Here is a 144,179-nt window from a genome sequence, read left to right as displayed (position 1 = left end):
ATCTAAGTTTGTGTTCCACGTCTTGATTTCCACAGCAGTGTGGCTTTCTCGCAACGCTCAGGGAGGATTTAGGTTACTGATTAATTTGCTCATTTTCAAATTATGGTGTAATATATGCGGCTTGGAAATATCGCCCCGCTGCAGCTCGGTCAGGAACGAGAAAATTCTTCAACTTTCCCTCTGTTCTCCTACTGGCATTAAAAAAGTAAAAGCACACAGACCTCACAGGTAATGAGATGCTAATCACCCTCTGTCCCTGTTTAATTTCTCACAGTTAAGTAAAATCCCCCAAGGCTCTCAAGAAAATATGCCCAGAGAACCAGCGAACACTTGCAGGTCTCAGCAGTGGCTGACCTGAACACACACTGAAATATAGACTTGTACTCAGGTGTCATCCTTTGACATCCTGTCTTCCTGTCCACCAGTGCCTCACTCTTCTCACATATGCGCATTTGCATGTGTTTTTCTGCCTTTTGTGTGTGTCTTTCTCCAAGTGAGTGACAGCCGCTGTTTGAGGGAGGAAACAGGCATATTTGATTGCCTGTTCCCTTCATAACCGTTGTCCAATTTCATGGCTATTAGGCTTGTTAATAGGAGCGGGGAGAAGAGAGAGCAGAGGGCCTATCAGTGTACTTGGTTGGACCCTTTGATTAGAGGGCATGGTTTGTGATGCTAAGAGACAGTGTCACATGTCACATAAATAGAGCGGCTGACAGGGACATGGCTGGTATTGATGTTACCCGTCAGGCCTTGTTTATGGTCCCTTTGGCACGACCCACTGGGTGTAAAAACACATATGAATAAAGGAAGAACCACACGTCCTCGGGAAATCTGTGAAACCTTTGTTTGATTTATTCATCAGATTAATGCTTCAGTAATACAGCCAAAAGTAATGTCATTACAGGCCAAGCGGCAACAAGAATATGATCCTATTGATTAAATCTTGCAATTTAGATCAAACTCAATTAGAGCCATTTATTTCAACTGAATTATATGCATTAGCTGCACTCATTATGGACACTGCCACTGCACCCAAGTCATCCAGATCCCCTCATTACAATGCCACAAGAGGAAAGATGCAGAGTGAGTGATCATGTTTAATATTCAAGATTACGGGTGAAGCTCCACTTTAAAGACAGTGGCGCAGTGCTGGGTCATGGGAAAAAAACAGAGATCTGGATTTTTTTTTTAGACGCCTGGGAGGATTGTTAGAGGCGGGTGTGGGCCGTAAGAATAGGTTAAAGGAGGAGGAGTAGTTTAACCTGAGCGTCTCTAAATAAGAAATTATGATTAATGATTAAAATTAACATCTTATGAGATTGTTTAATCAGGCGCATCTGAATATGTTTTCCAAAACATGGTGCATGAAATCATTGTTGCCCCCAGTGATGCTGCTGAAACTGTGAGTCAGATGCGTGATCATAACAATGAATTTTGAACAAAAATAATGGATTTCTAATGGTGGATATTCTTCTGTGTATTTCTGAAGTTAAAAAACTGAAATCATATGGTTAATTTACTCATTCACTTGTAAATAAGTTTGTCTGTTCATTCGAAGTGCACATAGAAGTTGTAAGGAGCAGACTTCACAACATCCTGACAGCAGAAGAGGTTGGTGATTTGTGATTCATTGTTTCTGCACTGTTGAACATCGTACGGTGTAGACTTTCCAACTTGCTGAGCCTCTCCTGTGAGTGTATTGATAGAGCTGGCATGTCAAATCTTTTCTTTTCTGAATCTGATACGGAGACGATCCAGTGTTAAAACAAAGCGCCTCTCCAGCAGGCTCTCTTACTGCGAGGGAAACAGACACCCCTCTCTGCAACCACTTAAAATATATAACGCCACAATGTTTGACGGAGGGATCTCTCTATTGGATACCAAATTCCTGAATGACTTTACAACAAAGACTCCACTTAAAACTGTTCATTTCGCAACAGAGGCCTGACTTTGATGCAAATCAAAGGACGGCAGTGGGATGATGAAACTGAATATTTATGGTCTTTTCAGACTCAGAGATGTCCCAGAGTACTTTTGAGCCTTTTTAACAGCAGATGAAATTGCACTTGAAAGTTGTGGGCAGGTTGCTTGACAGCTGTGAGAAACTCAAGTGCTTTTTACTATTGTGAGCAAATCACTAAAGTGCCTCTCTTGTGAATGAGACAGTGATGTACGCTAGCGCATTTACGCAACAGTGCAAAGCCTGCAGTAGAAGCGGATATTTTTTGTGAGTATTGCGTCTCTTTAAAGTAATTTGTTCCTCTTCTCTCCCCCCCTGCTGCAGAATGCATCATCTGTCTGCAGAAACTGTCTCTGAGTTGTCTTGGCCCTCAGCTGCGGGGCCGTGAGCAGCTACCATGACGTATCCCAACACCAGCATACTGACGGCCAACTTCAGCGGAGCTCTGGACGGCCATGACTCTGGGGGAAACATCTACCGACCCTTTTCCGTTTTTAGCGTGCTCACCCTTACGTTACTGGCAATGCTGGTGGTGGCCACCTTCGTGTGGAACTTGCTGGTGCTCGTGACCATCCTGAGGGTGAGGACATTCCACCGGGTGCCCCACAACCTTGTGGCTTCCATGGCCATCTCCGACGTGATGGTGGCCGCCCTGGTCATGCCGCTCAGCCTCGTCCACGAGCTGAACGGCAGGCTGTGGAAACTGGGCCGCGTGCTGTGCCAGGTGTGGATCTCCTTCGACGTGCTCTGCTGCACGGCCAGCATCTGGAACGTGACGGCCATCGCGCTGGACCGCTACTGGTCCATCACCAGGCACCTGCAGTACACACTCAAGACACGTAAAAAGATCTCCAATGTGATGATCGCCCTCACGTGGCTGCTGTCCTCCATCATTTCCCTGTCGCCTCTCTTCGGCTGGGGGGAGACTTACTCAGAGGGGATGAAGTGTCAGGTGAGCCAGGAGCCGTCCTACACGATCTTCTCGACCTTCGGAGCATTTTACCTGCCGCTTTGCGTGGTGCTGTTCGTTTACTGGAAGATCTACAAGGCTGCCAAGTTCCGGATTGGATCCCGCAAGACCAACACAATCACACCCATGGCTGAGGTGATTACTCATTTTCCTTTTTTAAATCCATTTTCTTAAAATAACCCCTTCTCCTTGTAGGTTGCAACATCATTGTCCTCCCCTTACTCAAGCTGTAGATGGAATAGCCAGAAGAAGCAACTACACTAACCCTGTGCAAGAGCTTGATGCTGATGTTTAGATGTTTTGTGGCGTTAATAAACCACATGTTCTAAGTAGAAGTAAGCTGTGTCGGCCAGCAGTTTACTTGACATGGTGTCAGAAGTGTTCTGAGAGAGACACCTGAAGCTATGGTGAGGTACAGCCTGCTGGAAAACAACTTTGAACGGCCTGAAGACAGAGATTCACCCAGCAGCAAAGTTGGGAAACAAGGGCAGCAAGGTTGAGGTTAGCACTCACTTATCAATTTAATAGGCTACGAAGCCGAAAACATTTTCTAGTAATTTACCTTTGGGAGAGGGGAGAAAGAGGACGACTGCGACACAGCGCTTGCTAAATTCGACGAATGCTTCACACCAAAGAAAAACAGACAGCCACCAGCAAATGCAGAAGCCAGAGGAAAAGTCCTTCATCAGAGTACTCTGCCTGTGACTCAACATATCAGAGACAGAGCGGTTGTCATCCACGACAAAGAGCTCTCCAGGCGACTCCAGGTCAGGTCCGACCTTACATTTGAAACTGCAGTGCAGATGGTAGAGCCAGCAGAGGATGTAGCACAGCAGATAAGCCAGCAGGAACAACAGGCAGCATTCAGCGTGCAGGTGGTGATGCACCGGCAGCCGTCGGAGAGAGGTGGGAGACAGCCAGCTAAGGAGAGAATTGATGGACGGGAGAGAGCCCACTCAGGGGACTATAGGTGCTGGCGACGCAGGAGGGAGAAGCATAATACCCCAGGCAAACGTCCAGCATTAGAATCGGAGTGTAGCTAAATGTGGGAAAAGGGCCGTAAGGAGGAAATATGCTTCTCCAAGTCAGCATGGGGAGTCTGGTATTAAAATGTAATCTATTTTTGGGCATGTTATCCAAATAAGGAAGAATGCATTTTCATGCTAGGTGTAAATACGTCGTGCCAGACCACATCTGGAGGTAGTCTGGCTCTCAGGTGTAAACTCAATGTGTACAACCTGCTGGCATCCATACACAACATAAGGTTGACACAAATGTTTGTTTTCTTCTAACATAAAAGAGACACACCTCTAGTTACTGATTATTAGTTCATTCTGTGCCACAAAAGCACCAAAAGGTGTGTTATCACACAGCACTGATTTGCTGCCGCCTCACACTACTCACGTGCAGGATTTGCTCTGCAGGACGGAGATCTGATCTCAATGAGGATAACAAGAAGGCATTAATAATACAACGTGTAAACACAGAGGCAAGATCGGATCGTTTATTCTGGATCTGGACAACTTATCTGGATACACATCCCATTTGGACCCCAGGTGTAAATGAGAGGTACTAGCAAGGAGACTTACCGAGAAGCAGTAAGAAGGGAAAGCCACAGCAGTGCAGAGCAATGCACAGACCAAATAAATACAGGATACGCTGCAGGTTCAGAATTGATGATTGAGCTGATGTTAATGTAATTAACTTGAAAACATTCAGAGAACTTAGGCCACAGAGAAAGCTGATATAAACAGAGGACGCACGTCTTTAACATACACATAGAAGTAGGGTCTCCTGTCATCAGCCTGTTAGGTAGGGAGGCAGCAGTAAAGGGGGCTAGTAAAAAGAGTAGAGCAGGTTAGTGCAGCTAGTAGCCAGCAGGGGACACTTAAAACAGACTCAGTCAAGATCCTCTGTTCAAGCTCTCAGGTCTTCACAACTCTGGACGCAGCCTCAGGTTTCTGACAGATATCTCTGTATGAAGTGAGTAGCATCCTCCCAACATGTATCACACCTTTTGAGGTGTTGTTTCAAGCATTTGTAGATGCCATGATGAGCAAATACGTACCGACTTGTCGACTGCAGCAGATCCCATGTATGACCTCCTTAAAGGAGAAACTTGGACATGGGATTTGCCACAACAGCAAGTGTTCCAGCGACTCAAAGAAGACCTGCTCACTTCACCCGTCTTGGCTCACTATGTTGCACAGAGGCAGCAGGCGAGCAGTTATGTGATGGGGGTGTTACAGATGCACATAGAGCTGGAAGCCAGTTGCATATTGTTGCAGGAGACTGACAGGTGCAGAAAAAACATGTGCTAGAAAATAAAGAATGTATAGCAGGAGTACTGAAAAACACTGGTTATTGCTGATGCATTGCCACACAGGTCATTAAAGGACAGACAACACCACAGTTAGCCAATACCACAGCACAACCTGGACATGATAAAGTCTACTATGCAGAGGGATGAGCAACTGCCGAGGGTACTGAAGCGGATCAAAGATGGATGAACAACTGAGTAGCATCACACACAGTGCAATAGAGTCACTCTAGGCTGTTGCATTGCAATTCCACAGTCAATGAGACAGAAAATATCAGAGCACATGCATGACGGCCATCAAGAGAATGAGCAAAGGAAACTGTCTGGTGGCCTAAAATACCTGCTGCTTTGAAATGCACAGTGAAAACCTGCCACTTCTGCCAGGAAAACAAGCGTGCGCAGCACAAAGAGCCACTACATCCTCCACCTCTGCCTGAACCGCCCTGGCAACAGATACCGCAGACATATGGAAGAACAGAGGCAAGCTCCACGTTGTGACATCAGAGCGTTTACTCACGTTACTTGTTACTCGTTAATTTTGCACCTGCCTACACCGCTGGGTCGTTAAATCGCTGAAATAAACACTTGCAAGATTTGCCATTCCCGACCAGATAATTAGGGATAACGATCCACGGTACACAAATGAGACCTGGAAAGACCTTTGCAGACTGTATGACTCGGTGCATGTTGCATCCAGTCCTCCCAGCCCCTCAGCGCTGGAAGAGGGCATGTAACATGCAAACATGGTGTCAACAAGATGACCCGCTGTTAGCATCAATGGGCCCAGCAGAACCACTCATGGCATGAAAGTGTGTAAGTAGGATAAGGACAAGGCTTGGAAAGGACCAGCATCCATCACCTGGAGCTGCAGATGGGAACGCAGAGAGTATGAAACCAAGCTCAGAGTCAGTAGGACCTGAAACACAATATGGACCGACAGCAACAAGGTCTGGTACAGTCTGTAAGTGTGAAACCAGACTTTAGCATTAAAGACAATGTGATATCCAGCAAAGGAGGCAAATTCTAATATACTTTGTCTGGAACAGAAAGAAGAGATAAGAAAAATCAGAAGTGTTGCTGTTTATCTCGACAGAAGTGAGTTCAGCTGTTCCCCCTATAATATGAAATATGATGACAGGATGTATCGTCTTACCAGGGAGTTTATATGTCAGAGCGTTTCGCTTGTTTCAAGTTTTTTTTTCTGTAGTTATCTTAATAAGATATTAGATCTTGTTACTGAGGTTTTATTTATTCGAGTAACTTAATGCTTGAAACTTGAATTTCCAGAATTATAACTACAAAAATGCTTTGAATCCAGACAAATGTGCTTGCTTGCCGTGTGGCAACGCTACTTTAGAGTTAACTGTGGGTTCCTGTTTTAAAAATCTTCATATAAAAATAATATTTCTTGCTGTTTCTGTTTCTTTAGAGCTTTTTTTTTGTTGCACTGTTGATGGCTCCACTGTCAGTTTAAGATATGTTTGTGACACATTCATTGCTAAGATAATGCAGTAATAGCGAATCATTATTCTGAAGTAAAATAAGTATTATTAACCATGTGACCTCAATGGGAGATTATTATAGGGGGAGATGTCAAGGTATTGCATCGTGCATGTAGTGTCCTTGAAATCAGTCAGAGAGTTAGCATACGCGGCGATGCTATGACGAGCTGCATGTGAGTCAGGAAGGTTGTGGAGTTAATAAAGCACATGTTCTAGGGACAGATAACCTCTGCCAGCCAGCCGTTTGTTTGACACCCCTCCTGCATCAAATGATGAATATCGTCACAAATATGGGTTGCTGTGCAATTATTTATTATTTTGCCTGACGAGCTATTCAGCAGTAATCAGGGAAACACAAGTATCCAATGTATGAGCATAGGGAGAAATAATTGAAGCAATCCTGCTCATCACTGCCAGCTTGTTAATGTGTGTCGGCAGAAGGTAGAAGGCTATAAATACCACCTCCAGCATCTTTAATGGGCCGCTGCACCTTCCTGACTGTGACGTTTCTCTAATCAGCAGACACAAAGGTCTACATCTATTCCGCAAGCATTAGCAAACATTTAATCAGGCAAATTTTCCCTGTGAAAATTGAGCTGGCACCCACTTTTCACCTGCCCTTATGGTGGGAAATGCAATTTTAACCTCCCCCACCTCAAAACACCTCAGCGATACAGATTATGCACTTTTAGACGTCTTCAGGCAGACGCCTTTTTCTTTCACCTACGGAGCTACTTCCGAAAGTCATTCAGCAGCTGAACATTCTGAGAAATTGTCCACAGAAAGGAGAAATGTTTTTACAGAAAATACACAGTGAAGGCTTTTTTTCTTTTCAGTTATGTAATGCATTTTGCAGTTTACCCCCAAATCCTTAAGATACCCCTACGTCAGTTGGCCCAAAATGAGAGCCTCATGGTCAAAAGGGCCAATCGTTGAAATAATTAGCTTCATCTTTTCTTGCTTTGATAGACTGACTTTTATGTTGCGGCTATTGAAATTAAACAGAATATATTTTATTAGAAATTCTGCCTTCCACAGACATACTCACAGCTCATGGTTTTATCTATACTATCTGTTTGTATTTATTGTCTGTATTCAAGACAAAAAACGCCCACTCAAAGACATTAAGACGTACATGCATTGATATGCCACCAGAAATAGAGTGTCTTGGACTACATGCAAAAATAGCTCAACACTGCAGTGCCAAAAGCCATAAAATGTACAGTTTGAGGAAACGCTTAACATCACTGCAAATGTGAAAAATGACTGATGCCGAAACGCTGATAAATTAACTTCTATCTCCACATTTTAGATTCCATGAATCCTCAGAACACTCTGTCTTCCTGACTGAATTACCTGACCTTCAGCACATGAGTACACTTGTCTTTCTTTCAGGAACACTTATTCTCTTTTAACATATCAAAGCACGTGAAAAATTCTTAACAGGACAAGAAAAAACGTCCACATCTGCAGGTGGGAGACTGTCCTCATCAGAGAAAAGACAGCATCAGTCACAAAGTGTGTGACATTATACACTCAATCTCACTGGAGAATGCAGTTCACGCGGCCTCTGCTAACTGTCAGTGTTAAATTTGAGCCTTGAGATGATTAGCTTAGCATAAAGAGTGGAAGCAAAGGGGAACCAGCTAGTCTGTCTCTATCCAGAGTCAAAGAAATCACACCTTGTGGTTTTTACACTTCAGCTTGCTTGCCGATTAAACAGATTTAACATAACCTGCTAATAAGTGAGGTTTAGAGGGACAGAGCCAGACTAACTGTTTCATGCTAAGCTAAGCTAACCACCTCCTTGCTTTGGTTTCATGTGCAGGCATGTGCCTCTCATCTAACTCTCTGCAAACCTGAAAAGATATTCCTTCTGTGTTTACAGGTTTGGGTTTGTTCACATTTGGCACTCGGGTTGCTGGGAGGGATTAGATCTCCATATGTTTAATAAGGGGAAAGTAGATTTTGTTTTTGAAGTGAGCCATTTAAGGTGAGTCCAACCTTCTTGGTTTAAAAGTACATCATCGCCTCATCACTATATAAAGGAGGATCTGCAGTTAAGTGCACAATTTAGCTAGTGCACCAGCTAGAATATAATGTAGAAGCATCTAAAACCATCCACGGAATATGCAGGCTCCTTCCCAACAGCCCTATGCTTTTAACCTCTGGCCTCTGCAGCAAATGGATTTGCTTCATCCATCTTATCAGTTATAGGTCCCGCTGACCCATATTGATTCAACTAAATTTACCTCAGAGGGACCAAGTTTCTCCGTCTGTGTGCAGTCTCTGGTTTAAACCGAACACAACAGTTTAGAGTGTTACTTCGGGCACTTTTAGAGGAATGGCTGGTCTCTGTAAAAGCTGCTAGGCTGCCGAGTGACCTGGGCGACCTCACCGGATAAACAAAAAATGAAGTCAGCCTTGAGCTGTGCCAGGCAACAAAGTAAGAGAGGAGAAAGTCAGCAGATTAATGCTGACATTTTCTTTTTCCTTTACCCAGCTCTGCAGCGTGTTGGTTAAATGGCACAATATGGGCTGCAGGAAAATGCAGATTAAGACACAGCTCTGGCTTCATGCTCCATGTCGTGTGTGTGTGTGTGTGTGTGTGTGTGAATAAACTTCGGCTTGTTGATCCACCTGTTGATTCCCACAGTTGCTCAGCAGCCTGTAATCCCTCTTTTGTTGAGCAGCCGCAAAATCTTCACTTCAGCAATAGCTTTTTTTTTGGCCTATATTCTTAGGTACTTCCCTTTTCTTAGTCTAATGCTAACCAGGTGTGTCTGTTTGTTCAATGAGTCAACGGAATAACTGAATTATTGTCTGATCGGCCGCCTCGCAGGTAAAGGAGGAAACACAGCAGCCCCAGATGGTGTTTACCGTGCGCCACGCCACCGTGACCTTCCAGACAGATGGGGACACATGGCGCGAGCAGAAGGAGAAAAAGGCAGCGCTGATGGTAGGCATTTTGATTGGCGTGTTTGTACTTTGCTGGATTCCCTTCTTCATCACCGAGCTCATTGTCCCGCTGTGCTCCTGCGACATCCCGCCCATCTGGAAGAGCATCTTCCTGTGGCTGGGGTACTCCAACTCCTTCTTTAATCCGCTCATATACACCGCCTTTAATAAGAACTACAACAATGCCCTGAGGAACCTCTTCTCCCGGCAGCGCTGAGCCACTCTGCACGCTCAGCAGACACACTACACCAGCATGCACTCCACAGCGCTACTCCTCCAGACAGAAAGGGACTAACCTGTCTGTATCCGTCACTCCTTCATCCTTCAGCTGGATGATAACCAGAAACGATGTCTGGAAAACTGTCTTTAAAAATGTGTCATTTTTATTTATGTTTTGTTTCGTTTAATGCCGTGCTGAGGTAACCTCGCAGCTTGACTGAGGCGGGTGTCTGCGCTACTGAATCTACAAAGAGAGGAATAAATTGGTTGTGTTGTGGCAGCATCAGATACAGAGTACATGTTGGTTTCTTTCTGCCATTTCAGGCTTATTAGGGAGAAAGGCATGTTAACTCCCTCATAAACAGTTTCATCATCATGTGTGAGGCTGCTGGGAATCATTTCAAAGTAGAGCTGGAAGAAAAGTCTTTCAGAACTGAACAAAAAGAACCACATAAATAATAAAGCAAGAACAAACTGTGCATTCGTTATTAAGCTAGACAACAAAATGCTCATCGTTGTAGATGTCAAGCTAAAAAAATTGATTTGACTATAGAAAAGAAGGATTGCCGAAGAAGAAGTGTGCAGCCTCCACCTTATAGACAGGTACACATGAGCCCCCTGGCTTCGTATGGAATTTATTGATACATAAATCCTCTAATGCTGGTCAGCTATACACCAGCCATCCATGCACAAACACCTGCACACTCCCACAACTCTTTTTGAGAGCAGGAGAATAGCAGAACATGTTACCATTCAAAAGATAAGTTGTTTTTACTGCTAAACTGCCGCCACGAATGATCACATTTCACACCAAATACATGAAGTAACTATCAGACAGAGAAGAAGTGTGGACTGGTGTATTCAAAGCATTATCCCGAGACAAGTATGACATATGGCCATAAACTTTGGGGTTTATGGAAGTGAGAGAAGCTAATGTTAACCGATATAAATGTCACTAATGAGCGCAGCACACAAAACTTCTGCATCATTCAGTCTAATGTTTTTCAGTTGTGGGTCTTTGTCCATTTTTTGTATGGCTGCCCTGTTCCCTGCACAAATTGCCACTCTCTGCTGAAAGTGTTCAACACTGCAGACTCAGTAAGTGAACTTTCACAGAGTCTTGTAATCTGCTGTAATGTGAGGAATCGAGCATGAGAAAGTGATCCTCAGCAAACACTTGTGCGACATGTGAGCTCCTGTCGGAGAGCACCATCCAAGTTTTCTTGCACAAAATCTCAGTTAATATTATGTTATTTTAGAGGGAAGAAGTTAAATGCATTGTTCAAAATAGCTAACATCCAGTGAAAACCGTGTACCTCTAGATGTGGTGATATTGAGGTCTTTAGGCAATCTGAAGGATTACGTGCTGACTTTAGCATGCTAATAGTGCTAACATGCTGATGTTTTTGCAGGTTTAATGTCTACCATGTTCACCGTCTCAGTTAAGTGTGTTAGCATGCTAACATTTGCTAATCAGTACAGCTGCAGCTGTCATGACTGTCATCAGATTTGGTCATAAATGTCAAACAAACATTTGACTCCATGATGGCGCTACATGAAAAGTCAGGGGATCACCGAAAATATCACACATCATCCTGAGGGAAATGTCAGCAGGTCATTGTCATTGTTTGGCCTCATGGGTATCTGTTTCAAATGTTATGGCACGTCATCCAATAGTTTTTAAGACATTTCACCAAAAAACAAAAATGTCCACCTACTAGTGGCATCTGGAATGAAGCTGACCGATCAGCTGACATTGCCATGGAGCCTTGATGTCAGCATGGTTGAGAAAAACGCACTGGGTTATATGAAAATAATGCTGAAAATGTGTATCTTAGCTCATGAAAAGTTGACATTTTAGAGATGACTAGTTTTCAGCGGACAGCAGGGCTATGTGGCTTAAATACTGTAAAGAATACTGTAAAAATACAGTTAAAAAAATTGTGATTTTTCTACACAACTTTTTGTACACAGAGTTAGACAGCGATCTGTTAGACTATAGTAATGTTAAGTGTGGATTTGTCAATTCAGGCTTAATGAATAAGTCTGTTTGTCTCTACCTGACCTCAGTCTTTTACCTTAATTTGTATTTTCACGTTATATTTTGCAGTATGTTTTAATGTATGTTTGTTTATGAGTAAGAATATAATTAAAAATCTGCAATATATATGAGAAATTGTGTCAACAGTAAAAAAAAAAGAATAAAACATGTAGGTATGACACATTATGGAGTTAAACAGAGTAATGATAAAGAATCTTAAATACATGTGAAAAGACAATTATTCCACTAATCGTAGTGGTGGTTCCAGTGCTAACAATATTCTGTGGTAAAAAATTAAATGCATGGAATATCGACAGCAACAGATGGGGTAAAATAAACAACAGTACTGGTGAAACTGGTCTGTTTTTTCTCAGCACGTCCTTCATGTATCAATTGCATGACTCGCTGGTCGACTTGAGCCAATGGTACTGCAGGACTCAGTTAATGAAATGACTTCTCACTGCTCTCCAAATTGCACGATGACGGTTGATTATTCACCCTTTGCAGCTCTTAGCTCTCGTTCTGTGTGATGACCCTGCTCAGGAAATGCAAAGTGCTGCAGATACGTGTCGCCTACCATCCGTCCCTGTTGCCATTTTTGACGTTTTTGATGTTCAGAAGCTCATGCTGGAAATCCATACTTGTATTCATACCTAGAAAACAAACTAAAATAGTGGAATTACAAATGGTGTATCATGTGTAACTGTGTCAGTGTTTTTTCAATGTGTGCATGTTTTCTTCCACAGAAGCCTTGGATGATAAAAATGACAATAAACGAGCAGTTCATTTGTGATACACAGCGTGTTTGGCACTTTGACAAAAAGCTTATGAAAGTAATATCTGCTCAGGTTGAGCCACGAGGCATACTGCAAGCTATTTGCTAACAGTTGGCTGCACACACACATGCCTTCATAGCCTAACACATACAGACAGGGGAAAAGCAAGCATGACGGGGTGTAAGAATTCAGCGTTTTAGTTTTGATGATAATTCATTTTTATGAGGATCATTAACCAACTACTGGAGGTCAGTTTCTAAACAAGGATTGGCGTGTTCTCTCTCTCTCTGCCAGCATGCACATTTCAGAGCCAGGAGTGAGCCCGCTGCTGTTCAAAGGAGCACGTCCATCCATGTTTCCAGGGAAGACAGCACGCATGAAAATGTGGCTTAGCTAAACTGACTTAGGATTAGAACCAAATGCCCCTGGCAAGGCAGACCTGTGCTTTAGCTCCAGAGTTTTATAGAAATAGATGCTACAAACAGCCTCACACATGTGCTGTACATTGATAGGATGTACTCTGTCACCACATGAGCAATGGGAAAAAAACAAAGGGCATATGTGGCCAAATGCAGTGAGGAAAAATATTTTTTAATACTGTAAACAGCACATATTGTATGCATAGGTGCTAGTTTTCTATAATATCCCAGCCAGTCTACATGCAAGCAAAGATAAAACAGGTTTTATGCAACGGATGGAGTTCATGTGGTGGAGACTTGTCGTGTAGAATGACCAGACAGGCCCTCCACTGCCTCGTCTCTCTTATCTCCACAACAAAGTGGGCTCAGTCTCTTACTGTCTGAGGCCACGTCGACTGTGTGACTCTGTTGTTGTTCCACTTGTTATTCTGCGACAGCTCAGTTTTTATCCAAATAGAAGCTGCACAGCAGGACTGTGTGAGAAGAGGATCCTGGCGAGTATGTATATGTGATCTGAATGAGCGCAGGACTCTCACTTTCTCGCCCTCTGCCCGGCTCCTTGCTTGCTTTTAATTCAGGTTCTGGGGGCAAAACAGAGGTGATTGTGGGAGAATAGAAAATTGGAAATTCTAAAATACTCCAGAGGAGATACAAGCTGATAAACCTTTCTTTGCCTCGGGACAGAGCTGGGATGGACAGTACTTACTGGATTTTTAATGTTTCTTCTTTCATATTTTAATACATGAAGTCTGCTGATGTGCTGGGTTGAAGTTGTAGGTTAACACAGAAAAGGTGAAATGTACTGGGGAATGTTTTCTGCAACCAGTTTTGCTTTTCTCTGAATCCTGCTGTATAAGATATCCAAAATCATGCTCAAAACATTGCATCGATGGACATGATTGATTGTGAATTTGCAGATTTTGTGTGCAGTTTTAGAAGATTGAAAAAAAATCAACAGCAGGAAAAAAAATACAAAACATGACAATGTACAAAAGCAAAGGCAAGACAGAAGTTATACTGATGCACAGCAGCACTTTGAGCTAAATGCTAACATCAACATGCTAACATGCTCAAAATGGCAATGCTAACATATGGATGTTTGGCAGTTATAATGTTTTCCGTGTTTACCATCTTAGTTTAGCATGCTAGCTTGCTAACATTTGCCAATTAGCACTAAACACAAAGCACAGCTGAGGCAGATAGAAATATAATTAGTTTTGTATGTATTTAGTTGTTATAAGTCATCCTGAGACATGAACATCTGCACCGAACTTCAAAGTAATCCACCCAATAGCTGTCAAGACATTTTTGCGGTGCCACAAGAGGGAAAGTCAAAGGATCACCAAAGACATTACAATAATTCATCTGGGAACCATGAATTTCCGCAGAAAATTTCAAGGCAATCCATCCCAATAGTTGTTGAAATATTTTGAAAAAGCTTTAAATCTCTCTCAATGCGCCTGTGAAGAGGGATTATATTCATGAAAGCACAAATAACAAGAAGAGTTCAACTCTCATAAAGAAACCATGTCTTCCAGAGGTATAAAAGAAAGCATAACAAGAATAAAAAGTGCCTATAATTTAAACAGCTGTTCAGTCCATAATAAAACTCTTCATGACTCCAGGTCTCAAGCATGTCACACGTGAGTGTAAAATACTACTTTAATAAACTTTCTTTTTAGCCTCAATAGGAAAAACGAGACAGAGTTTTAAACCTGAGGCTCCCATCCAAGTTCTTAAGCACTGCTGACACTCATCAGCCTTTCATGGAGTTTAACATCATCTGCTTACTCCGAACATTGATCCATGTTCTGCCGTTTTTTTTTTTTTTTTTTTGCTTCCTATGTCTTCTGACCCCTGCGCCATCATTCGTTATAATAACTCACTCTGCTAGGCCATGAATAGTTAATACAATGTATGTGGCAAGCATCTCAAACAGATTCAGCAGGCGCCGCTGCGCTACAGTCCCACTGATGAATTAGGATAAGCCTATGACATTTTAAATGGAAGCGCTCCGGTATAGCTCTATCAGCTTCCAAAGCTTTTTCTAAACAGTAATGCATCCTCTTATGATAACAGCAGCATGTGTCTGCACAGTATCTTTTAAAATATGGCGGCGTGTGGCGTTGCAATTTCCAGATATCAGGAAATTACAAGCAAACTCACTCAGGAGGTGATTGCTCAGAGTGGGTAAATCGTGGGAAGTCTCATAATGTGCGCAGACACACATGCACACAAACACAGATAAGACACACAGTTGTTCAGAAACACAAAGACAAAGAGGTTACAGTATTGATGTTCAGTCATTCCAGTGCAGGGGAGTCCAAGCAGAAACAGGTGATTCCCCTGCTCCTCAACGTTTCCTTCACGACTGTAAAGATAAACCAGCGCAGCCTCATGCTCTGTTGCTATGGCACCAACACAGTGAAGGAAAGCTCTGCACATGTCTGTGAAGATTCTCAGACGCCCAGGTTGTATAGGATGCCTACAAGTGCAACGTTTAAGAAACCAAGTGGAGATGTTATTTGCTCTATCTCCAACAGTCTTGAAACAAATTGAACAAGCCTGCTCACCTTTAACTCAACAATCACAAGATCGTTCTTAGGAATCAGAAAAAAACGTGACGTTCAAAATGTCCCTGTTCAAAACCGGTTGCATGACCAGCCTCACGCACACCTCGAACCTCACAAACAGTCGCCTCGTGCTGTCTGCTCAGGTTTGTATCAGGTTTGAAATGCTTGTCGTGGTTTGCATACGAGACTTCAAGCGAAGTTCACACAAACCGCAACGTTGCGCCTGAGTGACGGGACAACTCTTGGCAGGTGAGCCGGCCTGAGGGGAGGATTGAGAAGGGCTTGATGCCATTTTTGGCAGGGCTGCGTGGTGCTTTGGTAAGGAACGGATTGTATGCATTGTCATTCTCTCTGTTCATTCTTTCGACTGATTTAGCCCCCGCTAACGCCCTCCACCTTGATCAGGCCGGAAGATGCACCACTTTGATGTCTGAGGATGTGCACGCTGCCGCTGTTTTATCACTGCTCACATTATGCAACTCCAGTGCGAGAGCTTCTGGTTTGAATTCCCTTGAAGACACATTACAATATGAATGAGATCTATCGCACGAGAACAAAATGTGTTTGATTACCCTGCCTGATGATCGGAGAGACAATGAAAACAGCGAGACCATGTGGCTCTCTTGTGCCTGCAGGATTTTATAGTAAACCCCCCCACACACACACACCCCCGAGGTTGTGTTCCCTAGTAAAGATTTAGAGCTGCCTCAGAACCCATGTTGACCCAACCTCTGCAGCTGGAACAAGAGCCAGCATTACAGCTCGTGTTAGCACCACAACAAATCTCAGGGGGAAAACAGCCTTTGTTTTGCATTCCATTGTTGCAGTGCATTCATATTCAGGAGATGCTTGTGGTACACTGGCAGACACTAAACCAACTACATGGCCCCAAACACCCCATTACTTCATTTTCAGACAGTGAAAACACGACTGTTTTGGTGTTTTCCCAAGATGAGCGTTGTTGGGAAAATGCAACACTTTGTCTAGCCTGTTGCCATGGTGTTTTGTTGAATCTGTACAAGCTTAACTCGTTTCTTTTCTATTATGCAAGCTGCATTAACATCAGCAAATCCTCGTATTAGATCAAATCTAAATATGATGCTGTGCTCATCGAACTTCTAGCTTTGGTGTGCTTCTCTCAATTGGATAAAAGACAGTTTTATTTCCATTTGATCCATCCGATGCATCGGTATCTGCGCCGGAGCTGAAAGTATCCACGAGATGCAAAAACATCTCTATGCGTCACTGTAGAAATTTCATTAGGGTCTTTGACAAATTGTGCGTTGCTGAAATGCCTGCAGTGGCAACCTTTATTGGCCAGCTGATTGCCTGTTAGTTTCCACTTCTGCTGTGGCTGTTTTTGAGAGATTCAAACTGCAGGAGGAAATGTTGAATTAGCATATAAGTGCCGTGTGGTAAGAGGCACACAACAAATAACAACTGTTAAATCTCAGTTGCTGCAGATAAGTGACAGATCAGTAAATACTCAAAAACAATCTTCATAAACCAAACCCAAAAATGTCATTACAGTGCGTGTGCATCATATTCATTGATCATTTAATCACCAACAAACATGACTGAGATACATAAACAACATCTTTTGATAATGGAAAAGTGCACAACAATTGCTTGGAAATATTTAACTGCTGGCAAACGACAAGGCACTTTGTATTTATTGCTAAATTGTCTACCCCTACCATGGCTTTTTATAGACACAGTTGGTCCACGCCAACTCCACTCCACACAGCCCACTTCTCACTTAAAATGTCCTCTTGGGCTGCAGCACTTAGCAACATGTTCTCTCTGCCAGCCCGGGAAGACTTGATACCACCTAAATCACAGACGAGATCCGCCGAACTCAAAATCAATTGCAAATTCTCCTCAGGAGACATTAAGTCAACGTACAGTTCAGTAACAGTGTGTATTATAAACGGAGAACATTACCCCTTAAAAGGTTTGATCATTTTTACACCCAGAGGGCCTCAAATAAGAATAATTTGCTTGAAAAAGTGGAAATAAAAGTGAGATAACATAAGAGGAAATGAATGGGACCAAATGGCTCCCTAATGAACTATAATCAAGAAAAGAGTATTATCATATTATGATTATATGTTAGGACATTAACTCTGGTTGGGCAATCCCCATCCACAGAGCTTTCTGTATCCACTAACACATGAGTATATTGTTTTAGCAGCTTCCGCAGTGTTCATTCAATTATTGATTAATCAATTAGGCAGATCGTAGTGTGCTGAGTGGGCAGATTCAAGACGAGCGAGCTGTCCCATTAGCTAAAGCATATTGACTATGATCATGAAAAGAAGTGTTAGTGTGGGAGAGTATAGCTATGATCAGTGTGAATAGTATCAAAATAAGCAGAGAGGAAAATGTACAGTGGAGCATCTAATTAATGTGCTGGAAAATTAACATATATGATAGAAAATGTCACGAACATTAACATATTCATGGACTGAATTGTTTTAGCAGATTACTTACAGCTGCACAGTAATGCATCTTTTGCTGCAGTGACTCTTAATTAGGGCATTAGGGATACCAGCAAGTGAATTAGCAAACCCTCATCTATCTTACTGTTGCCATGCCTGTCAAGCTTTGCATTTTTGTCTAACAAATATACACAAACCAATTTACCAATAAAAATCGACTCCTCAGTGTCACAAAAAAGAATTCTTCCCATTTCAAGTCGGTTTTACCAGATGAAACTGATTTTTAGCAGCTACAGCTAGCTAGCTATTTAAGCTAGTTTCTTTTTAATGTTTCCAGATGACTCATTTTAAATCAGGAATCTTGAAAAAGTCTCTTAAATATCTGTGACAGCAACATAGATAATATATTAAAAGGCTGATGTTTCTTAGTTATAGTAATGTAAGTATAATATCAGCTGCACCTAGCTAGCTACTTAAGCTAACGTTTCTTTTTAATGTTTCCAGATGACTCATTTTAAATCAGGAATCTTGAAAAAGTCTCTTAAATATGCATGACAGCAACATAGATGATATATTAAAAGGCTGATGTTTCTTCTAAGGAAAACTGTAACATCAGACTGTTTAGCTACTTAGCTTAAGCTACATATGTGAAAGTATTTTTTAAACCATGTGTTTTCACTTTTAACGTTACAAGAGAAGAGGCTTTGCCAGATCAGAACTTAGCGATGTGTTTGGCAAACGTAGCAATCGCAGGTAACGTTAGTTGGTCTGCTGGCATAAGCTTCCCCAAATCTGATAAAGAGCAGGACAGAGTGGCTAATGTTAGCCTAAACCTCGATAGCATTCAGGACAGCCTTCAACACAATGCTGGTCGTGAACGTGGCTTTATTTAACTTACTTAACCCCACAAGCTAATGTAAGCTAACAATGTGCACCTTGGCCTTGGCATGGTCACAGCTATAGGAAGTAAGCTAGTAAGCTCATTAGCACAGACATGCTAACGATTGCAGTTTAACTGTTCAATTCATCCTTTACAGGCATGTTGTGCCTAGTTACGGTTGCTAAGCTATGATTGGACAATATCAGGGGAGGCATTTAGCAAACGGCTAATGACAAAACATACAATGGAAAAATAATTACTAGTGTAAGCGACGTGGGTGTGTGAGGGAATAAATCAGTCCAAACACGTTCTGGGTCTTTCTCAGAACTTTTAGTGAGCTCAATACGCACAGTACAATCCACTCCTCCACCCGACTCTCTTGTCTTTTTTCTCCTTCTGCTCCTCTGCCCTGCTCACCTGCCTCCTCCATGAACAGCGCCCACTAGGCGGTATACCTCATAACAGAATATAAACTTGACATTACTGTCACTTACTGTACTTATATGTGTAACCAATAATGCAGCGGTTATTTAAGAACATACTAAAATTATGTCTGCATTACAACGTGATAAACACGTCCTTACTATTATTGTGCTTATGTTTACCCCAGAATATTTGCTTATTATTAGCATATCCCATTTTCACTCTTACACTAATACTAACAAAAAAGCTTGATCTCAACCAATGCAAACATTAAAGAAGCCAACATTTAATTGATGAACTAAAACTGAATAATTACAAGTAACAGATGTATTGTGCTGACTTTGTTGGTCATTTTTCTGTGTGTGTGTGTTTGTGTCAGTGTCCAGATGCGTGTACATGCATGTGAGTCGTTTGTCATCATCAAGGCAGGAAGTAGCTGCCAGACAGAGGCCAATCAAACGTTCATCACAGCCCTCTGATTCACAGGAAATGTATGCACGAGGCGCCAAAGCAAAGACGAGCACATGATAATCTTCAGGTCAGCGTGATCAGCGTCGCTCTATGCTCGCTTTGTGTGCATTGACAACAGTATGTGCCGTTGCAATGACTCCAGACAGATACATGCTAAACCTCCTGGCATGCATTATTGCTTTAGCACAGCAGTACCTCTGAATAAAAGATAAACCTCACTGATGAACAGGACACTCTCACAAATGTATTACCATGACTTCCTTCAAATATTCACCTAATGCTAAATGGATATAAATAATTAGACGCTGTCTATCCATTACAGGCCTAATTACCAATCATGCTCGCACAGATCCTGTTTTCCTGCTATGCATTTTTGTTTCTGAGCCCAATTTGATGGCATTGTTCATTGACAGTCTCCACAGTGGTAAAACTAATCAGAGGAGCCACATCCAACTCTTTCTTTCCCCATTAACAAGCTTGTCAGGGTGTTGAACATTTGAGAGGAATTCACCGAGATGGCCACGCTTCATGTGTGTTGGTGACAATGCCGCTATCCTCACGAGAGCATCAACATAAAGGCAAGAATCTTCAAACGCTCCTTCCCCCAGCATGCAATCGCCTCGCTGACCGGTCGCTGTCGATGTGTCACCGCAAAAGTGTAGCTTTCTCAGGCGTCGTGGGTCTGCCAATTCCTCTGCTACTCCCTGAAAAGTTCAAAAAAGTGCAACATGATGTGCTGCATGACTAAAAAACCCCAGCTGCGTAGCTTAATTGAGATTCACGATGTAATTTAGAGCGCCATATGTGAATTCATGTGTGTGTCTCCAGAGTCTGCGGCATTATCAGACACGGTCATCTGCGTGTATCTGTGTCTGTGTAATTGTAAGACTCATCATTATGTATCAGTATTGATTTAGAGCTTTAAACAGATCCATATTTCTTTAATGTGCCAGGACGAATTTGATTCCCCGCTGGGCGCTGTGGGATGTTAAAAACGAGGAGAGCAGGTGATATTAGGTCATAAAAAGCAGCGTCTATTTGATGAATTGATGCAGTTTCTGATGAGATAGATAGATAGATAGATAGATAGATAGATAGATAGATAGATAGATAGATAGATAGATAGATAGATAGATAGATAGATAATGTGCGTGTCCACAGACATCATTCACAAGGTGAAACAAGGTGAACTACCATGTCACTGACACCATTTGCTGAATGGTTGCTCCACCTCACTTCCCTTACAGATAATGGTTCCCACGTCGCCGCCCTCTCTGTAGCCAGCAATCTTAATTAGCATACTAGCGCTAAGGCCATTAAATTCCACTTAAGTCTGGCGCTGCATCTCATCTGTTACAATTTCTTTACACCTCACGATGGGGTCTGTATCATGTGAAAATATTTTAGTGTGAGATATGCAAAATGAGTGTTTTATTGCCTATGCCTAGTTTTGATTCAGAGGCTCAGTACATGACTGTAATGAAATGCTTTCAGTTGAAATATTGGCTTTGTTGCAGCAACGGTGATTTATTGGATTTAAACTGAATCTGCAACAGGGCAATTTATCGCGTGAGCTATGAGCTCGTGCATACAAAAATTTAAGCAGTCAAATCATTTTAATATTACTTAAAGCTGCACTATCAGTACAATTATGTGAACAATGGGTCAGATCATGGGTGAGGTGTCACGAGAAGTGTCGAACCCATGGAGAACTACCACCTGACTCTGCAGCGCAGTGTTTTAGCATCTGTATTACACTGTTTCAGTCTGAAAAACCCACCTGCCCAGCATTAAACGAGATAAGAAATTCAAAATAGGAATTGAAAGGAGAGGGAGTATCGGACTGATATGTCTTTTGTGGACACAAGCACAGCTCTAAAATTAAGGCTAATATTATTCTGTATGTGGCGGATGTGTAAATAGGCAACTGCCTAGGTTACAGGCTACAATGTGTTGTGTTTAAAGCTGGTTGCGCTGCCCCGAAGTGGCCAAAAGCTCAATTAATGCTGCTTTAAAAATAACATAATATGCTGAAATTTACATTTCCCTCGCAATTCAATTCTAGATATTTAGACACAAAAATGAAATAGTTTTGTATCCATGAATTACAAACCAAAAAACAGAGAGAGAAGAGCGTTTTTAGCTAGTTTCTCACCATGTTGGCGGTCCAGACTGAAATTTCTCAACATTTACTCAGTAGATTGGTGTAAAATTTTGCACATGCATGCTGACACGCTTAACTAAGATGGAGAACATGGTAAACATCATAGTGCAGCCTCACAGAGCTGCTAGGGTGGCTCTGACAACAAATGCACGGAATGTTTCCTTTAAATGGCCGTGCATAATGGTGAAGTGAATTAAGGAAAAATGTTCTTGAACATCTAATTCACAATCACAGCTGATGCAGGATGGGATTCAGAGAACAGAAGGAGACATGGAGTCATTTCTAAATGATGGGAGTGAATGATGTTTTAAAAAAATGCATCGTTTTGGGCAGGGCCAAACAAACAAACTGAGTGAAGAAATTGAATTCTCCTCATTCATTTTATATATGTGTAAAGAAATAAAGGGATAAATGTTTAATTACACAATCTGAAGAGCTATCACTGTGCTCTGGTTTACAGCTGGCACTGTCCGCTCATTTCACATCGGAATTGGTGGAAAAATATAGAAATCACAGACCCTGAACGTAGCAGAACTTCTTCCTTCTGCATTCACAGGAACAAAGATAAAAGGATTCATAGTGAGTGTTTTCTGCCTTTTCATTTGGCCTGTCGGAGAAGCTTTTCGCCTCAGTGCAAATGGCCTGAGCACAGTGAGCACAGCAACATGAGAACAGATAAAATATTTGAAGATGGAAAGACAGGATACTTCTGACAGCTCTGCTATTGGATGCCGCTTCTGTCAATTGCTGCGGAATTTATACAAATATTTGTCAGAGATATTTCCTTGGCGCTTAAAAAAAATCAGGATGCAGAGAAAGACTGGAGACGCAAAAAGATTCACTCCGAAGCAAAGCAAATATCTGTGTCAGCTCTAATGAGGCCGTTTGATGTGATTAACTGCAGGGCAATTATTGATCTTCACCAGAAGCTGGAAATAATAATGATGTGGCGGACTCACATCTATGATGAAGGGTTGGTTATATTTTGGGTTTTATTCCTGTTTATTTTCTCAAAAGCCTTTTTAGGTCTTGACTCTGCAAGTAAAACAAAGGTTTTGTGCAGTCAGGTTGGAGTGTTGCTACAGAATACGTCCCTACACATGAGACTGTTCCAGTAAAGCTTTACATTTGCTGACAAAGTAACTTGACGGGATGTGTTTTAAATTGTTATTCAGTGTTAAGTGGTGTTCTGTAGATTCTGGAGGCACTGAGGATAGAAATCCCATCTGTATGGCAGTTCTGTGCTTTCTGACTCAGGGGCACAAACACAAACATCACACACACACACAAATACACACACTTCACCACTGCCACCAGCACAAATACAAAATCCACAAAAAGCCTGAGACCAGCTCAGCGCCTCCTCTCGCCGGTCTGGCTCTGTTTGGTCCTGGCTGCCTCTTCGCGTCTTCGAAAATCGAAGTCGTAATCCGACTGTTTATTTGCTTCACACTAGATTCAGGTGCCAAAAAGGACACAATCTGCTCTTTTGATGTGAGCAAATTCAAGACAGCTGGGAGACATTTTCACCTCCGTTTGTGCCCCTCGGTCACCGCGGTCAATACAAACATATTGATTGCTATATATTTGCAGGCTTCATTGACTCACAAATTCTGTGATTCAGGAAAATCAGTAAATTATTCATGACGTTTTGCAAACAAGTATCATTTGAGCACAACTGTTGAGTGAAGTCCACATATGCAGAGCGGTGACAATACCAGATGCCGATTGGCTCACAACGCCACCTCATCTAATGTTGTGAATGGAGCCAAGCATGTTCAGTCATGAAGAGGGGGTTGCCAACACCTTTACATTTACCCACTTGCACAGTCACCACTGTGCACATGAATGCCTATTTTCCCTTCCCACAATATATTTCTTTGCATGAAAGAGTGTAGGTGTACTCCTCTTTAATGCTGGCATGCTGTGCCTGTCTGCTCTCCGCCACAATCATCCGAAAACACAAGAAGAACCACGCAGTAGATGGACTGAAATAGATGGATTCCACAGTGTAGCAGCAAATGAATCAAAGGCAGTGAGCTTGAGATAATCATAGCAGGGCACTCTGTGGAGAGATCAAAAGTAGAACGTTTCTGCACCTGCCAGTGTCCGTGTGGTGTGCGTCAGGGTTGGCTGGCTCGCCATGGGAAACTACACCTCCTATCCTGAGGGGACCCTGACACGAAACACCAGATGACTGACGCCTCCGTGCATGCGACAAGACCGATTTCTCAGGTCTGACTTGGAAGCGTCTTGTTTTGCGATGTTTAGGGCCGCGTGGGACGCAGAGGGCAACATAAGGGAATGAAGACTCGTATTATTAGCTGAGGTGATGCGTTGAAGTGTTTCATCTAAGCAGTGCGGCGTCTCACATCCCAAGCACGCAATCATGCCAGCGCCCTCTCGCGTGAACTCTGACATCTGACCCGGCTTTGCCGTTTGGGAGTTGCTTGTGTATGAGGAAATATAGAGTTCTCCTCTTTTTCTAAACACCTTTTTTTCCCATTAGAGTTACTGCTCCTGCTCTTCTACTCTGCTCTGTTCCTCTTCTTGTCTTATACACTCAAGGAAAACCAATATTTATTTGTCAAAGAACATATCAAATTAAACGATCTGGTCATTCGATATGTGCACAAACCAAATAAGCTTTTTAATTCAAAGGCCCTGCACACCTTTGTCCCCCTCTACACACACAGGAGTTTGGGAGTGTCAGTGATGGCCGCATACCCCTTAGTGTAGTGTGCGCCGTCACGCCGGAATAGAGAATGGGAAGTGCAGAGCATTCTGGGTTGCCGCCGCTATTTTTGGAGGATAACGTGTTGTTAACTGTCACTGTCAGCAGTCAGTTGTCATCTGTCGCCTGTCAATCCTTCATCACCAGACATGTACTCAAGAAAGACAAATGCCCACCGACGGAGAAGCTCTCCTCTGAGCCAAATATATCACACAACTGAAGTTAGTTAATGATAGGGTTAGCTGATGTTATGCTAATTGAGTGATAACAAAATGTTGGCTAATCATGCATAATTAATCTTCCAGTATCTAGCAAATCAGCCCACCTTTCTTCCTGACTGTATGCCGCGACATTTTGTGTTTTGAAATGTACTGCAAGTCTGGTTTTGTGTTTGTTCAGCAGTTCTGACACCTACAGTCAACAGGCAGCGGGTGATAATAATAATCATAATAATAGTAAAGCTCATTTGTATAGCACCTTTTATACAAGCGAAGAAATCACATGCACCAAGTGCTTAACATAAAAGAGACAGACTGAACATAAAAGCAGGGATATAAAAGTAATGTGAAATAAAATAAGGTTAAAAATAGAGTACATATATACACTATATATTGTGCATAGTGTATAGAGGCATCAGTATTAACCTTGTAGTATGTTTAATGGAACCAATCCATCATGAATACACATGCTTTTCCTGCAATGTCAAGAATCTGTCTGCTGAAAAAAAAGAATAAATACAAAGACTTGTGCTGTGTCCAAAATCATTCCCCTGTTCAACAGATTTCTCCACGATGAACAGCTAACGAAGATTTCAGACACTTATGAATCATCATCATTTTGTGTTATTACTGACAGGTGGGTGCAGTGTCTTGTGACTCCCATTTCCCCCATTCATAAAATGCAACAGATTATATTGGAACTAGGACGCCCCTTATTTTCTTGGATTTTTTTCAGGACACTCAAACAAAATGGTTTAATGATTGCAAATTGTCAGAACGCAAAAAAAAAAAGGAGAAAAAAATGCAGGAGGTAGCTAATTGTGACTATTTAAATCATGTGACGAGGCTAGCAGTGGGTTGGTACATGTGTGAACTCTCCCAGGTCAGAATAGCAGGGAGGTTTTCCTGTTCCTCCCACTCTGTCGCCACTGAACGCAGCATCACTCCTGCTCATTACACCTCCGCCATGCTGGGAATTACCAAACTCTACGAACTAACACTGATAACAACGCAGCTCCAGTCATTGCAACAAAGCTAGAGAGCGAGGGAGCTGCACCTGTGTGCACAGCCTTGAGAAGAGGTCTAATTAGGCAGCATATGTAAAAGCCCCTGTGTGGGTGGACTGTGAGTGTGCAGGGGCTTTAGTGTAGCTCAGGACGCCCGATCATGGAGACTTGTGTATTGCCCCATTCAGGTCAGACCTTACTCATTTCACGCATGTCGTAGAAAAGCACAGGTGTGATTAATGACAGGGGCAATTACTCCATTTCATTCAGGTGTTGCAGCTTCAGGTGTTGCTCGCTGTCATGCTGAAACCCTCAGAAGGAACAGAGCCATCACTTACTGCTTTTGCAAAAGACGCTGTCGTTTCTTGTGTGTTCAGCGCACTGAGTAGCTGTCAGGTATACTGAGGAGCCTGCAAAGATTTTACGACGTGATACAGCATGAATGTATTCAGTAGTGGAAGAAGAATTCAGATCCTTCACTTAAGTTAAATGACTTCTACTGCACTGTGAAAACACTCCACTACAAGTCAAAGTCATGGATTAAAGCCTAGTAAAAGTCTCTAAGCAAATGTGAAAGTATAATGGTCCCTGCCAGTGTTTTACTATCATATATATGGATTAATATTACTGCAGCATTAATCTGTACGTTCCATACTGCCCCAGATGTCTATGGTTGAGCTTATTTTAACAACCTTATATGCTGTTTCATGGTTTAGTCTGCAGCAATGCATCATAATCTATAAAATAAACATATGTTTGCAGTGCTGCCATCCCGTGAGAACCACGTATCTCTTTGTACTCAACATTTCATGAGACCAGACAAGCAGATGATGCATTTTCCAGATAATCCAAGAGGGTTTTTAAATAGATTATTTGGATTAGGAAGGGTTAAGAATGTTCTCAGTCCCAGAAGGAACAGTTAATCCTTCTGTATATCAGAAACATTAACGCTCAAACGCGCCACACCTGGAGATACATGGTTTTCGCTGAACAGGAAGGAGATGAGAAATGTGCAAGACAATTAAAGCTAAAAAGTAATATATTTTCCTCTGAGATGTAACAGAGTTTAAAGTTGTAAGTATAAAGTTGCATAAAATGGAAATTTAAAAGTAAAGTATATGTATCATGAATTTGTAAACACAGTACTTGGTTTCCACCACTGAATGTACACATACAAAATACTTTGGGACCGAAAATACATTGCACACAAGTGTACATGCACAGGTTTGCATAAAATGTAAATAGCACCTGAACATCACATCTCTGTTGAGGATGAAACTGACTTTTCCTCATTAATCAGACACACTGTGAAAAGCATGTAACAACTCATTTCAGCCAAAACGATCATAAACCTGCAGCACAGGATGTATGTTTACATCCTGCTGGAGCTGACCTCTTTGGCACTGATGCTCATTGAACTCTCAGAGCGGCGGCGAGCTTGCTTTGATGCAACACAAGTTGAAATGTGGAAAGAAACATGCAGGCTAATTGCAAAAGCATTGTTGTCAAACCTCTGAGTGAAAGGCTCCAATTTTAATTAGCGAAGTATTCGAATCCTGCAGAACTTTATTTTCTATTTTGTTCTTTAACACGTTTAATTTCCATGATCGTTTAATAACCTCTGCGTTGATTAAAGAGCATAATCAGCTTTACTCCTTTTTAATCTATTAGAGCAGTATGATTCATTTCCTGAAGCCTTCTTCTGTGTCAAGGACTTTGATGGTATGTGCTCTCATATGTGGCACTGATGACATTTCTCAGCTAATTTTTCCTCTTGTTTGCTCAGGATCATTAATGACAGACTGCACACACACACCTAATGTAGCACCCCATGAGCCTACTCCCCTCGTGCACGTTCAGATGCCTCAACTGAGCGTCAAACGTAGCACATCTGAGTCTCTATTTGACTTGCTGGATTCAGATTCCACCTTCTGGGCCCTACGAACCAAAAGAGATTCTCCTCGGCTCGACTCACAAGCACTCAGGCGTTGATGAAAGTCGTGCCCCTTTCAGAGTCTCGCTGCAGCGTGGCACGGCGTGACTTATCAATGAAACATAAAGAAAAATGTGAAGCCCTCGGTTACGATGTGATTCGTTTCTGCCCGGCGTGAACATGTAAATGAGTTTCTATAAGTGTCGTGTGAGGATTTCGGTTCAAAATACCTTGCATATACAAGCGAGTGATATTCGCTTGATCAGTATTAGCAGCCTGGTCATGCGGAGGTGGGATGTTTTCCTGCTCAGTGGGGTGACGTCAAGCAGACCCACTTGACAGTCAAAGTAGGGTTTTTGATATGTATATTCACTGAAATTATCATCCTTGTTTCACTATCTCGTGATTTCATTATCTGCAATCAGATGAAAAGAGAACTTTGGTAATAATTGCCCGCAATTATTGGTTAGCCGGCACCCATTAGCATTTTGCTTGTTTCATGATTTAAAAGTGCCCTGCAAAGCGCCAACTGTAATAAACCTATGAGGAACAATTAGCTTTAAGGGGATGATAATGACAGACTAAGTAGAAAACAATTTACCTGCAGCAACAGACAGCAGAGGCCGCATAGCTTCAAGAGCAGAAATGGACACATCTGATTTTCCAGTGTGGCACAAGGAGTAAATTCTGCAAAACAGCTCTCATGCGACTGAAAACTCGTAGCGATTAGAGCAATATGTAAGGAGACGGTTGGACTTTAACAAGAACAGTGGACCGTATGCGTCTTTAAAACATGTCATCCCTGCCAGGTGAAATTCATTCACAGGTAATATGCACTCTGTAGGCAGCACTGGAATGGAGAGTCACTTCTGTCTGACCCCTCAGGCCACCAGACGGGCTGTTATCGACAAACACGTCTGTCGCCTCCGTGGACCCTGCTGGAATCTTTGAAATGAGCTGAGGGAGATTTCAGCTTGAAATTGAAACTGCTTCCACTTACACTGAGAAAACAACTTAAGGACAATGTCCCTAAGTGACATTCTTTGCTTCTCTAATTTCCAATTTATGGTACAGCAGCAAGCATATAAATGTTTAATTAGCTGTGTGTATTAGATGTCTGTGAGCCTCAGAAAGTTTGCAGCTTGGTGTCAAATTTAAATTAATAAGTTTCTTTCATAAACATCTTAGGGAAACTAAAGCTGAAGGACGTATGTTTTTGCACTGGTGCCATAGCAACACAGCCTTGCATTTATTGAGGAAATGATGAGAAGGACATACATCACCTGACTTAATTCTCCAGTGATACTAGCAGCTGAAATGGTGAGAAAATGATGAACCACCGCACTCTGAAACAGGTGCAAACATGTGCTCCTATAGTCTAAAAATGGATCATGCAGCTGGAAGAACACTGAAAGCATGCAAGAATGAAAAGGGAGAAAATCCAGGTTAAAATCACCTTTTTTGACTGTTATGTGGGTGCCATCTGCTGGTTACTCTTATGTAGAAACATAATTCTGTGCTATACCCAATTTGACCACTAGGAGGACTATCAAACAGCAGATTTGGGAGCTTCAAAACAATTGCACTGGCTGAAATCACCATTATTTGATTTAAAAAAAAACACACACACCTTAAAATGCCACATCCTGCAGTGTTTGCAACTATTTTCTGCAGGTAAAGTCTTTTGTGTTGCTTTTTTAAAATCTTTACAGAGAAAAGCCTCACATGCAACAACACTATCACTGTTCTAATTTATCAGAGGTAACAGATCAGCCGTACAGGCCGCCTGCCTCTGTGCAGTAATGACCCTGCAATATGTGCTGCCCTTTATCAGCAATAAAAAGTACAATAACGGCATGTATGTAACACAGTTGTAATAACAGGTTCAGCAACTTATGTAATAAAAGTTTCCTCTAAATGGATTAATTATTGATACAACCTATAAATCGTAGTACAGAGTGTTTTTTCAATGAATATGCTCTAATAAAACAGGTTAATAATGGGAAAAAACTCAGAAGAATTAGGGTTGTTGTAATATCTAATAGTACCTAGTCATCATCATAATACCATGCCATATTCTCCAGCAGCAGTCTCCAGCATAGCTTTTATTACACATAAAAAATACCATTTTATGACATTTTGACAAGCAATGAAAGTATCCATTATGCTGTGAGTTGATGTTATTCTGTGTTTATGTTTAATTATAAGCTGTCTTGAAAAACATTAAAGCAAATTCATTTTATCGCAGCGTTGTATTATTTGGAGGAGAATCACATTAAGTGCGACTCCTTTCAGCTCTGATTCTCCTCTATAAATGATGATAATATTAACTCAGTATCATACTGAGTAGTATATGTACTAGCTGATCCAACTTTTAGAGCTCCAGATATTCAGCTCTTCCTGTCCAAACTGAATGCCAATCCACAACCAGATCCCAGAACTTTTTTCAGCTTTTTTGCTCCAGATATCAACAGGACCCACAATGTCTTTTATCTTTTATGATATTCTGTGCCTTTGCCCCCCAGTGTGGACAGTCAGTGCCGTGATGCAAGGCTGAAGAAACGATTTAAAACAAAAGAAAATCACATGCTGAGAACGCATCAAGGCTTCATCTGTGACAAGCGCAGGGCAGGCCAGCAAGGACAATGGTCGGACAGTTGTGCGGGACACACTGTTCAAATCTCCAGCCAATCCTGTGACTTCCAGAATCATATGATGTCAGCAAGTCTGATGCTCAAACCACGTCCAACAGCCAATCAAGTTTAGGACTGTGAGACAATCGGCTTAAATTCATCGACTGAAATTCTCTCTGCTGACTTTTTGCCTTAAAAAAACGTTTTGAAAAAAACGTGTAAAAAAATGAAATACTTTGGATTCTTCCCCTTGAAAGGCTGTCTGCAGCTCTAAGTGGCAGTGAAAGCAAATTGAGCCAAAAATGGAAGCTCTTCTTAAATCGTGTAACACCAAAATACCAATAAATACCAAACTCAAAAACCCAAATATGCTCCTTTTTTCTGTTTTTTGGCTTTGTATTGCATTACGGAGATTTATTGTCTTGCATGGGACTTGCATTTGTTTGTCACAGAGCAATGATGGGGCATGTCAGTCATTTGTATTTATTGATTAATGGTGTTGCTGTAGATGCTGTCTGGGTTGATGAGCTGTAGCAGGAAGAGTGTTTGTCAATATATTTCTGTTTTGTCTTTTTTGTGTGGGTTCACTATCGGTAAATTATAATAAAATGTGTTATGAAAAGGGAAAAAAGATGTTTTTGTTTGTATAATTGAAAAAAATGTTGCAAAATCCTTTCTTTGTTTAACTATCTTGTATCCATTGTACACCTTCATGAGTTTCAATTTGTTACATGTTAAGTTGAAATACTAAAAACCACCCAAACAACAGCTCTCACCTTCTGAAAAGTATGTCACAGCTTATCCAAGCAGCGTAGGAGCGATGTTAGTTTTCTGTAAATAACAGGGTCAAGTGGAAATCGTCTGAGAACAGTAAACAAGGAGAGTTTACTTTTTAACTTTTGCATTTTTTTTCCACACTAATTCTCTTTGGCAATAGGGTGTTCGGCTCTGCGTCTGATATGGGGCCACTATGTTAAACATTAAGCTATAGCCAGAGAGGGGTCAGGAACAGGTTGCCTCAGATGAGGGTGGTGTGATCAAATGGTCTCTAAAAGGTGCTTGGCAAAGATGTGTAAACATGTGACGCTCATTCAGTATGACCTGTCTAACAGCTTCAGCAGCGGACCTGATCATTAGAAACTGTTAATAAAAGGAAGGCTAAGCCTTGGGATTGTGCCATCAGATTTATTTTGGAAAGTTGAAAGCAATAGTTTCACATTTTGGGAAGCAAGTTTATTTGAAATAAGATGAGATAACCTTCTACATGTGAGGCTACTGCCAGTTAGCTTAGCTTAGCTTAGCTTGAAGTCTGGATCAGTTCAAAAGCAACAAAAACCACCTGGCAGCACATTTAAAGCTCACTCACTAACAAGTTATATCTTGTTAGCTTAACTCATACACAAACTGAAGTATACAATTGGATAAATGTTTAGCCAGCAGCTGCTTATGTTTAAGTATGTTTATGCAACACGATATAGCATGATAAACAACAAGCTATAGAGGTCAGATTTTGCCAGGCTAGCTGTTTCCACCTGTTTCCAGTCTTTATGCTAAGCTAAGCTAACAGGCTGCTGGCTTAAGTTTCATGTGTATCTGTCTTCTCATCAAACTCTCTGCAAGAAAGCAGTAAAGCCAAAATGTTGAACAATCCCTTTAGATTGAATGCATTTGAATGATGCCGTTGCATTAATTACATAGGACAGAAAAGTCTCTGTCAGCAGAATTCATGTGGCTTGATTCAGTGATGATAATCAGTGACCTTTTCTGGAGTTAATGACTGACAGAGTTTTTGTTGTAGACATTTGCACCCGATTGAGTTTTATTAGCTAATAGTCATGCATCCAAATGCCAGTAAAGACACCATGGTTGGGTGCTGCCATAGTGAGCTGTCCGATTATTCACTGTCTGTGAAGCAGCTCCAGGATTTGTCTGTGGATTACATCATCAGAAACTCTGTTTCTGTGCTGCTTGCTTGGGAAGACACTCATTCAAATTCAGCAACTTAAACACCACCGTGCAAAACTGCAGACCAAAACACACAAGGTGTATTTTAAGAGTACTGTCCAGTGTTAAACAAACACCCTCCCTGCGCTCACTATCTCCCTTAGTGTCTCTCACACGAATGTGCCCATCGAGGGAGCGGCTGTGATTGGTCGAGAATGAAACCTGAGCAGACAGCCGGGGATCATTTAGAATGCTGATTGGCTCTTGGAACCTTGCTGTTCATGGGCTCGTCTAGTGTAGCCAACTTGAATAGAGCTTTTGTGTAGATATGCCACATGTACAGACTGGCAGGAACAGGATCATGAACGCGATGCTGGAATCTAAAGCGGTCCAGTACAACAGCCCTGCAACTAAATAGCACCTTTGCAGCGCTTCAGAGTTTGTGAGATTGTCAGAGAGGTGTTATTTGTGTGAAGTTTTGAGCTTGTGGTGTTGACTCAACCGTTTACCAGACAGCACATAAATCATAAAGCAATTAAAAATACAGTCCAGTACCAGACCTGCTACAGCACTTATCTCCTTGTTACAATCAAGGACAGATAACTCAAGTGTTTTCCTTTAAAGTGAATGGGTTATTAAAAGGTCAACGGCAGCAATAAGCTTAGCACTGGGAAGCTCACAGATGATAAGAGCTGCAGGCAGTTTATCGTTGTGGACACATAACTTTGAAACTTAAAGGAAAAGTTCCACATTTTGGGAAATACAGCTTTTTTTCTTGCAGAGAGTTAGAAGAGAAGATTGATATCACTCAAGTCCATTAAATGTAAGGCTACAGCCAGCAGCTGGTTATCTTATCTTAGCATAAAGACTGGAAATGGGGCAGCTTGTGTGTCTTTGTCCAAAGATAACAAAATCCACCCACTGAAATGCACGTATTTTGTTCCCTTTGGACAGAGCAAGGCCAGCTGTTTACCCCTGTTTCCAGTCTTTATGCTATCCTAAGCTAACCAGTGGCTAGCTCCAGCTACATATTTACCATACAGACACATCAATTATATTAATCTTTTCATTTAACGCCCAGCAAGAAAAGTAAATGAGCAGATTTCCAAAAGTGTTGCACTTAAACAGCCACATTGAAAGGAAGTCACTGTTTGTGAGATAAAAACATTTTTATTCACTGAATAGCAGAGTTTGTTTGGCTTGTGGCTTTGATTCAGAATATATTTATCATCCCTGAAGCCCAGCATGTTATTTCTGTTATGGTGTAATATACTCAGAAAATAAGCATGCTGTGCAGACGTGAGTGAAGGATCTGGCTATGAAACAAGGTGAGCTGCTCTGAAACGATTTTGGAGCTGAACGGTAAAGAACAAAGGGGCTGGGAGATTGCATCCTGGTGCCACGCCCTCGGGCTGTAGAGTCAGGGCCTTTATGGCACCCTTTGTTAAGCAGCTTGATACACTCTATACCCCAGAATTCCCTTTCATCTTTCATGGCACAGGGAGAGAGAGCTGCTGAAAAGGTTGTGTGTATCCTGAGTATCCAGAATGCATTGAAGCAGCAGTGTTGGAAAAAGGAAGGTGATAAGGTTGGAGAATTTTGAGCGAACTACATAATTAACCTGGTGATAAAAAGGCATGGGTGCTGCAATTACCTATAACGCATTTACATGAAAATACCATCTTTTTAAAATGCGTCCTCTAAATGGGCAGTGTCTTAGCACTCAGAGAGGAATAAGTGCAATGATTTTGACACCTGAACTAGAAGGAATAAACAGGATGAAGCTGAAACCGTTTCTGTCGTTAATCAACTATGCGAGAGGTTGGATTAGGATGTTTCCCTTCATAATTTCACACAGGACCGAGGAAAGAAATTGTCAAGCTCCAGTTTGATAGATCAATTTACCAGCTGCTCCAGCAGGCTTTTCCTTTAGCTATAATTCAATCCCTCCTAGTCTAACAGCAAAATCTATGACACGCTTGATCTGCTATTCATTTGAAGTGTCGTAGCATCCTGCTTTATCTCCTGATGTGGCTGAGACCTCCTCGACGCCAGCGCCAGCTCTGCCGTTTGCTAGGAGCTATTTGCTATATGTAATTGTCATGGTTATTATGGCCCCGCATTAGCCAACATAACACTTGTGATTTCAGCATCCACATTAATGCACATGTTACTGTCAGCAGAGGCACCAGAAGATAAATTAAGACTCTAAAATCCTGCGGGATCTCTCTATTTTTCACTATTAAACGTGTTTCCCTTCTTTCAAGTGTAAGATACGTATGTGTGTGGAAGTCATCTCAGGTCACGCATAACCAACAGTGCACGTTTTCTTACTATATTAACGCATACACACTCAAGCAAAAACAGAGCACACACGCTCACACACACTCGCTGCTGTAGGCTTTTATCCTCAGGCGCCTGGATTGCCAAGAATTACATAGAGAGAAACTTATTCATTTGGGGAACGTACACACACTCCTTCCCACAGACAAGCCTTCAACATGCTCGTTCTGTCCTGAGGCGGAGAAGAATACTATTGCCGGATTACTGGGGCGTTGTAGTAGTCTGGGGCCTTGGGGAGCTCCCCGTAGGTGCACCCTTCTCATTTTGACCTCCTTTCCCCTTTCGTGAGGCTCTGGCGATTTATCTGTGCTGGCCACATGGCACACTGAAATTAGGATAGAGTAAATATGACTGATGTCATTATCTATGGATTGCAGCAAAGTGAATGTGTCTGAATGTTGGTTTACGACCACAACAGCGCGTTTGTAAAGAGGTCATCAGTGAGGTGTATGCCATTATATCAAAGCATCCTTTAAAAAAGCTATGAAATGAGTGAGGAAGAAAAAGAAACCTGTTCAGACGGTTAAAAAGCGGAATTTCCTCTTTGACAGTGTCCTCATCCAATAAGACATGCTGTATTTGTTCAAGCCCCCTGCACACAGCAACATGACTCTATGCACTCAGGAATGAGACGTGGGACAAATGCAAACTTTTCAACCCTCAATATACTTTCATGCTTGACTTGTTTGGTACAAAGTAGTGAAACAGCTCCAGTGGAGTGCAGCTGTGACATTTATATTTAACCATTCAGTTATCACTGCCATTTCAGAAATGGAATTTTCTCTTTCTATTCAAGTGGAACCAATTCAAACACAGTCAATTTGAATGTGCAGTCTGGAAACTGTAATACCTATAAGATGACTTATATATCCATACGTAATACTAACATTCAAAAACTCATTTTGAAACTGCTCTGGTGAGACTAAAAAAGCTCCTTTATCTTTTAAAGTGTGTGATGACATGGCTAGTAACTCAGGCTTTAGGAGAAAGTAGCTCCCCCTCCACTACACATGCCATCACTGTTTGAAGCTACCAGTCTGCAGCCATTCCAGCTGCTCTCTTAGACTGCATTTAGACACATCATGCTTTGAGCTAAATGCTAGCATCAGTGTGCTAAAGTGCTCACAATGACAATGCTAACATGCTGATACTAACCAGCGACAATGTTTAATTTATCACCGTCTTAGGCTAGCATATTATCATGCTAACATTTGCTAATTAGCAGTAAACACAAAGTATAGTGTTTAGCACAGTACAGTGCATGAGCGTGTGTGCCAAATTTCATAAACATTTCATGTGGAAAAACGTCTGGACGATCTTTGATAAATAAAAGAATAAACCCAATGAGAACAATGTGAGTACCTCGCAGTCAATGTCGTTGCTCATTCAGTTTTATCAGGGAAGTCGCAGCTTATCTTTAACTCCGGGCACCAGGGTCTCCCAGCATAAAGCATGCCAAGCTCACAGGTTAACTACTGAGTCAATGCATAAATTAAACACTCCTCCGTATCCACACAATTCTAGTGTAACATTTCACTCAAAACCACCAATGTGAACCTCACGGTGGTGCTAAAAGGAAAAAGTTCTTGGATTCGGCAAGTCATGAGGACACATCACATAGGAACCATGAAAGTCTGTGCAGACTTTTGTGCCAATCCATTCAGCAGATGACGAGACACAGGCGGGTGACAAATTAAAGGCAAAACCTCAACACGCGAGTGGAGAAACATAACGAATGAAGATGCTTCCACACAGGTGCACTGCATGGTACGATTAAGCAGTTAACATCCAGTCATGCTCTGTGGCATGCATAAAAATGCTGAGCAGGCCCAGTTGATTCTAATTTTGTATCAAGAGGAAAAGAGGAAAAGATTTAAGTGACTTTGAAAGAGGGTTAATTGCTGGGGTGCAGGTGGGAGGAGCTTCAGTCACTAAAGCTCAGGCTGCTCAGCTGGCTCTTGTTTCAATAGGAACAGTGACTGAAGTCGCATCTGCATTTAGAGCTGTAGGAAAGAGATTGGTTAGAAGTGTGGGAAACTGTGACAACGCACATTTGATGACTGTGATGCATTACTATGATTTGTAAGATTAACAGAAGAGCAACTCTTCTTCAGGTGACTGAGGATCTCAATGCAGATATTATAGCAGGGCTAAAGTGCATGACACATCATTACAAAGATGGATGCACGTTTGAGAGTTCAGTGGTGCAAAGACCATCAGCACTGGTCTACAAAGATGTGGGAGAAAGAGATCTGGTCAGATCTGGTCCTTCACCATATTCTTGGCAAGTGGGTGAGTGCATGTGTGGTGTACACCAAGAGAGCGGTGCAGGCCTGAATGCTGGACCCCTACAGTGAGGGGATCCAGTAGCTCTGTAATGCTCTGGGGGGGAATTTTGCTCACATGGTTTGGGTCCAGTTGTCCACTCAAAGGGAAGGGTCACTGCAAATCAGTACAAGCTTTTCTGGGTGATAACTGAAAGGTTTGATGAGTCTGAAAATGATGTGAATCATATTCTATGGACTTTGCAGTTACCAGATCTCAACCCAACTGAACACCTTTGGGAGATTTCTAACTGATGTGTGACAGCGCTCTCCACCACCATCACCAAAACACCATAAGAGGGAATATCTTATGGAAGAATGGTGCTCCATCCATCCAGTGGAGCTCCAGAGAGTTGTTGAATCAATGCCAAGGTGCACTCAAGCTGTTGTGCCAGCACGTGGTGGTCCACCACCTTACTGAGGCACTTTATGCTGGTTTTTCCTATAATTCTCTACCTGTCTGCATTTCACTAGAAAGATTTTATCTGCTGGTGGTACTGGAAGAAAAGCCACAGGGATTCATCCTGTGGGGAACATGAAGGTCTGTGCAAAGTTTCAATCCATCCAACAGGCCCAACAGACTGACACGGCAATTACTAGAGCCATGGTGCTAGCATGGCTAAAAGTGTGTGGTGTGCCTGCAGTGTTTCCATGTCTATTTTCATAAATATAGTTATTGGATGTTTTCTTTGAATGCGACCAGTAATTGGGGCTTTGTTTTCCTCCGCATGGCACATCTAATCAGCCGTAAAAAGAAGAGATAAATTCAGCAGTTGGGTTTCAGGCTCTGAAGCTGAACACTTGGTGACAGCCAGAAAGCAGTCCCCACACTGCACCCTCTTTTGGTGCAGAGCTCAGTTTTGGTTCTGCGTTTTAGCGCCACATAATTGCCGAAAAAAAAAAAACAATAAATAAAATACCCTGAGACATCAGCATCAAAGATAATTACACCAAAAAATGTTTTTAATTAAACTTAATTGAAAAGAAATGCTATCTGATTGATATGCTCTCTGTTTTTGTTTACCAAATTCGCTGTTGGTCATGAAGCATCACTTTGTTTTGCAAGCCAATTTGCATGAAAAAGATGATTCATCCATGGTGTTACTTTCTGCAAATTGCCAGCAGCTGAAAGTCAGTAAAATTGGCTTGGGACTTTTTGACAGTTAAATATCAATAACTATAAATTGTCATGAATCTCACTGGATTAACAATGTGGTGTCCTCTCATAAAAAATGTTTTCACAATTCCACATTCCCCTATACATGTCCTCAGACACAGTGAAAAACAAAACATGAAGCAACAGATGTTTTTCACTGCACGTATGCAATGGGTGGAGGTTTGTTATCGCACTGCCCTATATACAGCCGGCTGGGTCACATAGGCTCTTGCAAAACATGTTTCCATGTTTTTGTCGGGCCTTGAAATACTATGTTATCCGGGCACTGAACCTTTCCATTCACTTTATCTCCAAGTGACGTGCAAAACAGGAGCGTGCAAGAAAGGCATGTGGGCCCTACATGCCTTTCTTGCACGCTCCTGTTTTGCAGACTGCACACACTCTAACCTGACACGAAGTTCAACAAACTCTTTTTTTCACTGACATAAGAAAAAGGTTGTGCCACTAATCCAGTTTCCCAAAGGCTGCCTATATAAAGGTACCTGTGCCGGAGACTGGGACTAGTTTGTGGAGCTGCAGCCTGCTGGAATAGTTAGAACGTTGAGGAGCAGCTTTTCAGTTCAGCTTTCAATCTGGTAAACACATGCTTTCTTTCCTTAATGTATCTCTAATGCAGCTGTGAATTTCAGAACTGTTTATCCTGACTTATTTGGCTACTTCATTGTATTTTGCAGTACTGCATCGCCATGCTTGCTTGCCATTTTATTCTTGCACCATACTGGATCCCTGCTCTTTGCTAAAGCCCTTCAAATGCTCTTTATAGCTTCATATGTTTTGCTCCCATTTGAAGTACTTCTCTGTTTCCACTTTCACTTCAGCTCTCCAGCCTCCTGCTTTGCGCGTCTGTTCCGGACGAGGGGGCGGTGGGGTGGCGACACGTCATATCAGCCGCCGCGCTCTGATTGGCTGCCGATTCTCACCCGACACAGCTGTGATTGTTTTCTGCAGAGGAAGCTCTTGCCCCTGGTATGAGCGCTCTGCTGTGGAATGGAGCAGCACTGTGTTTTTTTGTGCCCCCTCTGTGTGTGTGCTTGTCTGCTAACGATGATGTGAACAACACAACGCGATTGCAGCCCCCTTGTTGTAACGAGCAGGAAAACAAGGAAGCGATCCCGATTGGGACTTGGAGGCGCGAATGAACAGGACTGGAGGTTTCTCTTTGGACCAGACTCTGAAGAAGTCTGGAGATCAAGGTAAGGAGTAACGATCACAGTCTTTTGTTACTATAATGCCACTCAGCAATGTGCCTCTGTGTGTGTGTATTTTGTCACAAACGTGCGTCTGATTTCGCCCCACTTCCCTTGTCCTGCAGCCCAAAAGTGCCAAATGCCCAGACTAGAGGACCACTGCTGGAGCTGCTCCTGTGCACCAAGGGTTGAGACCAAGCATCCATCTGGAGCGAAGTGGTTTGCATCCAAAGCTGAAGAAATGATGTCCATCATCACCTCGGTGCTCAGCAATGCATACGGCTCCCTGCACGACGTCCGGACGGCCAACCTGATCCGGCGGGGTCTCGTCCTCTTCACCGTCGGAGCGTTCCTCGCCTTGGTGCTCAACTTGCTGCAGATACAAAGAAATGTCACACTGTTTCCCGAGGAGGTGATGACAACTTTGTTCTCGTCCGCCTGGTGGATCCCACCATGCTGCGGCACAGGAGCCGGTGAGTACACAACAATGTGGTCAATTAGTGCGTTATAAATAGTTGTGGAGAGCAATTTGACCTCGGTTATCAGTAGTTTGAGGCTAAGTTTGGGACAAAGGAATGCAGAGGGGGGAGGGGTTGCAGTACAGTAGACTTTTCCATATAAAGGCTAAATGATAATCAAAAATATAGCAAGAAAACGTCCAATTTACTAATCATTCATGGTCGCTAAAAGTCTGGAAACTAGTGCTGTGAGCATATGCGCCTCACACACCAAACTGAACTGTAAAATAGTACAAGTGTAAACTATTTAAGACAAAAAAACAACACTTTTCTGTTCTGGCACTGCTATCAGCTACTGTATGATCAGGTGGTAGTGAATCATCATTCGGCTTTGTTTTTGTAACCTATTATACAACCCTTCCTCTCTCAGGCTATACTAGGCTTGATGGTTTTGTCTGGCAGTCGGTTATGAAAAAAAAAAAAGAGAATCGACTCGGTACAGATGGTAGCGATTCTCGACCTCTGATTGGCCGCAACAGTCGGACACGAGGTGAGCTGCGCGCTCATTGGCTCGTGTCATAACTGGTGAGCTAAGTGGGAGGTACTATAAGGCCAGGAACCAGGAAGCGGGGGAAAGAAAAAAAAATAACAGCATACATCCTCAGCTCCGCCTCCCATGTGCTGCAGGGCAGAAAACAAATGAAAGTAGAGGAGTAGCCACACGTCTTAACCATCTGTTGACATTAGTCTATTTCCTGTTAATGTCTCCCAGTGTCACGTAGGAGCTTGTAAAGTCTTTCTTGTTTAATCCAGGTGCTTGTATTACTCACGACTGAGTTAATGGGAAACTTTTGGTATGCTTCTATCTCCTGTGTGCTGCATCTAACAAGTATTTTTCTTTCAAGGGATCTATCAGTTTTTGTTCAATTAACTAATTAATTGTCTAGCCTGTAAAATGTTAGAGGGTAATTAAAAAGGTCTATCACTTGTCCCTATAGTCCAAGAGGATCTCCACAAATTGTTTGTATTGTCCTACCTACAGTCTAACATTGAAAGATATTTAGTTTATAAAGATATAAAGCAAGTAAGGGTGGCAAATTCTCTCATTTTTGAAGCTGAAAGCAGCAAATGTTTTGTTTTTCTTCTTTGTTTTCTTTTTCCCTGACAAATGATTTAACAAGTAGTAGATAAATAATTTCCAAAGCAGAACCAATTGGTTATTTAGTTGTGAGGATTTCCTGCTTGTCATTGTCTTATGTGATGTGAACTGAATATCGTTTGGGTTTTGGAGTGATGCTCGCACAAAACAAACAATTTGAAGACATTACCATGGGCTTTTAATGCTTAATTGGCAGTAAGAGCAGAGCGTACAAAAAAAACCAGGAGCTCAACATTACAAAAAACAGCAGAACATAAGAGAGAAGTTTAAGAGGCAAAATTACACATAAACAAAACTGAATTCATTTTTGAGGGGTTTTAAGTGTATGCAGGTGGCTAAATGAGCCACTAATTATAGAAGCGCATGTTCAGCAAATAGAATAATCCCACACAGCAGCTCCATGACAGGATTTGCCTGCTGGCGTTTCACACAAATTTCTGCTTATCTTGTGTAATTCTGGGTCTGTTTGTTCCTGTTCACAGCTGTTGTCGGCTTGCTGTACCCCTGCCTCGACAGTCATTTGGGAGAGCCGCACAAGTTCAAGAGGGAGTGGGCCAGCGTCATGAGGTGCATCGCGGTGTTTGTCGGTATCAACCACGCCAGTGCTGTATCCTTTCACAAAGGGCCCACCTTGTAGATTCAGAAACTTTTTTTTTTTTTTTTTTTTTGTTCAGTGCTGTTTTTAAGTTAAGCCAGTCAAAATATGATATGAGGAGAATGCACTGTTTCACATTTATGAAACAGGGTGTCCTGTTTTGCCCATAAGAAGTGACGAAGCTTGCTGCTTGCGGGTCATCCAAATATTTGAGTAAGACCTAGTGTCATGCTAGCATCATACTGTTTGACTTTGTCCCTAACTGCCCCATAACACAGAAACTAGACTTCGACAACAACGTGCAGCTCTCCCTAACGCTCGCAGCCCTGTCCTTGGGCCTGTGGTGGACATTCGACCGGTCCAGGAGTGGCTTTGGTTTGGGCATCACCACCGCCTTCCTGGCTACTGTGTTCACACAGCTGCTGGTCTACAATGGAGTCTACCAGTAAGTTAGCCATTAACTCTCATCCTCTGGAATAAAACAACATTCAAGTACAAGGGGAGTAATCAGTAGGGCTTTGCCATCATTAATTTCTGGTTTCGTATCACATCTACAATAAAAACTAGGCTTTTTGGCTTTATTGTTAATTGTATGACAGTGAGAGTTAAACCTTGCCCTGGTTTGAATGAATTCGATGAAATACCTGGAAGTACGATTCCATCAAAAAAAGATGTGACAGATAATGCTTGAGGTACAGAGTTGTATTTTGAGAAGCCCCCTCGTCTCTGGGAGCCTAATTAACAGGCCCTCCTACGGGCTTCAGTGGCACATCATCAAAACTACACAGCTGAGAAAAGGGACGGTTGTTCGCGGCAAGAAGTTCAAAAGGCAGCTGCAGCTTCTGCTGACTTTACGAGGTAGAAACAGAGAGGGAAAAAATGAGTGGAGGTAATTATGTTTTCAAACATGACAGTTTTCATGTTTTCTCAGAGATCTGTCTTCGGGGTTGTCTTTTAGAGTCGATGTGTTTCTTGCTCTCTTTTTTACTCTTACATCTTATTTAGCTTTGGAGGGCTCATTGTTTATTTGACCCCCTCCAGGGAGGTCAGAGGTCGGGATCAGTCGCAGAACAGCATCACTAAACCTGCTCTGCATTATGAAGAGTGATCAAATAAGATGTTTTCTGTCTTTCAGGTATACGTCTCCGGACTTCTTGTATGTACGCTCCTGGCTGCCGTGCATATTCTTCTCAGGCGGTGTTACCGTGGGAAACATCGGACGGCAACTTGCTATGGTAAAGTCTGCAACCATTTATAATATGTAATCCTGTAATTTAAGGCTTAAAATATAATATATAAGAGCTAGTTCCATTATTTTAAGTAAAATTCAAATAGCGGTTTATTGGATATACCCTCACCTTTCATTAATGGAATAATTGACCTATAAATGAAGATTCTGTCAATCTATAACAGAGATAAATTGGCCCGAAGTGTCTCTGTTACATAGTTGGTCCTGCAAAAAAAACCTGACAAGTTAAGAAAAAGTGTGTGTTTATGGGGGAAAATTTAAGCATTTATGTCATCTGACTTTTGAATCTCTCAATGGGAAATGGGAGCACAGTCAATGAATTAATCCAAACAACTCAATACAGCACAATCGGTGTGTTTTAAAGAGCGATCAGACTTTAGGTCCCAAAGTTTAGCATCCATCTTGCTGTCTGCTAGGTTTTTTATGTATTTCTATTTGATATTTCATTAAGTTTATTAGCTTGAAGTTATGTATGTGTAATATTTAAAAACATCATCTTTTCTTTTAGCTTTTGGGTGAACTGCTCCTTTAAAGAGCTACCAAAACCTGTTGCAGTACTGCAGTTTTTAGTGGAAAGTGTGACAGTTTGCCCAGATTATAATTTAGCGGTAAACACCTGTGATTCCATGTGATGTTTTTAACCTTTTTTGGCCTTTCATACTGGCTAAAAATATCCCCTTCGCATTTAATCAGTATCTTCCTTCAAACATCTGTCTAAAGTGTGGAACAGAAAAGGGTGACTTCAAAAGACTCCTCTGCACCACACTTGCTTTATTTGCAATTCTTCATCTGAACCACAACAGCCAATAACATTGTCAGATGGTTTGTAGTTGTGCAAAGTGCACTGGACGCCCCCCTTCCTTCATAATTATCCCATCAAGTCAGCTTTGATGTCTTCATTAAGCGTGTGCCCGGAAGCCTCACCTCATTCTGTCTGTAAAGTAAGAGTCCCGTCACTCCCTCAGTTTGACTCAGTGAAAGCGTGAAAGCAGATTAAGGGCTGTTGTTTTTCACAGTCGTGGCGAGACACAGAGCCAGTCAGGACTCGGCTGACCAGAGGGTCATTTGCTACTTGTTGTTTTTGTTTGTGATGAGGCCTGAGGAATGTTGGCACAAGTCTGCACTCGTGTTTTTGTTCTCTGTTTTTCTCTCTTTCGCTCCAGTGAGTCATTTATGAGAAGGATCAGGAGGAACATGAGACTCTTTTCTTTTTTTTTAAATTAAGGATTAAAGATTGTTACAGTGAAACAATCTGTTCAGCACATTAACCATGCAGAATAAATGCTCTTGTACTTATTAGATCTGCTTTAAAGCTGAATGGCTAATAATTTTACTTGCTATTTTGAAGTTACAGTCAGATGTGTCGCTAAAAAGATCGCACAGTTCAGTACACAAACTGCTGACGACATGGCTGAATATATTTAAATGTTTTTCAATGGCTAAAATGAGAAAAAAGAAAACCAGTATGCAGTTTCCTCCTGCTGAGCTAGCAGTACTTTCTTCCTTTATGGTACAAATGTTCAGTTTCCATTTGGGGAAAAAAAGGAACTGAAAGAAAAAAAGTTCCTTTCTTTAAATGTACAATGAGTAAAATATGGCCAGAAGTTTTGTTTAAAATGGTGAAAAGGAGCATTACCAACAGAATGTGAAGAAGTTCTGATGTTATGTCAGAGACGCAGATATATCTACTGAAGTTAGCATGCTAACCAGCTAGTTCCAGCCCATCCTGTAATTAAAGAGGTGGTAGTCTGGTAGCGTAGCTCCCATAGTTTCAGCTGGGAGATGTTTGCTGTTGGTCTTAGGGGTTGCTGAGCTCTGTTCAATTGTCCGCAATGTAAACAACAACAGTAGTAACAGCCGGTGATAGCTACAGCAAAGAGTGTAGTGAGCAGCAGTTAGCGGTTACTCTGAGGATATGTTTGTTTAGAGCAACTTTCGTTGGCCAAGGTGTCCAGTTCTTACACGTTGTACCTTTTTTTAAAAAAACACATTTTATTGGGTTTCCTTTTTTTTGTAACCCAAACAATACAAAACACAGAACCCCCCACCCCCCAGGCAGCTCATGTTATACAAAATTAGACAAGAAAAAACACGTTGTACCTTTTAAACATAATCTTGGATTTGTTCTTAAAGCGGCAACAGTTTGCAGTCAACAGGAAACTGAAACTAATGTGATCATGTGTGTCATGAAAATGAGTCACCTGAGGGCGTTATAAGTGAGAACAATAGTTTGAGTGATCAATGACTAACAGGTCTCTACATGACTTCTCTTTCTACAAGGATCATAAATCTACTTCAGTGCTTACACAAGATTCACTTTAGCCACAAGCAGGACACAATAATGAAGCTACTCTTTAGTTCTTCTGTAAGCTACTGTGGGACTTTACATCTACAGATATTCCAACTGTTTTTCTAATTGTTGCGTCACATTGATTGATTGATTTGTTATTAACACCGGGCTTCTTCTCTGTCTCCCCCTCAGGGTGGTGTCGAGAAACCCCACATGGACTGAACGGCGGAAACACAGGAAGACGGGCGAAGGATGGCCGATGTAAAAATGGACAAGTTACGTGAAGGACGAGAAGAATAACAGGAGAAAAAAAAAGACTCATTGTTTTGGCTTCATCCTTTGTTCTTGTAACAGTGCGGGTCAGAAAAGCCCCTCATCTAACGTGCCATGTCCTCTACACCTCCATGTGGCCAAACGACCTCTCCCTCCGACCTCTGTTGTACTCCATTAGCATTAAGGCTTCCTTCACACTAGAGTGGAGGATGGTGTTTGCCTTTTTCTTGTTGTTTTGAAGTGAACTGTTGACTGGTTTTATTTTCACGCTGGAAGTACGTATTTTTCAGCAGTTTATGGAGTGGAAGCGTGCGTGTGTGTGCTTTAGCGTGGCTGTAACCTGGTCTTAGCAGAGAAGACATGAGGGGGCTGCTATAATGTTTTTTGTTTTTTTTTTTTTAAGCCTGAATTTAACATAACCATAAAAGGGAAATGTAGTATGAGTGGGCAAAAAAATGTCTTCACTCTTACGTAGAAATGTATTCAGCGGCCACAGCTGCATCACTGAGGCACAGGGGAGATGTATGTTCCCAGTTAAACCAAATGAAGTATTTATTTTGAATGACCCCGAACCAAATATTTCATATTGAATGACTTCAAATTCAGGAAGGAGTAGTTTGATATTTGGGGGAATATTTGGGAAATTGCTTCCTTGCTGAGAGTTAGACACCACTCTCATCCCTGTAGGGTAAATATAGAGCTAAAGCTAGCAGCTGGTTAGCTTAGCTTAGTACAAAGACTGGAAACAGGGAAACAGCTATGCTAAAGGAGACAAGATCCACCTATCTGCATCTCTGAAGCTCGCAAATTAGCATCTTATACCTTCTTCATTTAATTTGAACTTAAATTGCTGCGCTAATTGGCTACAGTTGCTAGCTACATATTTACCGTATGGACATGGTGAGCAGTATTGATCATCTAATTTAAGTTGAACTATTCCTTTAAAGTGACTGTGAAATAGATGTTGACACTAGTCCCATACTGTAACAAATACAGGTCATTAAATCAAATTCAGTAAATTTATAGCTAAAGACAGCAGCCGGTTAGCTTAGCACAAAGGCTTGAGACAGGGGCAACAGCTAGCCTGGCTGTGCTGATGGCAACCAAATCCGCCTACAAGCGCTTCGAAAGCTCACTAATCAATACATTATACCTTGTTTGTTGTATTCAAACTTCAAACTTAAGCTAACTGCTGCTGGTGCTAGCTACATATTTACCAAACAGACACAGGTGGTGTCAATCTTCTCATTTAAGTTGATCTACTTCCCTAAAGTGACGGTGAAACATATTCCAGAGGATAGTGGATGGAATGAAGAGAGACAGGAAATATGTACAGAAGTGCCAACTACCAATTTGTACTGGCTGATGTTCACTTCTAAATATGCTGATTTACTTCAGTGTTCAGAAATTTGGAGCAGAAAATGCAAATTATTTAGGTTCCTCAGTGGGAATTAGTCATATTTACCTGTGGATGGTATCATATTCGCAGCTTTCTGCTAGCACAAAATCACATTGTAGCCTACTTGTTGGAAAACTACGCAGAGACCTTCAGTGTGTTGTTTTGTCCGTTTCGGACAAACAAAGCATTGTTTTGCAAAGAGGACGAGAAGTAAGACGTCAAAGCATTAGCCTGGACTGAAAGATGTGCACTTTTTTTTTTTTAATCAGCAGAGTGATGAAAGCCACCATGGTGGTCCCTGTTTTGAAAGAATGTACCCAGAGTTGACTACAACAACTTTTGCCAGCATTTGTGGTTCATGTCAAACCAGTTTCTGACACTTTCCACCGATGATTTTTCCTTTATGTATTCCTTTACCTGTGTTTCCCATCAAACATTTTACAGTGCGATCGTACACATTTCCCACTTCCAGTTGTATTTTCAAGCTAATGCTAACTGTTTGGGAACATACAGCGGTTGAAGGAGAGGGCAGGACATTATTACTTAAGATTTGCAATCTGTGATTGCCTGTGTATTATAGAATGTAGTGCTTTTGTCACTATAACAGTTTAGTTTTATCATTTGTACAAACATAATGACATTATTGCTTGTATGTATAATGGCTTGCCTATGTAATCAGACAGGTATTATTACCATACTAGACCTACAGTATGTTAGTTAGTGTTTGGGGGTCTAGAGGATTAAGTGCAATCAGAGTATACATGAGCCGATTATTCTTCCTTATTTATTATTATTTCTGACAGTGGCTAAAAAAAGTATAACTTGTAAGTATATGCAGTGTGGATACTTCAAAAAAGCAATAACATCTTTGTTTTTTTTGTGAACAAGATTTTTTTTTTGTCAGAGATTACATGCCTTTTAGAGTCAACACCAATGACTCTCACCAGAGAGACAACATAAAAAATATATTGTGTCAAACCGTTGTAAAAAATCTCATTTAGTAGCATTATCGAAGGAAACCTGATTTATTTTTTTAAATACTTTCTTGTGGCAGATCACTTCAGGTTGGATCTGCTGACATTCAGGTGTGCTAAACTGAAGAGGAAGCTTTATTTTTTTGAGGTGGTGAAGCACCTTCTGTTTCGATGTTTCAGAGTTTCTGTGTGTGTCTGATATTTCAGCTGTGTATCGTTTTTGCTACCATGGATTTAAGTGAAAAATAAAAACACCTGACCAAGGATACCTCTTTAGTCGTGACTGGTATGTGGGGCCTGGATTAAGGGGTTTAAAAGGAGTCTATTATAGGAGATAGATATGTAAAGAATCATGTGTATGGTGCTCACATACTGATTCTATTATAATCAGAAAGAAAAGCAGAAACTTAACACTCTCTTCACTCATTCTGCCTCTGATACCAGACACCATCCTAATTACACGTCTCAACAGCTTCCATAAAACAATAGCCCTCTGATTTTTTTTTTTTTTTTTTGGGGGGGGGGTTAAATGCAGCCCCAGCTCAATTGCACTGGAGCTTTCTGGGGTGCTGACGATGGCATTTTGTTGTGTCTGCTGTCACAGCCAAGTTGAATAGATGAGGACACTCTTTTGTCCGGGGTCTCTGTCAGTCTCCAGAGCCATTATAATGTCTTCGGCTGCATCTTCCCTCTCGCTCTTTCCTCTCCCCTCCTCTGCAAGACCCATCCCAACCCACCCCCCAAAACCCCTGAAACTACCCCTCCACCCCCTCTGTGTCATTGGGATCATGAGGAACTGCCCTCCTCCCCCTCCTCTGTCTACCCCCTCTCTCTGAACATGCCTTTCTGGAGGGCAGACTTCTATTTATACCTAGCGGGGGACTGACAGTTAACCTTTTGCACTGGGGGAAATTTCTGGGAGTGGGGCCAATATCTGTGGGTTATTCTGAATGAACCCCTCGTTCTGGGAGCCTCTCTATACATTTATGTATCTGGTCTCTATCTATCTATCTATCTATCTATCTATCTATCTTTCTATCTATCTATCTATTTATCTATCTATCTATCTATCTGACAGGCCAACGATCTAGCGCCACACGCCACTTCTTCTTCTTTCTCCATCCTCTTTCAGTCTCCTCCTCTTCTCAGGCAGAATAATTGGCCGGGCTTCAACCTCCTTTCATTTCCAGCCACAGCAAACTGAAAGACTCCATTAGATCGCCTCCTTATTGCCAAAAGAACCCCCTCTCTTTCTCTCCCTTCCTCTCGCCCTCCCCGTCCTTCCTTCAAGGCGAGAAGACAGGCCTTGGCCCATCTGATCTATTGATCTGAGCCATCTATAGGCCCTACTCTTCAATTTCATCTCCTCGCAGCACCTTTGTGTTTTGATTACGTCTGTTATTGAGCCTCTAATTTGCTGCAGCGGGTCAACTGCCACTAAACATGAAGACAATGATGTTAGCAACTCTTAAATTATAACAGGCTACACAGCACTTACCCTCTATGAAAGTCACTTAAAGATAACACGCAGAGGCCCACCAGGGGCTCAGTCAGCACAAACACATGCTGTGCAGCCAGACATTGTTCAAATCCTCAGCAGTTTATTTTAAAAACTTGTCGAGATCCCAAAGTTCCCAAAGACACCAAATATGTCAGGATACATTTTGGGGAAATGTGTACAAAATGAAGCACAAGACATCTAGAATATTTCTAAGTCCTGGGTTTGAAAGCAATAGTGCTTTAATGAAGGGATGGAACAGGTTGATACAGAAAAGTGTACATGTGTTACTTGAGGGCAATCTTAAAATCATGTCTTTTTTAAATAAGTGGGAAAACGTTTTTTTTTGGTGGATTAATGCAGCTTTTTCCAACGGATTATGTTTTGAGACTTGTCTTGATGTGGCGATATCTCAAAAACAGCCGGATCATTTGACTTACTGTACGCTAAGGCCACACAAAGACATGAAATTATGAATTTGCATAGTGAAGAAGAGACCAAAGTACTTTTTCTGTAATTCAAATGTTTTATTACATTTTCTTTACAGTTTCAAGCACATTTACATCTTGACACAGCTCCTCACTGCAAAATCAGACGTATGAAGCTGTTATCGTGGCTGCAACTAAGTAAACTAATGAATAAAAGTCTTAAGATTTCATAGGAAGAAGGAAAGATTGTAACACAAAAACAGACATACACATTCAGCCATGTTCATTCATATTAATAGTTTCAAATTCCATTCCATCAACACCTTTAAGTCTAGCTAACATGCATCCATATGAGCCATGATCCACTTTAAATGACTTTTTCAAACTTTTCTACAGACATTTGCACTCACCTTGGGGCCCCTCAGCAGTCTCTCACTCAGACTCCCTCTGTTGTAAACTCCTCATCTGCCTGTCACGCACATTTAAAAGTCTCTCCGCTGCTTTTACACACATCTTGACAAGTGTTCGCTCCTCCTGGAAATGAACCTAAACAGCTTTTTAAGGAATGCAGGCGGCACAAAGACATGTTGAAGAGCAGAGAGAATGGTGAGACATAAAGAGGCACATATTCTGGAGAGGTAAACCATTCGGTATAACATGAGATTATTGTGCTGGCTACTCAATAGTGGTTGCTTTTGTTACCACCAGATGACAGTATTTATCCTCTCAGCTTGTCTGGACATTATTACCATGACATCTGTGGACCCCTGGTGGAGGGACGGGGGACAGCAGTTTCTTGCAGGCCCTGATCTCACAATGCAAAAAGGTTTAACATAATCATCCAGCTACTTTTATGAGGACTAAATTTGGGGAACATAAATCTCCCAAGACTTCAGACAGAACGCAGAGAGATGGAGTGCATTTATTCATCTGCGATAATGCGCTCTAGAAATTCCCGCTCAAGTCTGCAAATGTTGCATAGAAAGAGGGAAACTTCACAAAATCGGTAATCAGTAAAGGCTAAAAAAATACAGATTTTCCTTAAAGCCTCTCGCAGCGACTGATGAACACAAAAATTCAGATTCAAAAAGATAATTTATTAAACAGTGGCGGGGATATTATTCTTGGAATATTTATCTCACACTGCAGTGAGGCAGAGTCACATGCATGATAGAAAAGGTCAATGAAATGGATTTAGTGTGGAGAAAATCATTGCACACTCTTATTTCTCTGCCAAAAGGTCTTCAGTGGCATTAATGTCCTGCTCTCTGCGATATGTAATGAAAGATTCTGTGTGTGAGTGTGTGTGTGTGTGAGTGTGAGTGTGTGGGTCGTTTAGGTCTACTGAGTCTTCATTACACCAGAGCTGGGTCCACTCCTGTCCTCTGCCCTCGCTCATTGCCTCTCTCAGTGCCGGCCAGGAATAATGAATTACAGTGGATGCCATGGGGGGGCTGAGTGAGTGGCTCAGAAGTGGACTCCATTTTAGCTCAAATTACCTCTCAGATCCCATTCAAATGGCAGTCTCAGGCTGCTCTCTGCCTGCTCTCTGTGTCCCTGTCTGGGGTGAAATTATCAGTTCACACCTTTTCTTCATTTACTTATTTAAGAAGCTGCGATCCCAGCTTCTTTTTGTGGTCAACCCTCCAGTGATCGGGTGTAATCCCAGGAAAATCAAAGGAATACAAGCAAAACACCTGCATAAAAACACAGGGAACTGACTACAGATCCAGCATCATCTTTAACAGTGTAAACAACAGTTCACGTCTCACTGGGATTTATCAGTTCAGTCAGCATGCTCAGCCTTGTGAGCTGTTGATTCCTCTCCTTCCTCCGCAGGACAATAACAGAAATGACAGCATAAACCTCAGGTGATGGCACATTATGCATGCCAACCAAACAAATCCTTCCCAGTGTAAATTAAACACACCCAGTGCATCTTACAGCCCAGATCAGACTCTGTAAATCGAGCCGGGTAATAAGAATAACTGAATAAAAGGGTAATGGAATAAATCAAGGTGAGCATTTCCATTGCATGATCTATCCTGAGAGGCAGACAACAACAAAAAAAAAGTCTGCATGCTGTGGAAACTCACAGATAGTGTGTACGCCACTCGTCAATCAAGCTCAATCCTTAGTTTTCTGGAAATTATTAAAGATTTAGATATGAGGGGATGCTCTGGCAGTCTGAACACGAGATTAGCTCAATGTAATGCTTGTGTATGGGCTTTAATTGTGTACATATTTATCAAAATATCAAATATAAAAAACATCATACTTAAAATCAAAAGCCCTGACACCTGTTGTGTGGCAGGAATCACACACATCTGCACCAAATTTAAACAAAATAAGCCCTTCTTGGGCACCCACGTCCAAGAAATATGCCCTATGTCACCTGCTTGAATATTGTCAAAGAATGCTTCATTTGCATAATCCAAATCATGCTCGCAGCCCTGTTTAGGATGCACTAAAGGTCGATGTTTGTCATGTTTTAATTAGTCTTCATTAGTAGGCGTAAGAGGCATTTCTGGGAAGCAACAGGCATGCAGCCTATTCATCTCGCTGCTGAGAGATGCACAAAGTTGGCAGGCTAAATCCATCTGGGAAAGTTATTGCGCCTAAAATGGCCTTTGACAGCGCGCCCCCTGATAAGTGACAAATTCACAACATACCCGCGACTGGGGGGTAAAAACAACTCAGGTGCACAAGGGGGTGAAAGGGACTGCGTCGCACATGGCGCTTTCAGGGGAGTCCAGCACTATTTTGGCGAGTTAAACGGCGCAGGGCGCGATGCCACACAGGGAGAGGGGTCGAATAACCGATTATGACTGACCTCTTTCCACTATAATTAAAGTTGCAAGCTGGACCCAGAGACATAACAGAGATTGTTGCTCCCATTTAGAATGAAACAGAAATAAACGGGAGGAAAAAGCTGGATGGCATGCTGCATTTTCTGACCTTTCATTAAATGCGCAACGTTTCGAAGCTGTATGATCAGATGTGGCTCACACGAAAAGATTCGGACAGGCTATAAGTTATAAGGCTGCAAGACTTACATTACTTACATACACATTTGGACATTTTTATTTAGCCCTATGACATGCATTTGAGGAAAAATGCACCGTGCAGAGATGTAGTGATTGCAAACAGTTCTTCTGCATCAGATCTGCAAGATATTTGCATGGGAACACAAATTAAAGACTAAATATCACGCGTTTTGGTGACTGTTCGCCACATGTTTTACCCGCATGCTCTAACCTGCTCACTGTTGCCTGGAAATAAGAGTTTACTCTGCAGCAAGTGCTTTCCACCTGTCTCCCCCGACACTTGTTCCTCCCTCCTCATAAACGCAAGAGCTCGGAACAGGTGCACGAGGAATCTGGACGATCCAAAGCCCGTGAAGCATCCTGGGTACCCCCGCACAGGAGCACCGAGGAGCAAAAACTTCAGGGGCCACCGAGCTGAAAGAGGGAGTGAGTCGGGCCGTCAGGTAGACTGAGTTACGATGGCTTTTCTTTGAGGTGTGTTCAGCGGCACATTTTCACTCATAGATGCCCCCTCAACCCCCCAAAACCCCATGTTGCATGGTAACATATTTGCTCTGTATGCCTGAGGATTTAGACCTATAAACGGACGGAAATGTTTTCAGAGTGTTGTTGATTGTTCGCGTCACGAGCAGGACGTCCCGGTAAAAAGAGCAGTGATGCACCTGACGCACGCGGGGGAACTTTGACGCTTTAACAGCGCTTGTGGGGAAATTGAAGAAAATAAAACACACGCACGACTTTTACGCGTTTATTTTGAAAATAATAGTGAGAAACTAGTTTTAAAGTGAAAAAGAAGAAACTGGAGACGACATACTGTCAGGCTTTGAGCTATTTTTTTATCTTTTATTTTCTTTCTCGTTGGGTCTTAAAGTAACAATTTAAGACAGGCTGCTTAAAAACACCTTTCTACTCTGCTTTTAAATAATTTCAAAATAAAATAAATCAGGTAGACGTTGATTTTCAATTTAATGGTGTAGAGAGCTGCCATGTTAGTTTCATTCTCTTTTCACCTGCTCTTTTGTGTTTACTGGTGCAACTTAAATTCCTGTTTGAGCATCTTATATAGTATTTTTGGTCTTATTTCTAAACCCCTCATCAAGCTTCCTCATTTCGCAATACAAGACTGAGAAATTGAACAAACTGACTCCTCATGCTCATCTAGTTTTACGTTACTCTCACTGAGACCATCTTGGGCTCGTAATAATCGGATTTGGGATCACTGACTTTGTCAACTAAATCCTCCACCGCGACGCTTGGGCCAAACCTCAAATCAATGTTAAATTTACAAAACTTTCCACAGTATAAATAATAATTTTCAGTTTTATATTAGTCCAGAACGCCAGTTTCCGAGGCACCATCTAACACAACTCAATTAACCATCGCTAAAGAAACTTTTTGTCACTTGCAGTCTATTTCTTAATGTATTTTTTTCTTTTCAAACAGGATGTAAATTCAGACCGGGGTGCGGCTGCTTTGTTTGGAGGAAAATTCGCCTTTTTTTTTGGGAGGTGGGGCATTTTCACAAATACTCACTCCTTTAAAACGTGGTGGGAAAAAGTAACTTTCCACTGAACGTTTTTCTCTTATTAGTGAGGCGTTCAAGAGTTTGCTGATGGGAACTCAGCTGCATTCAATTAGCCTTCATCTAATTTAGCTGAGGCCTTAATTGCGCTCAGGGTGGTGCGGTTGTTTGTGCTAAGCTCTGTTTGAGACTTCTGCGGAGAAATGCGAGCCGCTCCTTAAGAACAATCCCAATTCAAATGAGACTTATCTACGCCAGAGCGATCAGACGGATTAAGAGTTATTAAAACCTATAAAGGGCTGAAACCAGAAGATTCAGCAGCCCCAAAGTCCGCTGCGTGTCGACTCCAGAGGATTTCTCTGTAAACACATTCACACCACGGGAAAAATTATATAGACATCATCTACATACAGTGATGTATGATGAATAAATAGTGGAGTAAAGGGTGTTATCTGGAGGGCGAATCACCAATAGAAACAAGCATAAATTAATTAGACAAACCGACTTTTGAGAGGCAGCATGTTACTGGACGTTTTCCCTAAAAACAAAAATCCAAACTTAAGTTTTAAATCACGTCGTGACTTTTAGAAGAACGACTAACAGATCAGGTGTTAACCCAAATAAACTCTACATGCAGGCTTCAGTATTTCAGCAAGCTTTTGCCTGTAAAATGAAGCAATTGCAGCCTGTGAACCAGGGAGAGGATCGAGCAGTCTGCGTTACGAAGGTGCAGTGTCTTTGCGCAAGTGGTAAAAATGTACTATTGCGACAAAAATTGCATTTGTTTGTCATCCAAATTCACTTTTTTCCCACATGTTCCCTGCGATCTGCCCATGCTCCCATTTTCAAAACAACGCACTTTCTGGAAAATTCCTGGAAAACAATGGGGCATTGGAACGAGGCGGAACTCCCTTATCGAACCCGCATATTTCCTTGAGCTACGTTTTATTTCCAAACTGATTGACTTTTTGCAGTGTAGACCAGACGCAATTAGGCCCGTTTCTAATCTTTTCTAATTCGGCCGCCATGCTTTTGGCTGACCCGGGAGGGGAAAACAGGAGGGCAGCGAGCTTCCAGGCCCACAAAAGCGCAACAAAAAAAATCATACAGGATCATCAAATAGGAGAGACGTGCTTTCAGGTTTTGAAAGGCACAGGAAGCTGGAGGATTTGGTCCGACCCCTGCACGGTGACAGAGCTGATATCTTAGAGACCCCCATTCATGTGGAGGGAGGGATGGTGACCGGGGAGGGGTTGCTGGGGTACGTGGTGGGGTGGAGGGGGCTCAGGGTGCATCTGCAGAGGTCCCACCACCCTCTGATCTGTGAGCTGGCACACATCACGGCGTCCATTCACAAATCCTCCTTCTGCGCGTCACCTTTTGTAGTACTCCATAGTACTGAGCGCTGGTGACGTGTAAGACAATCCTACCAAGGAAAATACAGAGAGGAAAAAAAATAGGTTATTGGAACTCAAGGACAGGGCACATGCGCACAATGCATGCGATTTATTGTAGTAGTAGTAGGAGGGGTGTGTATATGTGTGTGTGTGCGTGAGGAGGAAGAGGGTGGGGGGGGTTGGGGGGGGGGGGGGGGGGGGGGGGGGGGGGCAGAGCTGTAAGTGAATATGAAATAGACCCAGTTGCTGGATTTATAGGCTGCATATACCAGAAGCTCAAACTGCGCGCTAGCAGCCTTGAATGTTTCTAAAAACAGAGGATGTTAACCCTTCCATGCAAAGCGAAAAGAGACCCTCCTCTGCTTTTTGAAAAAAAATAATAGAGTAAAAAGAGGGGAAAAAAACAGAAGCATTCACTTATTTAGTGGAACCTGACAGACCTGACGTGCGGTAATCAATATTTCCTGCTTCCCTGAATGATAACAGAATATATTCATGGAAAACAACCATTCCAACCAGCCTATGCTTTAACCATATGGCAGCACTCTCAATCTACACTGGTAAAATAGTCAAAATGACGCCTTAATGCCAAGGTGCGCGCATCACCAATAATGGTGAAAACATTTTTCCAAAACTTCATAATATTGACTAGTGATTTGACGTAGGGCTGCTGGCGGCTGTTTGGACGTTCCGTGCCAGGCTGCTATGCAACAAATAACGCTTGATTATGAAAACTGTGCAAACATGCGAAGGGATGGCAGACCACGCTTCGATTCCTGCACATATCTGAGTCGCAGATTCATATATTATATCGTTATATATCATTCAGACCTGTCTCTATGTGCAAGACTGGACAGTGATCAAAATGTGAAGACGCCGCACGTGCACAGGTTGTAAAGTCACCTTAGATAAAAACTGCACGCGCCTATAATACGAGCGGCTGAGGCCTGCTTGGTGAGCGCATGCATGCACGTTATAAAGGCAGTAATAGAGGCTGATTTTGATGAAGAAGAAAAAGAAAAAGAAAATATTATTGTGGGGGTCATGCATCTATTTCTCAACGCGTGTGGGCAGCCCAGGCCCAGATACAGACAAAAAAAAACAAACAATTGTGTTCAAGGGTGAGCTACCATCATAAAAGCTTCATTTTTAGACTGCCTTTCCCCCTTTGTATTAACTAGTATTTAATAAACAACAAACATCCCAAAGACAGAATGTGGGAGGGCTTCACTATCTAAAGCAATCTAATCGATAAAGAGTAAGACAATACAAGTACAAAGCAAGCATGGCACCAAAAACAGCCAAACATAACCATAAAGAAACAGACTTACTAATAGCTCCATATGAGTCGATTAATGACTGACTTTACGTGGGAGGAAAAATAAATAACCACAATATCTCAATATGCAAATCAGCTGAATGCTACAGCACTATTTTAACCCTTGATCAACCGGGACAAACTGTCCAACAATCCAACAATGCAGTTTCATTCACAAGCAGAAAAGTAAAACAGAAAGTCTGACTTCTGCACAAATCTTCGGCCAGTAAAGTCAGTAAACACAGCGATGGCGATGGTGATGATGCGCCTACTGACTCTTTACTAAAACAAGACAGATTTAGTTATTTTTTGAGCCACCACAAACCAATAAAGGCCAGTCAAAACTGAATTTGTTCTTGTAAGTATACGCTGCAAAAATACACATATAATCGAGTTTTGAGTATTAAAAGCTCGTGTTCTTGTTAAAAAAAACTGCAGTGGAGTGAGATGACTTCTGCACGCACGCTGTTTCACCGTATTTCAGGTCCAGTGCGTAAAAATCGCTGTTCCCGATCAGCTACCATCAGCACTCTTCATTTTTTTCTGTTTTAAAAAGCCGCCTCAGAACGGGAACAAGCGGAACAAGTGCCAGGTATGTCAATTATGAAAGAAAAATAAGATTCTGGGGCTTACAACAGGCTGTTTGGCGTGTTAAAATGCGTATTTTTGGCACTGCACACAGGCCCTGATTATAATTCAGGACTTGAAATGGTGTCATTTCCTCCAGACATCCCTGTTTTTGCAGTGAGGTTAGAGGCCAAGCCCGGGCGGTAGCGGCCTGTCTGTGCCTCCATTGTCTGCTGCTTATTTAGCGCTCAACATTAATCTGCGCTTCCCCTCACAAGTGAGAAACAATCGCAGCATGAGAGTGGCCTGTCTAATTACATCTTTCACTCCCAACTTTCACTTCAGCAGCCCGACGTGAGAGCTCGGATGGGCCCTTTGTGGTGTGGACATGGAGGATAGGAGCAGGGGGTATTGTTCAGGTAGATTTTGGCAGGAGATTGTTTTTTAATGCAGCGATATCAGACAGCTGGCGTTCACTTTTAGTCGAAAAATACTATTCAAAGATCAGCTGTGTGCACATGAGCTGCAAATGCACGTTTAGGCACAAACAAATATTTTAGGCGATACGATTTCACTAGAATTGCTTTACTATGTGCACAAAGCCCGTGCTGAACGAGTCGAAAAGTCAAAGATGGGATGTTTTTGTGCAGGACATACCTGCCTTATAGACCCGAGCTTAAATTACAGGCTTTAACGCGTCACAAATACAAACTAAAACAACAGTTCTGGGCAGCAGGTCATTGTTGCATCCAAAAAGCAGCCAATACTTTTTCATGCCAAAAGTCACCACAGCTCAAAAAATGTGAATGTCTTTATGTCCGAACGGCTGCCCGGCCTGTGCTGCACAAAAAATCACAACAAAGTGCGCGTCCTGCGTTCATTTTAACATTTGGATAGAAGTTACCCCCACACCCAAAAAAACTAGAACAACAGACAATGCATGCGTGTAATAATAAAAAGAAGGCAGCTGACTGACTTTCTAACTGGATTGTTCAACGGCTCCTCACTTTAGCTCAGTCTTGCTGCTCCTCTGGTCCTCCTCGATGCCCCCTTTTTTTTACGCGCAGCCCCGGTTCCAGCGCCAGAGTGCAGCCGGCTGAGCCATCCCCGCCAGCCCGCTGGCGTCCCGGGAGGAGGAACACAAACTTAGTGCTGGTCAGCAAAGTTACTCAAAGTTTTGTCTTTGGCGCGACTCGGTACCCTGAGCACCGTGCACAAAACAGTTTGTTTGCATCACTGATTTCTTTTAAAGGGATATGGACCCAGTTCTTGGTCGACCGCAGCGTCACGACAGGCGAACATGAGAACATCAAAAACACTTAACACACATCCCTGCGCGTTTGAAATCAGACAGGGAAAGACTCTCGGGCTGTCACGTTTCAGTTTTGATGCGTTTTGGTGCCAATTATGGAGCATTAGACCATTCTGCAAAGCAGGGTGGTACAATGTCATGAAGAACGTGTTGCTGTGGGTTTAAAAAAAAGATAAATGTTTTCATTAAATTCAATTTTCAAGAAAATACAGTCACCCCACCCTCGGGTCAGCATATAGAAATGCAGCAATTCTGCTTTCCCGCATTTAACCTTGTCCAGGACAAACTGGCTTTAAGTTTCTCTGAGTCTAATTCTCCTTATAGGTGTTAGAATAACACTGCATACTGATATATTGTGAGATATTTCCAACACATAATAGTGTTTTCACTCTTGTCTGAATGCGTATTTTCACAAAATATTTCAGCACATGTTGCCTCGCAGATTTCCATGTCACGGATCTCCAAATGCATCCACAATGAGCCTTTTTACTCTATTTTGATTGCATTGTGTCTCATTTGCCTTCATCTGAGTAGATTTTCTGTTGTTATTGCTTGAAAATTAAACTGCACTGAACTAAAGGAAACTGTAAGTGTCGAGAATGAAACTTCTTTACAACTGATATACGTTGGAGTGCATTAACAGATAGTAAAATCTATTATTCCTCATTTCAGTGGGAATCCCTCCCTGCCCTGCGAGCAAGGAACCCCGGGGGTCCCCACAGCCCACTTTGACAAGCGACGCTTCAATCTCTCATTGTTTTAATAAGCACAAACAACGCGGAGTGCGTCGTGTTTTCCTTTGCGAACTAAAACTCCAAAAAATGAGGTTGCAGGTTCATAAACACAGATGAATTATTGGGAGTATCTGGGAGCATGCACTGGATTTAAATTAGGCTTCTCCTCCGTCAGTCCAGGACTCTTTCCCTTTACTAAGGCGAGGATGGGCGTTTGTGGACTGCTCTGGAGTCTGCGTCACGTGGCTTGGTTTCTGCCACCCTATTGGTCCAAGGCACGTGTCTGGGAGGACGGTGGGAAAACGTCACTCGGGGGGCTCGTATTGAAAATAAGAACAAAACTCCAGAGTGAGAGTATTAGAGCATCAGTTTAGGAGCCTCTTTATTTACCCTTAGTTTAGTTTAGGCGTAGGCAGAACTGGGCACACTGAAATCGGATAACAATAAATTGGATGGTGCGCAAATGGCACATGTTTTAGCTCTACGATACCAATTGTAACCCGAGATTGAGGGGATATATGTCAAAAAAGTATGCTTTTCTCAGAGGACACTACCGCAAGGCTTTGCATGGTGTCCAAGGCACTCACTAGAATTTGAGTTTTATTTTTTTTATTTATTTTACGCGTGCAGGGTTTTTTTTGTTTTTTGTTTTTTTTGCAATTTAATTTCCCCGAAGTTCTTTGCCAATTTTACCGCAGCAGAGAGAGCGATAAAGGGGTTAAAGAGAGTAAAGCGGGGAAAGTGAATCAGTATGGAAGAAAATGATCACGGCAACAGAGACGTGGTGGAGCGGCAGGAGTCGGCGGATGAATCAAACAGAGCCATCCTTCCCCTCTTACAGGCGCCGGGGAACCTGCAGATCCCTCACCGGGTCACCAATTTCTTCATCGACAACATCCTGCGGCCGGATTTCGGACGGAAAAAGGACGGGGGCGCAAACCGCGAGGAGAGTGGCTTGGCATCGCGGGAGAGCCACAACAGCCCCGCCGCCCCTCAGACCGAGCCGGTGGGGAGCACGGTGCCGGCGGAGGGGACCTCCACTCCGCACACGGTTACCGGGACCAAGAAGCCCGCTATAGCCGCCGAGGAGCCCGTGAAACCCCGCGGGGAGAACGGAGACCAGTGCCTAAGCTCAGACTCAGACAGTTCCCAAGCCAGCTCAAACCAACCCATGTCTCAGCCCATGCTGTGGCCAGCCTGGGTCTACTGCACCAGATACTCGGACAGGCCTTCTTCAGGTTGGTGGCACCGTGCATGCGTTTTACTCTATACCGTATTCTCGGTAACCTGAAATACCCCGTAACACTGACCCCGGATGCCTTGACCGACTTCTCCCGAGCAGAGCAGAGCAGGGCGAAGCGTGCTGTGCAGCGCAAACAGACAATTTATCAAATATAAATCCACGCCGAATTTTCAGAAACAGTCTTCACCGCAAAACACGAATCCCTTCATAGACTACACGAACGACACGTCCTTGCAGAGTGTAGCAAAAAATGCGCCATAAAAAAGCAAATATATTATAAAAATGGCTTTCGGGCGACAGCAGGCCCATTTTAAAACGCAAGCGACAAAGACAAATAAATCTTTAAAACCTGTAAACTTTCCTTAAATCTTTATATTTTAACTTCTCACCAATCAATCGATTTAAAGGCAGGTTTTTTGCGCTATTACGCACGGATTTTTTTCCTCACTAAAATGTTTCTGTTCAGGCAGCCTCCTTGCAAATTTGCTCGGTTATGAATATGATAATAGTGGCGTCCAACATATACTGAACAGAAGCGCGCTGACAGGCTGCACGTCTTAGAGCATCTGCAGGACTGTAAAATAATATCTGGTGCTCTTGTCGTGGCTCTTTCTGCTCCTTAGATGCGTTAGGCGAGTTGTGTTTGGGATGGATTAAATATGCATCTGTTCTCACAATGGACTCTCCCATAGCCAGTATACGTGCTGGCCGGTTTTCTGGATTATTTCTAATCTTTATTTAAAACAAAGCACAAGCTGCAACTTCTGAGCCTGCAGTAAGGTTCATATGTAGTGTATTTTTCTTAGTGTCTATCAAAAGTGGAGTACAGCTTGTTCTCATGCATTATGTAACGCTGTATGGAGTGGCGTAGGCGACTACTACGAGTTGTAGAGCTGCACAGTTTTGATATACACACACACACACACACGAGCTGATTCATCAGTATAGAGGTTCGGCCTGTGTTTTGTCGTTTCATCAATGCTTTGCACGCTGTTCGGAGGAAGGAACCAAACATTCGGTCCAAAGCTTCACCAAATAGGCCTCCGTCCAGATGGAAAACGAATGTGCATCCAGTGTGCGCTGCTCGGATTCTCTTCACGTTTGCCCATTGAGGAGCTTTTCAAGTGGCGCACAAAAACCAAAAAAAATGCAAAGTAGCTGCACTGAAATGAGTCCTGCATTTCAGCTCACCTGCAAAACGGTGGCCGAGACGCGTCAGCGATGTTTTTTCCAGTGTTGTCCTATTGATTCATAATTCCTTATTACTACAGACTGCCTGCCTGTGTGTGTGTGTGTGTGTGTGTGTGTGTGTGTGTGTGTACGTATATGTGTGTGTAAACGAGGAAGAAGGATAGAAACAGGGAGGGAGGGGAGGTTTTGCTTCTCGGGTGTTTTCTTCAGTGGACGTGTCAACATTTTACAATCATTCCTCCTCTTCCTTAACTATTTTGCTGATTTTTTAAAATAGGAAAAGCTCCTAAAGACACAATAACCTAATGACAACAGATGTCTGAGCAGCAATTTGTTGACTTATTTCTCCATTGCGGAGACTGAAATAAGTTTAAAAATGTACATTTTCTGCTAAAATAAACTTTACGCACATGTTTTAGGTACATTTGCAGGCTCGACCCTACATGTAAACTAGTAGAATAGTGTGCTAGTTAAACGTGGGATGCGCATTTTAATGAGAAAACCTAGAAATTAATATATTTTTTTATGTTTAAGTTGCTTATAAAGCCGTTTTTTTCTGATTATCGCCATATTCCTGACCATGTTTTGATACTGACAAACCGTGTCTCTGTGTCCCCACCATCCCACCCCGCACATCACCCACACCGCAGGGCCAAGATCTCGCAAACCAAAGAAGAAAACGACCAGCAAAGAGGACAAGCGACCACGGACGGCCTTCACAGCAGAGCAGCTGCAAAGACTAAAATCGGAGTTTCAGACAAATCGGTATCTGACCGAGCAGAGGCGGCAGAACCTGGCGCAGGAGCTGGGCCTGAACGAGTCCCAGATCAAGATCTGGTTCCAGAACAAGAGGGCCAAAATCAAGAAGGCCAGCGGCGCTAAGAACTCTCTGGCCTTGCACCTGATGGCACAGGGACTGTACAATCACGCCACCGTCACGTCGAAAGACGAAAAATCAGACAGCGACTGATTTCCAGAGAAGTCAAGCAGCCTCCTGACGAAAAAGACCCTATAGTAATCCTATGATAGATTTTTACAGATAGATATCACTGCAAAACTCTACCTACAGGAATATTTAACGATACCACAGCAGATTAAAAATACCATAAAGTTCTATTACTATCACTATACCCACTACAGATATACCATGGGTCCAGCACACACAGGAAATTTAAAAAAATAAATAAATAAAACACTACAAAGGAACAAGGTCAGTGGACTGCAGAGAGTCCCTACAGGAATATTTAATGACACCATAAGTCTCTATAGGTTCCTATGGGAATATTATAGTGATTTTTCGTTATATGGGAGGTTTTGTCAAGCCTACAATGCAATAATTTCATCAAATAAAGGGCCAGTGTGTAGAGTATACCAGCATAAATTGTTTAAAAAAAATAGAGATATTTCTGCAATATCACGTCTATAAAAGATGTTGTATAAAGGTATGTTTTCATTGTTTGTCGCCCCAAGCCCCCAAGCCCCACCCCCCCCAGGAGGTAGCTTCAAATGCTCACACTCTTCTTTTTTATATAGGCTATCCATGATTGTCACCATTTCACATTTAAACTAACTGGCACTTGACGTTTCCATCTGTCAGTGAAGTGAACACACTGAAGTCCAAAGAATATTTTTCTGCTGCATCCAGGCTACTGTGAATTTAAATAAATGCTAACACGAGTTTTATTTCCACGCTTTGTTGGGTTTCCTTGGTTGTGTTTGACGGAGACGCAGGACAGAGGGAGGTGTCGCTGGAGTGGCAGTTGCAGACCTAATTGGGCAGACGATGAAGATGATTTTGATACGTTTTATTAAAAATAAAAAAATAAAAAAAACCGACAGGGACATGTTGTTATAAGCGACTGAGAGGGGGCAGCGGTTTTCTCTCCTAACACGCCACTGGACTAAAATGCTAAGCTAGGCCTTGCTTATGTGGTCGTCTCATAGCCTTTAAACAAATATTACGCGCGTATTCCCTTCGTTATACCAATGCATCAGTGCAGCTATTATAGTTTCTAAATAGCAATATGAATCATGTTTTTGTAGCTAAATGAACTGAAGGCTATAATGCTGCCTATAAAGTCACAGAAACAACTCTGTAGCATAAAGACAATGACAACCATGTTTGCGCACTCTTGAGTATAGACTATAAAAGCAGGTTGGATGTTCTTGTTAAATCTTTCTCTATATACAGTTTTATTACATATCCATATATCATAAAAAGAAGGCAAATCCGTCAGTGACTGTATTACAAATGTTGGAAATCTCTTATCGTTGTTGAAAGGACTTCATATGTGTATTTATATAGATTATATTGAGAAAAAAAATCTATCCAATGACCAGTGTTGCTTTAGAGTAGATATCTGAGGTGTTTACACTGCTTGTTTATCTTGCAATAACTTCTTTTTGTTTGTTTTTGTTTTGTTTTTGTTTCGTTTTTTTTTTTGTGAATGAAATATAGTTTATGGGGCCTTTGCATGAAAGCTGCAATTTGTTGTACTTGGGCAAATAACTGTGTTTATAAACTTTGGTCTTTATCGACGGAAGTATGATCGAGCTAAGTTTTCGACTGTATCCATACCAAATTGTGGACTTTTTGCCTTTCAAAGTGTTTTTGTTGTGTATCTGCAAAAAGTGTGTGTGAATTAAAATCCACCAAACAGAAACACACTTTGCCTTAAAGTTCAAGTGTGAACTTTTTATGAAACAGAACTGTGCCGAATCAGAGAAGCAGTATTACTTCAAATGCAGACTATTCAAGTTTAATGCCTTTATGAAAACTGCTGGTACGACATTATGAATTTACTCATCAGCGTATATCTATCTATATATGAACATGTTTAAATAAAATTACAACACAGAGTTGTAGAATACAATGCTATTTTTTATTTTATGTTGGAAGTATTCTTTGGTATAAATGTACATAATTTGTATCATGTATTAATTGTGTAATTAACTGCCTCCTGAAAACTGCAAAAGAAGAGTAAATAAACCTTGAAGATTATACACAAATGAGTTTCTAGCATCTTTGTGTGAAGCAGAGAGTTCATAGATTTCCATAAATACACAGAAAAAATAAATGAGGTCTGGCTGAAGTAGTAACTGTGACCTTCAGTCACTGCTGAGCTTCTGCAGCCATCAACATGTCGAAAAAACAAACGCATTACTGGCTAGAATAGTCAAGAAAAGAGAAATATGCACAATTATAGTTTTAAATAAATGTTGCCAAGGTGTCAAATATGTACAAATGTGATCACAAACATTAATAATTTGCATAGCATGACAATCCCTTCCATGCAAACGCCCACTCGTTCTACAGGCGGTTCAGGATCACATTCATGCAGGATCAAATTCATGGGGTTTGAGATTAAAACATTCGCAAAAGCATCCAAACATTATGCAAGGGAAAGCCTTGAACAATTCCCAGGCATGTTTCCTCAACAATGCCTTATCTGCATTTCCATACTTGCACCGCTAGTCTTTGAACGCCATGTCTAACGGCCGGTGACTAGCATTGGAGCAGATAGGGCTGCTCCCAGCACTGTCTTCACGACGGTCAGCCTTCCTCGCTGCTTCTGAAAGGAGCCTGCGCTTCTATCACGAGGCAGGAATGGGAGTCGAGAGGAGGAGAGAGAGAGAGAGAGAGAGGGAGGGAAGGAGGGAGGGAGGGGGTGAGAGAAAGAGGGAGACACACTGGAGAGAGAGAGCAATGAAGGTCAAAGCCTGTCATGGCTGCAGGTGGCTGGTTTCCCCCCCTCCCGCCCCTCAGTAACCCATTCTCCACACACAGCTTTCTCACTCGCTAACTCCTACTCTCCCTCACACACACACACACACACACACACATCTTACTATCACTTTTATTTTATTCCTGCCTGGCACGCACACATCTCCACACACTTCATTCATTTTCTTGTTCCTCCTCACATGCACACATTCGCCTGTTGTTTTGGTCCTTCATTCAGCGCATCAATAGGAACCTTCATCAAAATATTCACAGGCAGGGAAGCTCCCTGAAGTTCAGATAGGGACACCGATGCATGAACAATAGCTGAAGCTGTAAGGCTGCATGGGCACATTCTCCTGGAACAAAAGCTTCTATCGGGGGAATGATTTGTCTCATCTCTAGAAGTGAGATTCAGGTGGTCAAGTGATCAGCAGTGGTCTTTGTTTGGGCCTCTAGCCGCGTCACGCCACAGAAAAGTCTCATACTGGTGGTAAAACGTAGCATGTGGCACAAAATGTCAGAAATCTGGGTAGATAAGGCTCAGAAATAAGCATCTCTTCTGGGACGGGATGCAGAAATTGGACTGGAATGGAAGTTATTTTCCGGAGCATCGCCGAAAGTTCTCTTGCTGTAAAAAAAAAAAAAAAATGGAAGTGAGCACAGGATACATCAGGAAAGTATCAATGTCTACCTCTAAACACAAAAGGGCCCCATCCTGCTATGACCTCTCCCTACCATCCTCCCCCCTCCCCTACTGTGTCATTTACCCACAGTTTCTAAATGTTTCCTACGGCCAGAGTGGAATCTGCTCAGAGGTGCCTGGGCTTTGTGGCGGAAACATAATTAAAGTGGTGAAAGATGTAAAAGGTGAAGAATGGGGATGACATCAGGCCAATTTCACACTTGGCACTCGAATGGCTAGGTCCAAGCCAGGACTCTTGCCTCGCAACACAGATCAAAGCCCACTGTCACCGCACCAGCGCAGGAAAAAAAAAGAGGCAAAAGGACACCTAACTATGCTAATCCCCAGGACGAATATATTTTAATCTTGTTAGAATACAAGTTAATGCCGTGGCTCAGTGACTGAACTTTTTGGCAAGAATGAGAGGTGGACAGAATTACTTCTACCTTTTCTACATGAGGTGCCTCTGTCTGGCACCGGATAAACAGCCAGAGTCTGAGCAAACTTTCTTTTGGGCAAACTCAGCATATGATCAAGCCGCGTACTGTACGGGCAGCAGATAGCGGTCGCAAGCCACTGAAAAGGCGAGCAACAGTTTTCATTAAGAACGACGAGGGGGGAAGAGAACCCCAACCCCAGCGGCTGTGTCAGTGACCCCGTCTGAATCCCCACTAGGGCACCTAACATGCAAAGGAAATGAGTATTTTGTGGACTGGTTTGTCCCCTCTCACATTGAGCCCTCCTTTCTCAAAAGCACCTTGGTAACCCTTGATCTCTCATGTATGGAAGTCAGGGCGCTGGGGCCTGCAGAAGTTGACTAGGCAGACAATAGCAAGCGGATGCTTTCTGGAAAAGTCACACCCAGGCAACTCTCATTTCACACACCGTGTCTGAGCGACCCTCGGAAAAAAAAAAAAAAAACAGATGCAAGACTTTTCAGTTAAGATTCTTTTTGTTCGCTTGATGAAATTCAGAATAAAAACAAATCTCCATGAACTTTTTTTGTGCATGTTTCCTGCTTTGGGGAATGAATTAAAACAAAAAAGATCATCTTAAATTTAAATTTCGCAAAGCTGTTGATGGTGATGAGCAGGTCTGAATCGTGCATGTGTCACACAAAGATTACTCTTTTTATTTTGGGGGTCAAAATGGTAACGAGAGAACATTATGGGAAATATCTGTTCATAAAGAGTTCACGTTAGGAAGTTTGCATTTGTTCAGGAGAAATCGTTGCAGATGATGAGGGTTGTATCCGTTGTTTGAGTTCAATCACAGTTGCTTTGATGGCACATTGGCTGCAGTTTCAGTAAAATTTCTTACTGTTTCACTGAATTCTGAAACAATAGATCACAACAAACACTTCTGAAACTCCAAAAACAAACAACACACTGATGTTTTAATTCAGCAAATGGAAGCAGAGATTCCTCCCTGAACCAGACAATCAATCATTTTAACCCATGAAACCGTCAACAGATTTTATTTCAAACTTTACGTTTGCTTAGCGATTGTTTTCATTACCGATTAGTTTGTTGTTGTTTACATTTTTAATCCGTTGTTGATTAATCGTTAAGTCTTTTAAATGACAGAAAAATACTGATAGTAATTTTCCGAGGCGTGAGGTGGTACCTTCAGATTGCTTCTTTTGTCCAACTAACAGTCAAAAATCCAAAGGTATTTAATTTTTCATAAAACAGAGAAAAGCAGCAAATCTTCACGGTTTAGAAGCTTGAGCCAGTAAAAGTTTAGGATTTTTCCTTGACAGACGACTTAAACTTATCAATTATCAGAGTTGTTGCAGGTGAATTAAATGCAACAATAATACCAGTAAAACCACTATAGTGTGTGTAAAATGCATCACACTTCAACTTCACATATTTTTCCCATATATGAGTAATATGGCAAAAATAAAAAAAATGATGACTAATGCACGAATACAACTAATAATATATTGAAATTCACAATTTCTTCACAAATTTCTTAATCATTCGAATAGGAAGAAAGTTTTTTTTCAGCACTATTAACAATTTATTTTAACAAACAATGGTGAGGCATGGATAACACTTTTCAAGCTGTAAAGTTAGATCACTTTCAAGTATTATAACACCTACAGTTGTGGTTGAGTTGCTGTTTGGCCATGTATCATGTACAGAATATATCCTAATGAAGGTTTTCTCCACTTCCATCCCTGAGATTTTAAATTATAAACTCGGTACTGGAAATTTTACAGGTATCTATCCTCCTGCGCCCTGAAACTCTGAAAGTGTGCCAACTTAAAATATGAGCAAAAATAGGTACACAACAAAACCTTCATAATAAACAAGCTTAAAAAACAAGTCCTGACCCCACAGAAATAATATTTGTGTCTGACATCTTTTATCAAAGCCTTAACATGTGTTCAACACTGTATCTGTAAAGCTCTGAAGTAAACAATGTTGAATCTCTACCAGAAATGAGGACCAGGTTCATGTCAGAGACAGGTTCTTAACAGCATCATAGGACGGTGAGTAAAACATTCAGCAGGCTGGTGGAAATACAAATGAACGCAAGGGGTCCAAAGGTATCATCTGAATGTGATATGCTGCATTATAATTTCATAATTCATAAGTCGAGGGAGTTTATCCAATGAAAACCAGGTCTCTTGAACAGAAGCAGTCAAGGTGGCTGTCTTTCTTAGTGTCTCATATTCTTCTACATACTAAAATAAGATGTACAATGTACAGTCAAGCCATTTCTGGCCTTTGTTACTGAGTTTGTGTTGCTTGCTGACACAGCTAGACAGGGTCAAGGATACATCTGACTCACCTCAGGCCCCCTGCTCTCCCCGGGGACTGGCCTGTCACTCACTTTGTGGTTACGCATCATAGGCTGACAGAGGCACAAAGTGAGAGCTCGATGCTGCATCAACAGCAGCAACATCATCACCAAAACCCATCCTTAGCATGACATCTTCCTACTAGTCCACCACCAGCTCTCAACACTGTGGAGGGAAGGGGGAGAAAAAAAAAAAACATATTCACACCAAGAGCCAATAATAAAATGTCATTCAGAGTGAGGAGGAAGACCTAAAAATAGAAGATTTGGACATTTACCTGAAAATTCTCCACACTGCAGTTTGGAGGCGGGATGCTTGCAATTGAGTTGTTATGAAGTGGGAAGACCTGCAAAGGTTTAAAATGACTGGGTGGAAATACTTCATTTCAGAAGGTTTATTGAGACTAGACACACACATCTACGCCCTGTGATCCTTTCTAAATGGGGCTCTAGCTCATTGAAACAGCGATGGGTTGGCGTAGCGTATAGCCTTTAATTGGTATTAGTTGGATGACATAATAAGCACATGCATAGAGCTGTTTGACTAAGAGCAAAGGGTTTCAATGATCACTGATCACAGCACTTTGTTCTTTCTGCATTAAAAATGAATACAGTCACTGAAATACTGTACTGCACCACTCCAGAATACAAATGTGGCCGTGGCCAGTGCTGACAAGCCAAACTAAGACCTGTTACAACTAAAACAGTGTAGGAATAAAATAGCTTGTTTTTACATCTGAGATGCTACGGAGCAGAAAATTCGGTGATACTCAGCGAGCCCCTGTTCCCACTGAGCCAGGCTGCAGCCCATAATATGGAGAATAAAATGGCAGCCCGCCAAAGACCTGCATGAAGAGTTCAAAAAAAGGGTCACACCGAATCCAAAAAAATCATATTTAGCATAAATGTTTTCAATTTAGCTGCATTTGTGCTGTGAAAATAGCATAGCCACGGTTTCGCTAATTATGCTTGAATGAATTTTGAGATTAAATAATTTGAAAGGAGCAAATCTGGCGACATTTCCTTCTATATGTGCACAAATGTGGCTGGAAAAGGAGCACTGTCGTGAATTACGGATTTTGGATAAAGTGGTGACAAAAGAGGTAAACCCTTCACTGGTTTCAGCACTACCTGTCTCGGCTTCTTTAGATTCTACATTGTATCAGACGGCCGAATACACCAAAAATAATGATCTCAGTTTGAGTTGGCGTACAAGGCGAGCTACAGCTCAGTCGACCGTGCCTTAGCTCGCAGGAGTGGGCGTCTCTCTCTTTCTCCCTCTCACTCATTTTGCTGCATGCTGCCATTTTAACTGCTCCTGAGTGGCAGGCGAGAGGGCGGGGTTGGTAGCGGCGGCCATGATGGTGGAAACGCTACACCCACTCCTGAGGAACAGCCTCAACATCAAAGCCAATCCGCACATTGGGCCATGTTGTGGTTCAGGCCAAAACCGGGGGCACTAGGTATAGGATGAAGCAGATGAAGACATGTGGTAAAGAAGAATGACACCAACATCTCAGTGCATGCATGCCGAAACATTTGCGTTAGAGAATAAACCTACTAATTACGTTATTCTGACCATTTGAAACAATTACAGAAAATTTCCCCCAGTTACTTGCAGAAAAAATATGATTTGCGACATTTGTACATGTTTAAATTCAAAATCCTCTGTGTATTTCAATACTGTAATGCGCTACATTTACAATGTTTTCAAATCTTGTTTGTTAAATCGTCTATGTATAACCTCCTAACTTTATGTACAAATTAAAAGAACATTACATGCTGAGAAGAGCTGCACGTGTGCTGCACATTACTTTCCTCAACTGAAATCTAAAATCAGAAATTCAGAAAGATAAAACAGAATAAAACAGAATGCAAGTAGATAACTTTGGCTCAACAAGGAACTGCATAAAAACAGCTCAGGGAGACAAGTATTACTCAGCAGTGTTACAAAAAACTGAGTCAGTGTGAGAATATTTTCTGTGTTTCATCTACAAACTGCCTGTTGAATATCATATTTAACAGGATAAAACAGATAAATCAAATTCAAGGATTACTCACTGCGCATGGGAAACAAAATGTCCAAAAATGTATCAAACACAAAAAACAAGCATGAAACAAGAAACAGCCGGACTTCCTTTGTGTCACAAATTAAAAAAGCAAAATCAGTCGTCCTTCCAGGGGTGTCACCGTGGGCTCAGATGGCTTGTCAGGAAAGTAACGTTGCTGTTTCAGAGTTCATATTGTTCTGTGTCTCTCGCTCGTCCTGACGTCCTGTAACCTCAATGAAATTATTCAAATAAAAAATGAAAGTTTTGCCAACAAATTCATGCCTGTGGTCCCTCAAAGCAGATTGTGTATTATGTGGGTCACATCCATACCCCTGTCTCATTTCCCCACCCCCAACTCTGAAAATTAAAAAAAAAAAAAAAAAAAAAGTCTCCCTTGGATGACCACAGTGGCTCCTAACCAACTACATTTGAGGTCAAAGTTCATTATGTCCCCTTGACAACACCAGGGCAACAAGCAACGGTGTCTAGACAGGTCATGGTACCCCCCCCATGCCCTAACCAAACCACCACCCCCTGGCTCCTTCCGGAAGGAGGTGTCAGCAGCAGCCAAGTGCAGGGTAAACAGGGCAGGGGTGGGGGTGGCCTTTGGCCCTCGTGAGGTCGGATCAGCACCTCCACCCTCCACTGATCAAAGATGAGGATCCTCCATGCCAGGGCCTTGGTCAAAGGGGGCAGGATCGGGAGATGAACTCTGCGTTTCTGTAATCTAGACGTGTCCAGACCCGATTGTCTTCTTTCACAGCCCAAAATGGACCCTTCCGGTGCCGCTGATTACATTAGGGAGGACAGCCTCTTTTCACAGGGGCGCCCGGACAAAAGAGGCGCTTCCGTGCCCCTCGCCATCTGGTCCCAAAATAACAGAAAAGGTCCCAGCAAAAAAAAAAAAAAAAAAAAAAAGGCCCAGGCAGCACACAGCCTTAAATAAAGGAACGCTGTTTGAATAGATGGGATGGCTGGACAGATAAGCAAACATACAGTAAAGCCTCACACATTTACGCACAGATTGGAAACCAATCTAAATCAGCAAATAAAGCCGTGTACATGGGCTCTGATGAGCAGGTCTGCAAATCACTGGCGGATTTAAGCAGAAATGGAATTCTGCTGTGCACCAAATAGAGAAATGTGCCACACATACATCATCATTATGGCAAACTATCAATGCGCAGAGGCTCTTCATCAGGTTAAACTAATGTACGCTGTACCCCTGTGGTACACGTGGATGGACGTTTGATGGATGTGAGAAGAAAAACACTAAAATATGTGATGGTTTTGAGTTTTTAAGTCAATTTCAGTGTTTAAAAAGGGGGACATAATTAAAGACGTAGCATGCTACACGTACACACACCTAAAAAAACTGAAGTATATTGCAGCTTTTAACTTTGAATTTAGTAAATGAGCATTGTTGATTGACAATTAGCAGTACTTGCAAGCTTCGAGCCTGCATGCTGTATGTCTGTCATATCCCTATTGGTTAGTTTCACCTTGTGTCCAGTCCACTCTGTCAAAGCTGTGTGTCAGTGTTTGGAACATGGCCTCATGAATTTTGACTGTTCATTTCACAAACCAAATAATTTCTCCCCCTTCTTTTTTTTTTAACTGATGCAGCTGCTGTTTGGGCACAGATTATTTGGCCTAATTGCAGCTCATGTTGCCTTGAAAACTCCCACAAATCCAAGTGGTGATTACTAGGCCTCTATTATAGCTGAAAAATGCAGCTAACCGGCATTCCACATAATATTACCAGCATTTACAGCGTTGTTTGCAATTGTGTGTTTATGTTTATGGCTATTTTGTGCATCTCCTGCACTGGCAGAATAACAGCCCAACACAAGCACAATCACATGAGGACATTACTGTTAAAGTTATCAGTCACCTGGACATCTTTGCTGTCAAAGTTGTGCTATTTTGACATAATCATTTGGGGTTTTGAAAATCTGACATGCGATGAACATAAAGTAGCAAATTGCAATGAGTGTTAAGCTCGTTCTCAACAAAAGCCTTAAAAGTTCTAATAACAGAAAAAAAAGCAGTCCAGAAGTACTTGTTTCTTTTTGCAGATAATGTTCGATTTAAAATCCTGCACGAGTTTGTCCAGATGATAATGTTCTGTTCACTTCAGCAGCCTCTTTCAAATGTTTACATGTTTAACACGCAGGTACTTCAGGTAAGCTACAAGGTGTTATACTGTCACAAAATGTATAACGTGGGGCTTTTGGAGCTCTGTTTTGCTAACGCTGATTATATGCTCTGCTATGCATGGCTTGTTTTTCCCTCACAGTCCACAAGGAAATTTGGTAAATAAACAACCTCATTAGTGGCAAAGGTGATGTTGCCCTTGATCTTGAACAGTTTTGTCTGGAGAAAGGTGAATGTGCAGCATTGAGAAGTTGGATTGAGTAGCCTGCCCAGATGGGACCACCGGATTTGTTATGAAAACTGATTTCATAACAACACTGAAAATCTAAATTCAGCTCTTGACTGGCACAAGTCAAGCAATGATGAAAGAAGCATTGTGTACAAGCACAAAACATATATTTTTTCTAATTCTAGCAGCAACAAATCACAGAGCTAATGTGCTTTGAGCCTAAATTTGATATCAAAGGATTCTCTTGTGTCACTCTGTCCACCAGCCTGGACTACGAACCAATTCACTGCCATCTCTTTAAACTCTGACTATACCTGCAGGATTACAGTAAACACAATCAGCGACAGCACAGAATTCAGTTTTACATGAATGTACGTATTTAAGGGTTCAGATAGACCTGTCATCCTAAGTTTGAATGTAGAAACTGTGTGGGGGGGATTTATGAAATCCAAATTAACAGCATTGCCAGAACAAATTGACGTTTAAATGAATCATGAGATCTATGCATATTAGTGGTAGAGTGAGGGCATACAGAGTATCCAAGGTAAAACTGCAAAAGATGATTTTTGATTATGATTCTCTTATTAGCTTTAAACTCCAGAGAAATTATGTAAAGCTGATTTTAAGTACTGCAATTTCATGTAATTTTAACATCGTCTTAAATTTTGATTAGTGTTAAATATACAGTGTCCCAGGTCTGACATAGAACAAGTTTTTTTATGTAAGGTATTACATTAAACAGCAATCCGGTGAATCGTTTACCTTCTAACTTTTCATTCTCTACGGGTCTTAATTTTCCACCTTTTCTCTTCCTGCTCTTCTTGCTTCATTTTTCATCATAAATCACATACAGGACCATAACCTTCAAGGTGCCTGTTTTTAATCCACATTTAAATAAGTGAAACTAAAAGTGAAATGCATGAAAACAACAAAAAAAATAAGCAAAAGAACTGCGCATGGAAGGAGCCGAAAATGGTCAAATGGCACAGATAAATAAGCCGATTCTTAAAAATGAATTGAAAGCGAATGACAGACGACTGGTTGGATGATTTCTGACAGCTATATCCTGAGAAGAGTGGAAATTATTGCAGTCTTCAATGTCTTAAAAGACCTACTTCAAACATGACAACAAGCGCTTCTCATCCCTCCTGTGATGCAGCAACATCCTGCAAGTATTTTACATCTGAATTTTTTTTTTCCATCTGTGTCATTTCTAGGAGAGGCAGGTAATGTAAAACAATATGGAGAGAAAAAGCTGCAGCAGGTGAGGTGCAGTGATAAAGCTTTTTTTTTTCCAGTCCTAAATAGAAGTTCCTAACTCCAGAGATCAGGCATTTAACTGCTCTGTAGTGCTGAGAACTTGCTGTATTGACTTGCATTCAAACAAGGATCTGACTTGCATTAACATGGCTTGGACAGCCAGTTGTCAACCATCCTGGTTGTCCTTTCTAATGATGCTGCACACTTGCACCTGTTTTGGTTTCCCTTCAGCACTGAAAGTCAAACCAAAAACACACAAACTGGCGTGGCTGATGTTGCTTTTCTTTGTTCTTTGTTTGCTCAAGAAGTACTTTTTGGCCTTGCAATTATTGATAAAAAAAAAAAGCTGTCAGAAAAAAAGGCCTGTAGACCAGAGGAGAATATCAAATGCAAGGCAAGTTAAGGCCAAACTGCTTGTGGAGTTTTGTCGAGATGAAAATGCCGCAAGATGACAACTCACGGGTAAACTGTGCAAAAGTAAATGTGTGGGAATCAGATGCACACTAGATATCAGCTGATTATTATTCGCACAGCTGAATGTTATGACTATTTTAGAAATTCACTTAATTTATTTGAACTTGCCATACCAGTGCAACGCCGGCATTAATGTTCAAACTTGCTTTTCTATAAGCTCAGACAATCGTGAACAGAAGTCTTACAAACAGAAAACTGTAAATATTCATGAACTACTTTGCCACTTTTTCAAGCAGGTAGTGTGGAGGAAAAAAAAAATAATGCAGAGGAACAAGATTCACAGGCAGAGCTGAAGCAAACTCCTCATGCAGTGCTGCATCTGATCATACACCATGTTCCTGCCCTGCCTTAATGTCTATTCCCAAAACACTTTAGAAACAGATTTTAGACAAAATGCAAGAAAAAAGCTCTTCCACCAGCAGGTCAAGCCACAACATCTGACAAACATAGCCCAGTGAAATGCAGCATTTCCAGAACTTTCTCTCTGATGCTCTGACTTCAACTTACTGTCTCAGAGAAGACAGCAACACTGGAGGGAGTTCTCTTCCTCCTGCTACCCCTGAATCCTTCTTCCACCAAACTCTCAGTCCTGTATGTCACATGCTTTTAACTCTTTGTTTATGGGTAAATGAAATCTAAATAACAACGAGCATTATCAAGTCCAGCCCACTACTGATTCATTGTGCGTGCGCCTGCTGGGGGTTGCACATAACTGGCAGACACCAGCTCGCTTTCACAACTGTGGGATACGTGAAGTGAGTGTGACATATAGAGGGCAGGTGGTGCCAGTCAAGTGAAGTACACAAGCGTAGTCCCAATCTGTAGTTCCTTGGCTCCATAATTAGTTATTTTTCCATATCAATCTCCAAATTATGTCATCAGGCATTACGGAGTACTCATTATTCACTGCAACAAACAAGCTGGAAATAACACTCAATCCTATGGAGACCCGAGAACTGCGTTCCAGGGAGGGACTCGAGTCGCTGTGTGAAACCAACAAGAACCAACACGACACCTGGCATTTTCCAGCTAAAGTGGGCTGTTGCACACTGCTGAGCACAATGGCAAGACATGCTTCTTAATTGTGTAGGATTGAGAGCACTGAGGGACAAAAAAAAGCACACATATGGCTGTCCACGTAAAGGCTTAAAAACCTGCTGCTTTTTCTTTCATAAAACACATTTATCAATAAAAGAAAAAACACAGGCGATCGGTGTTTGGACACCTTTAAGAGAGCAAAAACATTTTTACATAAGGCTACAGTGGCGTAGCTCACGTCACTCTATCCGATATGTGGATCATCTACTCCTGTCATTTGAAAGACAACAATCAAATCACAATTAAGGAGAAAGGGAAGAATATCAGATGCAAAGAGGAGTCAGAAGTGTTTAAAAAAGGCAAACCTCTCTTGTAAAGACTTGAATGTATCCGCAAAGTGAAGAAGGTAAAAGTCCACAATGAAAAAAGTTCCTTAAATATCACAACAGGTTCAATTTTACTTTTTTTTTTTTTTTTTTTTTACTTTTCACTCAAAGAAGGCCTTATAAGCACTAACGGTCATTATTCTGCCCTTTGAGGTAACACTTATCAATACTGTATTTTTGCTATAACCACCTCTACAACTTTGTTGTAATCTGCATGGAAAGAGGAAACAGTAATCAGCAACAATTCGTTGATCAGCAATCAATAAGCAGGGTGTCAGGCATTCACTGTTTGTGTGATTCATTCATCCACAATGTGAATGGATGAAAGAACTTGTTGAAGGTACACTGCAGGTCAGACCTGTCTATCAATATCAAGCTAGCAAGCTTTTTTCAAAAAATAAGTCGTCTTTGTGCACTAAAAGAAAAAAACACTTGCATACACAAAACTGTTCAGATCAAACAAGCTGATCATAGGATCAACCTCCAACCAAACCTGTCAGCGTTCACCCAAATAACTGAACGAGCTCTGTCTTCGTTTCTGATGGAGCCTTCGTTTGGCTCCGTCTTCATGCTTCTATGTAACTGGTTTGAGTTAATTAAAGTTCGTTCTATGGAGTATTTCTAAATATCCTGAATTATTATGTGTTTATGTTTTGGATTATTCAGTCAGTCACTCACCGCTCAGCCTGAGTTCAGTTTCATGGTGACAGAATTTATTAAAATTAACAAAGTTGACTCAGAGCAAAGTGGCAAATAGTGGCAAATGCCTGCCACAGAAATGAGTAAATTTAAAACAAAGGCGACGGACATGACACCAATGGAACACTTTACTATAGTGGACTACCACTTCTTATTACCAGAATGAAACCTCAGTAGTAACAGGTCAGCTATAAGCAGCAAAGCACATTTTTAATAGCGTCTACTGGCTACCTGTGAACACTGATAATTAAAAGAAATTGTTAATTCAACGAAGGGTTATAGGGATTGCAGTATGACGATCTGAGAATTTAACAAACGTTTTTAAAAGAAGTTACTATGATAAAGAGGACTGGTAAAACACCTGCACTCAGAAAACATGCAGTGCTGCACTTTAATAAAAGTGACGTGACTTAAAGTCAGTGCAAACACGTTAAAGAGGGTAATTAGCTAACAGTTAAAGGCAGTAATCGCCTCGTGATGACGATGAAAGGACTCAAAGGAAAACAAACTGGAAATGGGCTGGTACCATTCACATCACAGTCGGATTCTAGAGGTCATCTACTAAGTCCTGCTAAGAGCCTCAAAGGGCAAACACTCAACATTGAGCACTTTTGTGTGAGTGTTTAGTAACACAAGGAAGATTTTAAGCACACAAACATGAAAAATATCAATTTCACATTTGGTTTAACGCTTTCACACTTTGTGTCACTGACACCCAGAGAGAAGGGCTGTGGAAGACAAAACACAGCTCCTGGATAAGGATCATGTTAATGCCTATCAATTAGGATCAAAAAGGGATTAACTGGCATGGTTGCAGCGGTAGGATGGGGGCCCATGCAAAGTCACTGAATACTAGGGGTCACACCCCCGACTTCATTAGGCCTGACCTTTCCACGCCATTGTGTGACAGGAAAGAGACTCTGCAGTCTGTGTTTCCCCTTCGCCCATCTTAGATGGCTTATGGAGAGTCAAATATGAGACATGCAGAAAAGCTGTTAGAGATCAGTGGAATATGAAATATTCACTTTCAAAGTCCAGGGAGACTTATTAGGTTACTGCAACTTGGTGCAGGTGGGTATTTACTCATCAACCCCCAACCTCCCTGCAAAGGAAATCATTTTTTTCACCTTAGAGAGGAGTGAGATTTACTAATTAGTCATGGTGCAGCCTCCCCTCGCTATGATGTACCGCGGGGTTGACGAGCTCTAAGTCTGCCTTGCCGTCTTAATTCACAAAAGGTCAAACGGCAAAGTGAAAGCAGGTATTCCAGGTGTGTTAAAATAAGCCCCAATTAGGGAAAAATGCAAGCGCACCCTCAAGTCTCACATATCCAACTTGGAAGGAAACTTTCAGTAAAGCTCCTGAACTGGAGAAATGTTAATGCTCTGGCATGTTAGAGTTTTTTATATATATATTCATTACGTAAATACAGAGAAATGAGAATGATTAAGAGAAACACAGAGTTTTCAGCATTTACACAAGTCCACAACTGTAGATTACTTACTGCTAAACAGGGTTAAACATAGTTATTTTTAAAGTTATTTTTAAAAGAGTCAAGTACAGGAAACATCCAAAAAACATGTTTACGCTGCGTTTACACTTTTGTTCAAGCATCTTTAAGGTTGAAAAGCGCTAAATTCATAGCTGAGCCACAAACAGTGTCATTATTCATTCAGCCTTGTTCTCAGACTACCATGTTACTGACCAGATGTTTGTAGTCACCCTGGTAAGAACAATTACTTTATTGTTCTACTGTAACATACGTTCGCTAACCGGATTTGATTGATCCTGGATTAAAATGTGTACTAAGTAAACAAATGCTGATTGCTGACTGCTGATTTGTCATTATCATTTTTTTTTAAATATCATTGTCAGGCTGTAAAATCCAATACTGGTCAAGCTCTATAGTGACTGTAGGGTTGCAAGGACACTGTGTGTATCATGTTCAGCCTTTCACACCAAAGCTGAACCTGCATAAAAAACCCCAGATGAGAGCAAAGTAGACCTGAGTTAGATAACTGACCCATTCTCATCAACAGCAACCAGATTTTTCCATCAAGTTTTTGCATGAAAGGAAAAAAAAACCCCACAAAAATCTTTTAGTTGGCAATCAAGTCCAAACATACACGTAGAAGGTTTTACTATAGACGCTGACCCTGCTATTCTAATCTTCTTGCAATATGTTAAAAGCTAATATGTCACCATTTTTCTGTTGTTGTTGGTAACTTAGACTGGACTTCTCTTCATCTGCAAGGCCTCAGTTCACTCAGTGAAAGTTAAGAGTTGAGTAAAATAGCAGAAGTTCATCTCAGGCCAAAAGTTTCCTTCCAGAAAGTAAGTGCTTGTTCAGGCTGCTGTTCGGTTTAAGCAGGCATGCAGCCTTGCACCGCAGTCAAACAGTGGTCACCCAGGCCTACAGCGCTCTTTGTACCGTTTATGAAGGTGTTATAGATGAGCACACCCCATTTAAAAGTCAGCGGTGGATTTGCAGTCAAATTAAAACAGGAAGTATTGCTGAAGCTGTCACGCAGCTGAGTGGGAACGGACATGCTGCCTGTGCACATCTTAAGACCGGCCGGGTCAGTGGAAAACAAATGCAGGCAAACAGTCACACAACACTGCAGTCAAAGAAATCAGGTTATTTACTTACCTTTCACAAAGCCCCCCCCAAAAAAGGTGTTTTAACAACTGACATCACTGCGCAATTTCAGGCAGGTAGCCTTCTGCTAATGAGGATTTAATATTCATGTGACATTGATATTGATATTGTGGTTGCACCTGAAATTCAAAACCTCTGCTCAGTCAGAGAGTGGTGTGTTGTGGTTGTGTTAACGATAAACAAAAGGTCTGTTATCTCCAGGCAAAGATCTTACTGTTGACCCAAGATCAATTTCATACCTCAGAAACTGTGTTTGAGCAGCAGAGAACATGATAGTTTACAAAACCTGCCCGATAAACAAGTCACTCATGTTGTTATTCTAATATTAGGGAATCATGAGTACAGTAATAAAGGAAACATAGTCAACTGTAACTGAGCCGCGGATATATTAGATCTAAACAACAAAAACACAACATGCATGCTATTAGAAGTGGGTGAACTATCGATATGAATGACTGTTTAATACAATCAGGATTTCATTTTTAAGTCTGAAAACAGCTGAAATAGTTTAGTTTGAGCGTGCATGAGTACAACTGGAAAACGTGCCCTGCTTCAGTATTGGAACTTGCTATATGGTGAAGTAAACTTCACTTGTTTTGAATCATCTGCAAAAGGTCAACAGGTTTGAGTGTGCAAAAAATAAATGAAATAAAAAAAAAATCACTGGGTAATTCCCATCTGCCTCATCCCCTCATGAAACCAGAACACATGCATGAACCCAAAGTGCCTTTTCTCTCTCTATTTTCATGGCAACAGAACGGAGGCCCAGCTTAATATGTTACTGACAGCCACTGTTGTGCTACGTGGCATCAGAACACAGTCTGGCTTTCACACGAGGTCTTAACAGTGGACGAAAACAGAGTGTTCAAGAGGGTAAAGGTCACCTAAACCTTTCAGTGAATCAGGTTAGCAGTTCTACATCACAATATACAGTACTTTTAAATAATTGTTGCAATGGGCGGATTTTGAAATTTAAAGAGCGTTTACATCCGAAGCAACTTCATTATAGAAGACATAAAGAGCACTTTCAAGACTAGGAATTTTCCGTTAATGCAATATAATTATATATATTGCATTACATATCACTGTAATTGCTTTAATTATCGGCGTCATATACAAAGTATTTTTTTAAGACATTAATTAGATTTTAGAATTATAATAAAATGTGTATATAATTATCTACAACAAAAATGGCATCGTGCATAAATCGACAATTAATCAAGCTAAATGAAGTGATTTCATAATATATGCATAATATGATGCCACAAATAAGACACAAAATTGCTACCTGACATTTTCTCCTTAATTTGTCCTTAATTACTCAGATGAAATACGGAACAAATACTTTTCTTAAATAATGTTTTTAATGCCTGACGTGTTTTTTTATTTAACGCGCTTAAAATAGTTTTTTTTATACATACTGTAAAACACAATTTAATTACGTTGAGAAGTAATTATATTTCTACTATTCACCTGGTGAAATGTTCAAATCACTAAACGTATCAAAAAAATATCTTTTCACTGCTTCTGAAAATATCTTTTAATTCGAGTACATTGCATGACTTTCTGATCGTCTCATGTTTTTGATGCACTTGTAGCTCGGATCATTTTTGTAATGAAAAGTATTTAATAAACAGCACAAAAACTGCATCGCACACAACATTTTCTCAGCAAATAATTCCCGTTTTACTTTTCATATTATGTTACAATAGTGTATTATTACAGACGTGGAATTTAATTACTGTTTTGACATTTATATTCGTCTTTATCAATGTGCGTTTTTAGTAAATTATATTAAATATTCCACCAAAAGCATCTGTACGATGGTTTAAAATGTCTGAAAATAAAATAGGAAAATTTCATGATAAAATGATCGTCGTGCAAATAAAAATAAGTCGCGCTGCAGTTGACAAAAAGTAAACATATAAATCATAAAACGCAGTTCAGTACAAGTATTTTTCACATGCACCCGTTTGTTCGGTGCTATTTTTCAAATCTGCACCACTGAAAAGTTTGTTTGCTCCACAGAAGTCGCAATGTTCTCTAACAGGATCTATGGCGTGCGTTCACATTTCATTTTCTACGAGCAACACCAGAGTTCATCTCTTTCGCCACAGCCTACACCTAAAATGGACGCTGCTGGCTTTGAGTTATCGATGGCTAGTTCCAGCTAAGGGTCACAGCTGTGCAGTTGTGCTCTTTGGAGGGAACAGGCAAATGGATCCATGTTTTGGCAGTCTGCCAGGAGACTCCTTAAAATACAGTGAAGGCCTTGATTTAAAATATGCCACACCAATGTCAAAGGAAACTGCGTCATTACGCAGCAGAGGCTGGTGAGATAAACAACCCACCGTTTACAACAGACAATGGCAGGTGCCGCTCTTGTACAGAACAATGCTTTGAAACATGCTCAAATTTTACTCTGTATGTGCACAGAAATAACCCAAGAAATCTTTTCATTATAGCTCAGGCAGCATTAGAGCCTAGATGAAAGCCTGTTTTCTCCAGACATCATCATGATGTTAGACCTCGTGACTGCACTGTGGGTGGAGACAACGAGCCAATAGAAAAACGGGATGAAGATTCAGAGCCCTTCTTGCATCAGCATTTTCCGGCTAAGCCTCAAGTGAAAGTTACGAGATCCATATCCATGATTATCTTATGAAGAGATCACAAATCTGTGTTAATAAAAAATGATTGCTCCTGACGAGTGAATGACAGCGCTGCATTTGATTTGCTATTTCTCAGCATCATATCATGTAGAATTGGCATTGCAAGCCAGAGCTCAACCTCTGTAAACACTGGTCTCTGCAGCACACTGATATTTCCCTCAGGCAATCGCGTTCACTCACCGCAGCACCTTAAAGCATTCCTAGAATTGCTTTTCTCAACTTTTAGCGTGCCCAAATGCGCTTTAATGAACAGGTCAACACAGATCTTACCATTTGGGCGGACACACTCCAGCGTCGAAGACATGAAGGCATGACAGGCTGCAAGAAACCCTGGATCCCCTGTGAAAAAACAAAGAAAAAAACATCATTAAACTACAGTGCGGCTTGGTAATTGTGAAGGTACACATTATGTGAAAAAAAAAAAACTAAAGGACAAGCATTAAATTAAAAAGCTTTTTCAACAAAGTTTAATTTATAACAGCAGAGATTAGACTTTTAACACATTCAAGACAAACTTGTGGTCAAAAAGTTAGAATACATAAATAAATACTATCGCTGAAACGATTTGAAAGCAAATAATAATTGTAATAATTGTTCTAAAAAAATGCATGCCACTGTGGTTGTTTGTTATAATATTTAAAACAGATGGAATTCAAGCTGCACACATTAAGAATATGAACTGTTTTAATGTCGTATTAAGTGATTCATCACTTAATCTATAATCTGCATTCAGGAAGTATACAAATCCTCATCCACTCAGTATTATGGTCGCAAATGACAAATAACCTGCTACACCGTACGCATAACTGACAACTGTGAATTTGTGATGCATAATCATCATTCTGTTTTGAAAGCAATAACAGTAATAGAAGCCATATCGTCAAAAAGGCATAATCTGATAATATTGTGTATATTTAGCAGAACAGCAAAAAATGCCTCATTTAGACCTACAATCAGACGTGCAAGACATACAGCAATTGCAACAAGTCATCCCAAGAAAAATCCATGATCCTAAAACTCCCTTTTTTCTTACCTTTCTAACTGCAATTCCAATCATTTTTGTCAGACACTGGATCAGGTCTGGGACAAGCCTGCAAAGATACTGCATGTTTTAAGTGTGTCTGTACGCCCCAGTGAAAACATAATCAACAAGAACTCAAAAACCATTAAGAAATATGACAAGATGGGACTAAAGGAGCTGTCTGGGTGCAGACGAGTATGCACTAAGTAGGTGATAATGAAGAGATCTGTCCAGGCTGGTCACTGATATGGCAAACAGATAAACATCACAGACTCACTGAGTGAAAGTAACTTGTAATGTCAGATTGAGGCTAGCAGCACTTTCAGAAGCCAAAGTTAATATTGCCTCTACCCTCCCTCACTGAAAGAGTGGACCGTGAAAACAAAATACTGCAGCTGCTTTGACTTTTTGAAACACGTCTCATCGCTTGGTGCTATATATGATTTTTAAAGCTGTAAACAAAGCAGGTAAAACCTTTCCTTCACTTTAAGTGAAGTGGTGCTTCACCAAATCCACTAAATGGCCAAACCTTCTGTGAAATGAGAAGCTTATGTTCTATCATCTTGTAGACCAAGAGGCTTTTAAGATACGTTTCACTAGCTATTATTAAACCACTTAATACAACAAAGCTATAACAAGTGATTATAAAATCCAACCTGTTACTTTTATTATAATTTATGACTTATAACCTTTCCCTGCTAGCTGATGAATAACGCAATCTACTGAATTTTAGAGTCAGTAATTAGTGCAAAATCCACCAAATATGCTCATTTATAAAAAAAAATATACAAATTGATTTTCTATAGTTGCTAATGTCATTATCAAACTGCCTCATATGGCATAAAATGATGCTTGTATTCACACTGTTGCCTTCAAACCATGCTTCACTCTCTAAGCTCTAAGATACTGTAGTTATCCACAGATACCTACTTTAAGTACGTGTAGTTGTAAGATATATTCAACAGATACAGTGGAATATTCACAGGAAGATGGTTTTCCATGGGAGCTATGAGGATATACATACCACTTCTAAAAATACAAATATTTCAAAATCAGAAGCCACTGATGACAGTTACAGAGGCAGAGGCATTATAGCTGCTCACAGCAAATCTTGGGATACCGTGGAAGCCTTTGCACCAACTGGCAGTGGTGAATCGGACAAAATGGCTACCAAGCGTCCCAATAACAGACAGATATGCGGCGGTAGAGAAACAAGTATTAAACTTCCATCTGGTCAAGAATTACAGTACATAATAACATTGGAGCCGTCCGGTTACTGGGTTGCATTGACCCACGGGTGGCAACTAGTGATTAAATAATAATCCAATCGACTGAACACAACAAATTTAGGTTAGAAACACCCGTTAAGGAGTTAACAATCACTGTCCCTTCTGTGTGCAATATAGTATGCTGGAGCAGCTGTGGTCTGTGCCATTGAATGACAATGCATCACCATCTTTCCCATGTTTTTTCTGCTCACATCAACTCATATACGTCATGGGTAACAACAATGCTATAGCAGCCATCTTGGCCAAAAGAGCAGACACTGGGAGGAGGGAGGAAGGCTCCCCCAAGTCATATGACTGAACTGTCTGCAGACATCTGCAGTGACAGAGCAAAAGCGTCTAGACGAGTCTGAGGCAGCACAGACCAGGTACACATGTACTGTCGCAACACAACTTGCTTTGACTTCCATGCTCTCTTTAGTTAAAGCAATTCAGATTTCCCCTCTTCTAGCTTCTGCGCAATGAGATGCAAAAGCTTATCAATACGAATAGGAAACAGTACAACAATTAACCTCTTCAAAAGTATGAACGAGCATTGTTCAAATTGAATTCTAGTGAAGATCGCAACATTTCAACATACATAAAGTAAGCCAGGCTCAAGCAATGAGAATGTGTTAAAAAAAAAAGGCACAAAGCATCAAGAAATTTCCATTTAAAGTGATGATGCAGCCAGATTTAAACTTACATTTAAATATTTGTGTTCTAGCTATAGATTTAAATGTAGTGTTAAAGAAAGATACTTGATGAGATGTTGTCAGACAGTGTGGAAAAATGTTTTACCGCACTTTGAAGCTACTTATGGGAACTTTAATGTAAATAATGAAAAAACTTAGAGTGCAAGTGGCTAAAAATGTTGTCACGACAAACCAATAAATGCAATAATCTGATGAACCACATTAAATCGATGCAGCATCAGCCTACATCACCGAAACCCTTCGAAAGTGAGCACACTGCTCCTGTCTCAACCTACAAAGTGCACAGAAACTAACCTTCCTGTGCTGATGCAGGCTGCCTTCTGGATAGTGCACTCCTCTTGAACTCCAGGGCTGCCTGCTGATCCCCTGCAGAGCAGAAACAAGGACAGGGGAAGGAAAAAAAAACAAAACATTTCATACAGGATTCATATTACCTCACCCCAGGGTCCCACAGATTAGTTTAGATTAGTGCAATTAGCACCACTGCCTGAAAAACGTTATTATTTGGTGCTTTGTAATAATAAATTGTTATGGTTGTATAGCTGAAAGGGTTAAAAAAAAAAACAAGGGAATTGATGAGTGCACACACATTGGGAAGACAGGTTTCCCCCTCAGGTGTCTGCAGAGTAACAGGTAGCTTAAGCGCGCGTGGGGTTAATCAACAACCTCACGTCAGCAAAGGTGCGTCACCTGCGCATCCTCCTGAAGTAGTGCGAATGAGGTCAAGCCTCCAAAACAATATAGCTACTGTGTGGAATTAATAGGAAATAAGAAAACACACATCACACGAGTTATTTTAACGGCAAAAAATATTCGGACTACTTGTAGTTTGGTACGTTAGAACAGGATAATTAAATTACGAGCCAGGAAACCGTTTTTTCCAACAAAACGCATAGCTAACAGTGACAAATAAACACATTTTTTGGCTAATGTGTAATGGTGCAGTATCCACTGCATGTAGGCAACTTGCACTGTGGCGCCTGCCTTACCTGCCTCTGTATAAAGAGCTGTCTGCTGATAGACTGCAGAAGAAAAAACTTTCACAGCGTTTATCTAAAAAAATATTTTTGACTGAGCGTGGCGACTCGCGTGCGAAGGCGTTTGAGGAGGAGAGCAAAAAAAAATCCCATTTCCGTCAGGCGGCTTCCTTGTAAATGCGCAAACAGACGTAAAAAACAAAAGTCCAGTCTCCAATTTTATCAATTTCAGACAGACTCCAGACAGTCTCCAAGCGGTTACGTGCCTGCTTGTCCTGCGCGTGCACGCCGAATGGCGCGGGAAGCGGCGATAACAGATCCGGAGTGACAGCGCGAGCAGCCAATGGCGGAGAGGAGCCGGATCCCACGTCCAATCGCAATGGCCGATAAGCATAAAGCCCCGCCTCTCCTTCTCCTCAGCCGTCTGTTGACAGTGCACTGAATAAAACAACAGTCTGAGTTAAGCAGTTCATTGCACTGAGATGTGGGTCACTGACTGCAGCCTATATTCTCTATGGGAAAATTGCAGAGGCATGGTATTATTCATGACAGAGACATATCATTACCTCAGACATGCACACAACTCAAACAATTAATTCTGGTCCAGATGCTATTAACTAAGTGAATCATAATATGCCTTTTTCACATACTTTTTGAATATATACCATGTTACATACCATACAAAAGCAGATTAATAAGATATAAATTAGGCTAAACAGACAGATTTTCCTTGGTCCCTGTGACTGGTGCCATCTATTTTACATCTGAGACACCAGTTACAATTGCCAGTGATATCTGCAGCAGCCATTGTGTAAATACATGTAATACTGCACACGACAACAGGCAGTTGACTGAAATTCCAGCAAAGGTTGTACCATTTATGTAGGCTTTATGAAAGTCAACATGTCTCCACTAATGTGTGAATAGTAAAAAAAAAAAAAAAAAACAATATATATTTTGAACATAGATAGATAGATAGCAAGGTGTAGGATTGTTCTTAGACATTTATAAAGATTAACTGGATGCATGCATCCTGCATGAAAGATGCTCAGAATGGATACTTAAATTTCTCACCAGTGTCCAGTGAAAAATGTGGGATTCAAACCCCAGTCTCCCATGTGGGATTGAAACAGACATCCACAAATCACAAATGTTGGAGCTGCAGCTGAACACAATACATAATGATTTTTTTTTTAATTAAGTGATTACATTTCTTTATTTTACAAAATAATATATTGAAGGCCTATACACTCCCACTCCACAGCTCCAGTGTCACTTTCTCAAGGCAGTTGCTGATCCTTGTGAACTGACAGCAAAAACGTATTGTCTCACACAAAACAACTTCCAAGTTGGATTTAAATTCTGCCAAAGAATACACAAGGCGTAAGGACAAGTTTGTTGTAAAGAACCTCTGTCCTTTGGATAGAAAATAACAAGTCTTGTCTCCTTCGGCTTTGCACCCTTTAATTTGCATTGTTATGGAAAACCGCTGGATTTGGATAGGGCACAGAATCATTGAGGTCACCATAATAGAGTGTGACAGCTCCTCTTTTCACATCTATTTGGAAGTAAAATCAAAATTCCTGGGAAAGTGAATCCAGGGAGCATAGAAATATCTCATACAGCTTTGGAAACAGCTGTTGAGAGTGAATATTTAATAAGGGGTGGAATACATATTGATATGAACTGCACCTGCAGTCACGTCAAGAAAAAAAAAATGAACACACGAGTTTCTACTTGTACATACAGCATGAAAAATGTGAGTTTGGGAGGGTGAAACATCAGGCTCGTAGAAAGTATAAAAAGCACCTTATAAGGGAGCAGCAGCATTGGGACATTGCCATTTTTTAAACTTGTATAAATATTGGCCAGATTACTTTGGTTGCAGCAGTAACACTTATATGACATGCAAGGAAGTGTCTGGGAGCTTGTAATACTGTGGATAAATTGCATTTCATATTACTTTGAAAGAGAAAAGGAAAACATTTGCCAACTCAACATCTTGTCTGTACAATCCCCACAGTCTATTAGAATTCACAGACTGTCTTTCACTAGGAAAGCCCCTTTACGCTTTCTCAAATTAAAAATCTCACGGCTGATCCCCTCCATCGCCCTGGCTTTCAGATATTGACCTTGTGGTGCTACAAAATAGCTTCTTCCTCACTGCGGGACCCCATAATGAGCCAATACAATGAGGCTTCAGTTCACTGCTCACCTCTCTTTGGTGTCTCTCGGGGTCTTTGTTGACGTTTGTCAGCCCAGGAGGAATTTGGGGGTTAGAATTCTGGTGTAGTCTCGCTGTAGACAACAACTTTGACTCCCAGACTTAAGCACGAAAGAGGAAAAAACTTGGTCAGAGATAAAAAGGCTTTGACCTTACAGGGAAGAAAAATCAAAGGAGTGACTTGAATAAAGATTAAGCACCATTTTGAATTTCAGCCAAATTGGCTAAGATTTGGAAAGGACAAGCATTCATACATCTGGCATATTTGCTGCAGCGCTAAAATTGGAAACCAAGATTGGTTATATTTTTCAACTCTGACCAATTTTCAGGCCCTGATGCATGTAAAGATCTGCTGTGTAAACCTGCCTCCAATGGTCAAGAAAGGTGGAACTGATTAGAGTGAGTTCAGTTCTGTAAATACAGATGTGTCAAACTCATGTCAACAATAGACAACTCTACACAAAATCTGACTGCTAAGAAGGAATGAACAATGTCTGATCTATGAACCCTGACTAGAGTCATTTAAACCTGCATGATAATGATCTCAACCTAATACTGCACAGTGTTACATGAAGAGAACGATTCATATTAGTTATAATGTGTCCATATAAGATGGAAGTGTCACTACTAAACTGTATGTAAAGCATGCACCTATAAATCAGCTCATAACACTGTTACCGTCTATCATATGAGAATCAGTGTTTCATGTTCATGGTCTTTCATGTGCATGACCTCTCTTCTCAGTTTGAAGCTCTTGTGACAGGAAGTGCACATTTTATACTCACTGTTAAATACCTAATGATGTAAGAATATGCTGTGGAAGCTACATTATGCTATCCTTTCGCCCCAGTGTTCATATGGCCTAATTAGACTTCATATCTCCTCAAAGCAAAGAGAAGAAAAGCATTAGATGATATTGCAGATTCTATCCACTTTTATAGAATTTCCATCTTGATAAATCATAAAGAGAATATAAATACATTTTCGCACATATTTCTCATCAGGGGGCTGGGCTTACACACTTTGGTACAATTATTTGTGAATGATTAGCACAGACAACAAAGCAATAGAAAAAAAAGCAAATGGTTGTCATATTAATGGAATGAACTTTGTTTTCATTCCTTTGTATAAAGCCATGTACTGTACCCATAAATACAACAAGGGCCATGCCATACTGGAGTCCAAGGCATTTACTGTATGTGTAGAAAAATGTTGTCCCCAATTCAGCGTAGAAGTGTTAAGAAAGAAATTCGTAAGGTTATATGTTCATAGCCTTCCTGTAGGTTTATAAGAATTTCTTTATGATACATACCTATAAAGAAAGTCATCTATAGATGTCAGATTATTAATGAATTCAGCGCATTAATGAGGTGCGTGTTTATGGAAACAATACTGAATCAATTGTACAGCCTAACCAACAGTAGAAGAAACATATTTTCGACTACAAACACTAATGGCAATAGTGGAGGCCAGATACAAGTCAGATTCATAACGGTCAGCCAGTGTGTTTACCTGACCTGCCTGGCAGCTCGCTTTTGTGCAGCAAACCGATCGAGGGAGCTGGTGCTTCCCACCCACAATGCATCATCGCTGCAAACACTGCTCTGCCATGTTTGTACTCTGGCCGTGGATGGGAGTAATTGCCGCATAGAAGCTGTTCCCTTGCCAGTTTCGCATTTCATACCGCCATAATGGTGAAATACTGAAGATTAAATGCACTCTCCAATTTTATAGTCAGACGCTAAGCGGGACGCACTTTGCACCATGTCAGCCAACGCGCAGGGTGAGTTAAGTCAGCGGCTTTTGTCGACAATGCTAAGTTAGCTATGTAGCTGAGTTAGCTAACATGGCTAGCCACTGTGAACAGCGGTTTCAAATACGGCTAAATTGACGGTAGGCCACATAGGGGACATCAGCCGTGGTTAGCTAAAATTGCTTTGCCTTGACAGTCAGCGACCACCAGTGTTTGATACTGTTGGTTGTAAACATTATAAGTTAAGCGTCACGCGAATGGTGGTGGTAGCTTAGCAGCTAACTTAAGTTGTTAACATAGTATAGCGTTGCCTGATTAGCGACACTAATTATAGTTTATATTTGCTGAATAATATTAGCTACAGGCTAAGGGGGCGACTTCAGGGCCAAGTCGTGGGCTAATGCAATCTTTTAATATTTTAGTCGACGCTTTCTGCTTCAGGCTGTTAGCTGGGTTTGTGACTGTATGGTATTTAGCTAGCTGTCTAGCTAGCTAAATTAGCTTGTACCTAAGTTTACTGGTTCGCAAATGTGTCATACTTAAGTAACTGCCCGAGAGTAACTTCAATGTTGGCGTCCTGTATTCCATGTTGAAGTTATTCTTGAAATGTTAACGGTACTAGCATAATGTTTCAAGGTGAATACTGGCTCCATAACGTCAGGTGTTTGGAGAAGAGTCTACTTGGGTGTTTTGGCTCAAATGCAAGTTAACGTTAGCCGCCGCAAGGTTGCTGATAGGAGCTATCGTTAAATAGAAAGACAAGTAGTTCCTTGGCCACCTTTGGACACTGTTGGTTTTTATCATCTGGCCTTGTCGCCAGGGTTGGGGCTGAACCCAAGACTACACGTGTGTATAAGTGCGCCAGTATATGACGCAGTTTATGTGGTGTTTTTATTCCACATCTGCTGTGCCATTTTTGATTAGCATTGGGCTGTAGTGGCCACCGGAAGATCTTCCCTAAACGAGACACTCTCAAAGAGACGAAATCTAATAGTGTATTAAGGCCCTCATCAAGCTGGATAGTAATATTTCACAATTGAACAGAAGGTTGTTTAAAATGACGTGAAAATGAGTTTGAAAACCAAATTGCAACACATTTCACTGCACTTTACTGCAGCTTACTATATGATCTCTGAACTTCGGACTGACAACTAACAAATAGTCATTGTTATGGTAATAGTTCCATATAATTAATATTTTGTTGTATTGCCTTGTGATTAACAACATATTTAAGATGCTAGCAAGAAAAATCTATTCAGATATTTAGTTTGCAGTGGCTTTTCTCTTGGTCATGGTTACCTGCTAATTTTCGTACTTGCTTGTGTGTTGTTTTCCGTTTGCTTTTATATGGTGATTATCAGTGTGTTTTTGAAGGAGGCAGACAAAGAAGTGATTGGGTCGAGCCAAGGGAGATGCACCCTGTCGGCAAAGCCACACGTTGTAGTGACAGTATACACCAGGATCTGCAAACCAGTTTTTGGTTGCCCATTTGTGCTTGTGTGTCTAAGCACAAGAAACGCAACGGGCCTTGCTGGGACTAAGCAGTTGTTAATGGCAGATAAAAGGGATGCGCCACTCAACTCATGATTATGCTGCTTTTCACTCTTTTAGCAATGTAAAGGAACATATGTAAAGGAAGACAAAATTATTTGCACTCAAAGCATCCCAAAGTAAAATGAGTTCTTGTTGTTGTTGTTGCTGCAGTGACATTTCCACCAAGTTAATTCACTGGGTCTTCACGTTCTCAGTTGGTGGGAGTAGATGAAGACTTTTGTGTTGGTTCTTGCAGTCAACAACAGAGAAATTGGCGTGCATTGGTTACCTTACCTGTTACTTTGCACATCTTTGTGTTATGGGAGTTGCCGTTATACTGAGGAAAATAGTAGTGATTGGATGTAAGTCCAGTTCTGTAAGTACCTGCATAGCCCTCTACCTGCATGTTATCACAGCCACAGTAAAGCACATTGTTTTTGGTATGCTCAAACATTTGTCACAGTAATGACAATATTACAAAATCCATGTCATGGCAGAAGGTGACACCAGTAAGCATGACAAAGCCAGTATACCATCCACCCCTACTGTGGAGTCACTGTTCTATTATTCCTTTCTTTTTTCCTAGATGATGTGTGACTTTGAGAGAATCACAAATCTTTGCCTGATCTTTTTCCTCACAGTATCTATGCTCCCCTTGGTAGAGCCAGTGTGCCAAATGTTTTGTTGTGGGAAGGTTGGTAAAACCTATTAAAACTGATTCCATGGGGCACATGAGACTTGTTCTTGATCTGTACCAGTTGGTGATCAAACAGCAGCAGGAGGTGTGGCAGGTGCTCTGATGACAATTTTTTGCTGAGGATTAGGCAATAACTGGATAGATATGTGGTGAGACAGCATTTTAACCACTAAAACCTATGAAACTATACTGTAACACAGGGCAAATTTTAGTTTCATGTTTGGACAGCTTTTAAACATTTGACAGATGTGTTTACTGTCTCTACTGTATACTGTGCTAATGGTACACATGACATTTGTGTACTTGCTGCACAAGTTGTTGATTCAGGTTGGCACAAGCGGTATGTGCAGTCAGTGTGCTTTTAGTCTGTGTACATTTCAAATTGTGCAGTTCGATAGGACATACTGATGTTAAGCAATGAGGATGATGCATGTTATTAGCATAGTCCAATGCATTGATTAGAGTGAATCCATAAGCAAAACTGCTTTTCTGTTGCAGATTATGACTTTGATGAATATGACAAACCCGGTGCTGAGCGGTCACGCAGGAGGAGAGGTGAAGATGATGATCTAGAGAGGTAATAATTTTATCATGTTTTCATGTCTCTACAGGAACCGTGCTGTAGTGTATGTAATTCACAGCTTGCTAAACACCAAGACAGGCCTAATACTCCTATCTTCCTGAATCAAAAGGTCACCATCCTGTGAAAACCATGTATCATCAAAACACCAACTTTTCATAAGCTAAGAAAAACTGCTATTTTCAGCTTTGAGACAATATATTTTTTAAGTAAATTCAATGGCTTCAATAGTGTATTTATCTTAAGAAGTAGAATAATTTTCTCATCCCATAAAGGGACACGTAATCCTTCAAGTTAATCTGTATCCATAACAACCGCAAATACGTACTTTGTAAGGTCACACAGATATGGTTGTAGCAAAGTTTAACTATTTCGGCCAGTGGTGGTGTGTTATTCAGTTTTAAGGTGATTGACAAGGAGGATGTATAGGAGCAGAGACCACCAAAGCTGTTTAATCATTTGTTTTAGTCACTTACTGCCAAAGGTTAATGTTAAAGGTTTAGGCTTGTCTAACATAAAGAAATCAGAGAGAAAACAGTCTGCACTTAATAATTGCAGAATAAGATCATTGTTAATCTTGAAGTAGGATGATCATTTATGAATATCACCAGTGATTGTCCAAAATTCTTATTATACCCTGAATATTAGACATGATAGCCTACCAGTCTTCCTAAAAGATTTACAGATATTAGAATAGGGAGAGTGCCAGTGTCTTATAAGGCAGCCTTCAATCATTTGTAAATACATGACATAAGTCTCTGCACTATTATCTGAGTCAGCTAACCTATTATCGGTTGTATTTTCTCCTTTAAAGTGATTTGGAAGAGGATTTGTTGGAGGAGGATTGGCTGTCAGGTAAAAAGGTAAGATAAATAAATTCTTACTCAGTGTCACTGCTTTGTTTACTTTGATTTTATATTTGGTACCAAGAAACACTCAGTATGAGATCTGTGCCTGCAAACAGGAAACGGGAAATAACATCCAAAGCTTTGGGTGTTTGTGTTGGTAGAAGATATAGAAAATAGAAGTGAACAGTTGACTTGTAGCAGGTGGCTCCTCCACAGGGGGAAGTGTTGATGTGAAACAGGAGGAAGTACAGTGGACAAAAGAGAACTGGGTTGACCTGCCCAGATTGCCTTCGCCACATGGGAATATAGCATCCTCGGGGGTGGAGGTGGTCCCCTGCCCCCGCAACTAACACTCAGACAAACAACTGAGGAAGAGTAGAATGCAGTACAAAATAAAGAGCACAGCTTAATTTTCCTTTATTTTTGTTTCAGAATCCCTCAGAAGTGTCAGATGAAGAGCTGAATGACGACCTTCTACAAAGTGATGATGAAGATGTAAATATGAGGTACACTAATTGCATAAGTGTCATGCAAGTTTTTAACGTTTTTTACTAACGAAGCTGACAAAGTTAAGATCCAAATTTAGCTTATTTTACCATCATACTTCATTTTGGTTTTCTGCAAAGTCTCAATGTTTTGTTTGTTTTCAGCGGCCAGGATGTGAGCCTCAATGCCACATACAGCTTGGGCACAACCTATGACCAGCAGGAAAACTCGCAGGAAGCAGACTACACAGATGACGTTGTGAACCTGGGCGCAGAGGGCTGTGAAGAGGGTGATGTAGAGGAGGAGGGGTACCAGCAAGAGGGGGATGAGGAGTACACGCAGGGATACAGCCAGGACACCAGCACAGAGATGCCTGAAGACCAAATGGATTACACTGGAGAGGAAGCTGAGGGTGACGATGGCTATCAGGATGAAGTGCTAGACATCCAAATCAATGAGCCAATAGATGGTGAATTTCAAGTGAGTTCTCACGTTTGCTTACTCACATGTAAAAGCCTTCAGATGCACACAAACCAAACCCACAGACACACACGTCCTACCCCCTTTTCCGTCTCACTCTCTTGTATCTAAGAGATAATGTCAATTTTCTTGTCTCTGTAAGGAGACAGTCCGGATTGAAAATCTATTAAGGAGAAGGAGATGTTGGTTGGCGTTTTTGGGCAGGGGAGGGTTAGATTCATTATCACTTCCTGCCAGTTAATTTCTCCATCTTGCTGACAAAGTTTGTGTTGACAGCTTGTTTGGCATGAGGTAATGCTCTGCTGTCGCCTCCAAATCCCTGTGCCTTTGTGACCTTGGGGCCTGTATCTTTGGGGGAGTAAGAAGCTGCTTTGTGTCGGGGAGATGTGCTGCCAATCGGCGGAGGTTAATGTGGGGGGCTTTTATCTCGGGCTTTAGACTGGATCTGATAAAGTCTCATGCAGGTGAAAAGATTATTGACCTTCCTAAGGACACCCCATACAGTTTTCTAATGATTGATGCGAGTTTCCCTTTTATTCGCTTCCCTTCCCTCTTAGCCAGGACTAAGAGGATCAAAGATAAGACCAGATCCATGTGCAAATGTCCGTTATGGTCCATTTACCAAGGTGTGATGGTGTTTGGCACCTGACAGAGATATATTAGCCTACCACCTTTCTCCAAACACAGATAAGATGTTGACCTTCTTACTGAGGGTGTGCAACACAAGTGGATACCCATTTTGGATTTTGGGAAATGTCTGCAGGTGTGGATGTGTATTTGTATTATGTGTAATAACTGTTTACAAGGTCAATAAACTGCCTGGCCTTGACATTTTGCTCGTCATGGTATTCATTGAGTACTATGTGGAACAGTTTAAAGGATTAAGCTGTTGTGTTCCCTTGGGGCAGCCTGTCCATCCATCTGGTTTGCTGGGAGTGTGTTTTTTTTTTTTCTTTTCTGCATTAATATGTGCTGCTGTTTGGCAGGTTAATGGAGCGCAACACCAAACACCATGGTGTGACCTACAGTCTGACCTTATTTAGCAGTGAGTTTTTGTTAGAGGGTGTTATGCAGATAGGATGTTTGAATAGCTAGCAACTCCTATACCAATAGGAGCTTGCTCGTTTGATGAAAGGACTGAGATGTATGTTTGGGATTGTCTGAAATGATTGCATTATGAGTAGAGCAGATTTTTTTTTTTTTTTTTTTTTTCGAGTAGAAAAAACTGATTTGTCATTGCCCAGAATGTTTACGTCGGTGTGATGTTTTGGCACGGAGTCATGAACTTACAGTGCGGCCAATAACGGAGTGATTTGCGAGGAGTCATTCAATGACATTTTCACCATCACTGAACTGGGGAGAAGTGTTTTTATCTGCGCCTGCATTTCTGTATATCATGTCAAACATTTACATCTCATTGAATTTCAAATGCTGTCAGGAATAGTAATGAAGCCTGGCTCCCACTGTTATGGTAATTTAAGTTGGGGGGTGGGGGGGTACATGGTGTCTCCCTAAAATCCTCTCCATGACATTTTAATGTTTGCCTTTATGCTCTATATGATCTTTTGTCTAAAATGCATTAATGCAAACATTCATAAGTATATCATCATTTAGCCCACTTGCATTTATTTTAGCTGTTTAAATGAGATACAAACGTACATGCATGTTCATGTGCATTTTATAAAATTGCTTGTGGATCTCAGCTCAAGTCATCCATCTCCTATCCATCCATATCTCCTGTTCTTGCATATATTTAGCTTTACATCAGCATTGCTTAGTATAAATAGATGTTTTTATTTTCAACACAGACACCAAGAGACTGTTTTCCAGCATTGGCTGAAATACGGTCGGTCAATGCTGATCCTTATCAAAGCGTTGTTACCACTTTAAGTAATCAATATGTATTATCCCTGTGATCTTTAAAGGATGATGACTATCAAACCTCCTATGATGATCAGCGTCTTGAACATGGAGTCCAACAGGAAGAGGCCCCTGAGGAAGAGGAGGAGGAGGTAGGGGGAGAAGAGCAGCAGGAAGAAGAGGAGGAAGAGGGATCTCAGGCCTTTGACACAGAGGAGGTATGCTCAGACTGGTGCTTCCAAAGCAGTGTAGTTTCATGTTTAAAGACAATTTTAACTTTCAGAGACTAATCTGGTAGGTTTTTCAATTCATGCAAATTATTCAACTATTGATCCTCAGTGTTGTTTCCATGACGCTTAAAGCGCTGTTTCTCAAGTAGTCAGGTAATTCTTTTGTCTGTAAAATTTCCAAAAATCTTTAAATGTCTTGTTTTGTCAGACTCGCCATCCAGAACACAAAGTTATTCGGTTTAATGTTGTATCATGTAAGTCTAAGAAAATCAGCAAATATTCACATTTTAGAAGTTGGAGATGGAGAATTTTTGGCATTTTGCTTAAAAACGATGTAGATATTGATTATCAATATCTGGACTTTTCTGTGGCAGATTAAAATTCTTTCAATCAATTAATTTATTAATAGGCTAATTGTTTCAGATCTAGACAACAATGTTGGACAGGGGATTAAAGTTTGTCACTACTGACCCAAATTTTCATGAGTGACTAAAATGTTTGTTCTGAAACCTCTGAAAATGTCCTCAGGTTGAAAATGAAGCTGTGGAAGAAGAAACAAAAGAGGAATCTGATGAGGAGGATGAGGAAGACGAAGAGTCTGGGCGCATACGGTTCAAATCTGAGAGAAAGGATGGCGTTGTTGTGCGGTTGGCTGATGCAGGCAGTAAAAGCAGGAACATCCCTGAAACACTCGGTACTAATTTTTCCTTCATTCAGTAACAGTCAGAATCACTCCAGACATTACACAGAGTCGAACCTGTGTTTTTTCCCAATTTTAAGTTTTTCCAGACGGTTAATGTAGAAGTGCTCTGTTTTCCTGTTCTGTCTATCATTAGAACTGTCTGAGAAGGCCAAGCAGGATTTGATGGCGTTTGAGGAACAAGAACGGCAAAAGAGGCAAAACCGTTACGGAGGCCGAGGCAGAGGAGGAGGGCGAGGAGGCAGAGGAAGAGGAGGTTTCCCACCTTTTGGAATGGTAGATTTTAGAGGAAACAGAGGAAGAATGAATGACCAGAGGATCCCCCTGATGGGAAACATGGGCATGCAGGTAAGCCATTGTACATTCATCCACCTGAACAACTTTAAAGGGATCATCTGTTGGGCGACACTGAGTAACGCCTCACTCAGTACTGAATCACCCCTCTTAAAGAGTAGCTAAAGGGAGCATAAGGGCTTCACTGGATAAGATGATTTGAAATGGCTCCACTTTTTGCCTTCTTGTATTCGTCACAGTAACAACATGGGTTTTGTCTCTCTTTACTATCCAAGACCTCCAAAGCCATTGTCATTTACGCATGAAAAAAGTAAAAACACTCAGCTCACCGGTATCAGTGTTGATATATGGATTATAGCGAATGATTTGGCAGAAGTCCATTTAGACAGTATTATACAGAATTAAATTTGTTCTTTGCCCAGGATTTAGTTTCTTGTGGGCTTTTATTATTAGATATCACTCCAAGCATTTAATCCTTTGATTTACATGGCTCATCAGTTCGTACAACACCTTTTGAAGGACTAGGGAAAAAGTCACTTCAAACATGTGACCTAAATCAAAAGAGCTAGTGGTGATGATCTTCAGTGGCACAGTGGAAGGTTATTGGATTTCGGAACTGAGCCAGGACAAGTCTTTACCATAATCACTTCCTGTTAATCATGGCGTTAAAAGAAAAACACATTTTCATTTTTTATGACTTGATCACTAAATGAAACTACATTAGTATTAAATGTGCTCAAAAACACATACATGATAAAAATAACAATATACCATTGTGTTGAAAGTTTTTGTTCTAGAAGCTGTGTGACATTTAACTCCAGCTCTCCATTATTTGGGGAGTTTTTTTGTTTGTTTTTTCAAATTAATGATAATAGGCTGTAAAATTCAAAACACTGGAAATGAAAATTTAATGACAGATGGACAGCATGGCAACCCCACAAACATTCTGCTGACTGCTCTTAATGAGCTTGTACTTTTTACAACATACTGTATGTTTAACCACCTGAATAATTTGGTCACTGGCATGTTTGTTTGTTTGTTTGTTTGGTAGCTTAAACAGTAGACTGGCCAATTATCAAGGACCCATCTGAGACACTTGACGATATAATTATCGTTCATTTATCAGTTCGTGCATCCCTTGTTCATGCATTCCAATGTTAGCAGACTGTTGCTCTTTGTTTCTTTTTCTTAATTAAAATATATATCATGATCCCACCTCAGGTTTATGTCACTTATATATAGTCTCAAGATGACATGTACTTAGAATCTGCAGGGCCGTTTTGTATTAATATACCACCATCTTCAATCTTGCTGGTGAATTGACTTGTTGGTGTGTCATCGCATGGCTGCAAGCAGTGATATCAGAATCTTCCCAGAAAGAAATGTGTTTTGACAGGTTGTTTTGGTTTTTCCCTCCTCTCCGTTTCCCCATCTCTTTCCAATTAGCAGCCATCCTCCCGAATGCCTCCTCCTCATCAGCTTCATCAGCAGCAACTGCAGTCCCAGCAGCACCACCCTTCGCGTCCAAGAGGACCTCCTCCCTTCCAAGAGCATGGGCGCCCGCTGGCCCAGCAGCCCCTTCAGCCCCTCATCCCCCCGCACATGGCTCACCGCTCCCCGCCGTTGCGGCCCCAGATGGAGCCGCCACCACGAATGATGAGCTCCCCGCCACCCAACTTCCCCCAGCATCACCAGCAGCAGCCTCCACAGCCCAAAAACATCCATATTAACCCTCATTTCAGAGGGCCTACGTCGTCCTCTGTACAAGGTAGGTTAATGCACAATCACTCCTTTTCACTGCTTTTTTTTTTTTTTGATTTAGCACAGTGCTGCATGACTAATAGTATTCATTATAACTATTTATTTTTGCAATCTCATTCATAAATGACAGTTGCCACCGATGCATTAGCAAGGAGATATAAATTGTCAAACTAAGCTCTCCTAATTATACACAATTTGCCTCAACCAAAAGACCATACATTACAATGAAAGCACACAATGAACTGTGCAAAGGCAAAATGTGAGCGACTATAAACTGTGCTTACACCAAGAAAAGGGTCATGTCTGTTGTGTGGATCTGTATTAAAATAGTTGATAATAGAAATATCTTTTCATTTTTTTTTTCTAGAGCGCAATTAAAATCCAGAAATTTTCAGTTGTGTGTCTTTTATTAGTTTATTATTTTGGTCTTCAGCATGTACGTCGAGCAGTTACCTATAAGCTGTCTGTTTGAGATAAAGTGTGCCCTTTGGCTTGCATCAGGTTGATATGATGATCCCATACCAGGCACAAAATGTTCTGTCTGCATGAAGAGAAATTAAAATGCAATGAATATTGTAATTAAAAAAATATATTTATCTAAGACTCATAATTTAAATTCTTGTAGTTAACCAGAAAGGTGCTCAATTGAGGTGCATGATGCCATTATGGCTGGCAGTTATCCTTACACTGTCCCAAAAGGTGTCTGGATTAGAATGTCATTTTGTTGTTTGGTTGAATGACAAGTGAATAGCTCTCTCAGCCAGTAATGGGTTTATCCTCCATTTTTCTTCTGGCGGCATCACCATTTCATTCCCTGAGATGGGTTTATCTGGCCTGTCTGTCCAGGCCAAGATTGAAATTTTGTTAGCAAAGCATGTTAGCATGTGTGTGTATGTGCCACTGTGTGCGTGTGTGCATTGGGTTTGGGTTTTGCTCCTGAGAGGAAGATGTGTTGTGGAAAATCAGGGATTGCCTGTGGTTATGATTAAATGTGTGCCTATGTGTGTGTTTGTGTGTATTTATTTGTTTATATATTTAAGTGAAAGATTGAAGTTGAATATTTTCCAGTTGTAGATGCTAACATACAATTACAGTTGTCCTAATTTTGAAGCAGCGTGGCAGCAATATGATTGTGCCAAATGTTGTCAAAACAAAAATGTCTTACTTGTTTTTATGTGTTGAATTTGGCAAATTATTCTCATGTATTTACTGTTTCTTCGAGCACACTGGTCCGTGCCCAGCTGTGGAAAGATGCGAGGAGCAACTCTGATATAAAATTTAACATGTATGTCTGTGTAACAGCCTTTAGCATGGAGATGTCTAATGGGCTCCTCCCTTTCTACTATCACCACCCTCTCTCTGCCTACTGCCCCTCATTTTCATTTTTCTCCCCCTCCTCCCTCCACTCCTCTTTCTCCTGCTCTCTCTTCCCCCCCCCTCTATCTCATTGCAGTGCCCTTGATGCCTCCTGCTCAGAGCCAGCCCAGACCTGCTGTGGGTCCTCAGAGGTTCCCTGTGAGTAGCAGCTGCTCCTCTCCCTCCCTTTTGCCTCACTTTCTCTCCCTCTTCACACGGTTAGCGTCCCTTTTTGTGAGGGCAATATCATTACGGCAATTAGACCGCCTGCCCTGGCCAAATACTGTTAAAGCAAATCTGTAAACACTGATACGAGTCTGGCTGCACAACTGGAAATGTATGATAGAGGCTTTAGGCGGTAGACTTTTGGAGGTCGGGGCGGCAGTGGCGGGACTTAGTTAGCAACTCTTCATGGATGGGATGGGGCTCAGACTAGCCAGCTTGGCACATAATGGAATTGTGAAACCAGGATATACTGCCAGTTAAAATTCACTTTCCACAAGTTTGTGTCCCAAAGGCACGGAGACCTTTTTTGAACGGTATTTGAATTAATGAAACATGGTGGTTTGATGGGTCTGCAGTGAGCCTCCTGCACCATATATTCCAAAGGCTGAATTTCATGTCAGAGAAAAGGGGTCTTAAGTCAGTGATTTCCTGTAAGAAAAGGTCCTTTATTTCACTCACAAAGAACCCGTCCAAGAGATGACGGAAATGCCTTTAAAGTAATTACTTTATTGAGAGAAATGGCTTGCCAGCAAGTCAGCCAAAGTGCTTTAAGTTTCTCAGTCCTTCCTGTTAATGATGTCCAGGCATCAGGTGGTGCTGGTACTGACTGACATCTTCCTGGGAAGTGCATTTTGTATGGATTTATGCAAATTAGCCATTCGAAAAGAGCTGCATCCAATTGCGTTCATGTGGATTTGCAACCCTGCTGCCAAATCAGCCAGGCTTTCACATAGGAGTCAGTCTTTGTCCCGAAAAAAAAAACAAAAAAACAACAGTGTTTTTATTTACCTCTTCTCCAAACTTCAATGTTAGCATCGTGCAGTTCCTGTTCCCTGAGGTCTGTGATTGTGCTAGATATTGATAGCACAGCTGCAGGAAGCTGTTTTGCCCCTTATCAGACCGTAGAAGGTGGCGTTGGAAGGGTATGCTGATGATGGTGGGCTGATGAACAGCATAGTGTTGGATTCCCGAGCTGTCAATCCCATTTAGGCGGCTGTTGCCAAGGACACAATTTGAAATGCAGGTGACACACCAGCCGGCAACATTCCATTTACCAGTGGGCACCTGATTACTCATGATTATCATACATTATCATCCCATCAAATTTAATTGTTAAAAGACCTGGCGAATGGGGGGTCATAGCCTCTAGTATTACTGCATTAAATTTTTGCTGGTGGAGACTGGTTTTGAAATATTAATCTCAGCGCCAATTAACGTTATTAGAATATTTCATCCGTTTTAGATAATGACATTCAGTTCGACCATGAAATAAAGATGCCACCAAGTGCACTATTTAAAAACATTGTCCATAAAGTGCTGTAATTTGTGGTAGTCCAAGCCCTTTTGAAGCCTTTTATTTCCTGTTGTGTTTTGGGATAATTAAATAGTTCATATGTGGCAGTTGTTAGAAGTCACAGCTCCTTATCTCTTTCACGAACAGTATCATATCCCAAAAACAAAGACTACGCTTCAATGCCAGCATTCTTTATTGGTATTAGCTGTAAGAAGTTTACATGAAACCCAGAAACAAAACATCTTTTTACACTTAAATTTCTATTCTTTATTAAATACTTTGACATTTGGCCCCTCTCCATTACATATGTCTTGGTTATCCCCTCACTGCTGCAAACTATCCTCGAATCAATCACATACAGAGCTGCCCGCAGACTGTTTATCAAGGATTAAAAGCGAGAGGATGAGGTGTTATTTGAGAGGTATTATGTGGACACCAGAGTCCTCATTGTGCAAACCTGCCTGTCTGACCTTTTAGAGCAGTATGATTGTGTCCCCATTGTGATCCCCTGTCTTCGTAAGCCCCTTTGATTAACTTTCTGTTAAGCAAGTTTTTGGGACTCTGGCCTTCTAGCTTTCTAACACCTCTCCTCTCTAAATACCGCCACGCAGCAGTGGAATAAAGATGGATTAAGCCTTGATAGCATCTTAAGTAATTTACAATAGGCTTGGAGGAGGCAAGCAGCCCATTTGTGGAAGTGCCACGTGTTGAATAGCAGGTTAATTTTTCAACAGAGATGGATGTTTAAAAGAATGAAGGAGACAGTTATGAGGGGGATTCGAATTCCAAAGAGGGATTAAAGGGTTGTTATCTAGTTTTCCTTGGAAGATAGATAGGGAGTAACATGCATGCAATGAGTAGAAAGCTGTTGAACATACGAAGTGGTTGAAACAAAGGTGAGGGCACTCATCCCCTCCTGAAATACCCTTTCCTTGTTAGAGACAGGCTTTTAGAAGGTTTATCAACAAAGCCCCAAGCAGCATTAATGCAGGTTTGCTCACAAATTCAGGCTGAAGGGTTTCTTTAATATTGGCATGCATATTGATGTTTACAACTCAAGACTCTGTGTCTTTTTAATGACCCTAGCCCTTCAATTACAAGCACTCCATGCCCGATGCAGTTCTCCACAACAAATTCCCATTTTTCATTAGTTGAATTTGTGTGTGATTATTGAGTTCCCAGTATGGCCTATAATTCATGAGTTTTGTGTTTTTCAAGGGGCCGGGAGACTTCCAGCAGCACATGTCTGGTAATTTTGGTCAGCCCCAGCGGCCCCCTCATCACATGGAGCCCTTTAGGAACCAGCCACCTCAAGGCCCCCAAGACAGAGAGCCCCTCTTTATGGGAGGTGAGTTCCACACCCAGCCTTCACCAGAGTTACAAAGCTCTCTTAGCATATTTAATCCTCTCCGACATCACCTCTGGCAGTATACCTACAGGGTACGCTGCAAGCTTGCTGGTGCTGCTCTATGAGAAACACTCATGTTAAATGCATGTGTATATATATACATCTGATTGAGCCTTGGAAACTGCATTAAACGTCTATATTTCTGATTTTTCATTCACGGTGTTGATGCAGAATTAAACACAACCCACATGATTGTATGCCCTTTCACCTTGATAGAGTTATCTGTTTTCTTTTCCCTTACCATAACACTATACATCTGGAGAGGGAGTTACTGATGTGTTGAAATTGGCTCACAAGGCAAAAACCTGACATCTCTGTTGTGGTGTTGTTGTTTGGTCTTCCTCTTGTGGGCACAGAGCGCACAGAGTCAACACGGTTTCCAGGGCAGCACATGTTTGATCACCAGGGCCCCAGCCCTCTGATGAACAACAGCCACAACCTCCACCAGCAGCAGCAGCTGCCCGGCCAGGGCCACATGGGCTTTGGCCCACCAGGACCGGCCTTCAACCAGCCCGGCCAGGGTCCGCTAGGACTTTTTCCAAGAGAACCCCCAAGACCCAACCTCCCTCCCCACCAAGGTCACCAGGGAATGATCGGCTTGAATCAACAAGGCGCCCCTCCCAACCAGCCCCGACCCTTCATGGGCCCTCGTCAGCCGTTTGGCCAGCAGGGGAACCTTTTCCCTCCTCCACAAGTCCAGTTTGGGATGCAGGTACGATTAAGAGTAAGTGATTTTTTATAACCAATAGATGTCTGTGTATTTGTGTCTGTATGTTGTGTAACAATTGTGTGCTGTTTCTAGTTCTTCCCCAACTGTTTCCTGAGTGATGTTTTTGTTGGCATCCTCTCACCTGTGATAATTCTTGTAAAGGAGCCTGGCAAGCAATTCACATACTTTCTCTGCCATGAGTGTATACATTTTTGTCAGTTTTGTTCTAGATTACTAAAGTTGCAAGAGCAATGACTAGACTAGAGTACTGTACACATGAATAAACTTATGATATTTACTGCTGCTGAACCATTCTGGTAAAAGACTTGTATTTTTGGCACCTCTGCATTTTGTCCAGAGACATAGACAAGAGCTCCCTCTAGTGCTTGAATCGCTATTGTTGTACTGCTATGTAACACACTAACACCAGTTAGAGGTTAATTATATGCAGGACTTGCCTGATTCAGTGTTGAGATGAGATTTCATAGCAAGTGATAGGATTGCTGCTGTAAAAATGAAATTAAAATGGAATTCACATTTTGCATTTTATGTAATGTTAAGTTCTGATTTTGCTGTTTTGCTCATGTGGTGGTTTGTCTTCTTTCTCTGACATTTCAGGGCTTAATGCACGGCCCTCCTGTCTCCCAGCTTCAGCACCATGACTCCATGCCATCCCATCAGCCCATGCACCAGCAACATCATAGACAGGACATACCACATCATCAGCAGCAGCAGCTAAATGTCAATGAGCCTCGCCCTATGATGCATCATGGCCAGAATCCCTTCCACCAACAGCAGGCGCATAGTAGCCCCAGGCAGATGACTCCTCGCCCTCAGAACCCACAACAGCGAAACATGTCCAACAGGCAGAGGATGGTGAGAGATTAATATACTGTTTTAAACTGTTTTTAAGGCTGTAAATTTAGGTCCATATTTCATCACTGTGTCACTCTGCTTACTGTACATAATTCTGTCTGCATCTTTCCTCTTTAAACAAAAAATAGCTTGTGGAAAATGGTTGAAACAAAAAATATTTATCAAGATCAGATTGATTGTAAACATGGGTCGTAAATGTATATTTTGCCATTTCTCTAGAACGCACCTATCTCCAAGCAAATGCAGCAGCGCAACAGCAACCTACGGGAGCTCCCTGTAGCACCTGGCAACACAAACATGAACAGTGCCTGCTCCGCCGCCAGCGTTAGGCCTGTTGCCAGGGCAACACAGGGGGTGCGTCCCGGGCAGAACACTCAGCTGGTGTCTGCCAGTGGCAGAGGAAGAGGCCAAGTTGCTGCCAAGACTGAATCACAGCCTGGGGGAGAAGGCAGGACAGTGGTTCGCAAGGAAATCCCAAGCACAGTGTCCAGCACTGCACCACAGGTCAGCTTGTTAGCACTCGTGTAGGAAAAAAAAAACAAAAGAATAGAAAAAGATTCAATTTGCTGGCTTATTGGACAAAAACGTTCGGTTAAATGTGTAATTTTTTTATATCCTTCTGAAATGGTCCTATAAACAGTATGTTTTTTTTTCCTGGTGAATTCAGTGACCCAGAAATTTTAAGCTCGACCAAGCTTATTAGTGTGCAGAGGAGGACTCCCATTTATTAAAAACCCAATCATAAGCTTGTTAATGACAGCAGTCTCATTCCATTGGAAAGAACAGATCAATACTATTGCATTTCTTCTCTTGGGTTTTGCCTTTGATTACATCTGAGTGTTAAGCCAAGTAATGTGGCTTAAATAGGACACTGTGGTTCATGGCTCCCCCTCCAGTGAGTGCAGACAGGGAGTCATATTGTCCATTTGTGTTTTGTGCCACAGAACCCAGATGAGGATGAGGAGACACGGCAGTACCGTCTGAAGATTGAGGAGCAGAAGCGTCTAAGAGAGGAGATCCTGAAGAGAAAGGAGATGCGACGGCAGATGCAGGCTGGCGTCAGAAAGAAGGAGCTGCTGGACAGACTCAATTCCCAGACAAACACTCTGAGCCAAAACCCAGCTCCTTCACAGATTCAGCCCTCACAACAAAATCGGCAAACGCCCCACCCTGTACCACAACCACCACAACAACCACAGCAGCAGGAACAAAAACAGCAGCCTCAACAACTACAGCCACATCAGCAGAGACAGTTTCCTCAGAGAACACCACAATCATTAAATCAATCACTAAAGAATCCTAATCAAGGCACTCCCATCCCTCCCAACGGCAGCGCTCAGACTCCTACACCACGTCCCAATGTCAAGACACGCCTCCAGATGGTAAAAAGTGGCACCCAGCAGCAACAGACCCCCGGGCCTGGTCCAGACCAGCAATGGAAGCAGCCCCAACAAAATCAGCAGCAGCTGCTACAACAGCGAAGGAACAGTGCTGTGCAGAACGTAAACAGGCCTGCTCAGATCCAGCCCAATCAGGACCCTCAAAAGAACGTACCAGTAACTCCCTCTGTGGGCCGTGGCCAAGCTCAGAGCCAGGCTCAGGCTCAAGGACCCAAACCTGGGGCTAAAAGAACTGTGATGCAGCGGGCCAAGAATTTCGAAGGCCAGCAGGTGCCGCAAAAAGTCAGAGTCGTCAAACTTTCAGGAGCGGTGAGCATGCTATTTCATTTTCATCCAATACCTTTTGTGTTTGGGTCCGACATTTATTTGATCCTCCTCGGCACACAAGGGAAACTGCAGTTTGAAAAGGAAATGCCACTGATTGCCCTCACACTGTCTATTTTGTAATCTAAAAGATATCTAACCTATAGGAATGACAAGGTGATCTCTGTGTCATTTTGGCAAAATTGATCTGTTAAGAGTTTCCTCTCTTAAGCTTTGGGAACTGGTATTTAAGTCACAATGCCTTTACGCGCATTTTACCTTTACAACACAGAAAGGCTGTGGGCATTAAAGAGAGCAGTATGACATTTATCTGTAGCGTTGAGGACACCTCATCACTGCTTTTAAAGGTTGATATCCTCCTCTAAGGGCAGAAGAGTATTCTTTTAAAGATAGAGGCCTTGGAGAGGGTAAAACAAGAATGACAGTAACACCAACAAAGTCCAGAATTACCACTGCCGGCTATTTTGTACTCGCTTGATAAGTTACTGCTGTGGCCTTAATTACACATTAATCTTTATTGAAAAACCACAAAGGCATGCATGTTAAACATTCATACTTGTCACTGATGAGACATGTTGGTGGGATGTGATAGTATTTGAAATAAGCCGCTTTCCGACTCCATCCCAGAGGATCAAGCCACAGAGCCAAAATCGCAGGCTGGCTGCAGATGAAGATAACTGGGTGTCAGTGCGTTAATGGAAACCTGCGCAGAGCTATCTGATGTACCGCATCTTGGAGGAAAAAAGGGGAGTGGGATGTGAGGTGGAGAAAGAGAGATGGAAACAGAAAGAAACAGCTAAGGCCTATAGCCGTGGTGAAAAGAAGATTGTCTAGATGCTCCCTCTTCCACATTGTTCTGCTGTCATCAGCGGGCGCTTGACAATGTTATCTCCTCTCTTCCCTTTTTTTCTTGCTCTCTCTCTCTTCCTCTCTGTCATCCCTCGCTTGCTTTTTTCCATCAACCCATCTCTCAGGTGCGAGGCAACAAAAGAATGCCAATCCAAGACCCTTGTAATTAATCTTTCTTGGTTGAACGGGAGGTGGGGGTTCGCAACATAATACCTGTGTAAGAAAGTTGCCACTTTTGAGGATTTGGATTTGTATGGCTTAGGCACACAGATAAGAGGCAAATTATATTTTCATCAGGGATAATACAAAGCAGCGCAAGACACAAAAGCTGTGGAGGAGGGGGGCGTGAGGGGGATGGGGTACACATCGAGCTGCTGTCGTTCCAGTGTAATGCAGCTTAGCATTTGATGGGTGCAATCAGGAGCTGTGATTTCTATAGGAGGGATTAATCCATTTACTCTCAACTGGGGACAGGTCAGAGATATCGCCTCTTTTCTTCCCCTGTATTGATCTGTCACATCTCTCCGCAGAGTCGGGAAGAGACGACCTTCAATTCCTCCCCGCATGTCAACAGAGTTGAGCTGTGACTTTATTTGATAATGAGACCATCACCTTGTTGGGTTGATCTTTATTCCCCACGGCATGTCCGATAGGGATCCAGCTCCAATGCTGGCACTTTTTCTGTTTGCTTTGTAGATGTGGCCTCGCATTTTTGCCTGTCATCCATAAACACTTTGCCTAAATGCCTAATTTGAATAGGATGTTTTTGATGCCTACAAAAAGAGATAAAGGCTAGGATTTTGTGTGAGGTGTTGAATAAGCGTTGTCCCCCATCATTCCCATCCAGAGCGGAAAGGGGCCTGTGGCCACCGACAGCACAGTGCAGCAACAGGGCACCTGGTCGGCAACCCCGCTCAACCAGGCCGTCCAAAGGAAGATCACCATGACAGGACAGCAGCAGCAGGGACCAGGCGGAACACCGCAGGCTAGCCGAGGGGGCATGGGCAACCCACAGCAAAGCAGGGTATGTCATAAATGAACACTCACCTTCTTCTGTGCTTTGGACACCGGTAACCATTTCACCTGAAAGATATGTATTAATAGTGCAGACTGTGGGGTAATGGCAGTTCTAAAATAAAAGAAGCTGAAATGTCTCCTGTAAAGTTGTCCTGTGCCGCTGGCGCTACCCTGGCATTCAGCAGACATACCAATCGAGCAGTAGTGGTAATAAGACAGGACAGTATGCCAGGTGCAGGAGTATTGACAAGCTGGAAGCAGTGTAACACGGGGGGCTACATAAGGTCCCCTGGCCTCTCTGCACGCCTGTCACCACCAGGCTGCTGTCACAGTTACCATACTCACTGACGCTGACAGGGTAAGGCAGTCACCATAACGCTTGCATGGCTCCCTCTCCCTTTATGCTCCCCCACCCGCAACACACACACACACACGCTCACACATATTCCCGCTTTTCTCTTTTTGGGATCTCTCCCTCCTCCACCTCCTCTTCCTCTGCAGCTGAAGAAACATAGCTCTCACTCTGGAGCTCAAATGAAGATATGCCATGCTACTTGCATCATGTTCTGACGTTGATGTTCTATGTAGAAATATGATAAGTCAATCATGTGAAAGCTTGGCGTGTCTGAGAGGTGCGAGATGAAAACACACAGCGTTTTTAAATTTTCCTTTGTGCCGAGGAACAGTATAGCTCCTCTGCGCGCGGTTGAATGCAGGATTAAAACATCAACATGCCTGTTTAAGCACAGAAAGGTTCAGTCTGTGTTTTCGCCGTCACTCCCTCAACCCTTCCCCGTATTTTTGTTTTACATCGTGGGCAATTTTTCTCACACCTGCCGTTGGTGTAGGTTGTCGTGTCGGGCCGGGGCCGAGGTAGAGGGGGTGGTCAGATGGGTCGAGGTCGTCCTGTGCCCACCAGACAAAGCCAAAGAGGTGCAGAGCGGGAACGCTGTACTGTGTCAATAGAGGGTCTCTCCTCATCCACAACTGACATTCAACTGAAGAATCTTCTGAGGTCCATCGGCCCCATAGAGGTACGTCGATTACGTGATTTAATATGTTAGAAAAGCATCCAGTTTGTATAAAGATTAACAAACTTCTCGGGCAGTCACTCAGGAGTTAAAGCTGTAACTCATGCCAAAAGCACTTATATGTATATATATATATATATATATATATATATATATATATATATTATATGTAATTTTTATATTTAAGCTACATACCTCATTGTAAAAACTTTAAATGTAGATTTTTACTCTTCCCACCAGAGTGATAGTAAGGAAATGTTCTTGTGATCCCATAGCGCCCTCTGTCGTAGTGATTCGGTAGGTAGAGAAAGTGAATGAATTCATCAGTTTCCCTCCACCACCCTCACTCCCTCTTGTGGATGAGGGGAGAATTTAGTTAAACTCAATTTGTACTCTCCTATTTCTGTGTATTGCAGATGTTCAAAATGATGCCCCAGCAGAGGAAAGCAGTCGCCACATTTTCCAATGCCGAGCATGCAGCGAGTTTTCAAATGAGCTTCCACAGGTAATCCATTTTCCTTCCTCTTTTCCTCACCTTTGTAGCGGTACCAATTAAATGATGGCATACTGTGGTTGGTTGCCTTTACATGTTGCCATTACGATGGTCTTAGATGTTTAGCTGCTGCACAGATTGTACGCAGCACAGCATAAGTGTTCATCAGTATCTTTGCCCCTGAGACAACAGCTCAAACGCTATTATCACAATTGCTACGCAGGCACATGATAGATTTGTCCCACATTGATGTGTCGCTGATTGATGGATGAGGAGCACAATAAGAGCCAGGGAGTCCTGTCACAAGACGTCACTTTCTCCCAACGTGGGAGCCTCTCATGCACAGCTCCAACCTGGCATAGGAGCATTTCTTCAGCCTTTTGGGAGTTGCGCGTTGTTGACGTCTCTGCACAGAAGCATCATTCATCTCTTTCAACTTGGAACAGTGAACACAAAGACCTTGGCTGCCAGCATGCCATCGTTTAACCTTATCTACCAATTGTCCATTGTTGTAAAATGGCACTGGAGAGACACTGTTAACTGACAGTTAATCCTATTTTTATGTAGATTGTGACGAATGTTTTGCGCATCTTACATGGACACTTAAGTAGAAGTTATCACAGGATAATGGTTGCTCCCCTCCTCGGTTAGATTCATTGTTAAAAGAAAAGAACATACATTATTGTAATTCTCATGTGACCACTTGATAGTAGTTTTTTATTATTTGTTGCTTGCTGTTTGGATCGAATGCGGGATGTGGTAATGGCAGACTGGCCACTCTTCTCGCACACAGTAGCAGTATTTCTCCCCCTCTGTAGATGGCAGTATTTCATTACTAATGGTGCTTCATTTTTTCCAACTCAAGTCCGCTTTCAGGTACAGATGAGTCTCCGTCAGTTTTTTGGTGAATGGCACTACCTAGTGGAGAAGTTGCATACAGGCACAGAGGTGCATGATTTTAACATTTGTCACATGGCATCGACTGGGACCAAATTGGAGGATGTAACATTAATGTTTTTTCTAAATTTGGGAATTGTACATGTCGTGACCCTCCTGTAGATTTTGTGGTGCTTTTCAGTTTCAGTGCTGCTTCTGGGACAGATTGTTCAGATCATTTCTCGTTTAGGTTAGTCAATTTGGTCATTTGGCGTAGCTCCTTGTTCTAAATGTTATTACGTCTTTTAACTGTTACCTTTTGGATGTCTGTTTTAGTTGTACATGCGATAATGGAGTAAATAGATCCAGGTTTCTAAATATGCTGAGTGTGCTGTGAAGGAATGCGCATGCACGTTTTTTTCTTTCTTTTTTGTTTTAGATTTTTAAGATTACAATTTAAATGCATATTGTTGCGGATTTAAAGTTCATCATAGATTTGGTAGGTCACAGAGAATTGCCTTCAATTCTCCACAGGATGCACACACATTATGTACATTTTTGCTCGGTTATGCATCAGGTTTAATTTGCTCTGGTTTAATGGATCTGAATCTGTGTGACTATCAGCTGGTGTCTTTTCACTGAGCTGCATAGTGTACCTGGAAGAGCACTGTGAGCAGTTTGGCTTGACACCGAGCTGATAATGTAGATGTTTGGCAAAATAAATTCACCGTAATATTTAGCCCCATGAATTGAATTCCCCTCATTACAATAAAAACATCCTCTGTAATTTCGGTTCTGTTAGTCCTACATAACAATACGTTTCTTCAGATGTGTGAGAAATTGTTATACAATCTCTAATACATCACTTTATTTTAATTGCCTCTGAACATGTGCCCTTGTTTGGGGAGTGTTACCACATCATTGAAAACCTTAAATTCTCTAAATACTTAATTTCCGTTTCTGGCTCTTTGATTTCATGAGGCGTCTTTATTCAAGTAAATATATCCCGTTAGACTTCAGGAGCATTTCCATAATTCCTTGATTTTTTTTTTCTTCATCACACAACATTTTTGTCTATTCTGGTATTAAAGTTATTATCTATCTTTTAGATATCCACACGGTTACCCATGTTTACTAATAACTGAATTTCAGAGGTGAATGTCGTGTACGTTATTGGCAGGAATGTGGAATAAGGAGCCGAGGGGGCAACGATTATCTAAGTGGTGATCATGTACATAATTAGAACGTTCTCTAGATATTCATCCTGTTTAATTTTTTTTTTGAGTTATTCTTTACCTCTGTTGTATCAAGTAAAACATTTTTATATGTAAGGATATACTGATGTGTCCAGACATAAATCATTTTACAAGTGTTTTGTTTCTAATCTAGAGCCAAAATGAAGAATGACTGGACAACATTTCTGTTTATAAGACATTTGACAAAAAGTTTAAGGGAAAACAAGAAAATAAAAACATGGCCAATATACCGTGAGCATGCAGGTATGTGAAGCCGGTTAAACTTTAGCCCAAAGATGTGTGGTTGTGTGTGATGTCCATGTGTCCGGTGCCTTTACGATGAATAATCGTTCTTATTTGTGCTGCATTTTATTCATTTATACATATTCTGTAAGTTCCTGGGTATTCAACTTGCAACATATCACATATACGTTCAAAAACAATTTAGCACCTTGTATGGCAAGAAATACTATAGGCTTAGGGGGATGCCACTGAATTTGGGAATTGAAATTATTTGATTCAGAACCGGAAACACAAGAATTTTGTCCTGCTTTGACTGTGATGTCATGCTAATGTTCAGCTCCAAACAGCCCTGACATGCTAGAAGTGTAGCAGTAGGCAAAGCAAATGTAGCAGCACTTTAAATGATTTCCCTGGATTTTTTAATGTATTTATTCGGGTTGGAATAAGCCATAATGTGAAGATAATTTGGAGGGTTAACATCACACATTTAGCCTCTTTAGTTCCTGTTAGTAAACCAGCTCGGGGCTGTGCATCTGAATGACATCGCTGATTAAGTTCTTGGTTCTCTGGTTTAAAGACTTGGAAAAGAGCTTTTCATATTCACAAATACTCATTGGCGTCCATCTGTGACTGCATGTGTGCGTCAAATTAATAAATTTAGTGGTATTTCCCTTAAATTAGCTGTTACTTCAAAACCCAGTAAGTTTTAAAATAAGCTGCACATGCGTGATTCTTGCCAGCGAAGGTCTCTACATTCGCAACATGCTTCAAGTATCAAAAGCATTGAGACAAAAGGGTGAAATGTCTTAACTCCTTAAATTCCTTCTTACTTCTTGTAAAACCTGACTTTGCGTGGTTTTTAAGTCTTTTTGTATGTTTGTACAGTTGTTCTAAACTGACTTCTTTATGTTTTTTTTCCTTTTGTTATTGGTTGAACTGATGTAGAGGTTTTTGTTCCCTAACAATGTGTATTTAATGTCTTTCATGTTGTGTGTTACACTTGGCTTTTAGAGCTGTGGTAAATCCTGTGGATTTGAAAAAGTATCAGCAATGCCATTGATGGTATATTGGTATAAGACATCTGGTCTTGTAATGACAGAACAGATTCATATTGAATCTATGTGTACCTTAGTTTTAAGAATTTAGGACATACATGTACCTTGAACTTTCAGGTATGATGTTCGACTTCTCAAAGTAATTTCCTTGAGGAAAATTGTGCTCGATTATGATCTGATTGACATTTATCTATATAACTAGCAGGATGGTTTTCCAATCACATCACTTCCTGTAGCATATTTAGATATTTGATTAAGCTCATTTGTGGCACATGCATGGGGTTTTATTGTTCTTTTAAAAGAGACCTTCATCATGGCTGCTGTATTTAATTCTTTAGATGAACTTTGGGTTGATAGGCAACACAAGCTGGGTCGGGTTCAACACTAACCTAAAACGTTTTTTTTTTCCTTCAGGTCCATTCGCTGCTGAGGTTTTGCAGACTGGCTGAAATAATCATTTCATTCTTTCCTTTTTCTACAGGTCACATCACTTCAGCAGAGCAGCCTCTCAAGCTGTCATCTGTGAGGTTGCTGGACGCCAAAGCAAAGTTAACGGACCATACCAAGGGTTTAGCATGTTTTAGCAAGTCAACAGATTAGGTTATAAATGTGTTATAATTGATTACTGACCACCAAAAATTATAGCTACACTTCCCAACTTAAAGGCAGCTGTTGGTTTTAGTTCATGCTAACACTGTATGAAAATCAGCTTGCTTACGATTGGTAGTCCATCACATTGAACTCTCCGTTGGCTCTACTTTTTGACAAAGTTCAGTTATATTTGCATGATGCAGCAGTTGATATTATTGGTTCCCTGTTGATGCATTTAGGTTCTTTTTGCAAGCTCCAACATCTGAAATTTGAGTTGGGTAGTTCATAGTTTGTCCCTCTGATGTAAAAATTAAAGATTAGCAGGTCATTTGAGACCAGTTGCTACTGTTTTAAACACATTTCCATTTTCTGAAAAGCTTTTCTGTCCTGCTGGTATGAGAAATAGTTCATTTGCTGCATGTTGTATGCAACACATCGCCAAACTAAAAGTTTTTAATCTACTTTATTTATCATTCCTGAACAACCAAGAAGATACTGTATGCCATCTCCACTTCTTGTCCTCGGTTGAATTAATAGTTGCACCTTGTTTATTTAAGCTCACGGTACGCATGGAATATTTTTTGTACCAGCAAAAAGCAGCTTTAAACTTTCTTTTTATTTGCCTTGTAGTATCTTTTAGGAAGCCAGTGGCTTAAACTAGGACCTAATGTAATTGTTAATGCAGAAGTCTTAAAAGTAGGTGTATTGCTTACATGAGAGGTACAAACGGGTTGAGCAAAAGCATCCAAAACCGGTGGTATGGTCCAACACTTGCGGTGCTCCAGGTGTAAACACACTGGGCTGTTTGATGTTGTAGCTGCACAGATGTTTTGTTCTGGGTGGCACTAATGGAGGTGGTTCTTATGGAAACACACCTGATGTGACCACCGGTCTCTACCTCCAGTGTTATTAACACATGAATTTTTCAACAGCGAACTGGTGAAAGGAGCCATTGACCAGCTTTAGCCATGATTCTGCTCTGTCACTTTTCCTGCCTTAACTCACCCACTTAACACTTGAGGTTCTCTTACAGCGTCCAGCCTTGGAATGAAGATCTTGCTTGAGCTTACCTTCATCACTAAATTGATGTTGCAGCATTCAGAGTATTGGGCCTTCCACGTTTCCTTCCATTACTGCTTTTCCTGCCATCACTTCCAACTTGCATATATTTGACAGTTGCTCATCTTATCCTTGATGCTGCCGTTGTTGAATGAACTTAAGACTTCTGTATCAAGCAGGGTGGCCTACCTGGATTACCATTGTTTGTTAGCCCAGTGGATGGAGGTTTCCATCTCTGTGACGACAGCCGGGCTCACAGGGCAGACTCGTAACTCTGAAGCCGCTTTACGGCTTTCACTGCACCAAAGGTCCATCCAGCTTCTTGACATGCATTGTTTGGTTGGATTTTGAAAAAGACACTGCAGTGGTCTCTTCATCTCGAACAGTACGGTGCACCAAATAATGCCTGAAAATCCAACCTCGGGTTTTGACTGAAACTGTTGACAATCCATCCTGTCGTGTGTCCACACTTTGATGTTTAACATGAAGAAATCATGTTTTGTGTTGGAAAACTCTGAAATGCTGTAAATGATGTGATTTTCAAAAGAGATTGTGTGTTTTTAAAAGAAACTAATTCTTAAAGAGATGGAATGTGTTAAATTTGATACCAGAAACTGGAGAAAAATAAAACTTTTCTATAGACACCGCAGTGGCATGGAGTTTGTTTTTATTGTGAAATTTGAAGTGTTCAGGTTACTTTCTCTCAAATCAAAACCGCCAAGGTTCGTTAGTCAGAGGTGAACAACTCACAGGAAGTTGGTGTCATCTGAAGCTGTGGCTCTTAACTTTTTTTCCATCGTTGGGCCCTTAGAATGAAGATGTTTCTGCCCGAGGTCCTTCGTCACTTGTTCAGTATACTTTTGCTTGAGCGCAACGAAAGAGTGATTCAACCTTAAACCAGTTTGAAGTTTGAGTAGTAGAACTAAATCAATGTTTTTTTTCCCCCATCCTGTTCATTACCATGCCACCTCTCATCTTCATCTGGTGAGCCATTCAAGGGGTCCCAATCCCCTCGTTGGAAACACCTGATCTGAAGGAATGTCCTCTAAAATCCAATGAAACTGCATTTTCTCAATATTCTCAAACCAGGCATTTGTTGCAGATTAGTTCTTTGTTGGTTTCATGTTGTTCACATGAAGTTGGGGACCAACATCTAAGATGTAATTGGAAAAAAAAAAAAACAACCAAAAATTTGAGCTCTTCACTGTGATTAGATGTTGTGTTTGAATACAATTTTAAAACAGTGCTGCAGTGTAAGAGATTTGAGATGTGAACACTTGACCACCCACAAACTTCTTCATAGACGGCACCAACAGGGAAGGTCAAGAACTTACTGACATAATACTGAAATTGAAGGGTTTTAATGGTCATATTGTTTCTACATCTGACAACGCTGATTGAATCTCTTTAAAAATGCAGATCATGTGTCAGGTATTTCTGTAGATCTGTCCGTCTTCTGTATTATCTGTCCAACCGTTTGCCCGTCAATAACGAGTTTATTTGCAAAGTGAATATAATTATTCTATTTGGAATAGTTCAGTTGTCTGATTCAGTTTATTTACAGTAAAGGAGGAGGCAGTAGTAAAGGTGTGCTGGCATGTTCGGGACCCAGTCCTTGTAACTTTTCTCTCTAACTTACCACTTGGGGTCTTGAGCACTCTGCTGGTTGCTGCCACGGAGGAGTAAATGATGCCTGGAAAGAACGGAGCGCTGCCATTTGCAGGACTCTCTTAGAAACGGGGAGTCTTGTTTTCCAGAATGCCAGACTGTTCATGTTTGCAAATGTCAACATTTGTAAAAGCCGTTGTTGAGCTCCAGCAGACTGAGGGCCCCCAGAGGGATTAGAGGAGGCTCTGTTTACCTGCTCTGAGGAATGCTGCCCTGCACGGACGCTTTTGTATCTGTCAGGGACCCAGGGTCACAGCGCCGGGAGAGATGGGCCGCTTTGTCCCTCTCCAAAGTTTCCACCTCGCAGTATCAACAACAAAACACAATGTGGGCGACCTGGGTGAAGGAAGTGGAATTCCTGCTCATGTCGCTACAGTGTTCAGAAACTCAGGTTCAGTGGCCCCTTTTACCTTTGATGAGCCTGGGTGAAGGATGGATCATTGGATGGAAGGATCATTTCTGTGATTTTGATTGGAAAAATATGGTAGATTTGAAAAATTCTCACATTATTCAGTTGTATTTTCATATATTTTGGTCATTTGTTTGCACTTTTGCGTCTTATTACAAGTGCCTTTATCCAGTTTGAGGCATCAAACTTAAGGAGTTTGTTCTATCACCCCATAGATCTGCCAGAATTAACTTAAATGGTAGTTAACCTATAAATAGCAGTAGCTGCACCCTCCTGTTTGTGAGTGGAGTCTGTTTTCATATTATTTACAACTCCAACATGTGGATTATTTCCAGTATTTCCAGGCGTTGCTATTCAGCACTACCGCTGTTCCACCACATGGTGTCGCACTTGCACAACTTAATCCTGGGAGAAGCCGATGCCGCAATCAATCTCAGAAAGATGTGTAGCCTTCTAATACCACAGCACACCTCAAGAGGACAAAAATACATCACTAAAACCTCCCTATTAAGTGCTGCATGCACACTATAAGTCCCTGTGGAAATATTGGAGGATTATAGCGATTTGTTAAGACTCACAAACGTTCTATTTAGACAAAGGCTGCGTTTCTTCCTTTGGACCGGACTGTCAGTCACTGATGGAGCAGCCTGACCTCGAGCAGCAGACACCCAGAAGCGCGTTTGAGGGCCAACAAACACGCTTGTGTTTAATTTGTCTGCAAGTTAGAAGTTATTTGCGGAGGGCAAACCTCGTTAAATTTGACATGGGCGCTCAACATTTCGCAAGCACGCAAAAGGTAGTTCAAAGCGCCATATTTTCTCCATTTTGGAGCGGGGAGAAATTGTTTGCCAGCTCTCTCCAGCGGACTGAGCCCGGTCACTTAGTTGTAAAACATTTGTTATATGTTAATTGTGAACACCCCGAATGAAGGCTCCGCTCGTTATAAAGGAAAATTGGGCCAAAGGGGAACCATCAATACCAGCCGAGCTGATTTGTTAATCAATGAGCTGCTCCAGCAGCTGATTTAAGACCTTCATTTGGCCGGAAAGTGCCTCACAATGTCGTCAAACGTTCCTCTTTGTGTTTCCTGTGAAGCTCAGTTCAGACAAAGACATGTAACAACTTCAAGTTTGAAGATTTTCTTTATCTCATTTTGTAATAAACATATAAATAATAAACTCTAGACATTTTTGACGCATCGCCCTGTTATGAAAGTTAACTGGTATGGTATGGCTATATAGACTATCCAAACTTTGCATCTGCCGCAGGTCATTTCTATAAAACTATTTCCCTATTACAAAATATGAAAAGAAAAATACATTTTAGTACATTTACAGGAGTTACTTATTAATTTATTTAACGAAACTGTTTCAGTACTACTTTAACTGTTACTGAATTGTCAGAATCTGCATTTAATATTTTTCTCAGAAGAAAACAGAAAAATAGAAACACAACCAAAAACAAACAAAAAAAAAAGAGCAGAGAATGCAGACATGAGGCAGAATATCTGTCCCTCTCCGACAACTTAAACGAACAGTTTCCAAAATAATAAAATTCTTAATAAACCAAGCAGTACAAGATTTTCCAATACTTTCCCAACTACTGTATTTAAATTAAAATATATTCTCATATCTTACACTATTTCAAATAACGAAATGTGATTCGGTAGCGATCTGTCAAAATCTAATTTACAATTCTGTGTATAAAAATATAATTTATGGAACCCCGCGAAGTTTGTTCTCCCCAAAATATAACAGTCAGTTGCACATATATGCACATATGAACATTACAACCTGTCAGCGTTAGCTCCTTTCTACATGGTCTTCTTTCTCTTTGCGATATTTTTTCTTTTTCATTTTTTTCTTCTTTTTTTTTCTTCTTCTTCTTTTTTTGCATTTGAGATATACAAAAATAGATTATGCACAATTTGCCGCTCACACCGTTTCAGAATCCATTTGTGTGACAGCAGCGAGTTCACATGAGAATAAATTATTCAAAGAGAAACTTTTTAAGGCTCCATTCATTCTTTGAAAGGGGATAACATGGAAAAGTCACTGAAATAAATATCCCAACTCCGCTGGGGCCTTTGTCTTGTTTGTTTTGTTCGTTCGTTTTTTTAATTATTATTATTATTTTATTTTATTTTTTTATCTACTGAATAGTTTGTGTGTCCTACATTTAAGTCTCGTTCTGCTCCTGTAGTTGAGGTTTCAACTCGGGTATACTGACATCCCAAGTGGATGGATCGAGTGGCTGTCCAAGAGCCATGTTCCTAATTGATAAAGGATCTTGGAGTACCAGTGCACTCCGTCGTTCTGTGCGCTCACTTGAGGCTGGGAACTGAAAAGCAACGAGGACACCCAGTGGGCGAGCCTGACAGGTGCCAGGGCCCAGTGCGCCAGGACGTGGTCTTCGATCACTGCGTAACAGGACGCAAGGACCTGGTCCACCACGACGGTCCCCTGCACGGTCACCGGCGCAAAGGAGCCCTCGTGCTCTTGCGTGTAAATCCGTTTTACGGTCACAGGCTCGAGCCGACTTTGCTCGGCGTCGAACACGAACACCTTCTGTCCGAGCTGGACTTGGCTGGCGAAGATCGCCGACATCCGCTCCTCTTGCGTGGAGTTGTGGCCGACGAAGAGGAGGTGCGCGGCGGTGAGGGTGATTTTCTGGCCCGAGTCGGTTTCGATCACGTAGAAGAGCCTCCTGGTCGTCGAGTCTTGGTCTATGAACATGATGAAGTCGGTGTAAATCGGATTTCCATCGTCATCTGCTGCCAGGACCCTGTCGCCGGTTTGGAGGTCTTTGACCGCCTTCTTGGTGCCACCCTGAAGGGTGACGGTGGAGGAGCCCGGGAAGCAGCCGCCTGACTTCGCTGCCACTGAGTTTTCTGTTAAAATAAAAGATCAGGGTGTTAAAATCGGATTTCGTGCCATCAGAAATGTTTAATAAGTGGCCGAGCCCACTGGCGCTGCAGAATAATTTCAAAAACACATCCAAGACACATCAAATGTCCAAAAGCATCATGATTTAAAACTTTAAAACACTTTCAGGCGTTAAAAATAAATAAACCACAGGTGCTTTGCCATTACAGTTCGGGACCACCGCCCCATTCAAAAGCCCATTCAAGAACCTCCCTTCTTTTCTCGTGCTTGTGTTTTTCCTGCCTACACACATCATGGTGGGCCATATGCATTTTGCATAATGATGCCTGTCTGCTCCTTCATGCCAAATGCGTATTGGCTTGGCCCACGTTGTCTGAGACGAGAAAACTGAAAGCCTCGGCTCATCTATTCTTAATTAAAAAAAAACCCAATAAAGAGCAGGCATTGTTATTCTAAATCAGCTTGTGGATCGAGCTACTCTCGGTAAAGAACACTTACGCCTTTCCCAGCTACTCTTCCCATATTTACTCAGGTGCAGAAACCTCCATGTGACAATTCACACAAATAGGCGACTCACAACTACTATTTACCCAGTGGAGCCACTTTTCCAAGCCTCTCGAGTTGTAGATTTGAATTTAAATGAGGGCCCGGACTCTTAAATGCTTTCTGTTGTGCAACATCAATGTCCCCTCTTTCTACCACCTCTCCCTGCTTTGTTGTCAGCCTCGATGACAATAATTTTGGCCTTGGTGGAGCTCTTCACATACCAGTCTCCAGGATCACACTGTCCTGCACACAGAAAAGGGGGTTTCCTCCCCAGAATTTGGGGCTTTTAATCTTCTTTTAAGATTCCCGAGCATGAAATAAGGTGACAACTGAAAACCAGATTTACCCCAACCAATTCAACATTGTTCAGCCAAATCCTTTTGGTAAAGTCGCATGACCCCCAATGACACGTCAGGCCTGGCCCATACTCTGATCTCAAAACGTGTGTGCTGAATGATAAGTAAGGGATTTATCAATAAGGTCTGCGCTAAGAAAGAAGAGCCACGGTTCATCAATCAGCGTTAGGACGTGTTTTCTACGCGCCATAGGTGTCCTTTAGCCTGTAATGTCATTTTAACCATTAAAATGAGCTTAAATGAAGCTTGTATTAAAATTTAAAACTGGATCTCAAGGCTAAGATGAATCAAATTCCCCCAAAATTAGCTTCAATAGCAACTTTTTTCGTTTTTCCGAGATATTATAAAATCCCAAATTTTACCAGATACCTTAAAAACGTCCCAATTCCGAGAATTTTCAATTGTTGCGCAGAAGTCCAGAGAGAACACAAATGCTTTGTTTTTCTAGGTCACACCAAGGAGCCGTGTTAGATTCTGATCGTGGTTCCCACCAGGAGACAGTGTGGGGCGATGTAAGATCAAGAAATAAGCTGCATGGGAAACGCTGGGATGTGCCCATACATCAGTCACAGAGAGGGAAAACCCTGATCTCTGCGCTCAGCGGACAGATGCACTGCTGACCACCACTTCTCGTGATTGATCACTGATTGATAATTTGGACATTATTGATGATCTTGAAACGTGTAGTTTAGCGACATAAAATGAATCAGCAGACATGATGACACATTGCTGTTGTCGCGGTTTGGTTGTTTGAGCTCATAAATGTCGATTGGTGACTGAAATCAGTTTTTTTGGGGACACTTTCATGAGGTGCCGCATGGAAAGCATCACCTTCGTTTCGCCTTTGACACCCTGATGACGCCTCGTTTACTTTCCCCTCACAAACAGCTGCAGAAAGTCTAATTCTGAAAGTTTTCTGGACGGTGAAGCAGGACAGAAGCTTCCCTGAGCTGCACCTGCTCTTTTTACGCGATTACAAGCGCACCTGACGCCTGTCACAGTGCGCATGAGCGGTTTTCTCTGGGCTCATTGAGATGGGTTTTTCCTGACCTCATGCAGCCATACCTGCTTTCACAGAGCAGTGGATGTGTGCCTTGGATTCATAATAGACCCAGTCGAATCCGGCTTCCACCGCCAGCCTGGACAGAGTGCCGTATTTGCTCTTGTCTCTGTCCGAGGTGGTGATGTCCACGGCCCTGCCCTCGTAGTGGAGCGACTCCTCGAAGTGGTGTCCGTCTTCGTCCCAGCCCTCGGTGACCCGGAGCTTCACCCCGGGCCACTGGTTCATCACCGAGATGGCCAGAGAGTTCAGCTTGTCTTTACACCTCTGCGGGAAGAAGAAATGGACCAATTAGTCACCTGTTGTGCGTCATGGCTTGCAGATAAAATGCACGAAAGTCTAGAGTCTAGAGTCTAGAACGGCATTTTCCACCAAACCCCTTCTTATATTGACACAATTTGTTGACAATAGTAGCAGGTGCTCACAACTGACTAAAAATATATCTTATGGTCAGAGAAATAAAGCTTCAGACCGCATGCGCCACACATGGAAGTTTTCCTCCCCCAGAAATAGCTGCATCCCAATAGATACCTGCTCTATAGATACCTATCTCGATAACGCTTAAAAACCACACCTCTCCATCCCCACCTGACGCCCCCGATTCCTCCCAGCTGAGGTGAAACACTGGGACCGAGCCGCATCCCTGGTCCTCAATGTGAGCTTACATTTCTCAGTGTGAGCAGCAGCGTCAGAGGGCACATCTCGGATAAGGAAGCTGCCGATGAAATATTGATAAGGCACCGCATTCGCTTCACTGGCCTATAACATATGGGTCTTTTGGTCTTGGAAAGGTGCGAGCAGCGTCCCTTTCTATCTGGAAGTGTCGCATTGGGCGCAACATGCGTCATTACAAATTCATGAGTTTGTATTAGGCCACGAAATGAGCGAGTCCTTTGTTGGTCGCAACTTGTTTGTTTTCTTTAAATCAATAATTGATATGCAGATGATATGAAGATGATCTTCAAGAGCAGCTGCCGCCTTAAAATATCTGGACTCTGTCCTATGAATAAATCGCCGCACCCCAGCCTCTCCGCGCGCTCAATGAAGATGCTTGGCCTTCTCCAAGACAACTATTCTCGACACTCAACCAATATGTCAAATAAAACATCACAAAGAGTCTTTTCAGGCCAACCGCGGAGGGAAACTTTCATTATTCCTCTCCTGCAAAGTCTTGGTAAACGTGACATGCCTCCTTAAGTCGTGTTTTGGCTGCTGACTGACAGACTTGTGAAATATCCAGGGCTGGTAGGAGCGCACAGAGAAGCGTCTGTCTGTGTGTGACCCACTGTCCTCTCCCCTTATGGACAGCCTGAGTGTCCTGCACCAAGAATGTTCACACGGACCCCCAAAACTTGTAGAACAACAACAAAAAGAGAGGGCTTCCACATATATCAGTGGGTGTTTTATGAGGATATCACACTTGTAGAATGTGTTGAATAAAAAAATAACGGCCCCCGAAAAACCTCCCACATTGTGAGAGTGGGATTGTCGGAGTCAAGAGCCGTAAAGCTTAACCTATTTATTAATTCATTAGGTCGTGTGCCGCAAATCAAGCCAAATTCTGCTCAGCCACCGTGAAGCGCAGCAGGGCGCCCTAGACCGGCGCTTTGTGCTCGGGGTAAAGTTGTTCAACAGCCTCCCTCTTAATCTTTTCACAAATGATTTGGTTAGAGGAAACACTTATCAGCTACCTGTCAGTGCAAACAAGCCGCCAGCTCATCTCTTTCCCGACGCGTTTGCACTGTGGGCAGAGACTGCAGGCTCCCAACAGTGCTACGCTGCAAAGAAACAATAACCCACCTTTAAAAGCCGTTTAAGCTGGTGTTGGAGCTTTTCTTAAAAGCGCAAAGTAACATCTGCGAGTGTAGCTGGCGTGCTTTCACAGGACAAATCAGGTGTTTTCTTTGCATTTTCTTATTCTGCTTTACAAGTTGTCTCTGAACAATGAAACTTCACTGGAAACACACCGGCTAATTCCAGCAAGCTCACTGCTTCACAAGAGAACAATTCCACTCCTACTGAGATAAATTGTATTTTACGACTGAGTATGAAACAATCGCGCGGTTTAGGCTGATGCTCCTGCTCATCCCAGGCCCCGTCACTCCGGGAAACACCATCTGCAAATGTCTAAACCGCCTCTGCTGGCAGCGTTCCTGGAAGCGAGCTGTGTCTTAATAGTTAAAGGAGTAGGTGCTTGTTGAAGCGCTATTTCAAGTATCACGTATTATTGTCTTGGCTAGAACTCAGTGAATCGATTGATTGACACATTTCTTGTACACACCTACGGGAGCTACTGGCGGCACGTGCCTTGTTTCATATGCAGCTCCGACATATATTTTCTAAAACGTAAGATAACGAGGAAAGTCTGCTATATTCGTGCGTAAAACTCCGTGCGTAAAACCCACAAGATCCATGCGTAAAGCCGTGGAACAGCGCAAAGACCGTTGGCACAGCGTAAATCCCCATGTGATAATGCTTATGTAGCTGTTTTGTAGGCTACTCTGCCAGGGCAGGCTACTCTGCCAGGGCAGAGGCAGAGTAGCCTACAAAACTGCTACAGTCGTCCTCTTTTGGATGTAAATACCCCAATTTGATGGCTTTATGGAGTCACGTACGATAAAGACTGTCTTACCTGTTTCAACTTACTATGGCCTCCCGCTAACCAAAGGTCATAAGTTCAAACTGCGTTTCAGACCCAGTGAGGGGTGCCTTAAGAGCGCTTTCATGTTCGTGTCACACTTACAGCCGGTTGTTGTGTTTTCTGTAAACACTCGGATGCTGAATGGAAAGCGAATGACGAACCAGAAGCCACAACTAGTGACCCTTAAACAAAAAATCTGTAAAACACAAAGTAGCTCTCAAAACATGTTATTTTAAGGGCCACAAATAGAGAAACTTCATGCACAGGTGCAACATACATCATATTTTATCTGAGGCGCTCTCTCTTCGTTTGTATGATTTTATACAGACCCGTAGACACAACTGTGTATACAGCAGGTGGGGTGTTTTACTCACATTGAAAGCCTCGCAGACACCAATATTCTCAGAAACGAACAGCAGCGAAATCAAACTAAACCCCTTTTTGCTGGAGACCTTGGGACCTCCTCGGGCATCCGTGGGGGTTCCCTGAACCCCAGTTTGGGCATCACATCCCCACGCGCCCATAATTTCACGCTCTGTGTGTATGAGAACCTATAGGTGTATCTCAGAGGCGATGTGGGGAGGGCTGAGAGGGACGCCGAGACCGCACGCACAGTGAATATTTCATCGGAGCTCGTGCTCATGCATGGTGCGAGGCACGGGTTCAGGGACTCCGGCGCGCGCCTGGCTTCATCACCAACCAGCACCACCACCATCACCACCGGCATTTTATTATTACTGAGCCAATATCACCCAAGCGCCTTTAATAATTCACCAGCATCTGAGTGCTAAAAGTCATGCTGAAGAGACGCGGCATCCTGCAGCCTGGAAAGAAATCAAGGCTGCATCCCTCCGATGTATTGTGAGCCTTGTCTTATCTGCACAGAATGAGCCATGAGCTTTGGCAACTAACTGCCTACATGAGGATGGAGTATTTAAAAAAAAAAAAAAAAAAAAAAGATGTCATCATCCATGCAAGTAAGGCACCATCACCCCTGCGCGCCTCGCTCCTATAACTGACCGAGTCCCACCCATTTCTGAAGTCCTGGTGGTGTTCAGAACACTCTCAAAGAAATGTCACTGTTTTCACGCGCTGGTGCACCCTATGCGAAAGGCTAAATTACGGCAGCCTGTGCGAGAAAATGTCTGATTGAGCCACGCCATGCCTGAACGAGCCCGGCTGTTTGAAGCGGTGCGCATCACCAGCTCCCCGGATTCACGGCTGGAATAAAGAAAAGGCGCTTAAAACAAGCTGCAATGTTAAGCTTAAACAGGCATCAAACACTGGATGTGCTCGCGAAAGGCGAGGTAACGCGAATGCGCGCCTGTGCAACAACAAATAGAGCCTCACAAAGATACAAATATAGATATGAGGAGAGGGGCACATTAATATTTTAAATACACTGTCACAATCATGAAGGCCGAGTGTCCTGACTGTCCGCCTGCACATCACTTCTCCAGCTGGATTTCTACATTCGCTTCGAGCCTGCAGCCTCTGAAAACTCCCATGCTGCTGCAGAAAGCGCATCTGCTTTTACAGTGAAGTTAAAAGGCTCAGTGTGAAGAGTTCAGCAGCGGGTAAAACAGACTTCACTTAAGGTGCGCAATCAGTCTGACAAGGAGGTTGTTGCAGTGCGCAGTGATGGTGCGTTAGGAGACGGGCAGGAGGGGGAAAAGGTTATTCTGTCTCCTTACCTGAGTCATTAGCCTGTCGGCACCGGTGTTCTCCTCATCCTTGAATATGATGTCTGTGTTATAATTGGGAGTCAGTTCTTTAAATCGCTCGGAGTTTCTTGTGATCTTGCCTTCGTATCTGCCGCTTGCCCCGAGGGTCTTCTCCGCCACGTTGGGGATGAACTGCTTGTACGCAAGAGGTGTCAGCTTCTTCGGGTGTCTTCTCCTGCCGTAGCCCCTGCCCGGTCCGCATCCCATCCCAGAGGACACCAAGGACAAGCAGATGAGACCGGCCAATACGATTCTGGTCCAGAGCAGCATTTTTTTGTCCTTTAAGATCTCAAACGAGTCGCCGCTGCTATCTCTACCGTCTGCCTCTCCCGGCTCTCGCAATGTCCTTGTCTCCTCCTCTACTTCGCCTTCGCCTGGTCTCTACTGTGGCAGGTGCGGAAATGAACGCCTCAGACAAATGGTAATAACGGGGCACATCGAAGGAGAGTTTAAAAAAAAAAAGTAGTGAGGGAATTAAAAGCCACGGGATCTCTAGTCGAGCTGCAGCCGCTTGTGTGAGGCGACCGCTTTTACTGCTTTGTATTATAGCACCGATCTATAGCAGGGGAGGGATTTGATTGGCTCGCCTAGACAAACCCTCCTGATGTTATCCCACAAAAAAATCTTAAAAGATTTCTTCCACCTGAGGGTTAGCCTGTGTTGAGGGGAGGAGGGGCTGTTCCATGGGAAAACATCAATTATAAACCGTCTTTTTTTCACCCTCCCATTTTCCAGATTTCACAGGAAAGCCGGGACAGACAGGAGCGCTCACACAGTGCCGGGCTCAAATCTGAAGCGGCGTAGTTAGGTGAAGTGATTTCAGTGTGTGTGTGTGTGTGTGTGTGTGTGTGTGTGTGTGTGTGTGTGTGTGTGTGTGCGGTAATTGAAATGCGTCTGGGATAACTTTCCGCACAGATTGCATTTCTCAGGAGAATAAAACGGTCCGTGGACGCGCACTGCGCACGCATGTGATTTTTTCTATGACCCCGCAGCCGCCAAATAAATGAATGAACAGAATGAAAGAGTTTACTCACTGAACACATCGTCAGTTCAGTGGCTTTAAATGTGAAAATGTCTTACAAAACAGCCGCATGCCGGCACGAAAATCACTTTGGAGACGTTTTGACCATGAAGGTCCATCAAAGTCTAAAGAAACTCGAGGAAACATGACGGGATCTTGGTTTGACGCTACTCACACTCTTTCAAACGTGAAAACAACTAATATGTGCGCACAGCGCGCCCCTTTTTACGCGCCAGCGCATTTATTCTCTAAATGATTCTTTCACGGGATTCATTTGATCTATGTGTACACTCATCTAATTACAGTACGTACTGTCACAACTCACATCATGAAGTAGACTCCTTATGAATGACAGACTTAGAGTACAATATAGAGGAGGCTTTAGAGAGTTTACTCCAGACCTGTCTGACTCATCCAGGACTATTTCTCTTAGTAACCAGCCTGTTTCGAATGTAAAGTCTTCTACATGCATCTGCTATGGGCCAAGGATCACCCATAGGCTCTCCTACATGCTGTCTCTCTTCCAAAGTCCATTGACAGATTGAGCCTTGATAACCACTGTATTGACTGGCTGTAGTAGCGTAGCTTTCTCTGTACTCTCTCCTTTAAGGAGAGGGGGGCTTCCTGCACTCCTGACAGCAGTAACACCCAACACTGATTTTCCACTTGCTGGGGTGTTAAAACAGATTTCATTTCAATCACCAAACTTCCTGAGTTGTTTTTAGCCCAGCACACACATGCTAGTTATACTCCTGTGATTAGAGCCAATTAAGAAATATTTAAGTGATGGTGTTGATTAAAGAATGCATCACCATCACACATAAAACACGACCGTATCCGCATTCGAAGCATGTCAGACAAAAACAGATATCCTGATTGTTTCAGGAAGTCAAATTATTTGTGTGGTAACAAACCAACTGCTAGACTAATTACAGGAAGAGGGGCTGTTTTGGGGCAACTTTAGCTCTCATCACACTGACAGTGTGGCACAGGTGCTCTGAAGTGAGGACAGATATGCCAGCCTTTGGTGTGGCTTCAGTCTCATTAAACCTCACTCTGGCTGACCTCCAGTCTGGTTCAGTCTGTGCCAGGCTTGTGGCACCACAACCAGGGCAGGTGAGACTACCTGCCGTTCGCCGAGACCGTGAACATCGAGTCTCGGCCAAAAGATGGCTTGTGCACTTGGCACACTGCTGTGCAACCCCGACCAAGATACTCTGCTACCAGTGACGGCTGTAGGTCTAAATATCACTGAATTCCCTCTGTTTTTGCTAAATGTCATAGAGATTCTCAAGATGTCTTTCTGCAGAGGTGCTGTTCAAGCACAGAGCTGACAGCAGTTGTGGTGCCCTGAGGGACAGTGGAGGCGCAGTTTGGCCCCAGGTCAGAGTCTTGGTTCAGGTGTCACAGCTCTGAGATAAAACCTGGCATGCCACATAAACGCCTCAAAACCGCAGAGACGGGAGGAGGGTGAGGCAGCGAGAGTCCATAGAAGCCTTAGTCCTCACATCCAAAAAAGGATGAGAGCGTAACAACAATGATAATAAAGATTATTAGTGTTGCAGAGACTTTAAGGGGTTCTTTGTAAACGAACCAAGTGACAAAATGTGACGCTAAGTGAAATGAATAATGCAGAGATTGTGATGAATAATGCAGCCTAAAGAGCAAGGTGTGCTGATGTGAGAGACTGGATTTGAACTTGAGTTTCTCCCACAGAGGAAACCAGCCATCTATCAGCCCGGCCAGGGGCAAATAGTATTTGCAAACATTACACTTCATTGTTTGGTTTTGACCTCCTCCGGTGCCAGATGGGTGGAGTTTGCAACTACATGCAATGGAAATCACAGCAGACTGTTTAGACAATGAAACAAAGTATCTCAGGTCATTCTAGTATATGGACTTCTGTTTGTGAACTCACCTTGATACTGTCTAAAAAGCTCCGACATCTTTAAACAAACAATACAATACCTGCTTCTTCCTCTTCTGGACTGTCACAGGGTTACTCCTGTTCACGGTCCATACATGCTGGGATGTAAACAACCTGAACGGGCCAGCAGACTATCATGGGGTTAACGCACAGACAAGAATAATATATTCAAATGCCTATGGATAATTTGGAGTTTGCACTTCAGCATCAACATAGACATTTTGAGTTTGCCAACGTGGGTTTGACAGAGAAGCCCAAGAGCTAAACCACAAAGGAGCACATAATCCAGCAATTTGGGTTAGAACGAGCAAACTGAAAGTTTTCACCTGACAGCAACATTATTCAAGTTTTTTGGAAGAACCTCTGAGCACAAAGCATAAACAAAGGCCTTTACTAAATAAACTGCTTCCAAAACCCCACATGTGCGCTGCTCTGTGAAGTTCTTTTCCTCTTTTATTTGCGTTGACCTTGGTTCTGCATATGGAGGTGACACAGCAAAACAGAGGCTGATTTCATGAAACAATTCTGCAGGGATTGAGGGCATTACACAATTCACATTAAGAAGCCTATTGCATGTGATGGCTAATCCGGCATGAGGCGTGAAAACGGCCAATGAGTCATCAGTTTTTGGCTCCTCCTGTGTCACAACGCACAGACCTCACGTAAGCCTCTATCCAGTCGGAGACATCTACATCTGCTCGGTTACTCTTCCTTTAAAAAGCTCCCTCTTCAGCCTGACATTCAAGGGAATTAAGAGATATGCTTCGAATCAGACTAAATCCACACCCATGTTTGATTTCTTGTGCCACAGTCTCGATCAAGCACGAGCGAGATGCAACTAGAAGTGGTTGAGTGGAGTTTTACCAGTTTAAGTCCCCCCAATTACTGCTTTAAAGCCTCCTCCTGTCTGAATGTTTTGTAACATTGTTAGACGGATTAGAACTACAGAATAATCACGCACAAACATATAAGTAGTGTCAGGCTTTCTGTGTTGTTTTCCTTTGCTGCAAATAGGGTTTCCTTTCTTGCAGGCAAACAGAAAGCCAGCCATGCCGCAACTCATTGTGGTTTTCTCTTGCAGGTGGGGTCCGCATTCAAGCCTTTATCCTGTTCTGAACTTTTGACAAACAGTTAATAGCACGGACATGTTGTCGTCTATCCCGTGAACATGTGTACCCTTTTGTCAGCATAATAAAGTTTGAATAATCTTCCTCTAAATGGTTTATCTAAGCCGCACGCATGGAGCATTATGAAGAGGTAAAGAGGCAGAATTCATCTGAGGTGCTCAGGTGCCCTGAGGCTACTCTGTCAAGCACAATGGAAATTTCACAATACAGTATCTGGAATCACAGCCCTCAGCGTGCCCCGGAGTCTGTAAAGGCATTTTATTTGCACTCTCCAGCCGCTCCCAATACTTAAACATTAAACGCCAAGGCTAGACAGGCAAAACCACTTTGAACTGCAGTGCAGGGTGAACTCAATGGGAGGGGAAGGAGGTGAGTGAGTGGTGAGCGGGGGGCTGTGGTGTGTGTATTTGTGTGTGTGTGTGTGTGTGTGTGTGTGTGTGTGTGCTCGCGATACTCCACCAGGTGAGTCAGTGCCGGCCGCCGTGCAACACCATCACAATCTTAGGCAACGGTGACGGAGAAGGGAAGGGCTCGTTCTCACTGATATGTACATGTGGCTGTTTACCTTCTGACGTAACCGAGCTGTAAGAATCTACATGTAAACAAGTTGTTTTGTCTGTTGAGTGCCAGAAAAATCTTTATTTTGAAAAAAAGGAGATTGTGCCACTTTTTTCTAAAACGACTCAAGTTGTTAGTTTTGTTTTTTTTGACAGTTCACTTCTCTCGGAGGATTCACTGTAAATAATCTCCATCTGATAGGAATAGTTTGACATGTTATTTTTACTTTTATTTGCTTTCTTTCCCAGAATTAGATGAGAAGATTGATGCCACTCTTGTGCCGGTGTGCTACATATGAACCTACAGTTAGCTCAGCATAAAGACTGGGAACAGCTAGTCTGGCTCTGTCTTGTTGTCACTGCTTCAGGCGGTCGCAGAGCAGCACATAATCCTCCCATAAAAACCACAATCTGGCTTTTTTACACCTCAGTTATGGTACAAATCAGATACACAAGATCTTAATGTTATAATTAATGAGCTTTCACACAATCAGGCTAGCTGTTTCCACCCGTCGCCAGTCTTCATGCTAAACTATGGTAAGCTAAGCTAAGCTAACCATCTCCTGGCGTCAGTTCTATATTAATGTACAGATGAATGAACAGTGTCCTTCTTCTCATCTTAACTCTTGGCAAGAAAGTGATTAAACACATTTACTAAAATTGTCGGAAATTGAGTCCTATAATTTTCTCTATTTCCTTAAAACAAGTGAGAAGAAAATACTAATTAGGATAGTTTATTTCTTTTTTTTAACTTTAATTTTCTTGATACTTCATGTGGCTGATTTCAGGTCGCTTTTGTCCATAATTTTCCTGACAGTTTCTCAGGAGAAACAATAAGAAGTGGAAGTAACCATATTTGGATGAGGGGGTGGAGCTGGGGGAGAATACGCATTGCTACACCTCTAACCTGATTGCATCTGAATGGGACCGTGATTTACAAAATGAACATCATGCTGTAGTGAAGAAGAATTGAAACTGTCGATTGAATCGAGAGAGTCATTAGGAAAATATTTACTGAGGGAAGAAATCAAGTGAGAAGTAGTGTCATTTTCCCATAAGCTTGCAGGCAATCCCACTTCTTCTTGCAACCAGTGGCATTGCCCCCTGCAGGCCATTAAAAAGAATGCAGATTTCCATATTGGCTTCACTTTTCAGACCTGGAAGTTCTGTCCACTTATTATACTGTCGATGGAAATGAGTCACGCTCCAAAAATCCTACACTTCCCATAGTGCAACTCTGCAGAATCTTTTCTTGCACCTTTCCTGTTTGGTAAATGCCCAGATTAATAGTATTATCATTATTATGTAATTATTTTATTTAAATTTTATTGTCACTACAGAACAGCAGCGTATTGTTTCTAGATGTTAACCCTAATTTCTAGAAAGTCTGTCCCAGGAACTAAATGATCTCACCCCGCTGGTAGAATTAAAGGCTGAACATGAGCTCAGATGCCTCAGTAATGTAATAATTTGCATGTCTATGGTTACGCTGTTAAGCAGGTCTCAGAAAAATGTGTTGATCAACAAGGTTAGAGGAAACAGCCTCAATCAAAACATCACCAGTTACTCCAACACACGAAGTTGTGAAACAGCCTACGACTGACTGACGTTCCAATTTAATCACGCTGCTGCGAGAGAATCGGCAATGCAAATATACTTCTTAGTGACGAGCAATCTGCTTCAACATGATCTCCTCAGCGTTCGCTTTCATTAAAGTAGGGACACTGATTCTATCTCTCTAATGAGCCCTGAGTGCTTTGAGTGTGTGCCATTTCGCCCCGGGCTACAAAAATGGAGGTTATAATTCCCTCCTGACTAAAATGAGGCGTAGGAACACAACAAACAGCAGGAAAACTTAATCACACCCCGTTAGCAGGCTACTACGCTACCCATGCCAACCACAGTAACCACCTGTGTGTCTGATAGTCAATTATGATATGCTAACATGCTGCTCGGGCATTCCTCTCCTCAATCAGCTCTTTCTCATCTGTCTGAATCATATCTGCAAAACATTGCGTCTGTCATCAAACTGACACTCAGTTATTTTTTGTTAGCTTGGCTGGTTAAAGAGAGATTTCTTGCATATTTCACATTTCCTCAGTATGGATGACGCTGTTTTGCATCACAGAAACGTCACTTCCTGCGCTCTCTCTTTCGCTTTAATTCAATCCAATGTGAAGTCGATATTGCTGCATATATCCCCATATATAAAAGAGGAAGTGCCGGCACGCTCACAATCGGTGTTGAATCAGAGTTGATAGTGATCATTTCCACAGCAACTTATATCCTTCCCACTCTGTGCGTTCATTCAAACTTTCCTAATCCAGGAAATTGCTGTCACCGATCAAAGTTATTGCCTGGAAGGAACCAGGAAGCTGAACAAAAGTGACACAGCCTCATATCCTATTATGAGTTGTGGCTTCGGATGGACAGGGACCTTTGTCAGTGAACGCGGCAATTCATTTTGTGTCAACTACTGCGATGTGTGCAATGATCAGTGCTCTTTGTGGCTAACAGAAATGATAGAGATGAGAAACCCAATCATACAGATATCAAACAGCTTACTGTAAATGCATTTGGTTTGGCTGATTAATCAAACACACACACACAAGTCTAAACAAACTGCTTCCCAGGTTTCAGTTAGGGACTGTAGAAAAATCAGTCGATGCCTGCAGTTCCACAGGGCGCGTTCTGTCTGCGCTTCAGAAGTGTCCCAAAATCAGGTCGCCATTGTGCTCCGCGGAGAATACACTCCAAGCCTATTTTTGACGGACAACTCAACTTGAGTCAACAAAATCAAGCAGGCAAAACTCTGCTTCTGAGACGCCATCGGTGGTCAGCAGCACTAAGACGTGACGTTGCGTCAGCGTAGACAAGCTTGGCGGACTCTCACGGTAACTTTTTCAACTCAGCCTGACTCATGTGACATCACTTGAGGTAATTTTTTCTGATTCCACGCAGCTCCCTCTGGAGCCACAAAAGACTTCATACACCTTTTTTCACACGCATTGTTGTGCTCCCCGAGATCTGAAACAGACCATGATGGTGATGTGGAAAACCATAGTGCAGTTACACAGCCGCCAGACTGCAGAATGAAAGTTAAGTTAGCGATTGCCAAACGAAATGAAGCATCCTGATGACTGAATATTCCAGCCATTGTTTGCTTTTGAGCTGTCAGTGTTACACATTTATATTTTTTTTACACATTCTCTCTTCATTGTTGGTTTTCTTTCTGCTCAGATGCAGAATAAAGTGAAGATGGGTGAAGCTGCTGTAGGACGCCGACAATCTTCCTACTTAAAAATTAGACTACCCTCCCCTCAGCAGGAAGAAAAAACACATAACCTTCCTCCTTGTCTGAACTACCTTCCCCCTTGTAATTTTTGTACAGTTCCTTATCAGCGTGAGAGTTAAAGGTGATGTGTCTATTGAGCTTCAGTCCAAACAGACAGGGAAAAAAATACACACTCATGCTGTCAGCACATCCCGAAATCAATTCATCTGATTGGAGGGTAACAGACAGAAAGTGAATCCTGCAGCTGTAGTAATTCACACAAGCAGCAAGACGTCAAAACATGTCAGAATGTGCAAACTGACAAACACTCGACTGCCTGCGAGTGGGAATCGTCGACCCAGTGGATGTATGCGAGTGTGCATATGCGAGGGCACGTGCATGTTCGACTACAGCGGCGGGAATAACAGCCCAACAGCAGTTAATGAGGCGAGTGACTGACGGAGCAGCCTGCCTGTGTCAACAGAGTATGGAAGACAGTCTGGTTGGGAGCTAAGCGTCTGAGAGAGCCCAGGTGAGGAGAGGGAGCGAGTCGGGGAGCCGGTGTTGATGGGAAATGTCAAACGCCGCTCCAGAGGACGAGTCTGATTAGCACCCAGACTGCACTGCACCTTGGCGATGACCCCTGCCTCTCACACTGATTTCCTCAACTGACACCCTGCATAACAAAATCCACCTTGAGACATCTTCTTTTCTTTTTTTTTTTTAACAAGCAGGAACTCCCCAAGAAACTTCAAATAAATCAAGGATGGACCAAATCCCTTTGTGGCAGCCTCATAAAAAGCTGCCAAACAATCAGCCACCGCACTCTTATACCAATTTTTATGATTTGTTTAGCCGGCGTGGTTGTGTGGGCTCTGGGTTAATTATCTTACGTGGCAGAGGCTTCTGTTTGTGTCCCCTGAGAGAAAATGTGGGTCATTGACCTGCATTAAAAACTCCTTTGATGTCTGATCAGCAACAGGCAGATAAAACTGACAGACAGACAGACAGACAGACAGACAGACAGTAAAATGAGACAGACAGACAGGCAGACAGACACAGACAGACAGATAGATAGATAGATAGATAGATAGATAGATAGATAGATAGATAGATAGATAGATAGATAGATAGATAGATAGATAGATAGATAAAGACATCATAACAGACTTGTTCCATCACTGTTGGGTGTGTCTATTTACAAAACAGACACCTCTTACCACACGGCTCACAATAACCACATAAAAGTGGGGATCTGTCTGTCTCTCCTTGAGTTGAGCAATACGACAATATATTGTTATGATAAATCTTTTAGCTTGGTCGATTAGGGTGTGTGTAGTTGGAGGGTCCGCGCAGACGAAACGCAGAAGGCTGTATCTGGCTGGTATTTATCTGTTGACGTGACATACGTGGGAGATGCTGAGCTGTAGCACCATAAGAAGACAGAAAATAGTTGTCAGATTTATTTTGCACCATGCTACCGGAGCATGAGGGACAAACAGGAACACCGTCACATTGAACTTGCAGTGTGCACGGACAAGTTTTTAGTTCTCGTGCGCATTAGGTCACGGCCTCTTAAGTACACACGCAGACACACGCCCGACCAGCAGGACGACATTATTTGTCTGTGTTTTCCAAGACAATTAAAAGTTGCATTTGAAATAAGACTTTGTGGAATACACCAAGCGTTTGTGGTTTGGGTTAACATGACTGCTTCATTAAGGTTAGGGGAGTTTTGTTGTCATGGCTACAATCATAAACACGTGGGTTAAGGTTAGGAAATGATAATGGTCAACAAACAATGACTTTCGTTGGAAAAGAGAAAGGAACAGCCACCTACTGACATTCTGTTGCTCATTCATCCACCCGATCCTCCTCCCATCAAGGACTTTATCACTCGATAACACCGATAGTTACCTTCTCCTTCGCTGCCATCATAATCCCTATGGCAGCGAGACGGCTTTGTAGCTTGAACTAAAGAGTGTCATTTTGGGCCTCTTGCCTGCTTGTTGTTCCTCTCGGGAGGCCATTCCTGTGAAACGTGTATAAAAACACCTTGATTTGTGTATGACTTCCCATGCGATTGTCGGTTTGCTCGTATTTTCTGTACCTGTGGTGCGTGTCAGGTAAACGCATTTCTTGGTTTCCTTGCATTTTATTTGCAGCACATTTGAAATGCAACATATTTTTGTTGTTGTCTTGTTGACTTGAGTTCATTTTTTCATGCGTGTTTTGTCTGCTTGGTTGTGTTTCTCTTAAACCTGCGTTCCCTTATTTTATGGCTACTTGCAGGCAGCTCAGCAAGCTGTAAACAGCACTTACCCACATCCAGCTACGCACCACTAGCGTCCATTTGGATTTGTGTTGGCTGCCTTTCTTCTTTTAGCTCTGCTTTGGTCTCTACCAGCTCCTGAGGGAAATGCCTCTCTAGCTTCACCAGCTCTGTCTGCCTGCCATCTGTTGCCAGGCAGGTATCATGCAGTGGGTTTGTCAGAGCTTTTCCACTTCATACAGCTGCCTGTTGTGGCAGGAAATGCGGTTGACGATAGCGGCGAGACTGAACCAAAACAGGAAACAACGAGCTGAAAGATACTTAAAAAGCTCCAAACAGCTGAGGGGAACCGCACATCGAGTGATAATTTTCCATGGATTTGTCACTACAAGTGATCTCTTTCATGTTGCATGTTAATGCATTGTTAATATAAAGAATATTGTTGAGTGCGGCTTTAAGTTGCGGTGCGTTGAGCTCTCTCGGCCACCGTAAGATCTGCTCACATGTGTACAGACTGAAGCCGGTTACATTCTTTCATGCTCCAGCAGGGTTCACACAGTCTAAAGACGCGTCTGTGTACAGCTTGGTAAGCTGGGACTAATCCCGTCCTGCCACTGCAAATAAAACCCCAAGAACTAAATATGTTTCAACAATACAAACAAGAAACTGGAACGCTGCTTTTGGTGGGATATATCGAGAAGAACAAGGGGCTGCACAGGCATGTCAGCACAAGCCCAAACATCATATTTCTTTGCGTTATCAGAGAGGGTCAGACTTAATCGTGAGCCCAACAGTTGTCCTGGATGTTGGTTTCTAAATCGGACAGGATAAGGTCTACGAGGTGAAAGTACGATCAGGCTTGTGTCTGGCAGCCCTGGTTGCAAGTGAACTTCTCCCCACTTCCTGTCTGCAGGTGGGAAACTCCTCATCCTTTATCTTTACTGCCTCGGAGCACGGCTGCCCCGTCAGGAGCAGAGGGGAGGAGTTTACGGGCTGAACGGGGTTTTTTTTCCGACCGTGCTTCTGCAGGGTGGAGAGGTTTATAAAAGGCTTAGATCACAGGTGAGGGGATCACAGAGGAGACTGTGCAGGTGTTTGAGGAGCGCACTGAAGGCTGTTTTAGTACCGTGTACATATGAACATAATATCACGTCGTACATTACCTGTCAGCTTTGTGAAGACGTGCTCTTTCTGCAGATCAAAAGCACAGGAAACGGACCTGCTCAGAGTGGGGATGATGGTTACACCTTGCAGTGCAGCCAATCTCACAGAGATTATCTCACTCAAGGCTCTTATTATTTAATAGTAGCACAGATTGATTATTGTTTAGTGCTGCTCAAATTGGTGTTTATGCTCTGTTCTTGCACAAAAGGTGTTTTCCCACCTTAGGTCCTCTATTGTTTCTTGAATAACCTCACCTCACACCATTTCTCATAAGAAAATTCCACATTTTGGTCTTTTTACAGCATATTTTTCAGCAGCTACGTGGATTTGTTGCTGTTTTGGCCTCTTTTCGGGTATTTTTGTTCAGTTTAGACCCTCTTTTGTTCCTCAATAATCTCACCAAACTATCAGAGGCCGGCTTCCACCGCAGAGTTTTTGGGAAGGTCGGAGCCGGTGTGAGACTTTGCCACATCCTCCACTTGCGTAGCTCCCTGAAAACTGACAGGGCAGTGTGTAAAAACTCACCCACTCGCTACATTGTCGAGTTAGCTGCCGAAAAGACTGGAGCTCGGCGCCCAAAAATGTGTTGAATTTACTGCCATGAATGCTTTTTCTTCAAATACAGAAAGTCAGAGACACAGAGACACAGAGAGAAGTGTTATTGTCCAGACTTGGACTTGAAGGAGGTTTTAATGTTTTAATGTGAAAGCCCGGTGATTGCTTGTCATAATCTAGTTTATGTAAATCTGCAGAAGGCAAAGAATGTCCAAAAATCACATGAACAATTACAAGACCAGCTTAAAAGGAGGAAGAACTCATTTGTATTCAGCTTGTCCGCTGGTCTTGTCCCTGTCTGGCTGGATGTCTGGGTCAGGGTTGAAACAACGTGCAGTGTGACGCATAGCAGGCAGATAAATGAAGCAACACTGCAGATAGGCTGATCGAAGGTGTCTTCAGCTGTCTGGCCTCATAGTATTAGTCATGGCCTATTGGATTTCTGGGATAGTTTATGTCCTTTATGTGGAACAAGAAGCACCTTAACATAGTCCTAAAATCTCATTAAAATGATAGGGTTTTGGTCTAAAATCTATTTTCAGTCTTAAGTTATCGCATCGTAAATGTAGATGTCATTGTCTTTTATCACATTCTGTAATTTAACAGGAATAATCACATTCACACCACAAATGCTCACGTTTTGCAGCTAGAATTTACAGTGTTTTACATGTTACATTCACATTTAATGAAAATAATCACCAAAATGTGAACTTTTTAGGCAACAGAAAATCATTTTGGGTCCAAATGCCTGAAATGCACCTTTATCCAGTTGTTTTTTTTTTAAGTTACATAAGTACGTAGGGTCATAAAAGAAATTAAAGTCAAAAAGTAACAGTTAAAACTTGAGAATCAACTAAACTGGAGTTGTAAGACTTTCACACGCCTGCAATGAATAATAATAATGTGAAGATCAGTGCTGCTCTGATCCCTAAACTATGTTAAGAGCCTTATTTTGCATTGAAAAGACATTTAAGGCACTAATATAAAAGTAGGGAGTGAATAAAAGCGGAGGTAATGGAGGTGGATCGATCGATGGAAGAAGTTTGCATAAAATCATCTTCTGATAGTCCTGACATTGTTGAAAAGGTGGTTGTTAACAGCTCAGAGACAGACTTTTAGAGAGGCGACTGCTGCGGTGCTTAAAGCACTTAAAGAGCAGCGAGTGCATCAGAGAAAAAAAATAAGAGTGAAAAAGGAGAAAGTGAACAACTTTAATGACGGTATGATCAGTGTGCAGCCGCCGTTCTTGTCGTGTAGTGAGCGAGGTAGCTGGCAGGGCTTGAATATGGACTTCTCCCCTGCTGCTCCCCATAATTTCCTCCCATCAGAGCACCTTACCTCACTTCTACACATATATATCACTGCACCTGAATAAAGGGAGAAAGAAAGTGGAGGCAAGAAGAAAAGACTCTAAAGAAGAGAAGACATAGGTGGAAAAGAGGGAGAGGATGATAACAATACATAAAAGAATGATAGTTTCTCAGTTTGTCTTCAATGGCAACACTAAATGGAGGTGTGCGTATGTTATGATGAACATTCAATCAGAATTTTTCACAGTTTATTCAGTTTCTCAGAGTGAAGTCTTGTTTTTCCTCATGTATGTGGAGGATCAGTGTGTGTGAGAGGATCAACAGATGATTTGGGGGCCAATAGGGGGCACTGGGGGCCTAATCCACAAGTTTGGGAGCAAGCAGAGGCTCAAGTAGCACACACATGGCTCTCCCTCTACTACCCCACTATTACACCGAACCTGCTCTGAGCTGGTAAACTGAGCAAGATGAAAACTTCATGACTCTTGTGTCATTCGTGGAGATTAATCTGGGGCGAGGCGGCCTCGCGCAATCAATCTTCAGCGCTCGGTGAGACCGCGGACACGGCTGCCGCTGTCTGAACCGTCATCAACGAGTCAGTGATGTCTAATCAGGGCCTGATTGGCACCCTGGGTAGAAACGGCCTGTAAATCAATCAGATGTGAAGTGCTGTTTCAAGGGCTCAGTCAGCTCTCTGTAAGTATAGATGCTGCTTCTGTCAGGAATTGCATGCATTTAACACTCTTCGTTTTCCTACATATGCACGCTAGAGTGCAGTTTAAAGAAAATCTGCTCACTGTATTCAACCTATTCAGCAACTTTGAGAAGCCTTCCCACTAATTATAACTCTACTCTGCCTCTGCGATGTAGATGCTGTAGTGAATTATGATAAAGCACATTGTTGTCACCAATTATCCTGCACAGAGAGACTGACCTGTTCTCCTTCTCTACCTCATGTGCTGTGGTTACCAATGGAAACAGTGCAAGGCTAACATTTACCCTCACTCTTTTGTGTGATGTATTGCAGTAAAAAAAAAGAAGGATGAACAAAGCACAGTCGCATAATGTGTGTGTGTGTGAGAGAGAGAGAGAGAGAGAGAGAGAGAGAGAGAGATGGAGGCAAGGCTTTGCAGAAACTGAACTTTCCCAACTAATGTACTTTGCGAGTCTGGCGGTGACAAAGATAAATTAGCCAAAGAAAGAGCGGGGGACGCTTCAACAGCAACCGACCCTCCGACACCAATTAGCAGATTGATTACGCGCCTGAGAGAAGCGGACGCTTGTCAATCAGCGCCACAGAAGGGGAGCGACAGGAAGGAGCTGGTGTGGATGTACCTGGAATGTTAAAGGAACAAGAGGCTGCTCCAGGGGATCTATACAGAGGCACTGATCCATAGGACTGTGTAGCGCTCAACACTAACACACTGAAACAGCAAAAGGTGCAAATACCACTATGCCACATGGAAGCCCGAATACCTTCACAGGCTGCAAACTCAAATACCTGTATAACTGGAGGCACTCAGGCCTGTTGTGATGGCTGTTCGTGCACCCTGCTTCCTGTACTCTGTGATCTGAGTGGATTAGTGCAAACAATAATTGTGCAAAAGGAGCGTGTGCACGTTCATAGGTTATTTACACATATCTATGTTCTCGTTCTGTCCATGCACACACACACACACGCACGCACAGGCGTATACATGCTCACGTTATTCATCAACTCCCGAGGGGCTGGGCAGCGCTGTCCTCTGGATGGTGACAGTCCTGTTCGCCTTCATTTAGCAAGGACACACCAGCAAGGACATAAAGTAAATAAACGGCAGCCGCTAAATTTAGTGCTGCCTGACGGATGCAAAAGCCCAAAGAAGAAGAGAGAGTTCCTTTTAACTCAAATACAAGAAGACTGCAACTGCTGCTGTCCGAGGAGATTCATATATATATGACTTCACATATGCAAAAACACACACAGGCAAGTCAACAGTTAAAGTCCAGGAAGCTCAATCCTATTCAATAGGGCAGTTAAACTTGGAGAAGATAAGGGCACAATTAGATTTGGCTGAAGGAGGAAAGACCATTAGGTCCTGATTCTCTGCCTCCCCCTCAGAATATATGGTCCACAGTAACTCTTAAAAGGATGAGACGATGACATCACCTCCATATTCAGAATACCTACTGCATGAAAGAATGAAAAAAGGAGAGGAAACAGAAACCAATTTGTTAGATTAAACATTTCTCATGCAGCCGCATGATTTAGAAGGTCTGCTGACCGCAGTCGCACAAGGTTTTACCTCCCCTAAGACACAGCATTCTGTCAATCTGGCCCAGCCAGAATTTCTAATTATAGGCTGCAGACGCAAGAAGGTCAAAAGCTTATTAAAAGTCAAGATTAAAATTCCCAATGCATATTATAAGCTACCTCCTCCCCTGACTAGCAATTATTTGCTAACTCATGCCAGAACAGTGAGCAATATTTCTCAGGAGGAGCAGGTTACGTGTGAGGTGGATGTGTGTGTGTCTGTGGGGGGTGATGGAGCTGTAAATTATAGTTGCTGACATCTGGTCACACCTTTGTGCTTCCTGATCTCTCCTGCAGGTTAGAGACATTATTTAGCGATTTTATTGCTTTTCAAGGTTTGTCCTAATATTGCCACAGATGAACTTTCCCTCCAATCATTGGCCCTGTTCCTGTGTTGTAGTATATGCGGTTTGCACAGCTCACTCTCTGCAGGGCAGCAGCATATGTTAAGAAAAGGGCATTGGAAGTTTAAGAAAAGCTGAAAATATCTGAAAAAGTCGAGATTTGAAGTTTAGTATTCAAACTGAAAAAATTAAGCAGACAACCCAGTTCATCCTGCCAAGATGCAGGACCAACAGACTTAAATACTCTTTTGTCCCTGCTGCCATAGGTCTTCTGAACAAGTGACTGACTAATGTACTGTCCCATCTATTTTCTCTGTGCAATATGTTGTTGTTTTTTTTTTGTTTGTTTGTTTTTTTTGTGATTGTTGCCTGTTTTTGTTACTGCTGGCTGTAGAGCAATTTGCCCCACGGGGACAATAAAGACTCCTTGAACTTTGAACCTTGAACCTTGAACCCTGCAACTTTCA

General features: G+C 42.1%; 5 protein-coding genes and 1 long non-coding RNA gene across 9 annotated transcripts; 4 read left to right on the top strand and 2 right to left on the bottom strand.

Moving 5' to 3' along the window:
* The first annotated feature begins 2,357 nt into the window (after window positions 1-2,357).
* Window positions 2,358-9,927, top strand: htr5ab (5-hydroxytryptamine (serotonin) receptor 5A, genome duplicate b). Its single transcript, XM_041961870.1, has 2 exons — window positions 2,358-3,065; window positions 9,595-9,927. The coding sequence occupies exons 1-2, from the start codon at window positions 2,358-2,360 to the stop codon at window positions 9,925-9,927; spliced, it is 1,041 nt and encodes a 346-aa protein (XP_041817804.1).
* Window positions 9,928-39,399: 29,472 nt separating this feature from the next.
* insig1 (insulin induced gene 1) lies at window positions 39,400-48,278 on the top strand. Its single transcript, XM_041961309.1, has 6 exons — window positions 39,400-39,623; window positions 39,743-40,090; window positions 41,717-41,841; window positions 42,108-42,274; window positions 42,965-43,064; window positions 45,561-48,278. The coding sequence occupies exons 1-6, from the start codon at window positions 39,566-39,568 to the stop codon at window positions 45,588-45,590; spliced, it is 828 nt and encodes a 275-aa protein (XP_041817243.1). The 5' UTR covers window positions 39,400-39,565; the 3' UTR covers window positions 45,591-48,278.
* Window positions 48,279-60,588: 12,310 nt separating this feature from the next.
* Window positions 60,589-63,241, top strand: en2a (engrailed homeobox 2a). The gene is made up of 2 exons (XM_041961813.1): window positions 60,589-61,075; window positions 62,922-63,241. Exons 1-2 carry the CDS (start codon window positions 60,589-60,591, stop codon window positions 63,239-63,241), a joined length of 807 nt encoding a protein of 268 aa, XP_041817747.1.
* A 2,026-nt stretch (window positions 63,242-65,267) lies between these two features.
* LOC121624150 lies at window positions 65,268-84,192 on the bottom strand. Its single transcript, XR_006007858.1, has 5 exons — window positions 84,147-84,192; window positions 83,384-83,452; window positions 69,767-69,835; window positions 69,480-69,654; window positions 65,268-66,623 (listed from the first exon to the last, which is right to left on the bottom strand). It is a non-coding gene; the product is annotated as an uncharacterized LOC121624150 (long non-coding RNA).
* Window positions 84,193-90,935: 6,743 nt separating this feature from the next.
* Window positions 90,936-117,222, top strand: rbm33a (RNA binding motif protein 33a). Of its 4 annotated transcripts, none has more exons than XM_041961388.1 (19): window positions 90,936-91,099; window positions 93,798-93,876; window positions 94,694-94,742; window positions 95,160-95,233; window positions 95,378-95,693; window positions 97,619-97,771; window positions 98,312-98,477; window positions 98,620-98,831; window positions 100,227-100,545; window positions 101,992-102,053; window positions 104,632-104,761; window positions 105,178-105,545; window positions 106,149-106,406; window positions 106,626-106,910; window positions 107,351-108,115; window positions 109,827-110,003; window positions 110,845-111,030; window positions 111,444-111,532; window positions 111,744-117,222. In XM_041961388.1, the coding sequence occupies exons 1-19, from the start codon at window positions 91,081-91,083 to the stop codon at window positions 111,790-111,792; spliced, it is 3,756 nt and encodes a 1,251-aa protein (XP_041817322.1). In that variant the 5' UTR covers window positions 90,936-91,080; the 3' UTR covers window positions 111,793-117,222. The 4 variants fall into 4 exon arrangements, with proteins under 4 accessions (XP_041817322.1, XP_041817323.1, XP_041817320.1 ...); XM_041961389.1 differs by having other exon boundaries at window positions 100,224-100,545; window positions 105,178-105,533; XM_041961386.1 differs by having other exon boundaries at window positions 100,224-100,545.
* A 2,557-nt stretch (window positions 117,223-119,779) lies between these two features.
* Window positions 119,780-128,333, bottom strand: shha (sonic hedgehog signaling molecule a). Its single transcript, XM_041961300.1, has 3 exons — window positions 127,839-128,333; window positions 123,509-123,770; window positions 119,780-121,546 (listed from the first exon to the last, which is right to left on the bottom strand). The coding sequence occupies exons 1-3, from the start codon at window positions 128,136-128,138 to the stop codon at window positions 120,867-120,869; spliced, it is 1,242 nt and encodes a 413-aa protein (XP_041817234.1). The 5' UTR covers window positions 128,139-128,333; the 3' UTR covers window positions 119,780-120,866.
* Between the last annotated feature and the right edge of the window lie 15,846 nt (window positions 128,334-144,179).

The sequence above is a fragment of the Chelmon rostratus genome, chromosome 20 (assembly GCF_017976325.1).
Source record: "Chelmon rostratus isolate fCheRos1 chromosome 20, fCheRos1.pri, whole genome shotgun sequence".
In the NCBI taxonomy this organism is placed as follows: Eukaryota; Metazoa; Chordata; class Actinopteri; order Chaetodontiformes; family Chaetodontidae; genus Chelmon; species Chelmon rostratus.
This window is presented reverse-complemented; position numbering and strand designations above follow the sequence as displayed.

Coding starts and splice junctions, on each gene's coding strand:
- htr5ab (XM_041961870.1), top strand. CDS start 2,358: ATGACGTATCCCAACACCAGCATACTGACGGCCAACTTCAGCGGAGCT. Junction 3,066..9,594: donor CAATCACACCCATGGCTGAG/GTGATTACTCAT, acceptor GCCGCCTCGCAG/GTAAAGGAGGAAACACAGCA.
- insig1 (XM_041961309.1), top strand. CDS start 39,566: ATGAACAGGACTGGAGGTTTCTCTTTGGACCAGACTCTGAAGAAGTCT. Junction 39,624..39,742: donor GAAGAAGTCTGGAGATCAAG/GTAAGGAGTAAC, acceptor CTTGTCCTGCAG/CCCAAAAGTGCCAAATGCCC. Junction 42,275..42,964: donor GTCTACAATGGAGTCTACCA/GTAAGTTAGCCA, acceptor TCTGTCTTTCAG/GTATACGTCTCCGGACTTCT.
- en2a (XM_041961813.1), top strand. CDS start 60,589: ATGGAAGAAAATGATCACGGCAACAGAGACGTGGTGGAGCGGCAGGAG. Junction 61,076..62,921: donor CTCGGACAGGCCTTCTTCAG/GTTGGTGGCACC, acceptor CCCACACCGCAG/GGCCAAGATCTCGCAAACCA.
- rbm33a (XM_041961386.1), top strand. Junction 106,407..106,625: donor TGTCCAACAGGCAGAGGATG/GTGAGAGATTAA, acceptor CCATTTCTCTAG/AACGCACCTATCTCCAAGCA. Junction 111,533..111,743: donor TTTCAAATGAGCTTCCACAG/GTAATCCATTTT, acceptor ATTGCTACGCAG/GCACATGATAGATTTGTCCC.
- shha (XM_041961300.1), bottom strand. CDS start 128,138: ATGCTGCTCTGGACCAGAATCGTATTGGCCGGTCTCATCTGCTTGTCC. Junction 123,771..127,838: donor CCGACAGGCTAATGACTCAG/GTAAGGAGACAG, acceptor TTCTTCCCGCAG/AGGTGTAAAGACAAGCTGAA. Junction 121,547..123,508: donor CCACTGCTCTGTGAAAGCAG/GTATGGCTGCAT, acceptor TTATTTTAACAG/AAAACTCAGTGGCAGCGAAG.